Genomic DNA, 144179 nt, shown 5'->3' with positions numbered 1-144179 from the left:
ACAGTGCAAGGGTAGAACTGAGGGATGGGGCGGAAGGATGGGCCTGTGTGGGGTGAGCAGAGACCGAGCTGCAGCAGAGCCTTAACCCCATCCACACAGGAGAGGCCTACATGCCTCCTCTCCTCTGCCTGAGTGTTTGAAATGTTGAAGAACCGGAATCAAAACCATCCTCCAGTACTGAATCTCAGCCTGATTGAGACCACCAAGCACCTGCGCTTTCCATTTCATAAGTTTCGCTGGCAAAGAATCTGGTGATTTTTCTCTCACCTTAGGCTAGTATGCATATTCACCGAAGGCAGAGCATGAAGGTACATGCCTGTAATCCCAGCATTCAGGAAACTGTGTCAGGTAGACTGTGGGTTCAAGGTCAGCCTGGGTTACACAATGAGTCACTTCTGGGAGTACCTACATCTGCCTCGTCTGGGAAAAAACAACTTTGACCACAGACACACAAACACATAACTATTTGGCTTGCCTCTATAATCACTTGATTAAGTATCATGCCAAGAGCTACAATACCTTATTTGATTGTCACAAAGGGGCAGGACAGGGTTTAATTAAGCATTGTAAAGTGACTGTTAGTTTATCTATTCCTCATCACAAATGGTTTTTTGCAATCAGCTCAGTTATTGGAATTACCAATTAGTTTCAATTCACTCTTATTATCTATCCCTCATTAAAGACCTAAAGATCTAAATCCCTTCCTGTTCAAGCAAGTGTGGGCGTTTTTACCTTGGATACAAGGAATTTCTTGTGCATCCTTCTAAAAAGTCATGGTCTCAAATATCTTCGGCTCCATCTTCTGCTGTAGTTACACAAGCATGCTGGGTTCCTTTGTATGCAGTGCTTCCTTGAAGTCCTGCGGATCTCAGGTAGGCTGCCCTGGTGCTGCCCACCCCCCCCCCCCCCACTCCCCCGGCAGTCTGTGATCAGGGCATCTGAAAACTCTTTTGAGTGCAGTCTCCACACTGTGGCTGGCTCAGTGATCCAGGGAAGCTCACGTCTCCTCCTCACTCCATCTCCCAGTTTCTGGACAGGCAGAAGTCACATAGAAAACGCCTGGAGAATAGGCCATTGTTCATCAATGAAACAGAATCAATAGGAGATAGAGCTGGAGTGGTGTGTTAAGGGAATCAGTCACGCTATCACACAGGTGTCAAGTCCCAGCCTACATACCAGGCGAGCAGGCTAGAAAGTCAGGGACTTAGGCAGAAGGCTTGTCCTGCAGCCTTGAAGAGAATATATTCTTCTTTGGAAAACTTTGTTTTCTCTTGGGGTCATCAACATCAACTAATGGGATGAGGCTCACTACAGAGGGCCAGGTTATCTGCTTTTCTGAAAGCCTACTGATCTTAATTTTTCTATTGCCTCTAAGTAGTTGTACAAAGGTGCTGCCATTTAACGAAGCAGTTTATGAATATGATACATCTTGATCTATGTCACCCCTTTCTTTTTTGGGGGGGCGTCTGGTCGTGGGGCCTGAACTCTGGGCCTGGGCGCTGTCCCTTAGCTCTTCAGCTCAAGGCTAGCGTTCTACCACGTGAGCCACAGCACCACTTCCAGCTTTTTTCTTTTTGCTTATGTGGTGCTGGGGAATCGACCCAGGGCCTCAGGCATGCAAGGCAAGTGCTCTACCACTGAGCCACCTTCCCAGCCCTATGTCACCCCTTTCAACATTCTCACCCATCCCTCTTCTCCCCACTTCCCTCACTCTCTGTAATTTTGCAGGATATACATTGAATTCCGGACTGCATGTTTCCCCTCTCCTTCTCTTCATGACAAATATTAATTACATCGAACACAGACAGACCTTCCCAGAGGTGAATTGACTTGTATGTCTCTAAACGACTGAACAACATAACCCAGCTTTCATAGGAGGACATCGTGAATTTAAGCATCACAGGAGGACAAGGCACACTGTGGTCTGAATAACTCCTTGGCTCTGAGACTTTCACCAAGGCCTCACGGTCCTCATTTGTAACATGAATAAATGAGAGTAAAACATTCTTTAAGGGTATTTCAAGGGTGAGCTATTTAAAGGCTGGGTTAATCAAGGCAGTTTCCTCTTACTGACTGACTTGCCACTGATACAAATAGAACCAAAATCATTCCTTGAACGAGTCACATTTAAATTCACACCACATTCAAATTCTTCATAGTGTGTTATATTCACAGAAACAAGGACTCCAGCTGATTTGGGGAGAACTTGGGTCTTGAAAAAAAATTTTTTTTCCATTTGGAAATTTACCCCATGAACTCCTTCTGTTACATTAGACTATTTAGAATCTGCCAAGATTGCGTGGTTCCAGAAAGATACTTAACCAATGTACCAGGGAAGTTATGGGCCTTCTGCACATAACACTGTGTGAGTCAGTTGACCCTTGTGACCTCTATTTTCTCTCTACCAGATAGGATTGGGACAGGATGACTGTAATGTTCCTTTTTTACTCCAAATTGGAATCTATTGGGGTTCATGTTTTCTTTCTGAAGGTTTGTCTTCATTAAGAAGTATTTGCTACCGGTTAAGTCAAATGTTTTAATCTTTTAAGCGTATTAAGGCATAAAAGTCATCTAAAACTTCATGTCAAAAAGATTCTGTTTTATGGCTCTAGAGCTCAGTATTTATACTCTCTCGCTCAATAAGATCAGCTAAAAGTTATATTTTTATATTATCTCTTCAAAGTTTTTATTCTCAAAAGATCCTGTGACTACATCTTCCTTAAACCAATTAGGTTTGGGCTATTTTTCTTTGACAGTTTCTAAGGTGATATTTATTAGGCCTGGTCTTTCCATAATTTAACTCACCTCAGGGACTATTATACTTTAGAGGATTAATGGTCCATATTATTACACTTTTTGATCAGTTTAGATCATCACACTTTTTTTTTCACCAATTGGTCTTGCTTTTAACACAAGGTTTGCTAGAGGATAGATAGCTTTCATCATAGGAGCCTTTGGGAAGAACACTTGATAGTGGTCCAGACCTTGTAAAATGAACAACATAGTTTAAGTGGATAAATGAGTATCTTAATGAAGACCAAAGAGGAAAGAGCCAAGGACTCCAAGACCTCTGTCCATTGCTCTCGCTGCTCACTCCTTGGGCCTTGTCTAAGACATAATACACAGGATACATGATATGGTCTTAAAAGATTAGGGAAGATACACACAAGACAAAAGCACATGCATAACAAGAACACAGCCACATGCATCCATGTTTTCTTACCCCATCCACATTCAGTCAACAAACACTGTGTGTACTGCGTGCACACAGATCAGTAAGAATCACTGTCTCCTGAAATCTCTACCTTCTCGTCTCTCTTCTGAACCCTCACAATATGGTAAAACTAAGGTCATGATTACAAACTAAAATACCCAGTGAGTTGTATTTTTCTAGTTGGTGGTCTCCGTTTGGTATTTGGTAACCTGAACACTTTACACGTTAGTCACCAGGCTACCATTCCTCCTCACACTGTCCGCCACATGAGGCCCCCAGCCAAAGGACACTCCTTGTAGGCAGATGGGCCCAGCCCAGCAGCTGCTTGTTTGTAAGCAGGTCTGAGTTCCCCTCAAACCTGTACAATTATTCAAATGAAGCAACCACACTCTCGGGACCCCACCAGGGCCTGAGGGTATGTGAGTACTGTTGCTACCACCAGCCTTCCACAGGCCCTGCTTGGGCACCCAGTAATTCTCATCTGCGCCTGCAGGAGGCGCTGTGTCCCCCTCCCACACTGTGAGTGCAGGAGAAAAATTAACTGCTGTTTCTTCTGCCCTGAGTCAGGGTCTAACCACTCATTGCCTGGCATAATGGAAGAGATCAATAAAACTGCCTTGTCCAGGTGTGTGACAGAGGGTACAAATGAAAACCCACAAGTCGGGCACCAGTGGCTCACGCCTATAATCCTAGCTACTCAGGAGGCTGAGTTTTGAGGGTCACAGTTCAAAGCCAGCCAGGGCAAGAAAGTCGGTGAGACTCTTATCTCCAATTAGCACTAGAAAACAGGAAGTGGAGGTGTGGCTCAAGTGGTAAAGCATTAGTCTTGAGCACAGAAGCTCAAGGATAGCAGCCAGGCCCTGAGTTCAAGCCCCAGAACTGGCAAAAAAGAAGAAAGTCACCCAGCAAGCCAGTGGATGAGCCTCTCTGAAATCCAGGCAGCTCGTTACCAGAGCCTCACTGCGAGAAGGAGGACTCGCAGATTCCTAAATCCCCCATTGATATTGGAGACAAGGACACCCTGCCTGCTCTTTACTTAAGCACTTGGCAAACTGAGTTGTTATTCCTCGTTAATGAACATTAGGGTGTATGCTTCATGATGTTAGACACAGAACTTGCTGTTGTTATTGTTCTAGATTCTAAAAACAGTGCTCATCTGATTTACAAAGCGGGTCATTTTCTCTAAAAAGAGAATGGACGACTTATGCTACTGTCCCCAAATGCCCATGTTATAGACCTGGTCACAGCTGGACCCTACTGGAAGGCCGTAGAACCTTCAAGAGATGAGGCCTGATGGGAGGTCTTTAAGTTATTGGGGGAGGGAGGGGTGCCCCCCAAGGGAATTATGGGGCCCAAGCTCCTCCTCTTCTTGTTTCTCCTCTTCTTGTTTCTCCCTTTTGGCATCCCAGCTCCCATTATGAGCATCTCACCATGTGCCCAAAAGCAGCACAGACACCGCTCACTCCAGCACTGAGCCAAGATTTACCTTTCCTCCATCTAGGCTGATGGTTATCTCAATTATTTGTTACCATGATAAAAATCTGACTAGAATAGATTCTCAGCAGGACCAGGGCACTCTTCCATTCCCCCTGTCCTCGATCTTGTGTATCATTGATCTCTGCTGACAGAGCATAATCTTCAGAAACTAGGCCTGGTTTCCAGGACTCTGAACTCCTGCCTTTCAGGCTTTTTCTGAGGTCTTGTTTCTGAAACACAGAACTTCTGCGAAGCTCCCTGCAAAGGCCCTTCCACCTTGGTCCTTCCAGTCTCAGCCACAACTGAACCGGGTCCTTCCTGTGTGGCCAACATGCGAGCAGGTGTCTGCGCCTCCCATCTCATCCACAGCACTGAGCCCAGACTTCCAGCTTGGGTCCCCCTTCTTCCAGCTGTCCATAACCACACAACACGTCTAGAACCCATCTGATCCCACCCCCTACCTGACTCTCCTTCTGCCGTTCCTGCATTGTAAATATATCAATATTTTCTTAAAGACTCCAGCTCAAAATAAACCAGACTCTATTAGTAGCAAGTGCCCAGATACTGGACCTGCAGAGCCTTTCTACCCAACCATCCGATTCTGATGCATGATACCACCCCACTGCCTACCTTTGACTGCCTACCCTTAGACTTCTGATTGGCACCAGCAGGTGTCCCCCACCTCCAGTTTCTGGCTGCTCTGTCTCACCCCCACATCTCAGTGCTTCCTGCTTCCAAAGAAGTCAGAATCTCAGCTCAACACATGGATGGGGGAGCGGGAGACACATGAGATTTACTTTGTGCCTGAGGAGGGGACTGCGGACGAGGAGATAAAGACAAAAACCCTTCAGTGACTTCTCCAAAAAGGAAATACTCAGTAGAGAAGGCAAAGAAAGAGCTAGAGCCATATTTGAAAGGTCAAAGGTATTTTGTTCAGTTTTAAAAAGAAAGATTTGGATCAATCTGTTATTCCCAGATTGTTTCATCGCCTGTCACAGAAAGAGGAGAGATCTGAAGAACGTGTGAAGAAGAGATATTGGTGTAAGCAAGGCTCATTTTCTGGTGTTGATGTGTGGATTCTCTTTGGAAAGATAAACCACGCTAGCTCTGAGTGTAGTTAGAAGAGACAGGGGCCACCTGGAGGAGTTCTGCACTGGAAAGAAAGCTGAAAAGACAGTGGTCAGATGACCTCCCTTTTCTTCAAGGAAGTGAGATTCTGTTTCTCTTATGAAAGATGCCTTAAAATCAAGAACTTGAAAAAGAGGTGGAGGTGATGTGGTGCAGCTAGCTGATGGTTTGAAGAATGGAAGAATTAAACAGGGAAAGAAGCTTATCATCCCCTGCTTTTCAAATGTTTAGATTTAACTCCATAGAATTAGCATTGTGCTCCAAGCTAATTAGAATATAGTGATCAAACATTCCAGAAATATGTGTGTGTGTGTGTGTATGTTTCTGTAAAGTCTTAGAACACCAGGCTAGACACTTGGCAAAGTTTTCATGGGAAAAGAGCTGAAGAAAAAGGAAAAGCATAGCAAGAACGGTTTATGACACAAGCGAGCAGTTTGCTGCTGCCCACATTATTAGCAACAGTTGGATTACACATCAGGCTCTAGAGTCGCCAAACAATGCTACCAGGAAGTGAATGGAACTTGGACAAGGAAATTACTGTGACTGCACACTCCATAAATACAGAATTGAATCAGGGTGCAGGGTACCCCTGAAGAAACAAGGGAAACTGAGCTGATGGAAGAACCAAAGAGAATCAAAGTGCAGCGTAATATCGCCAGGAAGGAGTAGAGCATTTTTGTGTGGAAGAGTAATACTATTCTTCTCCTGGGCTGCAGTGGCAAGGTAGAAATTACTGGGAGGAAATGTCACTTGGGGCAACTTTCTGACTGTAACTCAATCACCGAGCCAGGAGGTGTTGTGGATTTGGGAGTAAGGAACATATGTTGTCACCTTCAGAGTGACCACAGAATGGTTTTTCTCATGTCCCTCTGTCTAAATGGGAAGCACGGGGAGTGGAATAACAGTCTGCCCAGGAACTGAGTTTTTGTTTGCAAAATTGTGTAAAATAAACTGTTCTTTCTAACAGATAATTAACATTTCATGGGGTCTGGTTCCCCCACAATGGCTGACTAGGAACCACAGCAGCAGCGCCCTGCCCTCACTCCCTCCTACCACCCTGTGGTTTTGCAAAGGCTGAGGAAGTGGCCTGGGGCAAAAGGCAAAGTCTCAGGCTTTTCTGTTCCTTCTTGGCTCACAAGCACCCCAGCATGTTTGCACCCACCCCTGTCCCCTAACCCAACTCTGCTCCGAGGTCTTGATTGCACGATGCCCTGCAAGCCGACCATCAGCCACGCTGCGAACCACCTACATGCTACACGGGTGCATGTCAATTATGAGCCCTTCTTTGGAGTTGTTAGAAAGGCTGAGTACCAATATGGCTCCACTTCCGGGAGCTACCTTCCAAGATCATGAATTCCTTTTTCCAATGGCCTCTGTTGACAAGCTAGCTCCCTCCCAGGGAGGGATCTGACTTCTGGGAAGAACTGAATACAATCCTGAAGTCTACCCCCTGACAAAACTGGGTGAAGGCTGCTGGGTTCCAGACATCCTCATGGCCATATGTGACCACATCCCGGGATCAGGAAAAATGCAGCAGACTGGAAGACCACGGGACTCATGCACAAACCCTTTCCTGCCACCTCTGTCTTGGTGGCAGCTGAGAAGTCAGAGGGAAGTTCCACTAACTGTCAGTCTGAGAAGACCTCATCCCCAGGGCTGTGTTGCAGGGGGACTATGTGATCTGCTGTGTCCTAGCTCACCTACCCTACCCTCATGGCAAAGGACAAAGCATTTCTCTGCTAGTGGCAGTGCTTCCTGGGAAGCCTCACCCCAGTCCTGGCAATGTCTCCTACACAATCAAGGCGGCGTACCTAGCTCAAAGACCACACTTGGTTTTTCTCCGAGAAATCTCCATCTTAAGCAACCTGAGGGGATGGATTATTGTCCACACACCAATAGCAAATGCAGAATGGAAGACCCCACCCACATGCTAACTACCCAGGAAGAGAGGGGCGTGGTATGCAGATCAAGATGGAATAAGCATGCTCAGATCCACCTCAGTTTCAAATTTCAAAAAGCAGGGAAATCACCTGGGGGCTTATTTACTAACAAGATCAACAACAGATTGCTGTGACCACCCACAGAGCTCCTGATTCATTCTCTAGTCCACCCCTCTGGCTTTAGTCCCCTCCATGGAAGGAGTTTGTTGAAACTTGAGTTTTAATGCCAAGAAGCCCTTAGGTAGTATGTATATCTCTCCCTTCTTGTTGAGAGACCATCCAAGGCTGATTCAGCTCAGCACCAAGGAGCACAGGGATTGATGAATGATGTCTGTCCTGGGAGTTAGAACAGGAAACAGTAGCCTGAGTTTGCCACCCCTGGCTTCCTCCAAACATGTAGCCCCATTTTCTTAATTCATATTTACACTTGAAGCAGAATATGCTCCCATGTGAAAACAAATTGGGACCTTGGGAAAATGTGACTATCTTAGTTACCCTAAAATATTACAAAAGATAGGTGGGAACTCTGGAACTGGTGGAATCGTAGTTGCCAGCATCATGTTAGTCATGACATATCCTTTTATGTCCAGTCCCTGCACTTGCTCCTATCTGAACAAGAATTACCCTTTTCTCCCTAGTAACTCCTGGTCTCTATTCACTCTTGACAAGAGTCAAGTGTTGAAGGCCCCTAGTAAATTACTACCCAAATATAATGTGAATTCTACAGTGGTAGGTTTTCAGCAAGACAAAGCATCTCTCTTATGTCCCAGGGAATGTACATCATTGACTGGGGACATTTTTTTAACATGACAATGGGGAGAATACCCTAAGAAGTCCAAAACAGATGCAGCAAGTGCACTATGGAAACACAGATACACACCACTGATATTCAATGACTAAATACCTATTAATGTGTCCTTAACTTGTCTCACTTAGTGGAAAAGGCAGCTCCAATAAGAGAAAAATGAACCCAACCCCTGTTTTGTCCCTAAGAGAAGTGTGATCTATGCAGTGTCTTTAACAAATAAAGAGAGACTGTATTTATGGAGTCCTACAGTGTCAGAATTTCTACAAAACCAGACTCATGACAAATGACTTACACCTTTCCATGGAAGCCCCAACACCTGCAGCTCTAGCAAATTTCTTTCTGAGCTGGCAGGGCAAGCTGCCACTCCCCACACCACAGAGAGGAATTAGACTAAACAAAGCATTTCTTGTGACCCCTGTTCACTTGCAGCAAATGATACTTGTCCTTTTCTTCCATCTTCAAGATCATAATATTTTCACCATTTCTGATCCCACACCTATAACCAATGATGTGCATATATGCTATAAGCTTGGGAAATAAATATTAAAACCTTAGTTCCTTTTAAGGCATGAGGAAAAATATATATCTATATTTGTGGGATTTCCCCCCCCCCCATCCTGATCAAATAATGAACAAGATCAGCTCCAGCTCTAGACTTTGAAACTATAGCATTTTGTTGTAATAGGTCTGTGGCTTTGCCAGGCAAACTCAAAAGTTATGACAATCAATTTAAGTCCCAGAGGGGAGAGTTTGCTTGTGTAAGCACTGGTTTGGGGAGAACATATTCCACAGAATCAAAGATTCCAACAGAGGCTGGCTTTTCTCAACCTCTAATTCCTCTATGATACATAATTGGATATTACGCAGTTAACTGTGAAGGACCTTTAGAGAAAACAAAAACCGACTGAGGCTCTTTTAGATCTTCATGAACATTAAAAGCTAAGCTTTCAACCCCAGCCAAATGCCATTACCATGAGTTCCTTCCAATATATTGTTTAGTCACAAATGCCCTGTCCTTGATATTATATGTACTCTTGAAGGCTCAAAATTATAAACCAAGGCTGTGGGACTTGTAATCCTACAGACAGACTGTGACTAATACATGGCATTGATATGCATATGTAGTAAAAGGCTACTCATGATGAGGTTGGACTGTGGAATTTGATCAAAGTCCTCACTGGAAGTGTTGTGAAAGCTGATGTGGGATCAAAATGGTTAAAGCCTTCCAAGCGAATGGGGTAAAGGTAACGACCTAATTAGAAGCAGTTATTGCACTGTTACAAGGAGATTCTATGTTTTCTTCCTAAAGAATCCCTTTTCTAAAGGAATTTTGGGCTGTCTGAGGCTCCCAGATAATAATTCCTTGGCATAGTCACACCGCAGCCCCACAGTCTTGTGGAATTGAGAGGACCACTGACTCAGTGTGACTTGAGAGATGGTTCAGTAAAATGACGGCCATTGGCTCCTCCCCATCCCACGGACTGCCTTGATTCTTCAAACTCAGTGCCTTTTCTCTACCCTTCCTACCATCAACCAATCACACAGAATGTTCCAGCCTCACAACTTTCAGGTGCCAAGCCCTGTGTTGCTCCTCACTTCCTTCCTCTGGTGAGGATGCATAGACCGTGGCAACAACCTCATACCTGGCCTTCGCTTCCTGTCAAAGCCAGAACTAGGTTCTCTCGCCGTGGCTGTGGTTTGAACCTGAGTGGAAGCTCTCCAGACCCTGTCATGAAGCACTGAAGCATCATCTTGATAGTGAAGATTAACTTAAGTTTGACTTTTAGAATTCGGGTGATGGCTGTGACAGAGAGGACAAGAAATACTTTTGGCTGCATGAAAGAGTATGAACAAAACTTGGGAAACTAAAACATTAAGGCATTGCCAGCAGACAGTTTGCCCAGAACTAAGCTAAAAGTAAAGGTCAGAGCCACCCTGCATGCAGTGCTAACAGGTTTTGTTTTGTCCAACACACCAGAGGACTTACTAACATTGTAAGGTCGGAGGGGTTACATGATCAAAGTGGTTCAGAAAAATTAATTAGATGGTGTTGTGGGTTTGGGCTGAATTCAGGTGGAAAAAGAAATTCCAAAAAAGAGAAATCAGTGAGGAGGTATTAGAGTGATCAGGAAGGAGGTCATAAAAACTGAACTTGGGTGGTAAGATGACAGAAAAGAAACACAAAAGGAAAGGAGGTAGAGAGGGATAATCGGCCACAGACATGAACACTCAGAGGTCAGCAGAAGGGCAGAGGACAAGAGAAATCAGAAATGACTGAGGAGAAAGAAGCAGGTTCAACATGCAGTTGGAATCCTGTATCCTGGTTCCATCATGTGCTTTCTAGACTGTGAACTCTCTGGCCTGCTTGCACTTACACAAGCATCAATAGAGCTTGAGCCCTAGTTCTACCTGAAGCCATGAGCCTGCGGTCAGGTAAGTCAATGTTTCTTTTGATCAAATTCTATAGAATTTATTGAAGTAAGTGCAATCTTGAGGAAGTTCCCTCCACACTGCTTTTTGGAGCTCATCATCTTGTGGTGAACAAGATGCCTCTCCTTCTCCACGCCTCTTATTTCAAGCTATTGAAGCCAGCCTAATGAGCGCAGTGAAAACAACTTGATTCTGTGGATGTTGGCAATTTACAAATGGGTCCATTTCTGAAAATAAGCCATAACATAAACATAAATTCTTCTCGGAAATCAGAACTTAAAAACAAGTCTGTTAAGTCGAATTTTCTCAGCTATTCGGCTCATGTGAGGAATCTCATTGGCTCCAAGGATACCACAAAAAGACTAGGGGTCCTAGATTACCTTTCCTGAGGACATGAACACAGTTCAAGATGGTGGCTCTTCTGGTTTGTTTACCAGGAAAGTGTAAGTTCAGGAGGAGGAAGCAGTGCTTATGATTGTTTGTAAATCTGTGGTGAACTTCTGATTGGTGCTTGCTTTTTTGTTTTTAAAGCCCCTTTTAAAAATCATCTTAGGAGATGAAGCTTTTGTACCCTAGGCTAAACAGAAGGCTTTCTTCCTCATCAAAGTCTGAAGCTTTTGATCTCCCTCATCTTCTGCTTATTCATAGTCTGTGCATACACAAGTAAGTGATGTTCTCTCCATGTCTATTGAATCTCTTAAAACTCATGGAAATGTTCTCTTTTTTTATTTCATTCTCCATCCCCTGGGACAGCTGCTAGTGACTGAATTCTGAAGAGATGTGGGTGATTTATGCAATTCAGGCTCTTTTTTATTACCACTTAAAATTTGAATTAAGGGTTCAGTATTTCAGAAAAACAGCTTGATGTATTAGCATCTGACCTGAATTTTCATGCTGTAGTTTAAGTACTTTAAGTTTGGCAATTCTATTCTCTTTTCCCATGCTCAGCCAGGGATTACCAATGAGTTTCAGAAAAGCCTTCTTCACCTTGATCAGGTATCTGCCCTGCCTACCACCATGACCACTGGTTGCCCATTAGCTCTCCAGAGAAATGTCGTGATGGAAATCTTCTCAAGGTTAACTATGAATTTTAAGTCAGTGTTTAAAGTTGAATATTGATAAAAGAGAGAAGGTTTTATAGTTGGACCATGGTTACTCTTCAATCTATTTGACTAATCTGCAGAAAAATTGACAATATTTTTTTTGTTGGTCATGGGGCTTGAACTCTGGGCCCGAGCACTGTCCCTCAGCTCTTTAGTTCAAGACTAGAGCTCTACCACTTGAGCCACAGTGCCACTTCCAGTTTTCTGGTGGTTTATTGGAGAGAAGAGTTTCATGGACTTTCCTGCCTGGACTGGCTTTGAACCGTGATCCTCAGATCTCAGCCTCCTGAGTAGCTAGGATTACAGGTATGAGCCACCGGTGCCAGCCCCAAAATATTATTATTGAGACAAAAATCTCATATTGCCCAAGCTGACTTCAAACTCAATCCTCCTTCTCAGCTTCCCAAGTTCTACCATCCCATCCAGTTCCAAAATACTTTCAACAGACTTTATGTCACTTTTTTTTTTTAAGTGTTTGTTTTTGTAGTACTGGGAACTGAATCCAGAGCCTCATGCATGCTAGGCAAGTGTTCTACCACTAACCACTCTCAGCCCCAGCAGAAATTGGCCACGGAATAAGTTAGGAATTGGACAGCCTTGAGAATTAGAACAGATTCTGAGAACCCGCCTTGTAAAGTTGTTCTCTTTGTAATGGTTCAAACAGGGAGGACCTCCCGGCCTGACAGGGGATGTGGCTGTGATCATCTCTGCCTGTCTCAGTTTCCCAGAAGCACAGAGAGATGATTGGGCTTTGAGTGAAGGCCTCCATGTTCAGCACAAGCCACTCCCTTTTGATTTGGTCTGTCCAGCTTAATGCTCAGCCAAAGTCAATGGCCTCCTGTACATTTTATTTAACAACCTAATTTCATTTTGTATATAGAAAGTTTGGGAACTAATTTCATTTTGTATATAGAAAGTTTGGGAACTACTTCATCTTTCCTCTCCCTTAGATCAATGCTCTACTACGGCCATCCTGTAATACGAATGACCACTTCTTTGGAGCTGTGTTTTATAACCAGCTCCAGCATTGTCCGCTTGCCCAGAGGAGATGGGGATAGCTTCCATCCCCAGATGCCTCTTTCACAGGAAGTACTGCAATCAATGGCAGGCAGGCAGTGCAGGGAGACACACAGCTGGTCCCCACCCATGATGACCAAGGCCACGCTTTTCACTGCAGCCCGAAGTCACATCCAATAGACAACGAAGCAGAGAGAGAAGACAAAGTGTGGCCCCCGGTGCTCTCCGTATGCAGCTCTCCTGAAGAATGATGGCAGGAAAGGCCAGCGGGAGGCGTCCCCTCCCGAGTGTGGTCACTCATCCGCAGTAAAGAATAGACGGGAATGGGGGACAGGACATGTTGGGAAGTAGAGAAGCAACAGGAACTTCGTTCTTGGCAGCATTTACACAGATGTGGGAAAAGAAAAATCACATTTTCCTGTGCACACATTAGAAACTCAGGTTGTGTGATTTTCGTGATTCTGCTTACGTGTTCCATGTTCTTGCCGTTACATCTAAAACAGTTATTGTACCGTGTGAAAATAAGTAGGAAATCCACACTGTTTTATCATTTAAATTTTTCCCCACTTGGAAGGGTATTAAAAAAGCAAATAAAAACATCATAGAAAGTTGGGGGAAGAAAACAGTTTCTATTTAATTATCTTTTCCGTTTGTCCTTTGAGAACAGAGCGCTATGCTTTAATTTTCATAGGTTATTATAAATTCCTCAGCCTTTTCAGTAGGAAAGTGCAGCCTGCCACTGAACAGTCCCAGCAGAAACTAGCGGCTGATACTGTGAGACTACTCGGAAGTAACTCTGCAAATAGAGGGCTAGACGCTCAAACACAGGTGTGCCTGCTACCACAAATAACCACTCCATTGAACAACAGCACACCACAAATCTTTCTGGGTTAAAATCAAGCTGTCCACAGCCTTCACTGCAACCAAAAATAAAAATTTAAATCTGGTTGTTACTTAAGGTAATATTAAAAATTCCTTTTGTGGGTTGGGAAGGTGGCTCAGTGGTAGAGTGCTTGCCTTGCATGCATGAGGCCCTGGGTTTGATTCCTCAGTACAACATAGGCAGAAAAAGCCAGAAGTGGCTCTGTGGCTCAAGTGGTAGGGCATTGAAGAGCTGAGGGATAGTGCCCAAGCCCAGAGTTCAGGCCCCACAAAAAAAAAAACCCTGATGTTTTTATGTAATTTAAATTGCATTAGACATCTCAAGCAACAAAAGGCAATGCTAGTAACAGGTAACAAGCTGTCAATGGGATCTAAACAAAAAGTCCAACTTTAATTAATTCTGCCATGATTAGCAAGGGTCATGACCATGTGTTGTAAGAATTTTTAAAAAAGAAGAGAAGTAAAAGTTATGCCTATATCAATACTAATAGCATTTTTATACTGCTAATTTCTGAAGTAAGCAAAGCATTAGAATCAGACCATATATCCATTTTTAGTTTGCACCATTTTGGAAAAAGAGTGTTTTCAGCTAAAAACAAAACTGCAACCATTTAAAAAGCATTTAAAAATGCTTTCATATAAAATCCTGTCTTCAAAACAACCTGGATGTGCTGTACATACTAAAATGTTAAGAGAGCAGGCCTCTTATTAAGGAAGTTAAGGAAGGGAGAAAGATGGAGAAAATTGGATAGCATAGCAACGTGAATTCGCTGTTCAGTAAACAGACATAGGAAATAAAATGTCAGGATTTAAAAAAAAAGAGGGCTAGGAAGGTGGCTCAGTGGTAGAGTGCTTGCTTTGCATGCATGAGGCCCTGGGTTTGATTCCTCAGCACCACATAAGCAGAAAAAGCTGGAAGTGGTGCTTGGCTTAAGTGGTAGAGCACTAGCCTTGAGCTGAAGAGCTGAGGAACAGCACCTAGGTCCAGAGTTCAGGCTCCATGATTGACAAATAATAATAATAATAAATTAAAATAATAATAATAATAAAAAGAATGACAGATAAGCATCACAACATCCATAAACCACAAAGACTTACAAGAAGTGACTTTTGTTTACGTGTGAAGACAAGTTTTGCTCTGCGCTCCAATTAGAAGTCATTGTAAGTCTTGAGGAGAAAAAAGATGTGTTGTCACCCTACTTGGAAGGAGAGAAGCCCCTGCTCCCGGCCTCTCCGTTGCCAACCATCTCAGGCAACTTTGCAGAAAGGATGGTCCACGCGAGGTGGCGAGAAGCATGGGACACTGCCTGGTAACAAGTCATCAGCTGACCCTCTCTTTACCACTTACGATACTCTCACCCGGTTTCGTTGGCTCTGACTGAATCCAGCAGGACTTTATGAAGCCACTAAGCGGGGACTAGTAGAAACAGGACATCATTTGCTCCATCAGGGAACTGAAGGTTCCGGAAAGGAAACAGCTGAGTGATCTTGGCCTGGAGTGTATGAATTGTACACGTTTAGAACTGCTCCTGAAGATCAGCTGCTTCAGACAGGGCTAAGCACCATGGAGATGGGAGAGCCCGGGGATGCCAGCAGGAGGTCAAGAATGTTAACAGCTGCAGGAGCAACAGAGGCCATGATTGGACTTGCCAACTCTTAGTCTATTTGGAGAAAACCTAGTAGTCCCGTGTTTTCCAATCATAGAGAGACAGAATCAAAGTTGACACAATAAAGGGCGATTGGAGACAGGTTATGAAGCTTCAGATGCCGTATGAAATCATGTGGTTTGGCCACACAGCAGGGTCTCATATAAATGGGAAAATGCCCACCACTCAAGAGGCCAAACTGAATGGCTGTGAACTGCATGCATCACCTTCCCATCTGTACCTGTGACCCCGTACAGGTGAGGTTCCTAGTGATCACTCAAGGGTCAGGACCTTAGCTCCACGTGTCTCTCTTGTGGGTTGAATCACACTCTATAAAAAGATCCATCGAAGTCCTAGCCCCTCACGCCCATGAATATGACCCACTTTTGAAGGAGGACTCTGCAGGCACAATGAAGAGGCATGGCTCAAGGGGTTAGTGCACCAGCCAATGAGCATCAGATACTGAGTTCCAGTCTCAGAAAAAAAGTGAGATGAGGTAAGGTAAGTACAGATGAAATTAAGAGTTAGGATGAAAAGATATAAATTAAAAGGTAAGGTAGGCCAGGTACAGTCACCCCGGGGTAGGATGAACCCCTCAGCTTGTGTGACACTGTTGGTGTCAGATGAGAAGAGACACAGAGACGGATACCTACAGGGGAAGACACCATGTGAAATGGTGTGGCATCACAGGCACCCAGGGAAGACACATAGAGAAGATGCTGTGTGATGTCACAGACACACAGAGAAGAGACATGCAATGAGAGAGGCAGAGACCAGCGCGTGGCCACGGCACACAGGGTGTCCTGGAAGCTGGGATTGTGGACGTCACACTCCCGTCGTTCATGGAGAATAAACATGACCGTAGAAGTCCGGTGTATTGACATTTACGATGGTTACCCTGGGTCACTTGTGTCATTCCCAGAGAGTTCTGAAGCAAATGCTTGACTCTCAGAAGCTCCGCCCCATGATGAATCTACAGAGGTTGTGGACAGGCAGCCATCCCTACCCCTAGGTCCCTTAGCCTGGAATTCACCTAATCTTCCTGGAGGGCCTGGGTTGGCCGTGCCCCTCCAACCTCCCTCCCCTACCCACCTCCAACCTCCCCTCCAACCTCTTGTACCCTCCCTGCACAAGGCCTCGGGTGCCATTGTTTTGTTTTTGTTTTCTGTTGGTCATGGGACTTGAACTCCGGACCTGGGCGCTGTCCCTGGGCTCTTCAGCTCAAGGTGAGAGCTCTACCACTTGAGCCACAGTGCCACTTCCTCAGGCACCATTGTCCTGACCAGAAGGAAAGCATTCACTTCTCTAAGTCTTTCTTTGTCTTTTTTTTGGGGGGGGGGGTCTGGTCATGGGGCCTGAACTCTGGGCCTGGGCACTGTCCCTCAGCTCTTCAGCTCAAGGCTAGCGCTCTACCACTTGAGCCACAGTGCCACTTCTGGGTTTTTTCTTTTTGCTTATGTGGTGCTGAGGAATCGAACCCAGGGTCTCATGCATGCAAGGCAAGCGCTCTACCACTGAGCCACCTTCCCAGCCCCTCTAAGTCTTTCTTATAGCTAGGAAAAGTAAACTTAACATTCTCTAAGAGAGTAACACAAGGCTCCAGCCATTTGTCAGAGGATTTTAAACCAGAAAGAGAACAGTTTGACTTGAGCCTAAAACGCAGCCTCTGCTCCTTCCACCTTCCCTGCCCCTGTTTTGTCCTGTGAAGCAGGTCCTCATGATTAAAGTGCTTATCCCAGGATCACATTGTAGTTAGTAAAGCAATAAAGAGGCAAGGACAGAAAACACAGAAGAGAGAGTCAAAAGAGAAAAGGGCTGACGGTTCTAAAAATTACGAAAACCAATGCCAAATAACAAGAATTGTTCTAGAATTCAAAACAGCTTGAGACAGTAGTTGCCAACAATGGAAAACTCTGTAAAAAGAGAAAACAGTGGAAACTGTGGGGAAAGGGGGAAGGAAGGAAGACAGGGAAGGGGAAGGCAGGCAGTGATGAAGTACAGACTCTGACCAAAGCCAGGCTGCTATGAAGCAACGTCTTACCCACTTCCCATGAAAGACCCAAGTGATAAACACTATTAACGTTCACTCTGTACATGAGAAGGACAGACACACGAGAGTTGAACTTCTTTGCCCAAGTCACACAGCTAATATGTCAAAGAATAATGCTCTAAACACTGGTGTTTTCTTTTGCTTTTTTTTTTCTTTCACAGTTCCCCGGTATAGACAAAAGGGGTTGAATTTTGAATCTAGATCAGAACCAATGCATATGTACATGCCATGCACAATCAAGAGAATTAAAACAACACGGTGTACATTTGCTGTTCTTTTTAATAGGATCGGTGGACTTTCCTGAAAGCATACACGTGTGCACAATTTAATTTTGTTTAAATGAGATAATAATGCAAAAGAAACAATTCTGCAGGGGGCTCTCCTACCTTTTGAGTCTTGAAATATGCAGCACCAACCTTGAAGCAGATTCAAAGCTTTTTCCTACCAGCTGTGCACTCACTATTAAAAGTACGTGACCTCGCTGTGAACACAAGCATAGTACAAAAACATGAAGCTGTCCAGTTCAAAGAAGATTGTATTTCTTGTGCAGCTGGGATCGGACTAAGAAAGCCTGAGCTCAGTTCTTTGCCACATCCTCATCTGTAAGCCTTGTGTGGGGATGCCCAGGGCTTAGAATGACAGGCAGCTCTTTGAAAGCTTTTAAACAGTTTACATAATACAATGGATGGGAGGATGACAGGTCAGTGTCCCGTAGACCATGACTATTGCTGCCGTCCTGGGGTAATGACCACAGTCCACTCTCTTTTCTAAGTACTCTTATTAGAAAATGAACATGCGGACACTTTGTGTAAAATGCTTGTCATACTAGATTCAACGGTGGCCCTCCAAAAGATACATCTACTTCTCAACCCATAGAACCTGTAAACAAACAAGGCCTTGATGGAAAAGTTGGTCTTTGCAGATGTCATCAAAAGTATCCTGCAAGAACTGAGTGAGCTCCAAATTAATGACAAATGTTCATCTGCAAGTCAGAAGAGGAGACATAGACACGGAGAAAAACAAAAAGTAGGGAGAGCCAAACTCAAGGCTTCTATTGACAGCAGTGTAACGATTACCAAGGTGTAGCATGAAGATGAGCTTCCCGGGGCACGCCTCTGTGATCTAAGGGCCTTCTGTTAGAGCCTTAGAGCTAAGGACCCTCCTCCTCCCAAAGGTGCTGAGCCTTTACTACAGTGAACCAGACCCCAATCAAATCCCTGAGGGAGAAGCAAGCAGGCTGTGTGCTTGCAGAATTCTGCACAGCACTATCAGTGTGTGTATGGAGGTAATTCCTGTTCTACTACACATGTTCAGATGTGTCACCTAACTTTTCTAGGTCTATTATAACAATATCATACACTGGAGGGTTTGTACCACAGAAAAGCATTTTTCCTAAAGTTTTGGAAACTGGAAGCTGAAAATGGCTGTGTTGGCAGGGTTCATTCCATCTCAGGATGGTGAGAGAAGGATTTGTTCTTGGCCACTCTCCTTATGGGCAGACATCTTCTCCCAACTTCTTCCTTTGTACTTAGTTGTGTCCAAATTTCCCTTTTTATAAGGCTACCAGTCATATTAATTAGAGTTGACCCCTAATGACCCCCTCTCCATATGATCTCATTCTGAAATCCTAGAGACCAAGAAGATTTCAACATATCCATCTTGCGGGAACATAAATTTATAGCAACCTATTGTACTGGCTCCTAGGAACGGGAAATACATGAATGGATGGGAAGGAGAAGGATTGTTTGTCTCCACCAGAATCCTGGACTCTAACACATACCTCCACTGCCACTGTGCCCCAATTCCTTGCAGACCACAGCCACTGAAGAACCCCAGACCTGTGATAGCTTTAGTAGATGAGAGTACAGGCAGCAGCTATCAGACACCTAGCCCTGTGACATGAACAAAAATGGCAATTTCTGAGAACCTGGCTCCTCTTCTGATGAGAAAAAAAAATCATAGTTCCTACATCATGGGCCATTTGGGAAGAAATATGCGAGTCCAAGAAAGCCCAGGGCCTTCTTGGCTTTCCCAGGGCACAGCCCTCATGGGGCAGGGATCTGCAGGTCCAGGCAGAGACTTCAGGTTGCAAGTTGTCCAAATGACAGAGCCTAGAAATACAGAGGAAGTTCAGAGATGACTTCCTTGTGTCCCTAACCCAAACCTTCTAGGCATTACATTTGATCCTCAAAACTCCTGAGATACCAGCAGTTCCCATTTTGAAAAAGTGCAGCAGACTTGCTCTGGGCCAGTCAGACTGCAGTGTCCAATGTCAATAATAATACAAGGCCAAAGGCCCCTATCTGCCAAGGTTCAAATAAAACTATTATCCCCCCCCCCCATGTCAGGAAACAACAACACAGAAGTAGAAACAGAGGTGCTGTTTGCAGAGCGCTCTGAGGAAGAGGGAGAGGTCATGTGTAGGAAGGGTGGGCACAGCCCACAGCATCCCCCCCCCCACCGCCCAACAGAGAGATGGAGGGAAAGCTGCACAGATCAGTACATAAAGAACGAAGGAATTGCTGGGCTGAAAGTGGCAGAGAGCAATAGAGACAACTGTCCTTGTAGACAAAGAAAACGATGGGAGCTCCAAGAAAGCACAGGCAAAGGAAGACCCTTCCATCTTGCCTCCTGGGAATCCGTGTGGGTGAGTAGATGTGCAGAAGACCTGTGTGGAGCCCAGGTCTGGCTGCAGACATACATTCTCCAGGAGGGAACATCTGCCCCACCCTGGGTGCAGCAGGAAGCCTTGGAATGTTTTACACAAGGAAGAGATAAGCTCTGACTTAGAACTCCAGGCTGAGGATGTGTCCAGCTGTCATTCTCCACCTTTTCTATTACCACAGTTGCCTGCAGGGTTTGTTTCAAATAAAAAGGAAAACCAAAACACATTTCTTGACCCAACTCCCGAAATTCCCGCTCCATAAGTCTAGAGCAAAATTCCAATTTCTTTAGCTCTATCCCTTAGTGTATGAGAGGAAGCACTTGCTATTTGTCTTTGTTTGTCTGGCTTATTTTGCTTAACATGATGATGTGCAGTTCCATCCATTTTCCTGCAAATGATAGAACTTCATGCTTCTTTATGGCTGAATAATGTTCCATTGCTTTTATGGGTAGAAAACACATTTTCTTTATCCATCAGTGATGGGCTCCTTGGTTGGTTCAACAATGTGCTATTGTGAACAGAGCCATAATGACAATAGATGTATGGGCATCTCTCTTGAGTGCATGCCCAAGAATGGCATAGCAGGAGTATATGTTAGCTCTATTTACAACATAAATGAGGGAATGTTGGCAGAAAACCCAGTCAGGGGTAAAGAGAGAGCAACTGGGGTGAAATATGATTAGAGTATGTGATGTATATGTATAAAAAAACTCATCATAAAAAAAAAACTCATCGTGAGACCTATTTTAAAATAACTGCAAGAAGACTTTTAAAAGGAGGAGGGGTGATATGGAAGAGCAATGACAGTGGTAAGTACAGCCAAAGCATATTCTATGAAAATATCACAAGGATGACCCCATATTGTACAATGAATATGTCCTAATTAAAAATGTGGGGGGAAATGAACTTACTACTTTTCAGGGATTATTATTGGCCCAGAAATTGTGCTGTAACAGACTCTGGTAAATGTGGAGGCCAGAGAGGCCAGGGGAGCCATTCCTTCTCCCTGGAGCTGAGAGGAAACCCTAGCAAAAGCATGGTGAATGGCAGGCGCCAGTGGCTCACACCTGTAATCCTAACTACTCAGGAAGCTGAGATCTGAGGATCATGGTTCAAAGCCAGCCCAGGAAGGAAAGTCTGTGAGACTCTTATCTCCAATGAACCACCAGAAAACCAGAAGTGGTGCTGTGGCAAAAGTGGTAGAAGGCTCACCTTGAGCTGAAGAGCTGAGGGACAGCACCCAGGCCCAGAGTTCAAAACCAAAAAAAAAAAAAAACCAAAAAAAAAAAAAAAAAAAAAGCAGCGTGAGCCTGTGTCTGAGCAAAAGGAAAGAATCTGGTGGCAATGAATCTGAGGAGAAGGAAGGGGAGGAAGAAGCAGGAGCTAATTGAGCTCAAAGACAAAGTCTATGCTAAGAAATAGCTTGGTTTTATAACCATGTACATGACCCATTTCTGTAGTATTTATTTGCCCACCAGCAATTGATTTGAACTGGTCAGTCTATGTTATCATATTAGAATAAAATGATAAATTACCTTTCTTCTTAATATGTGTTTTAAGTACCAAGTGTCCATAAGTATTCTGAGAAAATGGCAAATAACAAAATACTCCGAATTTTGCATCCATCTGCTAATCACCTTCTTAAAATAGTACATAACAATGAATTTGAAATACTCAACAATACAGTCTCTTTTATCCATCCAGGCTCTCTCTTCCTCTCTCTGGGAATAAACTAGGTCATCTACTTCAAGCAGCACAATGGGAAATATAGAGTTTGTATTTTGCTATTAATAATTTCAGTCTCCATAGACAGTTTTATTAAGGTATGCAATAAATAGGCTTGAAGTTGCAAGAAACACTCTCTTTTCAGGTTTTCAACTGACATTTCTCTCCACTATTATTAAACATATACAAATGTTTTCACCCATTAGAAAAAACACAAAGCTAGGAACCCTACATAATTAAACAAAATACATCCATACTATTATCACTCTCCGTTTAGCAATGCATCAATTCCATCGTGACATTTCTTACTCAAAGTATCAAAGTTTTCTATTGCATCAGATTAAAATGTAGATTTTTTTTGAGACTGAGGGGAAATGTGTAGCTCTCTCCTAATGGGGAAAGTCCTGTCCCATGCTTCAGAGACAGAGATTGTGTTGTCTGGGCCTCATAGTATTTTCTGTTCCAGAAAGGGCTTTGTTTTTCAGGCCCTGATGATTTTCTTTAGACCTGTAGGAAATGCCACCCCTAGTGTACCCCTCCCAGCTTACTCACTGGGTCCAGCTCTCTGTTCCTTCCACACTCACTCATTCCCATGTGACAAATCCTTTTTCCTCACTCTTTTCTGGTGGAAACTTCAGTTGTTAACTCATTAGATGGTTTTTCTTTTTTGGTCAGTCATGGGGCTTGAATTCAGGGCCTAGGCTCTGTCTGAGCTTTTTCTGTTCCAGGCTGGTGCTCTACCACTGGAGCCACAGCTCCACTTCCAGTCTTCTGGTGATTAATTGGAGATAAGAGTCTCACAGACTTTGCTGCCTGGGCTGGCTTCAAACCACCATGCTGAGATCTCAGCCTCCTGAGTAGCTAGGATGACAGGCATGAGCCACCAGTGGTGGGCTATGATTTTTTCATTACAATCTATTTCCTCAATCTCCCTTTTTCACACCGAAAATCTGTAGAGCTCGAGCGCCAGCTTTGGGTACTGTTGCTGTTTTGCCTCTCTGTGATCTCCAGCCTGGCACAAAGGGGATTCGAAGTGCATTTCTTGAGGAAATCAGTGCATAAACCTTGTGGTTTATCAAAGCAGAGACTCCTCCACACTGAGCTCCATGATTAAAATGATGAGAAAACGTGCATTTTCATTCTCGGCTGTTTGCATGTCTTTCCCCTAGTTCGCTTTCCTGGAATCAGTTAATAGAAGTAAAGGGTCTGAGATCTGAACTCTGAGACCCTACAAACAAAGCACAGCACTTGTAAACAATGTAGCCTGATGCTGTGCCAAACAGCATGTGTGGGAGTGAGTTGCTGCCATGTGGTATGGCACTAGGCAGAGTTTCTTTGAGTATTTAAATTAAATTGGGAGTTGTAGGCCCTGGCCAGGATGACCCCGCCCTACCAGAAATGAAAATGGTTTGCAAATCTCTACAGATGTGCCATGTTTCACCCCAGTTCCCATCACAGAGTTCAGAAGATCCCCCTTGCTTTACTTCAACATGCAATCTTCCTGGAAGCCAGACTGTTCTTTCCAGACAATGGTGAAATGAAGACTCATTCAGCTGAATTCTAATCCCTGATTCATTATTGCTGAACTCTCAAATATTCAAGGAACCATGAGCAATTCCAAGCAAGAACGACTGATTTCAATAGACACACACTTCTTCCTTCAGTCTCAGCCTGAAATCAGACATGCTCACAGCAGCAAAGCCAGCAAAGTCTACATAGGGCTGAAAGCCCATGACCTGTCCATGGCTCCACCTACCAACGGCAGGAGATGTGAACGTGAGGTCCAATTGTAAAGATCGTCACCCTCTGTATTTATCATAATCGCCATGCAGGCACAGGATTGTGCCTGTGTTACTAGTGACCTCCATCGGTCTGTGACATATGATTCATCAATACACCTTGAACAAGGACTACATGAAAGGTTGAAGCACTAGCCACTGTCCTGTACATTCTACATTTCATGCTGACAACCATTCTGTGAGATGAAATACCTGCTTTCAGATGACAAAACTGTAGTGAGATTGAGCCATTTGTAGGAGGCCTTCAAGTCTGGTGTTCTTTTCAAACTCAAGCTAATTCCCTCCTGCCCAGCGGAGCACCCTCCTACCTAGTGGAGCACTCCTTCCCCCGAGGGCAAAGCCCCCACCAGCCACCATGGAGCCCTGTGTGCCAAGGGTATAGAATCAAGTCTACGTTACTATGCCATATTTGCTCGGACTCTGTAACTCTCCCAAGATATCTCAGCCTGCAATAGGCTAGCCTGGCCCCCCTACCTCTGTTTCCCCAGAGGTAAGACGCTCTGGCTCCTAAACTTTCATCTCCATGAAGTTAACAGGGAGGTGGGACTATTCAGCAGAACAAGGAACTGGTAGGAGTAGGAGAATATGGAAGACCCAAGGAGAGACTGGCTTTTGCTGATTATCTAGTTTGCTTATTTTGCTGGCTTCAGAAGCAACTCTGAAATAGTTGTCTCCCTTGGGACATCAGGCCTACCTAGCCATGGCCTCTGGCCTCCAAGGAGCTCCTCCAGCCTTCTCCTGACCCTGGCCTCCACCAAGCTCCTCCACACTGCTGTTTGCAGCTGAGCTGTTACCTCTGCTCTTCTGGATACAGCAATGTCTTCTGGAGATAAATGTCCCTGGAATTCTACACTCCCCTCAAAGGGGAATCTTGCCTTCCCAATTCTCCTCCCAGCCCAGGACAAATAACATCCACTGTGACTTTCACAAAGCAGCCATGGAAAGCATGGGTCAGCAGGAAGACAGTGCTGGGCACCATCAGGCCCCATATCTGGCACCTCCAGATCCAAGGTTTCTAGCTGGGCATCAGTGCCCTGCCCAGCTGCCTCTGCCCAGAGTGCCCCAGAAAGAAACTGAGCCCAGCTCCCTCCATGGGAAGCTGATTAACTTTGAACTTCTGAATCCAGGCTCCGCCAGGGAATCCCATTTCCAGCCCTCTAGGCTCCCACTCAAAATTCCCAGACCAAACAATGACAACAACTCACAGAGGGACACTAAGAGCTGCCTTGCACAGTTTTAAGTTCCACCATGTGTGAGAATCCACCAGCCCAGTTCCAGAAACTCTGCTCAAACAGATTTCTTGTCTTCCCTTTCTTGAAAGCCAAGGACACATCAGGTCGGCTTACCGGTACCCCAGTCCAGGTGGCTCAGTGGTAGAGTGCTTGCCTTGCATGCCTGAGGCCCTGGGTTCGATTCCTCAGCACCACATAAGAAAAAAGCTGGAAGTGGTGCTGTGGCTCAAGTGGTAGAGCGCTAGCCTTGAGCTGAAGAGCTGAGGGACAGTGCCCAGGACCAGAGTACAGGCCCCATTACCGGACCCAAAAAGAAAACAAAAACAAAGAAAAGTTCACACAAAAGCTCTCTCCTTCTCCCCCCACGCCCTTCCCTTCTCTTCCCCCTCTTCCTCCCTGAAACCTCCCCCCCCCTCTCTTTTTCTCTTATATACACAGTCTCACATCTCACACACACATATACACATACACTCTCTTATTCAAGAATGAGCAATAATTTTCAGGCATCTCACACACACATATACACATACACTCTCTTATTCAAGAATGAGCAATAATTTTCAGGCATAGTGCACTTCAAATCCTGATTCAAGGGGGAAAATCATTGCATATGATTTGGTAAGAACAGTCCTGATAAGGGCTGTGATCCACCCGGCTCTGCGGGGCGCTGATCAGCACAGCATGAAGCACCTGCTTTTATCCACCTTGATATTCAGCAGACTCATCAGGGTGGTGCCAGGTAACTCCAGACGCCCCCCAACCCACCTGCCCTCACTCTTCACATTGCCCTTTGCTACCCTACTAGGTTCAAGCAACCAGAGGCCCTCTTGTCCTTCAAACCCCTACTGTTTGGCCCATGAAAACCTTGAAAGAGATGTAAAGGGGGCTTGGGATCATCTGTGACCATCCATGTGTTGGTGCTGGCTCTAAAGGCAGACTTCACAAGATTTCTCCAGGTCCCAGTGCCCAGCCCTCCCCTGGCTTCTTTGAGTCAGGGGGTGACAGAGCTCTGTTTTTTTGGGTGCTAAGCTGGTGTACTTTGGGGTGTGGGGAGGCCCAAAGCCTATGTACAGCTTCGTTATTCTAATGGAAGCTATCTGGGTCCTTTCCAGGACTTTTGTCTATATGGGGCACTGTCCAAGAATAGAGTTACCTGGCAAAGCAACAGCAGCCCCAGTTCAAGCAAAGGGAGAAACTTCCAAGAGTTTCCTGAGACTCCGGAAACTCATGAGCCACAGTGTTTCCACAGGGCCATTCTTCCCCACTTCTCCTCGGCGCTTTCTTCCTCATGCTGTTGCTGGATGTTTCTTCCCGAACACCATTTTTTTTCTAAGTGTCTAAAAAGGAACAGGCCAAGGCCTGGCACCTATAGGCAAAAGTCTATTATGATTCCTGTTTTCATATAACCTGGAAAAGAAACAGCATGAAGAGAGGGGAATTTTATTATGAGCTAGATGGCCTCCACTCTGGCTTTCTTGGGCTAATGTTCCAGGCTTATTGCTTTAGCCTTTTTTTTTATATGAAACATTAGCCACTGGCATATCTCTCCCTGTATAATGTTCTACTTGCCTTGTATATATTATTAAATGTTTAACCATAGACTGAGATTCTATTGTATTTTTAAATTTTAATGTTTCTCCAATGATTTGAAAAACCTCACTGAGAGCAATGTGAACAGATATTACAATTATGGTAGTCTGGATGAAAGAAAAGGCCTCTGTGTTTCTTATGAGCTGACCCTTTGGGATTGGGGGCTATGTGCTATCTTGAGATCCAGAGAACACAGCAGCTAAGGGAGAGATGATGTGTATGTGGCCTCCTGGGGACAGGGCATTTGGATAGGTGTGGCTGTCCAGACAGATGGGCTTCCTTTCAAAGGTCCCAGCTGTCCCTTGGGGGCATCACTCACTGGTGTTGATGGTGGACAGAGAGAGAGAGAGAGAGAGAGAGAGAGAGAGAGAGAGAAGGAGGGAGGGAGGGAGGGAGGGAGGGAGAGAAAGAGTACTGTCAGTCACCCTGGGCATCCTCTGTTCTCCAAGAAGGACAGAACAAGTCAGTGCACAGGGTTTCCTGAGCACAGATTGCCCAGCAACTGCAAATTTGTCTTTACTTCTGCTTGGTGGTGGTTGTGTGTATGTGCTTCTGCAATTGCGGTCATGTTGTAATTACTTCAGAATTAATTGTGATAGCTGATTCTGTGAACCAACTTGTCTGGCCGTGGGGTATCCAGAATAAATTCCCTTCTGTCTGTCTCTGAGGTGTTTCCATAGGAGACCTGAGGCGAGGGGGGGGGGGGGGATACAGAGGTCTTCTAAACACAGAAGTGAACTCCTCTATTCTCCACAGGGCCTGAAGAATGCCAAGTGCAGAGGAACAAGGAATTGGCCCCTTTGTGCTGCCAGCCGGACCACTTGAGGTGGGGCATCTGGCCTCATCCTCTCCAACCTTTGAACTGGGATTGAGCCCTGCCCGTAAGCCTGCAGATATGATTGAATAACACCGCCAGCTTTCTGGGTCCTCTGTCATCTGGGCCTGTCATCACGCGAGCCAGTTCCTCCCAAGACTCTTGCTTTGCCTACATGAAAACACACAAAAGTGTCTTCTACTGGTCCAGTTTCTCTGATGAACCCTGGCCTGTGCAGCAACATGACCATTCCCTCTGCCAGCTCCTAGACGCTGAGGCCCGCACATGTGCCAGCACGGTTAACTGGAACCTGCCTGCGGCCTCCGGGGCCCTGCATCTCCCTCAGGAGGCCATGACCAGGCCTCCTCATCCCAGCCTCTCTATCCAGGCCCCAAATTGGAAAAGGAGGAGGAGAAGCACAAGAATATTGGGAGAAGGGTTTGGGAGGCCGAAAAGAGACGCAGAACACGCACCTGCGTGACACTGCACCTGCCCCCTGGAAAGGAAATGTGTGGGTGGAAGGAGCAGGGTGACTTTACATCTGCAGCAGGGCCTCACTTAGCTGGGCTACTTATATTCTCTGAACCATGATCCTCAGAACTCAGCCTCCCAGGTAGCTCGGATGACAGGCAGGAGCCACCAGGTCCTGGCTGAGTCTTGATTTTTCAAGTCACATTTTTTCCCCACTGTTCTTAATGACTTGTCTCTCTTAGGGCTGGTTGCTGGAGGAGCTCTGCTGAGAAGAACTGTCCTTGTATCTGCCTCCTCCACCCATCCCATACCCTGGAGATTAACTCACGGGGGCTGAGCAGTTCTGAATGGATGCCAGCTCAGGACATGAGGACATGAGAAGTGTCCTATGTCCCCATCTGGAGAAGCAGCACCCTTGGCAGGAGCTCTTCCAGCCCTGGGATGGCAGGTTCAGGAGTGGTAATTCAATACCTCACAAAAGCAGAGCGAAGTAGAACGAAACATAAACTAGGAAATAGCACCACTTTCTTGCACACGAAACTTTGAAAAGGAAGCCAGTACAAATGGTTTAAACATCTCACAAAGTTCACATTGTATTGCGGAATTATTTTTAATGAAGCCGTTATTATGCTACAAGAATGCAATAAAACATCTGAAACCTGAAATTTCCTATTTTTATCACCTCCTGTAAAAATTTTCAAAAAGGGCCAAAATGATTTGTTTCCAAATGTGTACCAGAATAATTGGACAGGGAGTTTTCAGGCCAAGTTTCCATTTGGAATGAAATCGAGAGACTGTTACTTCATAAACCACTGAAAATATGAGCACAAAATGAAATGGATAAAATATTATGAAATATAAGTATAATCATACTTAACATACTGTGGAAGGGGCCTGTTGATTTACCATCTCCCAGTGTGCGGCTCCACACAGGACTTCTTTTATGCAAAGAAGTGTTCACGAGTAACTGGGTTACAAGAATCCCTAATTACTTCTGGGGAAAGAATTGCTTATTCCCACAAATTTCTGCACATGACACATAATGGGAAATGCTGATTTTTTTACATGGGCTCATTCTTAAACGTAATTTTCTTTTTGCCAGCACTGCAGCTTTTTGCTAGTTAATTGGAGGTAGGATCTCATGGAGTTTTCTGCCAAGGCTGGTTTTGAACCACCGTCTTCAAGCCTCAGTTATGAAACAGCTAGAATTACAGCGCTATGCCACCGGCACCCAGCTTAAGCACCATATTATTCTGAATTTGTCACCATCACATAGCCATTCCTTTCATTTTCTATTTGCCACACAAATCTTTGCCAACAAATCTTTGTTGTAACTGGGCAGAAATAACACCTTTGGGTATTTAGCAAATGTATTTTAGCATACCCATTGTGTGTCAGAAGTTTGAGATAGGATTTAATCTGACAGTCCTACCAAATATCTATACTGAACATACTCCCAAACCAAGAAGTATGGTGGTGCTTGCTTCATGATTTCAGACTTTATTTAGTGTGTGTGTGTGCACTTGCACATGTGCAATGGGTTTAAACTGCAAGGCAAGGGCTCCACTACCGAGCCACGCTTCCAGCCTTTTTTGTGTCTGCTCAGTTTTGAGATAGGGTCTCATTTCCTCTCCTGGTACTCCCCTGGACCACAATCCCCCTATTTTAGGCATCCAACTGTAGCCAGGATGGAAGGCACATGCTATTATGCTCAGCTTCTCGGATGGAGATGGACTGTGTGGACTTTTCTACTGGGCTGAGCTGGAATCTTAACCTTTCCCAGATGAACCTGGCAGGTGGCTAGGATGACAGGCAGGAGCATGATGTTCGGACTGAGCCTTCATTTTCCAGGCCCGCTTTCCGTCAACTGTTCTTGGAGGTTGGTGACTTAGGGTCCAGGAGGGCAACTCAAGTTCTGCATCCCAACGTCCCTTGCAGAGTGCCCATCTTGTGGGAGGACCAGCAAGCTCTCTCATCAACAGCTCCCAGCTCCAAGCAGGGCAATTTGGTCTCATCTGGCTCTGAGAGCAGGAGCTTTTTCGGTAGAAAAACATACACCTGACCTGCCCTTCATCTAGATTCAGAATTGCTCAGAGGCTCACTTCCATCTCCTCACCCATTCCGAATGGATGCAATGCCAGATGGACAAATTACAAGAGGTGAAAGGCTTGGAATCCCATTCAGGAATTGTAATCACTTTTTTTTAAAACACTACCATCATCCCTGGGAATCAACCCAATATTTGTTTTCTAACTATGTGACCAAGCGAGCACGTTTTCAAAAATATAGGTGGAAACTCTACATAACAGAAGCAGCCCTGGTTTTAGTCAGCTAGTGCAGATGTCAGTAGTTAATCCAGCCTGACTTTTATTGCATCTGGAATTCCATCTCCTACCCCTGGTAATGGTCCAAACACAGAGGTTTATGTTGTGATAGGAGATAAAATCACAGCTGGAAAAATAAGAATACACTGTCCCTCTAACAAGAATGAAATTTGTGATCTCTTAAGTTGCCCTAAAGCAACTCAATGTCTGCCGTAGACAAGGTGAGTTTGGGTTTTAGTCATGGAGTTAACTTTTTTTCCCCCCTTAACCATCTTTCTTTGGCTTCCATCAAGTATAATACAAGGAACTCTGAGTAGTATAATCACGGCTACTCAATGACTTCTTGTTGCTACCATTATGAAAAGTTAAAACTGTTCTCAAAGCATTTAAACTACATAGAAAGAGATTGCTTCCTTCTTTCTTATTAAAACTGTATTGTCTTTAAGTAGTTGTAGACGCGGGTTGCAGTTCGACATGTCAACTTAAGAATGTAAGGCATTGTGATTAATCTCACTGCTCTCATGACTCTCCCCCATTTCTCCCAACCCCACTGTCCCCTCCATTCACCTACTTCCATGTTCACGAGTGCACGCTGAACGCTATGACTGCCTTCTCCCGCCCTTCCTCTCTTCATTCATCTTCTCCCTTCTCCTCGACCTCATCTCTTCCCCAGTCCTTCAAGAAATCTTCCTTAGAAGATGATTTCTTTGTTGCTTTGTATGTCCCTCCCCCACAGTATAACCCCTGCTTTCACTGTATTTGATGTTGGTATAATTTGTGGAGGGGAAGGGAAAAAACAAATCCTTTAAATAGGGATACAGGTGGACCCATTGCAACAATGAGACGTACAAGTCGTTATGTTGAAAACGAACTTTACAGCTTTGGTAGGGGTGGGGGAGGGTTGGGTGGGGGAGGGGGGAGGATGCGATGGGAAGGGGAAACAAAGGAGGAGGCTACAATGCTTGAAAAGAAATGTACTCATTATCTGGCCCCTCTGTACAGTAATCCCTCTGTACAGTATTTTCACAATAAATAAATAAATAAATAGAAATCTTCCTGTCTTTGTTCCCCCAGGAATTAGCCAAATCCATACCCATTAGGAGAATAAGGCTCTCATTTCTACCATGTAAACCCACGATGACTCAGCCCCACCCCACCCCCCCAGCACGGCACTCATGGGTGCAGAATTAAGCTTCAGATTCTGCAGGGTAAGATGGGGTTCTGCGGCTCAGGTAAGCTCAGGGATGAAAGCGTCAGCCTCAGACCTCAGTGCGCTGATCCATCAGCATTGCCTACCCAACCGTGGTAGGTGCAAACTATTTGCAATGCAACACATGGAGTGGATGGGATGGTTGTCCCACAGGCAGAAGAGAGAAGGCGCTGAGCCTCAGGTTTCTACCCTTTTGCTGGAAGATGATCAGGGAGCATGCCCAGTGCAGTCCTCTGCCCAAGCTCATCTGTGCCAGTCCTGTTGTCCAGGTAGACAGTGCTTGCTTGGTCAGTGACTCTTGTCTGTCTCCTGTGTTGTATAAATCACCTTCCTGATGTTGGGAGAACTTCATGATGGCCATTTAACTCTGTGACTAAGACCTGCCTTTCTGCCTCAGACCTGCGCCTCATTCACTCTACAGTCTCCTGAGAAGAATGCTCCTAGGAAGATTGTTAAAGATCCTTGCCTGAGAACAGCTGGACTGAAAGCCATGAGCTCATTCACATTCTTTTCCCTCCTCCCCACAAAGCCTCGCTGTCTTCTGCCCCTATTCTCATTCTACCCTGTAATTCCACTGTCATAAAAATTGACGGAGCTCTGCGCATCCCTGTGTCCAAGTTCTTCCCAAGAGGCTCAGTCTAAAGCATGCAGAGCTTTAGTTAGCCAGGAAAAGGGGAAAGAACTGTCCGGCACTGTGGGCATGTGACTGCAGCCATGTAACAGAGTAAAAATCTCGGCTGCCAACAGATCTCTCAGTGCTTTTCATATCGTAGAAGCCTGCCACAGCCTTCTTTAGATAATTACCACCTCAGAAACACAGGCACTGGCCTAGCATTGCTTTTTCAGGAAAATGCATTGATTTCACTCAAAAGGGCAACGTGACAGTGTGACAAATATTTATCTTCAGTTACATCGAATTTCAAATACAGTAAGAATCATTCTCTTTCATCCATTTTATTTCTATGCATAGTAATAGAAAAATATCTGAAAGGTCCTGTTGTACAAGTTAGGAGGCCTGATTTATATACTGGTAACTTTTCCTATGTGTGTTGTGGTTTAAAAAAAAAAGATGAATGTCTTAGGATTTCTGGCTGCACTCTTTGTGGTGGGTTAGATAGAATCTTAAGCTCCTCTGAAGAATAAATCTTTGCCATCTCTCTTTGTAATCAGAGCATTTCAGTCTATGTTAAAGTGAAAGCTACTGTTGGAAAACCACCCACATGACAACGGCTGATTTTCCTAACTGCCGCTAGGGGGAGCGAAAGGTAGCATTAGTGGTAGCATTAGTGACCCAGGCTGCGAGAACAAGGAAGAGTTGGGAGAAGGTAATGAAGATAATGCTTTGGAAGTCAAACAAGAGGGGAGGCAACTGCGAGGAGGGAGGAGGGAGAGATTTCCTGGATACCGATAATGTTTAGAAGCGGCCATCCATTTCTTCAGGTTGATGGTTACAAGGTCTGATGAATTAGTGGCCACTTGAGACAGGAGACATTTCTGCTCCCTCCATCCTCTGCCCTTAGCAGCAGCCATGTGGGAAGACAGGTGATGGGAACTGGTTTGCAATCTGCTGCTGGTGGACCAATCCAAGGCCTTTCATGATACTGAGCACACACATGGTACCCACGAGCTGCACGCAGAGCCCAAGAATGGGGGGGTGGGGAGGTCTAATTAATTACTAATTGACACGGGAGTATTTTATGTTTTGTTTTCCCATATAATAAAAGTGCCTTCCATAACCTCTCTGAGACTGAGCATGGGGAGGGGTACTCAGGCTAGACTGGGACAAGATGGACCAGGAGAGAAATCATGTGCGCAGCTCTCTATTTAAATAGCTCCACAGCAGGTGCAGCCTCCCAAAGTCAGGTCGCTGTCCTCCATTGCTGAAACAGCGTCAGAATCACCGCTGAGACAGACTGTTCATCGTCTCAGACACCAGTAAGGAGGAACCTGCTGTGGCCCAGCGGGGCTTTTGTCACTTGGTCTCTAGGGTAGCATTGTTTCAGCCTGTGGGGGTTACTGTGATGGAGGACCCAAAGCTGAACTGGAAGAAGGTGAGGGGCAGAAAGCCTGACTCTCCTAAAAGACCTAACCACACAAGGTACCAAACCCAAGGGGTCAGAAAGCACTTTGTCTATTCATTCTGCCCTGCTGGCCGGGATGCTGTGTCTGTGGAGGCTTTTCTACCCTGCTGGCCGGAACTTTACCCTGAAGACAATAGGAAGCCTTTGGTAGACAGCACTCAACCAGATAAAGGACATCACCGTAAAGTATGGCATCATCTCTGTATCATGCTTGAATTCTTGGATAGCATTTATCCCTCTCTGATGTTCACCTGTTTATTCATTCACCTGTTCATTTATTTGTTTTACTTGCCTTTCTTTCCCATTAAAGTCTGAGTTCCACAGGAGCAAGGATTTTATCTGGATTCTTCATCACTGGTATACCTATCTATACAATAATCACGAGAGGACATCTCAGCCCCTCCCTGCTGAAGGCTCTCTGGCTCCTATGTGGAGGATGCACTCAGACAGTGAAGGTTGTAAACAGCCAACTGGACATCAAGGCGACCCCATAGGTAATGTCCACCGCCCGCCCCCCAACACATTGAGGAAGAAGCAGTCACACCCAAGTAGAGGAGCAGACTGGAAGTGCAAAGCTGTGGTCAGGTGACACAAACAGGTGGAGAATCAAGAGGCAGGACCAACAGAAGTTTCAACCAGTCTGTGTGCACTGGGGGAAGCAGTCACAGAGACGAGAGGAGGGGACATGGTTACCAAGAAGAGCAATGCTCCAGAGAATTGAGAGTCCACAAAGAAAAGACCTGAGGATGCAAACAAGGGGAGAATAGGAGCTTAATAGGGCAGAGAGAGAACAAGAGGAGTTCAAAGGACTAGCTCCCCTCCCCCAATTATTGGGGAGTATGGGGGAGCAAGTTGCTGCTTCCCTCTCTCCCACTCCCTCTCTCTCTCTCCCTTTCTGCTCCTTACCCCCACTTACCTCCTCCCCTTGACTCCTGCCCTCCCCTTCCCCCCCTCCCCCATCTCTCTGGCTCTGGCTCTCTCTGTCTGCCTCTGGCTCTGGCTCTGGCTCTGGCTCTCTCTCTTCTCTCCCCCCTCCTCTGGTTTAGAAGCCACCCCTGACCCTTGCCTGTTGGAAGGATAAGGCTGAAAACGCAAACTCCAATGCAGGCTCCCGGGGAGATCAGCTGCTCCAACGCCAGCACTTTTCCCTCACGCTACTACTTTCTCCACTTCCTTCAGTCCTTTGTGGGAATCAACGCTAAAGACACTGGCAGAAAACTTCACTGTGTGAATTTCCACCACCCAGGCTGCATCCTAGAGAACCAGGCAGGCACAGGTGGTGCTGGGAGTCAGGAGAGGAAGAAAGCCATCCCAAATGAGAAGGCAGGTCTGGGTCCCCCCTAGTGAAGACCTCTGTGTCCCAAGAAGCCAATTGTCCAAAATTTCAGTAGTGATGAGCTGGGAGAGGAAGTATGTGGGAGAGTACAGCCTAGAGGACCAAATGGCTGCACAGGCTTTTGAGCAATTCAGAAAAGGTACCAATTATGAGAACAATGGAACTTGATGGCTCTTGCTGAGTCACTGATGCATTAGAGGAAGACAATAGGAGGCTCAAGCTATGAATCACCCAGTGAAAGGGAAGTGTGGAAAGTTAGACAGGTATCTAAAGAGACGCTTATCTCCTAAATCAGAACTATAGAAGCAGAGGGGAAGGTTCAAGGCTTAATTATAAAGACAACAGCCCTGCAAAGAAATCACAATTCTCAGCCACAGCAAATCCACAGGGACAACAACAGAGACCTATTTGAGGTGCGTGGGACCCCACAGCTTGGTTGAGGACAGAACATAAGCATTAGTGCTGTCAGAGATTCGGGACCCAATTTGGAGCAGCTTCTGTGGATGTGGCCCCGTGTCCCCACTGCAAGGCTGAGATCTTCCTTTGTGTGAGCGTGAAGTGTAAGTCTCGAAACTGCAAGACAACATGGGGTCTACACTATCTACCACTCCTACCGGCGTGCTAAGCAGAGTCAGATGAGTAAAACCCACCGCAGGCAAGTGTGGGATTATGTGGAGACAACAGAGACAATTCTCCCAAGGAACTCGAGGACCCTGCCAAGTGTACAAGCCAAGCCAAGGCTGTTTGTGGGACCAGATCTAGAAGGCCATGGACCTCAGGAGCAATATACAAAGTTGGGTATGGCTGGCCTTCTTCATGTCAAAGCACCTTGCTGTCACAGATGATTTTCCACCCTGGAAAGCACCTAGGGAGATGGTTTAAGAAGGCTGATAAACTATGCAAAAATCACAACCTCCACTAAGTCAAGATGAAATGCCAGAACTGGTGTAATAGACGATGGAAGAAGCCATAAAACAAATCCTATTGTCTGAACCAAGTTTTTCACCTAGAAGAACCTAAAAGACCTATCGAGTCTTCCGTGAACACAGTAATGATGGCAAATAAATACCGCACTTAGGCCAACAGTCCTGATCAAAAGGATCCATTATCATTTATTAAGCAACCATGCATTGGAAAGGGAGAACACCCAAACATTTGGAGAAATGGTGGGCACACAGTCTGAGGTGCCATTCATGACAAGAACTCACCGCTCAGCAGAGCTGACCAACTGAGTGGGTATAAGGTCTGCCTACTGGCCTTCCCACCTCCTGTGTAATTCTTGGCCCAGTACCTCCATTACCTAGGTAACTGGCATACCTGGAAGCAGTTACCTCCCTCTCCTCCGTGATCATATCCTGGGCTGCCCCTGTCATACCTCCCATCAGACAGGGCAAGGAGGGAGGGTTGCACTGGGCAGGGGCAAGATCCAGGACATCAGTTTGCCCCTTCGGCCAAGCCTCTCCACCATGCATGGTGTGCAGTAGCCCGGTAATAAACTTCTCTTCCTGCCTGAATACTGCGTGATATTCTCTTTATTGGCTACCTAATTAAACCTACCTATTTAATTTACCTTTCAGTGGGGATACTGGAGAGAGGACATCATCAGAGAATCTCTGGCCCAGAGCCTGGGCTACAGTGAGCAACTTATCCATGAGTTCATACACTGATCAACTCCCTATGTCCAAAATATAAAATGGATTGGAAGCTAGCACATCCACATCACATCTGTTCCTATTGTGTTGCAGAAAGCATGAGAAAGGTTCTACACGTGTCCCCTTCTCAAGACAATAGTAAAAGATACCACATCCTTGCAGGAGTGGCAGAGATTGGTGTCACCTTGAAACACCTAAAGGATGTGAGGTTGATGGGCCCCATCATGCTTCATTTAATCTGCCAATTTGGAACCTATAGAAGCCAGGCCCTAAGGGATGAGGACAGTCTAGGCCTGACTCAACCAAATAGTAACAAATAGTAGCTCCAAATGCAGGTGTTGTACCAGAAAATGCCAATCAATATATTTTCGTGACCATTGCAAGTATGCAATACAGTATGAACTCCACTCACCAAGCTATACATTAGATGTCTGGAACTCATTCATCTGGAACTTTTATTCTTTTTAACTAACATCTTCCCACCCATTTTCCAACATCTCAGCCTTCAGAAGTCACCATTCAACTTGGACCTGTGAGCCAGAATTCATGATTCTGCATAGAAGTGAGATCATGCAGTATTTGTCTTTCTGTGTCTGGTTTATTCCACCTAAGGTATTCCTGTTCACCCATGTTGTCACAGTGAACAAGATTGCATTCTTTTTTTTTTAAAGCCGAATAGCATCCCATTGTCTATTATTATATTTATGGATATTATACAAATACAAGATACATGTCCTTTATCTGGTCATCTATCAGTGACTGTGGGCTGATTCCATATTCTAACTCTTGTGGAATTCTGTGATGAATATCTGAGTACAGCTATCTCTGCCGCAACCTAGCTCCACACACTATAAGCACGCGCTGTGTGCAACATACACATTATGCACAGATGTCATTCCTACCTTTTGTACAGCACAACCTAAGCATAACACATGCAATTCACACACCCCAGACACAGCACAAACCTCATACCATAAAACAAGAACAAATACCTAAGGCCTTAGTCCAAAATATATGGGGGAAAATAAATACACACCAACATGTGTGATTATAAGTTGATTCCTATTTTTGTCTCAGAATATGAGTTCCATTTGTTAGCCTTCTTCCCTCTGTCTATTTAGCATGGGGTCTTGCCACAGAAGATATCTAGAAGGTTGGACTCTTGGTCATGAATGCAAAAGCATTAGACGGAGGCTAGTCTGAGCATACATACAGCTGCCTCCTCCAATTCCTGGTGCTGTAATTGATTCAGTTCTTAACTCTTTCTAGAAGTACTTGGATCCCACATCCCCAATCCCACATTCCTAACTCAACTAGATCCTATTCTGCTTCCATTTTCCAGCTTCTAATATTGTTCTGAATCCATCTGACATGATCCCTTGTCCTATTGCTTTTGTTTTTGTCTATTATTTATACCTTTCTGCCAAAATTACTTTCTATCCTTCTACTGGGTCTCTGGAAGGAAAATGGAAACCGTTAATCACATCTGTGAGCCCTCTATGTTTAAATGAAAGTTCCTAGAATAAGCTTTAATTGTGGAAAATAGGAAAGGGATCTGGATAACAGTAATGATTAAACCTTATTCTCTCTCATCAGAGAAGTTTTACTTTTAATCTAACCTCTAAGATCCTCAAGGTAAATGCACACATGAGCATGGATAAGCACATTAAAGCCACAACCCACCCACACTGCAGAGACTCAGAGAACAACCCAGGAGCAAAATAGGAATAAAATGACCTCAGATGCTTGGCAGGAGTGCCAGCATGATATGTAGCCTGGGCAGGGACATCACAACTTCCCTCACAGCTGTAAATTAACCTTATGCTGCATGACTCTGAGTCTCTCTCCTGTCACTATCTGGTGGGAGCACTTTTCATGAAAGAAACTTAAACAATGGAAGCAAGACTTAAAGGTGCTAAGGTCTCCACTCATCTAAACAAATGAGACCATCGTAGTCCTGAGTTTCCAGGCTCCAGAGAGCACACAGATGACTCTCCTAGAGGAATATTCCCTACCATAGGCCAGCCATCAACACCAAAGAGAACCGTGGAATCCCAGACTGTGGGGCTGTGTCACTGTAGGAGTCTCTAGGCCTCTGTCTCTCAACTCCAGCTCCCAGCTTCTCTCCTGCTGCAGTTATTTTGGTCCATCAGTCATAGAAAGAAAGGAGAGCCTCTGCCAGGTGCTGGTTTTAGTGCTGCTGGTTTAGTATTACACAGACCAATTTTATCATTTGAGGAAATCTTTTACAAAATCCCATCCTTTTAATATGTCACAATTTCATTATAGTTGAAAATACATTTTTTAAAGTCTTGACTTCTTGATAAAATATCTCTTCACATCTCTCATCTACTGGGATATTCACTTTTCTTGATTTAGAAATACTCTTTTATCTAAAATCTAATAAGAAAAAAAAAAGCCTCAATGACGAATGGCCAAATAAGGGAAAGCTAGATGAATGGCAAAGCGCAATCAAACACAAAACAATCAGGGTGCCGGTGCCGTGGCTCATGCCTGTAATCCTAGCTACTCAGGAGGCTGAGATCAAAGCCAGACCAGGCAGGAAAGTCCAATTAACTACCAGAAAATTGGAAGTGGCACTGTGGCTCAAGTGGTAAAGTTCTAGCCTTGAGCTGAAGAGCTGAGGGATAGTGCCAAGGCCTGGAGTTCAAGCCCCATGACCGACCAAAAAAAAAAAAAATCGGGGAAGATGTGGTCAGAAATGAATACAAACCAGGAGAAGGGAAATGAGATGCTGTTGAGAACATAATCTGAGCAAAGAAGGTGGAATCCAAGAATGTGGAAATCAAAGAACGTAAAAGCAGACAAGACACACATGGAAAAACACCCCAATTATAACCTTAATGCTAATAACAATGATAATTAAATAGAACAGATATTTAAATACAGAATATTTTGTAATTCCTTTGGACTTTTTGGCTGTGCCATCTTCCAGTAATTTTCCAAAATGATGAACACAAAGGTGGAGAGAGACCTGCTACATGTTCTCAAGGCCCTTCAGGACACACGGACATGCTCCTTTGGCCACATACATGAGAATCTACAAGAAGGATGATCTTGTAGACTTCCAAGGTACTGTTCAGAAAGAAATGCCCCGCACATGTTACCATGGCAAAAGTGGAAAGGTCTAATGAAATGAACCCCCAAGATAGGGATATAAGAGGTTTTATCTTTGTCACTGTTTTTAATGTACTGTGTAGTTTTGTTGTTGTTGTTGTTTCTTTTGTATGTTCTTCCCCCATGGTATAACCTTTGCTTTCACTGTATTTGATTCTGCTGCCCTGCACCTTATAAATACAATTTTCTAATTTGGGGAGGGGAAGGGAAATAACAAAATGCTGAAACAAGGATACAGGTTGACCCATTGTAACAATGAGATGTACAAGACACTATGTTGCAAATGAACTTTACAGCTTCGGGAGAGAATTGGAGTTGGGGAGGTGAGGAGGGAAGGGATGGTAGGGGAAAAACAAAGGAGGGGATTACAATGCTTGATAGGAAATGTACTCAGTACCTTACTCATGTAAATGTAACCCCTCTGTACAGTTCTTTACAATAATTATATATATATATATACACATACATAAAAGTGGACAGGTCTACAGTGTTACCCAGCATGCTATTGGCATTGTTGTAAACAAGGAAGTTAAGGGCAAGATCTTTGCCAAGAGGATTAACGTGAATATTGAGCTTATGAAGCACTGTAAGAGCTGAGATCACTTCCTAAGATGAGTGAAGGAAAATGACCAGAAAAAGAAGAAAGCCAAAGAGAAAGGAACCTGAGTTCAACTGAAGCTCCAACCTGCTCCACCCAGAAAAACACACTTTGTGAGAACCAATGGAAAAAAGCCTGTGCTATTGGAATCTAGTCCCTATGAATTCATAGCCTAAGAGATGTAAATATAAGTATATATATATACTTTCCTTGCTGGCTTGGCTTCAGCACACCCCCTGAAGTTCAGTCAGAAGAATGTTCAGAAGTAAGATTTCCATGTGGTGAGCAGTGCTTGAGACCTTTGCTGAAATGAACGAGTTAATGCTGCATCTCCTGTATGTCTCAGTTAAAGAATGAGCTATACCTCTTTTTATCTCTGTGTCTTTTTCTCTGACCCAGTCTCCATCTTAGACTCCACAGAAGAAAGAAATCTGTTCTTTATTAAGAGGCCAGGCTCAGATACTGTGTTATAGCAGCTCAACACAGACCAAGGCATTGACATAAAAATAACATAACTACATAGGAAAGACAGCACCTACTATGTCTGCAAAAATGATTAGCTCATCAGCACCCACATGTACCCTAGCCAAGCTTGCCCTTTACAGGGACCAAAGCCTCCTCTGAGCATCTGTGTGGCTTGGGGGCGGGGGGGGGGGGGGGGGGAGGGGAGCGGGAAGAGGGGGGATGGGAAATCATCCTGGTTCTGTCTCCACAGACACATTCTCAGAAGACAATGCAGCAGTCACTCCAAATAGCAAGAACAAGAAACATCTCATGATCCAGGGGACTCTTCTACCCAATCAAGCAGTCAAGCACAAAAGTTCCAAAGTGTTCTGAACCTGCAAGAACTCAGGAAGCACGCACCCATGGTGTGTTCTTGAGGACTTCAGCCAACCAAGACCACAGAAGAAGTCCTGATTGTGATGAAGGATAAAGGGAAGATGGTGGCTGGGGTGTAGCAGAAGAGGAAGGGGGAGAACCACCTACAAATTCACAGAGGAGGGGGGACAGGAAGGTAGAATCATCCCACCCCTGCCGGATGTGGGATGGACTGTGTGCTCCAGGCTGACACCTAAGGCAGAGAGGTGCCTCCAATCATACTGCTAGCAGACAAATAGTGAAAACTAGAACACTACTCATTCAAATAAGGCTAAAAAGAGAGGGAGGGAGAGGAAGGTGTCTAACATCACCATTACCATCTAAAACATAAATCACCTCTACTATCATGTTTATAAAAGTCAATGAAGGAAAAGGGTGCATTTGGAACATAAGAACTCTGCACAACAAAAACAAAGGATCTTATAACAGAAGACTTTTTAATCTCTAAAAATAGTATGCAACAGAAAATAGTCTGACTGCTTATATGCTAACTGTTAAAGGAACATAAGTTTGCAACACTTACTGAAAGAAAGAGATCTTCAGATCTGATTATCCAGAAAAGCACATCTGTGTAGTGTGCCCCGAAGAGATAGGCCCTGGCATATGTCTCGTTAGGATGGAACATTGAGAGGAGGGTGGAGCTGGACCACAATGCCTCATAGCTACAATCTGAACTTACCAGAACCCTGGCCCTGAGGACTGAGCTTCAAAGTCAGGCCAGGCAGGAGAGTCCATGGAACGCTTACCACCAACCACCGAAAAGCTAGAAATGGAGCTGTGGCTCAAGTGGTAGAGTGACAGCCTTGAATGAAATAGCTGAGAGACAGGACCCAGGCCCCCGTGTTCAATTCCCAGTGCTGGCAACCAAACATAAATAAATAGATATAGGTAAATAAATAAATTAGATGGGCAGAATACATGCAAAATGAGTACAAAAGGAAGCCATGGGTCCTGATATTAAGATGAAACCAAGTAAAATTCTGGGTCCAAACCACTAAATGTGATGGGAATGGCATCTTGCCTCACTAAGAACTCTGGGACACCATAGCTCCCAGGGAGCCCAGGGGACACAAAAAGACACAGATTGGGAAACAGGTTGAATGCATCTCTAGGCACATAACAAATCCACAGAATCTATGTCAACTGTCAAAAGACACAGAGACAGAAATAAACTGAGGCAAAGACATTCAATTTTACCCAAGACAAAGAGCTGATCTTCCTTACTTGGAAAAACTCTACCAGGCATGGTGGTGTACCCATGTAATCCCAGCACTCAGGAGTCTGAGCAGGAGGATTAAAAAAAAAGTTTGTGGCCAATAGGGGCTATCTAGCAAGATCTGTCTGAATACTTAAAAAAACAGAGAGAGGGCAGGGGGCAGAAAGAAACAGCTTTGAGCAATTGAAGGTAACAAAATTTAATTTAAAAAAATCAAAGGTTATAAACTGTTATAGAATAACCAGGGCCTGTAGCCCTTAAACACATTAAAAACTGTTCAGCCTCATGTATATCAAGAAAAATCATTCCCAAAACTGTGCTAAGATGCACAATATGTCACTGATCAGGTTAGCAAAAGTCCCCAAGTAGGGTAACCAGCTGAACAGGCTGGCTTTGGCACACTGTCATAGGGAGGGTAGGGGGAAGTTGAGCTGCTCACTAATGGGGTGGGGGTGGGGAGGAGGTGCAGCCTGGCTCTTCCACTTGGTTCTCCAGGTGGTCTGATAAATAGAATCTGCAGGGCCCCCATGTTCATAGACACGGGGACTGGGGGGAGAACTTCCTTGATAAAAGAAACTCATGACCGTGCAGTTATTGCTGCAAAATGTAACCAACACAGTTTGCCCAGTTAACACTGCATTTCAGATGAGCAGCTCATTTTTGGTTTTGAATTAGCATATAGTCATAATAAACAGGATGAACATAGTCGACTTTGCACAAGCTTGCTCCCTCAATTACATTCCCATGCCCCTCCCTTCTCCCTGCCTTTCAGAAGTCTCTGAATGTTCCATTTGGGAATATGCCCAGTGTGATAGGCGTGACATATTCCTTCAAAAGTAAACAAATAAATGACTATTCATCGACATTCTGACTGACTGGGTGTCCTGTTTTATCTGGCTATGCTATATATAAATGACTAGAATGGTCAAGAATTTGCAGAACAAAAGGAATTCCTGATAAAATAACTTGAGGACTTCATCATTCAGTGACTATGTTATTCTAAAAATGCTACTCAGATTCAATGTACCTTATGTAAAAACAACAGCAACAACAAAACTATGCAACTTGAGGGTAGGGAAGGGAGGGGGAAAATGGGGGAGAAAGATGGAAGGGGTGACATTTACCGAGAAGCCTTGTACTTATAATCTGACTTAGAGAATCATGACTCCGTTGGGCAAGGACTTAACAATAATAATTTAAAACATGCTACTGTGCAAAGTGTCTAGATATCTCGGGAGTTTGTTGCGGCCTCTGCACACATGGTCTTTCCCTCCTGGAGTCTCTGGCTTCTCTGCACCCTTTCTCATGGGTTTCCACCCTCTGTGAACATCATGGCGACAGGTGTGGCTTCATTCACTGTACCTGAGCTCCAGCTCCAGGAGAAAGGGAAAAGGGTAGGCTCGTTGACAGTCACTCTGTGTGAAGACTGGCAATGTGCTTTCCCACAGTTTCCACAAGGTCAGGCCAAGCAGGTTAGATTTTGTTTTGTTTTGTTTTAATCCTGTGTTTAGGAAGGAGTTGGATCTGGGGCTCTGGTGGTGGTTTTTCTCTCTGGGTGTGATGGGAAACCAACTCAGCGTTGAGGTGGACAAGCTAGGGAGCTGCAGAGCATATATTTGTTTTCACAAGATGAATCCAAGCATTCACTGGTTAAAGCACACTAGGGACAACCACGTGGGGACCACGGTGACAGGTATGGGAACCACCGCAGCGGGGTTTGCAACAGAGGACAGAGGCTGGGCTCAACCTCAAATACAGTAAGGAAAACTGTTGATGGGGGATTGGAGAGAATACCGATTGCAGAGAAGAGACCTAAGGAAAGGGAAAGAGCATGCTTATGGCGAATAGATATATTCTGCATGCATAAAATATCACAGCAGAGCCCATTATTTGAAATAATTGTTATACACTAATGAAAAAAAAAAAAAAGGTTTGAGCTCATTCTCCCCTTTGAAGTTCTCACTAGATACTCAATCTGCCAAAACCTTGATCTGGGCTTGCTGACTTTCCAGAACTGGTAGTGATAAATGCATGCTATTGGTAATTTTTTGAAAGGAAAAAAGAAATGCAAAAAGACAAGTGGAGCTACGTAGCCAAAGAACTGACTGGAGCTGAGTGGAGAGACAATGACTGAGAGGAAACTCCAGGGGCTGAGGGCACTCTAGCTAAACTAACCTAACTGGATTTTTCCTAAAGGCAGGCCGGGGCTTTCAGACGTAGGCAGTGGTTAAAGAAGAGGAGTCTACAGATGTCTGGGTGATTAGATATGGCAGGGGTGGGGTCACTGGCTAAAGTAACAAATCAGAATTCTTGCTAAAAATAGGCAATGCAGGAAAAAACACAAAAGCCCAAAAGTCAAGTCACATTTGAGAAAATATCTCAGAGGAGACTTTTTTTTAAAGGAAAGAATGTTTATCGATGTGAATGTGTGTGCAAGTACACACATGGGCACACACACACACACACACACACACACACATATATATCTTTATCAAGGTTGGTTCTTCCTTTTGTTTTCTTGTTTTTTATTTGTTTTTTTTATTTATTTATTTTTTGGGGGTCCGGTCGTGGGGCCTGAACTCTGGGCCTGGGCGCTGTCCCTCAGCTCTTCAGCTCAAGGCTAGCGCTCTACCACTTGAGCCACAGCGCCACTTCTGGCTTTTTCTGTTTATGTGGTGCTGAGGAATCGAAAACAGGGCCTCAGGCATGCTAGGCAAGCGCTCTACCACTGAGCCACCTTCCCAGCCTTTGTTTTAAATTTTTGAGACCGAGTTTCATTATAGAGCCTAAATGGGCCTAAATGCAATCCTCCCTCCTCGGCCTCCAGAGTGCAAGGATTTACAGGCATGCATCTCTAAACCAGGCTCTAAAATCAGGTTCTTTCTGTTCCGTATAGCAACCAACTTGGTCTTCTCACTTATCATATGTTACTTACTTTTCATGACCAGTTCAGACTTGCCTCCCACTCTTAAAACTCAGGAAGTGTATGCTGTTTCTACTTGAGCTCTCCACTTCCCCTTTACTTAGCCAAGATTTCTCCTTAACCACTGCTCTCTGAGTCACAAACACACTACCACCACATGCAGAAGAGACATCAAAGGCCTCCTTATGCCTGTCCTACCTCTCTGCCATGCTTATCTCCTGCTACACTGTCCTGATGGACATCTGTTTTGCAGTAGAATTTGAGGGTGTCCTCTGTGCATGGAGGCCACCCCAAGGGGTAAGCCTTGAGTTCACCCTGTCTGACCTGGGTGTGGTTTGCATGTCTTGATGCTGCATTTCCCCCAAGGCTTTGGTTTCTACCTTTGGCAGAAGTGCAGTGGATCACCTGGCCTACGTGCTGGCTGTACCCTCCCCACAGCCAGGGAGCTCAGGCCTAGGTTCATGTGTTTCCCAGAAACGTTTTACTTCAGAGAAAACCCCAGAACCTAGAAGGACAGACAACCCTGTACCTAGAAGGTACAGGTCTCTGGAGGTTTTTGCATGAAAGCTGGGCTTCTTGAAAGCATATTAATTTAGACCAACTGTGCAATCCAGGTACTTTCTCTTCTAATTAGGGGACATTTTGATGAGTCAGTCAGTGAAGAGAGTGAGGTTGGAGCTGAGGGTAAACCTGAGTCACAACCCCCCTTGCCCCCCCCCCACCTCCGCTCCATTTCCTTTGCTTCTAGTAACTAGCCTGCTTTTAGTTAGCTTTAAAAGTTAGCCATTTTGGAGACTGTGCAACCAGGAATACATCATTATCCCATGAGCTCTGCCAGCGATCATACTGTGTCAGATGGGTTATGATTACAGTTGCCCAGGTTACTTTTCAGGACTGCTTTTGTCCAAACCATGACTTCACCTGAGCCCACATGGGCGGTCAGTACATGGCCTTTTGATGTCAGAAAGGCAAAGGTCTTCAGGGGTTGGCACATTGTGTGGTGGGCAAAGCAGGACTGGTTCAGTGAGAGTAAATGTGCCCGTTGCTCTGAGGTAATTACTGTTCATCTTGTACTGTGTATGCTGCTCAGAGTTGTGTCATTCTATTGTGATTACACATGTCATGACATTTTACCCCTAAGCATCTCAAATTCCACCATTCATCTCTTGCCACACTTTCTTATACTCTCATAATTATCACAGACACATGTAAAAGTAACAAAAATCCCTCAACCTCCATCAACATCCAGTCCCCTTCCAAGAGCTACCAACTGTCCCCAAAGTGTTCTTTACAGATTTTTTTTTTTTTTGTCAGTCATGGGGCCTGAACTCTGGGCCTGGGCTCTGTCTCTCAGCTCTTCAGCTCAAGGCTAGTACTCTACCACTTGAGCCACAGCACCACCTCTAGCTTTTTCTGCTTATATAGTGCTGAGGAATTGAACCCAGGGCCTCATGCATGCAAGGCAAGTACTCTACCACTGAGCCACCTTCCCAGCCCTACAGATTTTTTTTTTTTAAATCACACTTTGAGATTAGTCAGGAACATGCTTGGCCTTAATTGTGCCCCCTTGGAAAGTCAACTTCTTCCACCTTGGACACTTCACTCACTTCTGTGTCGTTCATGTGGTGTTAAGCAGTTGGCATCCAGCAAACTTTGGCTTCAAGTAACCAGAGTCCCAAATCAAAATTCCCATATACCCAAGTATCAGTCATCCCACACAAGAGATCACCCTAGCAAGGCAATAGTTAAGTTGGTGACTTGCTGATAACATGAAAGTCATCCGTCGATTGGCTCTCTCCCTCCTGCAGCATGCTAATTCTTATCCGAACACTCATCCTACCAAACTTGTGACCAAACTGCAGTATGTCCAAGCATCATGATTTCAGAGTTTAAAAAAAAAATGAAATATTCCTTCCTGGGTCTCTTCTCTGGAGTGAAATTTCTAGAATAATTCCCTGGAATCTCATTAGTCAGAATTGCATCACATGCTCACTCCTAAACCAATCATCAGCAAGAAAGCACAGTAACAAGGATTGTCTTGAGTCCATCAATATTTACTCCAGTGGGGCTGAGAAAAAAAAAACCATTTAGCATCCTGACACCTGAACATCATAGGCAGTCTTTGGCAGGGCAGTGTGGAGGGAAGACTCCCAATATCCCTTTCCAGAACTTGCCTTCTAAGGTCTAACTTCCACCCAGTAGGCCCAAACTCCTCAAGGCTTCACCACCTCCCAATAATGCCGCTGGCTGGGGTCAAGCTGCCGGTGCGTGGACACTACCGTTTATGAGTGCATGTTTCAGAGAACGCATGAAGAAAGAAAACAGTGCTGACTTCTGGATATTTGTTGTTTGAGAGAGGGTCTGGCTATATTCAACCCACTGGCCTCCAATTTATAATCTTGCCTTAACCACCTGAGTGCTAGAATTACAGGTGTGTACCTCTAGACTGGACCTCTGTTTGATTTTGAATAAGATGTTGCGCCTGCCTAGCCCTTAATTTCCTCAATTGCAAAATGAAGGGTGCACTGGGAAGGCTTCCCAGGCCCTTTGCAGAGCTATGATTTACCTTCCGCTTTTGGTTGTGTCAACTGAAACATTAGAGATTCTAGACTGAATTTTGCAACCAACATTTACCTGGGAGGAAATTTGGGGGCCGCATACAGCTGCCTAGATCACACATGTAATCTTGATTCTTCAGGTCTACCATCCTATTATTAGTATCATTGTTATTATTACTATTATTAGTGAATGCATCTATCTTTTATTGCCATGTGAATCAGGGTGTGCTGTTTTTTCATAATAATTTCCCTTCACACTCAGAATACTAGCCTTGGTCATTTTTTTTTCCAGAGGGGGCTTCATGGATTCATCATTCTCATCACTCCTCAGTCCCCTTTGAAATACCTCACAGCCCGGTGTGCTAGCTTATACCTATCATGCCAGCCTGTGGGCATCTGAGGCAAGACGACTGTGAAGCTGAACAGCATGGTCTATTCATCAAGACCCTGACTACAAAAAAAAAAAAAAAAGCAAAACAAAACCCCAAACCAAGCAAAATCCAATAACAAAATTAGAACAGCTCAAGATCTAAAGGTTTTAGGTATCCACAGCTAAGCTGATATGATTATCAAGACAAAAAGTTGCTAGGGTACAAACCTGGAGTCTTTTTTTTTTTTGCTGGTCGTGGAGCTTGAACTCTGGGTCTGGGCACTGTTCTCAGCTCTTCAGCTCAAGGCTAGCACTCTACCACTTGAGCCATAGCACCCACTTCCAGCTTTTTCTGTGTATGTGGTGCTCAGGAATCGAACCCAGGGCCTCATGCATGCAAGGCAAGCACTCTACCACTGAGCCACCTTCCCAGCCCCCAAACCTGGAGTCTTTGGAGAAAGCTCTGGAATCTGACTAAAAGAGTTCTTACCAGGCACGTCATGATGTACGGTGGCCAAGGCCACAGGAGGAGGTTGGATGTGTGATCAAACACAGCTGGGGTTTGAGGCAACAGCCAGCATCAAATGGTAGACAGGTGAGAGGCCAGACCTCCGTAAAACAACAGCTGCCGCTATCGCATGGCACTGTGTGGTTTTTTTAACCTTTGGGTCATCACACCTGAATCCAGAGATCCTGATCAAAGGCACCATTCCCGCTGGGAATTGCCTCAGTTCTTAACCCACAGAACTTTCAAGCATAATAAAAATGATTCTTGTGGGTCACAACATTTTGGGATATTTGTTATGCAATAGTAGAAACAGAGATGATCGTATTTTCCTTCTACAACAGACTCCCACATGAAGATTAAAGAAAAATACATTTGTTGTCTATTTTGTCTTCACTGAGGAACCACTAAAGCCAAAATGCTGTGTTGAATTTGAAAAGAGAAAGAAGCTTGGTCCCGAATTTAAATTTCTAGAGCACAGATTCTTTGGAGACACATAGTTACAACAGTCCCAAGAAATTTTTTACCGTTAAATGTCCTAAGATTATGAGGAGATGATAAACACGGGCTTAGCAGTGTACTTTTCAAGTAAATGCTTAGGCAATTAATTACAAACAATCTGCAATCCTTTTTGTGGATTTTTTTTCTGGCCCAAGATACAAATATGGGGGAGAAGAATCAAGATGGTGGTGTAGAGACAGGGATTGAGTCTCCTTCTGATCGAACAGGGCCTCTATGAGCACAGAACTCCACCTCCAGAGAGATCACCACACAAACCAGAAATAATCAGAGCTTGGTACGAAGATTCAGATTAAAGCATCCCTCAGAGGGGGGAAAATCACAGAGGAACCAAAGTAATTGACTCCCAAAGAGAGGCTGCAGCCACAGGCTCCCCTTGGAAAACTTTCCTGGTTTACTATGGTCTTCTTCCCTCTCTCTTTTTCCCCTGGCCACCCAGCTACCCACCAGTGACGCTGTGGGACCAGCAGACCTCAGCCACATACCTGGGATCCAGAAGCTGAATCTTGGAACTGAAAAACACGGCCTCTGCAGCACACGCTGGGGACACTATTTACAGAGAGCCAGCATCTCCAGGAGATGCTGTGGGATTCAGCCAGACTCAGAGGGATGCCTAACACCGGGGAGCGGTGACAAAGCTATTTACCAGGTTGCTACAGAACTCCAGGACCTCTAACAGTGTCCCACCCAAACCTCCCCACCCGCACTAGGGCTGCCATGCTCAGAGACAACGCATCCCTATGAGGTTGCTGCAGGCCTCCATGGGAAGTGGGAGGTATCCCGCCCCAAAGCCCCAACCTCCACTCTTCTGGCAGCTGCCAGACGCACCCCTCTCCACCTGCATGCAACACTGCCAGGAAGGGTAGGGCGACCAATCAAATGAACCCTAAAAAACCACTGGCACGGCTTGGACCTAAAAGCTCATTCGTGCACCCCTGCACAGGACACCGCCAACTGCCCACAGTGCCCACATTTGCACACAGCAAGGTTCAAAATTCTGTCCATGCGTCCCTGCATGAAATGCCACTGGCTCACCACATTGCTGGGGTCTGAGCTCAGCCGACTGCAGAAAGCCTTTGTTTGCATCACTGCATGAGACTTGGGACGCAGTACCAGAGACAGCGCCCAGCTGGACCCAGAGTCCTGTCTGTGCCTCACTGTGCAGGACACTGCTGGCACACTGCCCACAAGGAATCCAGTAAACCACAGCCCATTACTACAGAATCTGCCTAATCATAACTGCTTCTACAAAACCTGAACCCAGATGTGTAAATCACAGTGAAAGATCACAAAATTCACGGACAAACCAAGACAATCTGCCACTCTCAAAACCAACAACTCAGAGGAGGACTCTCCCAAGACTGAAAAAAAAAAAAGGATAAATAAAAGAATCATTACACAAATGATGAGAGAATTGGCTAAAGAAATAAAAGGGCAGCTCTCTCTCTCTGTTCATTTCTAACTCTCTATCCCTCTTGCTGTTCTTTTCTATCTCTCTCTCTCTCTCTTGCTCTTCTTTTCTAGCTCTCTTGCTCTTGCTCTTCTTTTCTAGCTCTCTTGCTCTGGCTCTTCTTTTCTAGCTCTCTCTGCTCTCTCTCTGCTCTAGCTCTTTCCTCTCTCTTTCCCAGCCACGTGGAGTGCCAGCCTTGCCTGGTCCCAGCAGGTCCACTGGATAAACCTACCCCTTACCTGAATACCACAGATAAGCCGGAAACAAGTGCCTTTCAGGCGACCAGCTGGTGACCACCTAAGAATGAAGCCCTGCAGCAAGATTGTGTAAACTTTTGCCCTTTCAGGCGACCAGCTGGTGACCATCCAAGAACGAAGCCTTGCAGCAAGATTTTGTAACCTTTTGCCCCTTTCTTATGAAGACTTCTGTTATAAAAGTTTGTTATCCTCTGCATTAAATCGCACTCAGCACTCAGCATCCAAAAAAAAAAAAAAAAAAAAGAAATAAAAGGGCAGATCCAGGAACAGCTAGAAGAATTCAGGGAAGAGATGAAGAAAATACAAAACATCCAAAGTGACATCAACAAGATGAGAACTTTATACACCTTAATGAAGGAAATGAAAAAAAACTTAACAAGGAGATAGACATCATGCAAACTTCATGCAAGGACTTGAGAATTGACATTAACAAAGAGCTTGGAAATGTGAAAGGCTCTCTCTCTTCCTATTATAAAGCAAATACGAAAGTATAAGAAACACAATGAAGTTGAAAACAAGGTATATGGAGTTTAAGATAAAGCAGAAGAATTAGAACAAAAAGTCACAAATATGGAAAAAACAAGCAGAACATACCAAAGGGACATTCAAGAATTGATACATTCAGCCAAAAGATCAAATCTACATATAATTGGGATAAGTGAGGGAGAAGAATCCAAAACTAAAGGCATTGAAAAAACATATTTAACAAAACATAACTGAAAACTTCCCCAACCTCCAGAAAGAGAATCTCACCCACTTAACAGAGGCATACAGGGTCCAAGAAGAAAAAATTCTAGATATATCATAGTGAAAACGCTGGACAAGAAACAAGGAATTAATTTTAAAGACAGTAAAGACAATGAGGAAACTTTATCCCAATGGAAAGAAGACTAGCATAACATCAGCTTTCTCAACTTCACCAGCAATATATCTGACAAAGGCCTAATGTCCAAAATATACAAGGAGTTCAAAAAATTAACACTCCCAATCAATAAATGAGCAAAAGAGACCTCTCAGAAGAAAAAGTAAAAATGGCAAATTGACACATCGGGAAATGCTCAACAACCCTGGACATAAAAGGAATGCAAATCAAAATAACTTTGATATTCCATCTCATCCTAGTTAGATTGGTCTAGATAGAACTGGAATAACAACAAACGCTGGTGAGAAAAAAGGAAACCTATTGCACTGTTGGTGGGAATATAAACTAGTGCAACCACTCTGGATACATACCCCTAGTAACCCAAAGACCTCCTCCTTATGTCTTGCTTTCTGAAGTTGTACCACCTCCCTGTAGCTTCCAGCTGGGGTCCAAGACATCCACACCTGGGCTTTTGTGACATGGAGGCACTCACCCAGCTTATGCAAGGCCTGGGTTTGATCCCTAGCACTATAAGAAGAAAACTTAAGCTGGGCGCTGATGGTTCACACCCATAATTCTAGCTACTCAGGAGGCTGAGATCTGAGGATTGCAGTTCAAAGCCAGACCAGGATGAAAAGTCCATGAGACTCTTACGTCCAGTAAACTACTCTGAATATAAAGCTGGAAATGATGCTGTAGCTCAAGAGGTAGAGCACTAGCCTTGAGCAAAAGAAGCTCAGGGACAGCACTCAGCCCTGAGTTCAAGCCCCAGGATTGGCACACACACACACACATTCTGAAACATGGAAAATCATAACTGTGTATTGAGTGACTTTTGGTGAACGCTTAACAAACGGAGACCTTGTTTCTACTACAGCAGTTGGCTGTAAGCACCTGGTGCTGTCTCAGACTAGGGGCAGCATCTTCCCTGACCTTGCCCAGATGTTGGTGGTGGCCAGCAACTGTTCCCTTGTACCTGCATGGCTCCTGCTTCTGCCTCCATCTTTACATGGCCGCTTTTTGCCATGTGTCCTCTCTTGCCTTCCATGTTGAGGAAAAACACCTTTCCTTAGGTGTGACTTCATTTTAACTCAGACATTTCTCAAAAGAATTTACTTCCATATAAAGTCACATTCACAGGCCCTAGAGGTTATGAGTTCCATATACATGTTTGAGAAAGAAAACTCTTTCATGGTCATTCCTCTGCCCTTCCTTTGATGGTCTGAAAAGCCTGGGTTTAAGTAGTGATAAGTGAAAATACTAGATTATAAGGCACTAGAGACTTAAAAAGAGGGAGACACAAAAGGGAAGGTGATAAGGAGGGAGGGAATCAGAAAGAGCAATAGAAGGTGTCACACTGATCAAAGTACATTCTAATATCACAATAAAGGCCCTTTGCTCAACAAACTTAGGCTCAGACAAATAATGGTAGTTTTAAAAGAAAAAAAAATAGTGACTATCTGTGATACCTGAGCAAATAAGGTCTCTCTCCTGTCTCAGTCCCCACAAAGCTCAGTGGACTGCAGAGATGTTTAAACTGGGACCAGCCAAGCTCAATTTGCATTTCTCAAAAATCCCTTCATAATTTGGTGCACAGTAAGGGTTGAAGCGCAGAGTGCACAGCTGGTGGGCATACTGATTTGCCAATAAATGCTAATCCCCTCTACTCATAAACACCACAGACATAAGCAAAACAGCTGAGTTTATGTTTAATTTAATACCTATTTAATACCTATCAGTGAACCTAACAAGGGAGGAGAGATGGGCCGTTTTTAATCAAATGTCTCTGCCAAACAGGAATGGGCTAACAAGCCCCAGGCTAGTAGGAAGCCGTTAATGTTTACTACTCTTTTAAATATCTCAGCTTTCTTTTCTAGTTAAGGAATGATTGCTCTGACCAAACTGGGAAGATAAATTGACAGGAGAGTGGAGCAGATAGTTCACATGTATTTCTTTTTGAAAGCAGTTGTTAGCTGAAAGAAATGGGTGAGGTGAAAGACTTATAATGTGTAATTCTTGTCATTTAAATAAAACTAATGTATTTAAATGAAAAATAATTTAAACATGATTTTAATAATTTAAAAACACTGCATATTTAAAACGATTACATCTTAGTAATATTAGTATTCATCTGGAGGAATTGCTGGAGGCTGAGGGAACACTAATTTGCAAGCAGAAGTTCTGGTTTAAGTTCTAGTTTAATGGAGGGAAGGCCACATTTGCTCCACTTTTACCTCCAGGTTCTCATGGCAAAGACAGGTGGAAAAAGCTTTTGTCAAGAGATGGGAAAGCCTAGGGGGGGGCAGGGGGAGACTGGGAAGGGATGTGAAGGGTAAACAAAGGAGGAGGCTGCAATGCTTGATAAGAAATGTACTCATTATCTTGCCCATGTAATTGTAACCCTCTGTACAATATGTTCACAATAAAAAAAATAAATAAAAATTTTTAAAAAAAGAGATAGGAAAGTGATGGTCTCAAAAGGTACACAGCACATTCTCCACAATAAACTCACAAGAGAGGAAGACTACCAGACCTTTTTCCAATTGAAGAGAAAGGAAATTACACATCTCCAGAAAGCTGCCTGTCTTACATAAGGGGAGAAGACCGTCTGAGAAACATTCTGAAGACAGGGCCCAGGAGTCTGGGTTCACAGGAGCACTGAGATCTGATTATACGATTATAAAACTGAGCCTGGCACTGGTGGCTCACCCCTGTAATCCTAGCTACTCAGGAAGCTACGAAGCTGAGACCCCAATGGTATAGAGTGCTAGCTCAGTATGAAAACATCCAGGTCCAGAGTTCAAGCCCCAGGACCAGCAAAAAATGGAAACAACAAAAATGACTGTAAAAATAACTGCCCAAATCAAAAGCCAAACCCTAAACTTTTACTAGCAAGTCAACAGTTCGGGGTCATAATAGGACTGTAGACACGAGCTCTGTAAATCCGGACTCTATGTAAGGAGGAGTTTCTAGGGAAACCTATAGGGAGACAAAACAAGAAGAGTGTAATGGGACATCAGAGCACCTGACAACTCTAAGTACAGAAAATATTAGCACAGCCTAACTTCCAGACTGATAAGCACAAAACTGCCTATCTAAGGTCTTTCTGCCCATGCACCTTTGGCCTAATGATGTGTGGCTTTTAGAAAGAAACTAGAAGCCATGTCATTAGGCAAGGGAAAAAAATGAACATCTGAAGAAAATAAGTATGTCTCAACCATGTCTTGGATATGGCCGAGATTTTTAGAATGAGCATATCAAGAATTTTAAATAACGCTGGGTGATGGTGGCTCATACTTGTAATCCTAGCTACTCAGGAGGCTGAGATCTGAGGATTGCAGTTCAAAGCCAGCCAGGGTGGGAAAGTCTGTGAGACTCTTATCTCTAATAAACCAGCAGAAAACCACAAGTGGTGCTGTGGTAGGGTGCTCACCTTGGGCTGAATATTTGAGGGACAGCACCCAGGCCCAGAGTTCAAGCCCCATGATCCAAAAAAAAAAAAAAAAAAAAACCAATTACAAAAGTGCAATCAAAATGCTAAGAGCTCCAGTGACAATAGTGTTCTACCTAACATTCAGGACAAGATGTTTGATATCAGCAGAGAACTGAAGCTTCTAAGAAAAACAACCAAAGTGAAGCAGGGCAGCTCAAGAGAAACAGGGCTTGGGCAGCAACAGGAACTAGGAATTCAGAGTTCAACTCTGTGTCAGTAAAGAGCTGGCGCACAGCTCCTGCTCTGTGTTCAGCTTCAACCTCTCACTGGGCGGCAGCCCAGAGCATGAAAGCAGCTTTCTCCCTCTGGCCCTGATGGAGTGCCCAAAGGATTGCTAACAAAGACACTTTTCCCGGGAACCAGACATTTGGCAAAATGACTCATCTCATCACAAAAGTGTTGGCAAAGGAAACTGTATTTTATCTCTGGGCAGGACAGTAGACATCTATGTCACAAAGACTCAAATGTCATATATTGATCAGACTCGATATCGCTGGACCCAACCGAAAATATCAGAACCTTGTAAAGTAGGAATGGCCAAAGCCTGCCAGGTATTCAGAAGAAAACAAAACGAAGCTTTTATTGAGGACTGCAGACAGGACAAGGGGGTATTCAGTGCTAGGAAATTGGGTTAATGTATCATTGACTTCCAGAGCTGGGCTAATGTACCATCCATTCCTCGCACGTGTCGGTTGGGGGAGTTCTTGGCCTTGGATGGTCAGGTCTGGACTGTCACATTTGCAGGCTCTGGGGGCTGAGTGTCAGCAGGCCCCTGCTATGCACCAGGACTCGTTGTGTTGACCTCAGTGGCCAGGAGGTGATTCCTCATCAGCATCCACACCTGTGTTCTTGGTCATGAGGTTTCCCAAGTCCCCATCTAAGCCCTAGCTCAAAATTTATGTAATAATCTGTATTTCTGAATTCTGCCTAAACAAATTTAAAAAGAATTTGTGTTATCAGGTTGTTCGGGGAAGCCAGACAACCCATGCTGGTATTTACTCATTTTGAATAGTGTACTTCATGCCCCGTGTGGCCAGGTGTGGATGTGTGAACAGTTCAGGTAGCCATCTCCCCAAGGAGCCCGGTTGTTAGTAAGAGGAAGGGTTATTAAACAAGCTAACGTTTCTTAAATTACGAACATGAAAAGTGCTGTCAAGGACATAACCTGCCAAGGGAACAGGCATCAGGTGGCATAGGGAGAAAGAGGTACAAACGGGGTCTCAAAGAGCCTCTCCTTCCCAAATTTCTGTCTAACTGAAACCTTAGATTTGTTCTTCCTTGGAAAAGGAACCTTTGCAGATGCCATTACCAGGCATTCATGCAGGGGCATGGTTGGGGTCTAAAGTTAATCCTCTGTGCTATTACAAGAATGGGCAGAATGACCAGAGTGAGGAGTTCTCACGTAACATGCATGAGTTCTAATCCTACCTAGCATTGCATAAAAGAAAATAACATCTGGATGCTGGTGGCTCACATCTATAATCTTAACTACTCAGGAGGCTGAGATCCAAGGGTCATGGTTCAAAGCCAGCCCAGGCCGGAAAGTCCCTGAGACTCTTATCTCCAATGAACCACCACAAAACTGGAAGTGTCACTGTGTCTCAAAGTGGTAGAGCACTAGCCTTGAGCAAAAGAGCTCAGGGGGAGAGTCCAGGCCCTGAGTTCAAGCTCCATGACCAACAAAAAGAAAGAAAATAGGAAAAAAAAAAGAACTCTGAGACACATTGAATGTAACAAGAAGACACCAGAGATTGGACAAATACACTACCAGCAATCCCTAGACATGGAGAGGTAGATGCCTATCAGATTCTGACTCAGCACCTTCAAAGAATCCCCAGATTTCAGGATTTGAGGACTCTAGAACTGTTAGTATCTAATGGGCATGCGCTGATTGGTTTTTGGCAGCTCTAAGAAATTAGCACGTCACAAGTTACAAATAACTGTCTATATAATCACAAGTTAGAAATAGCTGTCTGTATATGACAGACATAATTTGAGATCGGTACATGGATGGATGTAAGGACTCACAATGCATCATACGTGTGTGTTGACACATATATGTACATGTATATATATGCACGTGTATGTGCAACTATAGGTATACAGATAAATATTGATATGTAGAAATATACAGACTGATGTCTAATTGACAGAAATTATTCCATAATTTTGAGGGCAAGTATTATATTAGAGGTTATTTTAGTTGAACGTTTCTGAACAACAACTATCTAGCCTTCTGTTCCCACTATTTAATGATTTCTGTGATGATGGAGCTTGTTCACTGTATTACAGAACGTATCTTTACTATCTGCTATGCTCTAGATGTGCCTGCCTCCTCAATGCACATGTTCACACCTAATCAGCATTGTGTTGGGTGGGCAGGTGATTAACTTGTGGAAGGAAAATCGAGTGAATGGGACCCAGGCTTTAGTCCTTGTAGATTGCTATAACAAAATACCATGGACAGGGTAATTTACAAAAAACAGAGCTCTGAAAACTGCAAGCAAGACGAAGGCTCAGCAGAAAAATGGTGTCTGGTGAGAGCTGTTTTCTGCTCCATAGACAGTGCCTTCTCGTTACATTCACACAGTAGAAGGGTAAACAAGTTCCCTCTGACCTCTTTTTGCTTTTAGTTGTGAGGCTTGAACTCAGGGTCTGGACACTCTTCCTGAGATTTTCTGCTCAAGGCTAGTGCTCTACCACTTCCAGCCACAGCTGTACTTCCTGTTTTCTGGAGATAAAGAGTCTTACAGACTCTCTGCCCAATCTAGGTTGGAACCTTGATTCTCACATCGCAGCCTCCTGAGTGGTTAGGTGTGAATCACTACATTCAAGAGTCTTATGATGGAGGGGCTGGGAAGGTGGCTCAGTGGTAGAGCGCTTGCCTTGCATGCATGAGGCCCTGGGTTCAATTCCTCAACACCACATAAACAAAAAGAAAAAAGCTGGAAGTGGCACTGTGGCTCAAGTGGTAGAGCGCTAGCCTTGAGCTGAAGAGCTGAGGGACAGCGCCCAGGCCCAGACTTCAGGCCCCACGACCGGACCCAAAAAAAACAAAAAAAAAAAAGAGTCTTGTGATGGAATCTAACAGCCAATGTGGGAAGTGATTACAGTGCTCTGCAAAGGTAACAGGGTGGGTCATGAAAGGTGTAGCAAGGAATACCCTAATCTTTTTTCTGCCCTTTGCCCTAAGTCTATCCCTATAGCTTATCTGTGTAAGCTTGGAAGCTTACACAGGTCCTCTAGAAATTTTAACTGTGGACTTCCCTGCCTCTACAATTATGAAAAATAATTTTCTGCTGTTTATAACGAACCCAGTTTGGGGTATTTCCCTTTAGCAGCCCAAAGGATTATGACTATGACATTACTCTACTCACCTTTTCCTGATAATTCACAATAAGGAGGCTTTCCATATATATAAAACTTCAAATTATGTAACCAGCCCTAATATACACATCCCAAAGATAACTTGTGTCTCAGCTGGGAACTGTACTAATTTTGTCATTTGCCTTGGGGAGAACTGGCATACCTTCCAAACCAACTACTCACCTGAGAAAATCGAACCTTGTTTTCTACTTACTCAGGAGGCATTATGTCTTTCAGCCAAAGTTCATCCTTAAGATTTTTGCAAGTTAGGTCATTTGCAGGAAAATGGATGGGCCTGGAGATTGTCGTGGTGAGTTTGCAAGATAAGCAAACTCAGAAAGACAAATATGAAAGTTTTCCCTTACATGTAGAATCTAGACCTAAACAGTACTAATAATAATGATAACAAAACAATGCTAAGATGATAAAAATAGGATAAAATTGTAAAAGGGTGATTTTAGGTGGAAGTCAGCAGGAGGGAAAAAGAGGAAAGGTAATGATCTAAGGAGGAATATGATCTAAGTAATATTATGTATGTTTGAAAACAGCATCACGAGACCAATTAAAAAAAACTGTTCAAAATAGAGGAAGGGTGGGAAAATGCAGGCATAACATCCAACATATATATGTGAAAATGAAAATACGAACATTGAAGGGGCGGAGGGGGATGGTTGGGAGAGATGAGGGAGGATGATGGAAGGGGTGACATTGAGCGAGATGCACTGTACTCAGAAACTGAGCCATGGAATTGAAACCCCTTTGTATAACTACTAGAAGGTAAGGTTTAGGTTTTTTAACCCCCCCCCCCCCAAAAAAAAACAAAACCCAAAACCAACTATTCAAAGGATGGGATGAAGAAAGAAGAGCTAAGAAAGAGTAATAGAGTGAAATTGAACAAAGTACACTACCAGTGTGTAGTAAATATCACAACAACAATGTGTATAATTGATCTGTTAATAAAAAAATTTAAAAAGGTTTTGTAACTTGAAAAGATTTATCCCAGGTGTTTTATGGCTTGTTCAAAGGAGTTCTTAGTTTTGCTTCTGCTTAACCTAATCCAAGTGAACTGAAACAATGTTGAGATACCAGCTTTTCTAGATTCCTATCATCAGCAAATAACAATGTTGTCTCTTTTGGAGGATTTCATAGTGACATTGTTTTGCACAGGAATACATCTTTCCCTACCCAGGGCTTGGTGGGGATTGTTGGTTCTCGGCAAGGACTGGGCATCCTCTTCCTAGGAATACACCAGCTCTGGCCACATACTAGCTGAGTGATTACCCCCCACACACACCAAAAAAAGAAATCAGGCTGTTTAACTCTGTTTAACCTCGAGGTCCCCCCCTGTAAGACAGTAGTGCTTAACGCAGGAAGATTATACAAATTCATCATCAGTGGACGCACTGGTGGCTCACATTTGTAATCCGAAGGCGGAGATCTTAGCATTGCAGTTGGAAGCCAGCCTCTTATCACCAACCAGAAGAAAGCCAGCAGTGGAGCTGTGGCTCCAGGAGTAGAAAACTAGTGAAAAAGCTAAGGGATAGCACCCAGGCCCTGAGTTCAAGACCAAACTGGCACAAAAACAGCCAAGGGCCAGAGGCTCATGTCTATAACCATATATATATGATTATATATACATATACACACATGCACACATATGTATGTATACATACATGTGTATACATACATATGTGTGTATACTATATATATAGTATATAGTTATATATATATATACATACATACTACTGTATACCCAGAAAGGTGAGATCTGAGGATCACGGTTCAAAGCCAACCCGTGCAGGAAAATCCGAGAGGCTCTCATCTTCAATTACCGCGCCCCCCCTGCCCGCCCCCACCCCCCGCCCCAAGCCTGGAAACCGAGCTGTGGCTCACATGGCAGAGCGCTAGTCTTCAGCGGAAAAGGCTCGGGGACAGCGCCCAGGCCCCGAGTTCAAGCCCCGGGACCGGCAACAAATAACCAACCAGGTCAAGGGCCATGGCAATGAACGCAGGCTCAGCTCTACGGTACCAGCACACGTCCGTCCAGTGGAACCTGGCGGCGCACCGTGCGTCCCGCGCGAGGACCCAGGGTCAGACCCGCAGGCCACTCCGGCCCGCGCCCCCTCCGCCGCCACCTGCGGCCCTCTCCTCCCCGGGGTTTGATTTCAGAGAGCCGGACACACCCGGCCCCTCGGGCCCCGGCCCGGCCCGGCTCGGTCTCCGTGAAATGGAATGGATTCGGTGCATGCTGAGGTGGTGGTAGTTTACACTAGGAAACAACTGTCCCCACCTGGCCCGGGCCGCAGGCTTCCGCCCGGAGTAGCGGGAGGAGCCGAGCTCCACGCCCCGCCGAAGGAGTGGCGGAGGGAGCCGAGCGCGCTCGGCAGCGCCCGCCCGCCTTCGGCAGCAGCGTCGGGAGGCGGGGCCACGCTCGCCGGGAGGCGGGACCACGCCCGCCAAGGGGCGGGGCCACGCCTCGGCACGCTCCGCGCAGGGCCTTATGGGAAGGGCGGCCGGTGCTGCCGCGGCTGCCATCTTAGACATTCCTTGCGTCGCGGCCTTCCCGTCGAGGGCGGTTTCGCGGCGGCGGCGGCGGCTCCCGAGGAGCGGCGGATAGTCGGCGGGCGTCCGGGCGGGCGGCCTTCCTTCCTCCTCCGGCTTCGACCGGGCGGCGGGCCCGTGGCCGCGGCGGGGCGGCGAGCGGAGGCGGCGCGCGGGCCAGGCCGGCGGTTGGCGAGGGCGCCGCCGAGGATGGGCCGGTCCCGGAGCCGGAGCTCGTCCCGCTCCAAGCACGCCAAGAGCAGCAAGCACAACAAGAAGCGCAGCCGCTCCCGCTCGCGGTCGCGGGACAAGGAGCGCGTGCGGAAGCGCTCCAAGTCCCGGGAGAGCAAGCGCACCCGGCGGCGGGAGTCGCGCTCGCGCTCGCGCTCGGCCACCACGGCCGCGTCCCGGCGCGAGCGGGAGCGGGAGCGGGAGCGGGAGCGCGCCTCGTCCCCGCCCGACCGCATCGACATCTTCGGGCGCACGGTGAGCAAGCGCAGCAGCCTGGACGAGAAGCAGAAGCGCGAGGAGGAGGAGAAGAAGGCCGAGTTCGAGCGGCAGCGGAAAATGTGAGCGTGGGGCCGGACACGCGGCGGGATCGGGGCGGGGAGCTAGCCACGCGGGGTCGGGATCACGGGCTGGCACGCAGGACCGGACATGCGGGGCAGGGCGGGGTCAACGCGGGATCGGCGGGACCGGCACGAGGGGCCTGGGGCACGGACCCTCGGGCCGGCATCGGGGGAGGGGGGTGGAGGGGATTGGATCCGGCCTGAATGGCGGCGGCACCGCCTCTCCCCGGCCTTCGGGTCGTCCCCGGGGGTCCGGCAAACTTGGAGAGGGAGGGAAGGAGAAAGCGATTTTGGCGCGCGCCGGAGCGTCCCGGAAGTGGGGGTGGAGCCCGGCGCGGCTCGGGCGGCCGCGCTGGCGAGCGAGCGAGACCCGGAGCCAGCCCGGCCCGGAGGCGTGGATGGCGGTGACGAGCGGCCGCCCGCGGGTCCGCGTGCGGAGGACCCGGGACGGAAGCGCAGCCGCCCTGCGCGTAGAATGGCCCATCGACTTCGCTACCTTCTGCCCCTGCGGTCCTGTTAGAACCGATGCATAAGCAGATGCACTTTCCTTTATGTTTTTACAACGTGGACTTGTGACGTGTACTGTTTTTTAAACGCACAGATCTTAGATGTGCGGTGGGACTGGCTGTTTTCCATGAGTTCACTTGTGGGAATATCCTTTCTTTTCTTTGCCTTATAGTCCACCACCGAGCAATGTGAAATTCTGTTGTTTTCCTTTGTAGATAGATGTGTTATTTAGAAAATGTGAAATTGCTTTTGCTTGTATGCAGATTTTCTGGGGTGTTTGTGGGTACTGGGGCTTGAACTGGGGGCCTACACAGGCTCTCCTGAGCATTTTTTGGCCCAAGGCCAGTGCTCTACCACACGTGAGCCACTGCTCCACTTCCTGCTTCTCACCAGTTAATTGGAGATAAGAGGCTCCGGGACTTTTTTTTGGGGGGGAGGGGTCCAGTCGTGGGGCCTGAACTCTGGGTCTGAGCGCTGTCCCTCAGCTCTTCAGCTCAAGGCTAGTGCTCTACCACTTGAGCCACAGCGCCACTTCCAGCTTTTTTCTTTTTGCTGAGGAATCGAACCCAGGGCCTCAGGCATGCAAAGCAAGCGCTCTACCACTGAGCCACCTTCCCAGCCCGGCTCGGGGACTTTTGAGCTTAGCTGGCTTCAAGCTGCAGTCCTCAGATCTCAGCCTCCTTGGTAGCTAGGATTGCTGTCATTAGCCCCTGGGTCCTTCCCCCCTCCTCCCCCTGCACTTAGGCAGAGTGTTTATTAGGGAAAAGCCTATCCCAGTAAGGGTACTCACTTGTTACTCTTTGGAGCAAATCACATGATTTGAGTCACCTCATAGGTGCTTTGGGGTCTCATAGTAGATGTGGACAGCCCAGCTAAATGAACTGTTTCACTATGTAGGATTTTTTTTTTAACTTTAAAATTTGTCTTATCCTGGTGTTTTGGATCTTTAGCTCCCACAAAGCCATGTCAAAGAGTAGAGTCATACTACCTCCACATTCAACAGTCATTGTAGTACAGAATTCTTCAGTGAAGTTTAGAAAGGGCCATGAAGCCTCAGCATGAATGGGTGTGTGGTCTTCCTGAAAGGAATTTATGAGTGTGGAATTGTTTAGGAGTTTTCTATTTTCCTGTAGTTGAGTTTTTTTTTTTTTTTTTTTGGTCTTTTGTACAATACAGATTTTTCAACACACCTTGTGACCAAAAGTCAAGTAATTAAGAGGCAGGGGCTGGGTCATAACTGATTGGCTGCAGCTGCTTTGCTGTCAGTGTACCTTTGAAACATGCAGATCTTTTCAGTTTTGCCACATTGGGAACTGCCAATGTTGGTGACAGTGTCAGCATTTGTGAGTGATATGATTATGAAAACAAAGGTGAAGCAGTTGTTTCATAAACTTGAGTGTATGTGTAGATTTCAGCTCTTGGACCTTGAGTAACACTCCTACCTGTAAAGTTGCAGTTCTCAAATAACTATCAGTAGAACATGTGCATAGAGCTCTAAGACACCACTGAGATAACCTGTGCCATGGGAAACCCAGAATTTTATGAAGAATAGTTGCCTTTCACTAGACAGTTAAAGACTTGTAGGAAAAGCAAGGGGAATAATTAGAAGCTTTCAGCAAGTTACATGTGAACAGAAGAGAGAAAAGAGATCTAGGGAGTTAGAACAGGTATGCCATTTGAGATTAAGAGAAACAAACTGCATTAGTGTTTGAGAAGTGGAAAGGCCAGGCTCAGCTCCCTTACTGTGCTTTGTGGGGTCTGATGCAAATAATGCAAAGAGAATACTGAAAATACTTGGGCATTGGAATAGAGGGCTGAGGGAAGGAGTTGTAGGCTTACAAACTACTGTTGGTTAGTTTCTTTATTGAGCTAGTATTTATCGAACATTTAATAAGTGCTAGGCACTGTGCTAAGTCTTATTAATAAAAAGATGATTGGCCCCTTCTAAGACCTTCATCTGTCTAAGACAGGTAATTTTTAATAATTTAGTAAATTCAGTGCCAGTGTTAGGGCTGTATAAAGGAAGCATCTTGGATGGGTAAATACTTGGTTGCCTTAAGGAATGAGGATATAAGAAAATAAGACTATCAGGCTAGTTATAAGAATATGTGTGGACCAAGAGAATGTGCCCATCCCCCAATAAAGATCCAGAAAGGAAATGTTTATAAAGTTGAATAAAGGTGATGTGGACCACAGCGTGGAGTTCTGTAAGAAAGGTAGAGAGTAACTGGAGAGGGAAATAAAGACTGGGAGTTGTGGGAGGATTCTTGTATGCTACCTGAAGGATTTGATCTTACTGTTGAAACAGGAAAGATTCTGAGCAGATAAATGTCATGACAGCCCCGCCCCTCTTATGTTGAAGTGCTAAAATGCAAGACTATAGTGGTCAAGGGACAAGAACAGAAGTGCTAAAATGCAAGACTATAGTGGTCAAGGGAGAAGAACAGAAGGCGTTCATAGTGGTCAAGGGAGAAGAGCAGAAGGCGTTCATGGCACTGCTACTGTGGGATGTTCTGATGTTAAGATTGTAGGGGACTGAGGCCTAGAAGAGAGGTTTCACTTGAGTCAGTAGTCAGTGGAATAATCCATTCCATATAGTAGATGGAGAAATGACAGAGGGAAGTAGTTGGTTCAAAGGGTTTAAAGAATCCCAGGTCTGCTTGTGAAATAGGTTTTAACCTTATGGAGGGAGGTTTTTCCCTCTTTTGATCCTCCTGTCTGCTGAGTAATTGGGATTGCAAGCATGTATCACCATCTCTGATTGCATTTGGAGGCAAGGGAAAGCGTTTTCTGAACAAATAATAGTTTGTGGAACTATTTTTGAGCTTAGTACCTTGAGACAACAGTACACCGACCTAACAAAGTTGATGAGACCTTTATGAGTTCTTTAATGCTTCTTTGCTTCTCACACTTTTGCACGTTAGGCTAATAAAGTGCTTATGAAGTCAGTCAAGGTTCTTAGCCACAGCTCAACAATGTGTAAACTTGAGCCCATTAATTTGAACATTTTAGACTTTCCATTGATTCCTACCTCATAGGAACAGTTGTTAATTTAAATAAAGCTGTGTCAAACTCTTGATGCAGTATTTGGTACTTGGTAATACTAAAAGCTGTTGGCCAGTAATGATTTAGCAGTTCATGGAAGGTTGGGTCTAATTGGGTTTACCCATAATGCTGTGTGCCCTCACTGTTTTGTCTTTAAAGTGTATTATGACTTTTAAAAATACCTAAAACTGGAAAAATGGGAACCTTTGTCTTACATCATTCCCAATTAAAAACTTGAACTATTATTTCAACCTCTACCAGTATCATGGACACCTTGCAAGCCAGAGGCTTGTGAGGAGGGCTGGAGCAAGCACAGACAAGGCAGAGGGACAACTTCCTAGCACACGTTGCAGGGGATAGGTTAACCTTTTAATTAAGTGTGTAGAAAGGGAAAGATGGGTCAGTGATACTCTAGCCTTTTCTGGTTCAAGAAATTAAAGAGTTTTTCCCTCAGGTTTGAAGTAACGTTCATCTTAGTGCCAATAACAAAAAATCAAATTATTAGTGGTCCTTGGGCTTGCTCTTTGCCTGTCTCCATTTCAGCATGGTGGAATGTGCTGTTTGCTCTAGGAACAAATGGAAATGAACAGTCTGAACAAGTACTGAGGGCCGGTTCTCATGCCCTTTCAGTTGAGCATGGTACTTCCTCCTTGTCATTGCCTGGACACTGTCACCTTGCCCCTCTGCTTTGCGGTGGTCCTGGGAGTAGAGAGGACAGGCCGCTCACCACCATGTTGATTTTGCTTTGGCTATGGCTGTAATCGGCTGAATTTACCTGGCTTATTTTCTCCTTTTGGATCAAATCTTTGAAGGCAGTGGTCATGGGCCATTGTGCTATTGATTTAGGAATAGCTTCAGCTTTTTCCGGATTCCCTGTTTAAATTGAGAACTTTTCTACTGTTGGCAAACATGGGACCTTACCCTATTTTTTTTATTGTCTACATTGTGTGGAACATTTAATTTGGAATTATTTTAATTACATTATTCTTAGGAATAAAGTACACTTTTCCACCTAATGCTGATCATTGAGGGTTACAGTGTCCTATTTGTTTTTTAAGCTTCTTTACATATATTGACTTCATAGGAATCAGCTGACGTGTAGTGTATATTTTGAATTAATATGAAAAGTTGGCATATGCAAAGGTGGATTCTTATTCCTCAAATACCTATCCATATTCCAAAGTTGTCAGTCCTTTATTCCCATAGAAATTTGTTGAATTTCCATAGATGCTCCTTATAATTCATATCTTCATTAAACTTTATCACTAAACTGCTGAGGTAAAGAAAACTTACTGAAATCCAAATCCTGTAAGTGATTAGAGGTTGAAAAGGGAAAGGAGAGTAGTCTTTCAAACACCTGAAAAAAATAACTTAATTACAGGAGGGAGATGTTAAAGAAACAATCCTCACAATTGTTCCAAATGTCTAGGACCTTGAGAGAAAAATCAACTTTCTCTAGTACTTACCTACCTACTCTTTGATGGAAGAAAGCTGTAGAAATCAAAATGAATTTCAATGTTGATCCGTTGGTATTAGTATAGTATCACTGAATAGGAGGTAAAAGAGCCCATGGGTGGGGGAATTCATGCCAATTATAGAATTGAGTGGAAATGGCTTGGAGTAAAAGGTCACATAGAAATTGACTGTCTTATACATATTTATGTCAGATGAGTTGGCAAAAGATAAAAGCTACAGGTACTCTTTAATCTGTTGAATTGTGGAAATGTTTAAGTATTAATAAATGATGTCTTTAGAGTTGGGTACTGTGTCAGAGCCTCTAGTTCATATATTCTGCACAAATTACTGTCTCAGCATACTATATATGAACAATGTTTGGTAATTTAGAATTTTCTGTAGGTGATTTAAAGGAAAAAAATGGAATTAATTTTAATATAATCTCAGCTTATCCAAAGTAACCATCAACAACTAATGAAGTGGGGGTACCTGTTGTCGTATTGATCTTCAATTCAGACTATAGACACATGTGACTAGTGGGTATCACTGATAAAACTTGCAAGATTTTCATGAAAATACCTTGATAATAGCAGCATTTTCAGCACAAAAATTTATTTTTAGCAGATAAAGTGGGCTTATAACATAAATGATATTTCAGTCTATAGTCACATGCTTCATTGAACTTTTTCATAATAAAATGTATTTTCACTGTTCTACTTTCTTATCTCTAGAGGAGGTTTTAATTAAAAGTCAGTAAAAAGAAAAGGCCAGTAGAAGATACAAAGTTCAAACTAACTTGTCTATTTTCAGTGGCAGTTATATTACATCAGCCCTCTTAAGTCTTCACATTTGTATTTATTCTGTTCTTACAATTGGGGAAATGAATTCAGCCTATTTGAATTGCCAAGACATAATACATTTTCTTTGACTTTTCGGTAGCTAAACCCTTAGTCTGAATGGATCAGCAAATTTGATAGATTTTAAAACTATCCTTATTATAAACTTTATGACATAATAGATTTTTTTGTTTCATAGTTTCTAAGTGAAAACTAATTAGGTTCTTAGTGTATACCAGATTTTCTATATTTAGAATGTGATTGAAAAGTGTTCATATTTATTTGATTTTCTGTATTAACACATTGATAAGTAGTTTCCTTAAATCTGCTTCAGTGGTTTGATAAAGTTTATACCTAGTTTTGTTTTTATCCTTAAGGTTTTTTTTTTTAAATGTCTAAGTTGTTTCTACTTTGTTTACTAGCCGGCAGCAGGAAATAGAAGAAAAACTCATCGAGGAAGAAACAGCTAGAAGAGTAGAAGAATTGGTGGCGAAAAGGGTAGAGGAAGAATTGGAAAAACGGAAAGATGAGATTGAGCGAGAAGTCCTCCGAAGGGTGGAGGAAGCCAAGCGCATCATGGAAAAGCAGTTGCTCGAAGAGCTCGAGCGACAGAGACAAGCTGAACTAGCAGCACAGAGAGCCAGAGAGGTAACGCTCGGTCGTTGGGACAGTAGAGACAGTCCATGGCAAAACTTTCAGTGTTGGGTGTGCCTCTTGCTCAGTTCAGAAAGAGATGGAATACAGACTATCTAATTCCTTTCTCATCTAAACTTACATTGCTGCAAAGAAAGTTAATTTTTTAGCCTATTCAGTAGTGCTGACTGATACATAAAAGTTACTTTTTATAAAACTTAAGGAAACTCATCGATTTCAATGGAACTGGCCTACATATTTGAGAAGTGTTTGAAACTTTTGCCATGGCTGCAGGACTTACATTTTTTGGGAGAGTGGGGGGAGACAGGGAGTGGTAAAGGGGAAAGGTTTACAAACAAATCCACCTATGACTGTTTGTCACTCTTACCTAGACTGTGAGAGGCTTTTTGCCTGCAGTCAGATGAAAAAGAACAGGGCCAAACATTGAGTGACAGCACCTGCTTTTGATGAATAGGTTTTCTCACTCTTCTTTCTTCTTCTTTTATCTCTCACCCCTCCCTAAATCCTCCGACACAGTGGACTAATTCTAGCAATCTGATCATAAGGCCCTCCATTTTCCTAATGTGTTTCAAAGAATCTTTTTTTAGGAAAAAATGTCCAGATTATTCATCCACTTTTTTAGTGTCTACTAACAACTCCTTTTTTTCTCTAGAGAGTTATGAAGGAACAGGTTGTCCTTGTCTGGAGTCAAGCTAAACACATGATTTGTTTTATCAGCAGCTGGAGCAGAAGTTGAAAATGTCTTTCTGTGAGACAGTAATTTGCTACTGAAGCTTTATGGCTTGTTTGCACTGATTACTCCAGGATCCTATCACTTGGTGAAAGTTACTGAAACACTCAAGGCAAATTACTGACCGCACTAAGTGCCCATCAACATAGTTTGCGTAATGAATGTGATTATCCTTGGTGTGGCTATAGAAAGTCCTGCAGTTCTGTTTCTTTTATCTAAAATGTTTGACTTAAAGCAGCACATGGCTCATTGTCACTTCTCATCCTGACATTCCTGTGGACAAGCTGACATTGTACTAAATCTCTGCTTTCTAGTAAACTTCGCTTGTAAAATGCATCTTCCCTTGTCCTGACTTTAACTAGGTAGACATGCCTATATTTATAGTTGATTTCACAGACACTATAAAGTTGAATATATATCTATATATTTTATATCAGTGCTTTTAATAATGAAGATATTTTTGGAGTAACTGTGCTATCTTGTAGCGAGTTATTAATCATAGTAAGATTTTTTTCTCTTCATTTACTTTTTGTTTCATATTAACATTTTTGGTTTTTACACGGACACAATCCTCTTGACAGTCTTTCCAAATATTAAAATCATTTGACTCTGTATGCTGTGATCCGAACACTGCCCAAACCATCAAGCAATCTTCATATAGTTTTGCATTATAAAATTTCATTAAATTCTCCAAGAAAAAAAGAGATGACAGAATTTTATTTCCTGACTGTGCATCCCCTGGATTCCTGAATTTCAGTTCAGACTGTAGATGACAATACAAGCTGCCTTTAGAAATTGTCAACATCTGAATGTTAAGTCCATTTGCCCCATGGAAGAAGCCCTTAGTTCCATGAAGTATGGATTACCATTTGTATTTTTCACTAACAGTAAATGTATTTTTCTTATTAATTGTTTGCCTTAGGAATGATGAATTACATTTTTTGTTCCTTCTTACCATAAACATCTGCATTCCTCAGCTCAGCCTTCCTTGTATGTTGTTTCTTTATAAATGGTTGAGCTGCTGATGCAGGTATGCCAAGCTAACAGTACAAATCATTTTAAAGAGGAAGCTGGCGCGTATGGCAGCCGAGGAGCACACTCTGCAGGACACTGGACAAGACAGTAAATATTCAACTTTTAATGCTGATTAAAGGAGTATAGGTAAAGAATACGTAGGTATACATAATTGGTGAGACAAATATTCACTTTATTTATATTTTATATATTATTTTTTTTAATTTGGTAAATACTATCCAGTTTTGTAGTTGTCCTTGTTGATTTGTGTGATATTAAAGTATTAGTAATAATGGCCAGGAAACTTATCATTAGGGAGGGTTTAGTCGGTTGCTGTTGGACTGGGAGGGATGATTTAAATTTAGTGCTAGAAACCAATTTTAGTGACTGCGCAGTTTATCATTTGTCAGATGGAAGGTAGCTATAAAGCTACCCTGTTAAGTCAGATCAAAAGTTCAGAGGAAGATTAGTAAATATTTATCAATAAAATAAACATTTTGTTTTTCTAACATCTTAACATGTCCTCCCCTTTAGGAGGAAGAACGGGCAAAGCGTGAGGAGCTGGAACGAATACTAGAAGAGAATAACCGAAAAATTGCAGAAGCACAAGCCAAACTGGTGAGTGTGGAATGATAAGAATTTGCATTTGCCCTGTTTTTATTCCGTATTTTGTGGACTGTTTTTCTGCTTTATCATTTACTTACTTAGGGAGAAATACTTAGGGCTACCTGCCTATTAAGGGTTTTCAGTTGGAAACTGGTACGAAGAGTTAGCCAGACCACCTCTGATCTGGAGAGAACTTCAGTATTTGCAGTGGTTTTAAAACAGGTTTCTGCCGGGCGCCAGTGGCTTACACCTGTAATCCTACTCAGGAGGCTGCTATCTGAGGATCACAGTTAAAGCCAGCCCTGGAGTAAAGTCTGCAAGACACTTATCTCTAATAAACTACTCAGAAAACCAGAAGTGGCAAGGTGGATCAAGTGGTAGAGCACTCACTTTGAGCTGAAGAGCTGAGGGATAGTGCCATGACTGATTAAAAAAAAAAAAGTGCCTGATCACTCAACATTTCATCAGTGCTTACAAATTTATCAGCAACAACAGTAAAAAGTTGGAATTAAGGGCCTGGAAAGGTGGCTCAGTGGTAGAGCACTTGCCTTGCATGCTTAAGGCCCTGGGTTTGATTCCTCAGCACCACATAAGCAAAAAGAAAAAAGCTGGAAGTGGAAGTGGCGCTGTGGCTCAAGTGGTAGAGCGCTAGCCTTGAGCTGAAGAGCTGAGGGACAGTGCCCAGGCCCAGAGTTCAGGCCCCACGACTAGACCCCCCCCTCTCCCCCCCAAAAAAAGAAGTTGGAATTAAAACAGTATTACATGCTGTACTACTTGCTTAGTTATGTTACCCAACCGATTAAGTTTTTTAACTCACTTGAACAAGTGTACCAGAGTAGCGAGTGTCACATTCTATGCCATGGTCCTACTCTTAAATAGGAACACAGACTTAAGGAATTATATGGTAAAGTGATACAAAGGACGTAGAACAGTTTTAAAATTGCAGTAAAGAAGACAGCATAAGAACAGACTGGAGAGATGCTTCAAAACAGAAGAAAATAGGCATTATAAATGAAAACTTCTTTTGTACAAAACAAGAGCATAAATCTGAGGTAGAAGTAAGTTTTGCCAAGGATGTCTGTGGTGTGACTGTTTACTCATACTTAGGGCCAAGGACTAAAAGACACAGGCCTCTTGGTTTGAGAGAAACATCTGTAAAGTTGGTCTGAGTAAGTAGAATGTAATGACAAAAAGATATTCCTTCTTAAGTCACGTCAGGTAGAGAAGGGAGTGCAAAGTTTATTTTTTAAAATTTATGTTTGTTTATATTTTTGCTTTTTATTTTTAAATGGTAGTAAAAAATACACATGAAAAGGTCTCAGTTCTAATCAACAGTTGATCCCATTAAAAATACAAGAAGGAAAATTGGTTCTAGATTGTGTTCTTCAAAAAGATACTGTGCGTTCATAAAAGATATACTGGAGATTGCATAGGTAACTTAGCATATTACAGAGAATTGTTGGTAAACATCTCTGCCCTGAATTCAAACGTCAGTACTACCAAAAGAAAAAAAAAACATGGTTTATCTTTCCATAAAAGAACAAAAAAAACTCAATGGGTACACATACACTAGACTCCTTGGTTTGGTATCTCTAGGTATGTCATTGGGGAGGAAAAGTGAACACTTGAGATGTATAGAGTTCAAGTACTGCAAATGCCTGATCTGTTATTCCCATATCACTGTCCAGCTTTCTCCAGCATCATGCTGGGTTTGAACAAATGTAAAATTTTTACTGTATAGCCTCAGTTAAGCATACTAACTTTGCTCTCCTCTGGGTGCTGTTTGTTCTTTGGAAGGCACACATCTACCAGATGCAGGGCAGAGAAGCACTGAACAGAAAACAACTGATTTGTGAGGGATTGGAAATTATTTTAAATTACTTTTTTATCATGCTTGGCCAAAACTACATGTAATACAATCCACAAGTAAGCCAGTCTTACTGAACTTGAGCCTTATAAAATCAGATAAAAAGTCGAAGTGAGGCTTCAAGTGGGATTTTGGCAGGTTGGTTTCTGGTTCTTGAGTTTGTATGGTAACACACAGCTATCTTCCCATAACCTGAATAGTTATTGTGAATATAATGGAGAGCTTTAATTTCCTTTATTTAAAGTAGCACCTAAGATTTTTCTGAAGCCTCTTAGTTTTCTCTTACAATATCCCTGAATTCTAGGTTTTTGAAATGCATGTCAATTGTACTTTTTTAAAATGGGATGTTGGACTTGTCAAAAACGTGATAGATACTGGTGCAAAGTGAAATCTTTCTGGGTTGTTCAGGAAGAATGAGCTACTGGTGAAAGCAGTGGTAAAACAGGGAAGAACAAAACCCACTCAGTATGTCAACACTTAATCTAAAAGTAGATGGACAGGCATGTTATAAACAACATGCTGGTTAGTGTAAGGATAGTTTTTGACTAAATGGACATTTGTTTGAGGTTGTAAAATGCATACAAATTTATAAATTATAGATTTACAGATTGTTGAAGTATTTTCCCTCTTATCCTGGCCAAGTTCATTGTGCTATGTTACACTGTATACTAAGTGGTTGAGAGAAAAATGTCTAAAAGGTGGCAATTGAAACTGGGTGCTTGTGGCTCAAGCCTGTTACCTACTAAGGCTGAGATCTGAGGAGATCACCATCCAGCCTGCAATAAGCAGTAGAAAGCTAGAAGGAGAGAAATATCTCAGTGGTAAGAGTGCTGGCCTTGAGTACAAAAACAAGAACTCCAGGCCCTTGAGTTCAATCCCTAGTACTAGTACAAAAAACAAGAAAAAAGTTGGTAATTGAACTGTGTTTGTAGCTTAAGTGGTAGGGTACCTGCCTAGCAAATTTGAAGCCTCGATTACACCAAATGTAAATGTCAAATATTTTAATTTAGCTTGAGATGGTAGAGAAACATTAGGTAAGTAATATAAGTATGAAAGACTTGTTCCATGTATATTAAAAAATAATCCTTATTTACAGCTTTATGCTAATTAGTTGAGGCAACAAATTAACAAGTAATTTTTAGACATTGGTGTGTATATTGACATTGTATGGCTTAGACATACAATTGACATAGAGTGGCTTAGAGACCAAAAATTGGAAAAAAGAATCAGAAGATGGTAATTATTACACATTCTCAGAAAGAGAATTGATACACTTAGTGGGTGGTGAAAGGTATATAGAGGAAGAGGCAGCCATGAGGGGAATGTCTTGTAATACGAGAAGATTAATCAGGAGCACTGTTTCACAGGCCTGTGAGGGAAATTTCAGTATGCAAAAAGGAATGAATGACCAAGACTCCCAAAAAATGGACTCCAAGGAAGATAGCAATTAGGGTATAGAAAACTGAAAAAGCTACATCCAGATAGTACAGGTTTTTGGTGTGGGATTTTACAATATGAAATATATGACATGAAAATGACAGTAATACAGCAATGTCTGCAGTTCTGCGTGATTTTCACTTACCCTATCCCAAACCTAACTCAGTTGTTTTCCTCTAAAGCAGTTGTCTTCACTTTAGGGATCTCAGGAGATAAAATTGTCTAAGGCTGAAGTTAGAAAATGATGTGAAGTTATAAAGATAACTGGAGAGGACATAAAATGAATTGGGATGAAAGGAGTAAAGCCACCAGTAAGCTGTGGGTGAAAGGAGGTGGGACAGGAAACTAGGAGCTTTCCTGTATTCTTTCTGTCCACAGTCCTAGATAAGAGGATGAACCATCCTAGGCCTCAAGGACGAAGGACTTGCCCTAATGGTTTAGTGTTTGTGAGGGTGTTATAGTATTTGGTGTCTACAGTGTCACCATATCATCCTGTGGGTGAGCTTAGTGTTCCCTAGCCCTTGTGTAAATAGTGTTTTCTTGATAAACATGAAACAAGAGGGGGAAAAACTGGATATTTTTTGGCAAGCAGTGTCAGTGAGGACAGAGGAAGTCAGTTAGAAGCTAGCACTTAGTAAGGAGGTATAGAATTAGAACAGACTTCTAGATGGATGGACAGGAAACCAATTTTTTCATCACTAGAGGGTCATTAAAATGAAAAAGGACTTTGGGTTTGTGTTGGAAGAGTTTTATCTGTCAAATGAATAGAAAGCTATAATAGAATGAAATTCAAACACTGTTCAAGCCAGGTTATTTGCCTGCTCAGTTTAATTGTTTAAATTGCTGCTTTATTGAGTACTTCTGATTGTCATATATTTTTGGCATTATAGTCTAACCCTGTTACTGTACAGTTCCAATAAACTTAGACCAATCCTCTGTACATACCATAATTAAATCTTAGTGACTTAAAATGAAATTTATTTACTATCTAAATGCAGCATAATTACTATTTTCACTTTATTAAGTTTGATTTGCTTTAAAGTTTAAGTGTGTGTATATGAATGAAGTGAGGCGGTTTCTGGGGCATGAACTCACATGGGGATAGTTCCTGAGCTTCTTTGCTCAAGGTTGGTACTATATCACTTAAGCTACAGCTCTATTTCTGGCTTTGTGTTGTTATTGTTCACTGGAAGTGAATCTAAGGGACTTTTCTGCTTGGCCTGGCTTTTAACTGAGGTTCTCATACCTCAGACAACTGAGTAACTAGGGTTATCGACCTAAGCCTCTGGCAGCTGGCCAAAATTTAACCTTTTGTCATCTGATGTGGTTCAGTTTTTCTTAAGAAGGTAAAGTCCCTCTGCCTTTTCTAATCTACTCCCCATCCCTACCTCTAAAAGGCATACTCAATTACATTTGTGTTTTTCAAAAGTTCCTGAACTGCATCTTTAGGAAGATCTAAACATGTAATAGTTTTTATTCTCCCCTGACTGCAAAAACAATACATTCTACTTGATAGTTGTTACTTTGCTGTTTACTACTGTATCATTTTACTTGACATACTTTAGAGCCTTTCCTCACCTCTGGATGCTTCCTTTTTTTTTAAACAGCTGTGCAGTGTTCTGTTTTATATTTAGTAATCTTTTTACAATTAATGAATGGAGAAGTATGTGCATGCTTGAGTGCATGCCAATAGTAGGGCTGGCTTTTTCACTCGAGGCTAGTGTTCTTAATTGTTGAACTATTCCCCAATTCCAGCTTTTTGCTGGTTGATGAGAGATAAGAATCTCTGAGGTTTGTTTGCCTGGGCTGGCTTCAAACATTGATCCTAGGATTGCAGGTATGAGCCACTAGCACCCTGCCTTAGAAACATGGATTTTCTTGTGTACAAGTATGTTAATAAGAAATTCCAGACACTAAATTTGTTTGATAAAAATGTTGTACACATGAAATTTTGATAGGTCAAAATATTATTTATTAAGATAGCATGTGGTGTCACATTTCTGTCAGTATGACAGGGTCAGCATAGAACTTGCCTATAGGTTGAGGTGTAGTCCCTTTACTTTCCAAGCCTCAGTGCTTTAATGTGCTTTATCCTTGGTACATATACAAAAAGATCTCTACTCAGTTATATACACTTAAACTCTTATCCTATACACGGGATGATTTATTAAACCTATAAAGTAGATCACGTAGAGATAACAAGAAGGGTTTTAAGAACATTTTATATTGTTTTCAAGATAGGGTCTCAGTGTTTAGTTCAGGCTTATCTTGAACTCTTTGTAGCTGACCTCAAATTAATCATCTTTTTTTGCTTCTACCCAAGTGCCAGGATTACAAGCCTGTACCAACAGGCTTGGCTCAGATAAGTCATTTTGTTTTAGTTATTAGTGAAAATCTAAAGAAGATAATGGTAATTTGAAATGGGTTTAGTAGTTCCAGTAGAATAATGGAAGTCGAAGCAATGACTTAAAATTTTACTGGGCCAGGCATGGTGTAATGTGCTTATAATCCCAGCTGGTTGATGTAGGGAAATTGTGGTGTTGGTCAGCCTGGACTATAGCAGAATCCTTAAAAATATTAATTAAAAATATAAATAAATAAATGAGCTTTTACTTTGGCTAGGAAGGAAAACAGCTCAGAAGATAAGAGTGAATGTTAGCCAAGTGCTGGTGGCTCACGCCTGTAATCCTAGCTACTCAAGAGGCTGAAATCTGAGGATCATAGTTCAAAGCCATCCAGGCAAGAAAGTCTGTGAGACTCTTAGCTCCAGTAAACCACTAGAAAACTGGAAGAGGCGCTGTAGCTCAAGCTTGCCTTGAGCTGAAGAGCGCCAGGACAGCGCCCCAGCCCAGAGTTCAAACCCTACCACCGACAAAAAAAAAAAAGTGAATGTTGTAGATTGAGGGTAGATAACTGAACATTTCGAGGTTACAACCTGCTTTCTCAGTAATAAATTACACCACTCACTTTTGGGATTGAGAAGTAGTTGTGAGAGCTCTACACTGTACCTGTCTGCTCCTCACTATCTCTAGACAGGATGTCCAGAACTATCTAGTTGATGACTTTGGGGAGGCATGATACAACAAAATGGCTTGAATGAATCTTGGTAAAGTGAGGAAACAAGAAGGCAGTTGGTTACTTGAGAGTGAAGGGATTTAAAAAGAACTTTATTTTTTATTTTTTGAGAACACACTGTACAGAGGGGTTACAATTACATGGGCAGGTTAAAGAACTTTTTTTTTTTAATTAAGTAAAAAAATGAAGTGCAGAGCTGGGTGCTGGTGGCTCACACCTATAATCCTAGCTAAGCTACTCAAAGAGCTGGCATTTGAGGATTGTGTTTTAAGGCAGCCAGGGCATGAAAGTCCCTCAGACTTAATGGCCAATAAAATGACTCAGAGCCGGCGCCCGTGGTTCATACCTGTAATCCTAGCTACTCAGGAGATTCAGATCTGAGGATCAGGGTTCAAAGCCAGCCCAGGCAGGAAAATCTTTGAGACTGTTCTCTCCAATAAACCTCCAGAAAACCAGAAGTGGTGCTGTGGCTCAAGTGGTAGAGCACTAGCCTTGAGCTGAAGAGCTGAGGGACAGCACCCAGGCCCAGAATTCAAGCCGATCATGACTGACAAAAAACAAAAACAAACAAACAAAAAACAAAATAGAAAAAGCCAGAAATGGCACTGTGTTTCAAGTGGTAGAGCACTAGCCTTGAACACAAGGAGGCTCTGTCTGGCACAGCACCTAGGCTCTTGAGTTCAAGCTCCAGGTCAAGCCAAAAAAAAAAAATACAGAAGTACAGTTCTTTTTTGTTCTTCTACTATTTACTGTCTGGCGATGAAAACTAGGTAAGTTTAGCTGAACTTCAGAAATCTGCTGGTTGTATAGTATTGATTATCAGTTGTCACCTTACATATAAGTGAAGGTAAGGAAATCATAAAAATTTACAAATTTTTATTTTAACTTGCAGGCTGAAGAACAATTAAGAATTGTTGAAGAACAAAGAAAGATTCATGAGGAAAGGATGAAACTAGAACAAGAACGGCAACGACAACAAAAAGAAGAACAAAAAATTATCCTGGGCAAGGGGAAGTCCAGGCCTAAACTGTCCTTCTCGTTAAAAACCCAGGACTGAATGACAGACTCTGAACTTTTTACAAAGAAAACCAGAAAAACTTTGTATTGTAGCTTCATGTTGAAGTGTTTTTTTTTTTCTTTTCTTTTTTTTCTTTTTTTAATTTGGAAAATCTGAAAAGTTAGCTTGTTCTAATAGGGGCTATGCCCTGCAATCCCTTTTATCCCTCCCTCCTTCACCCTGAGCTTTGATGAGTCAAATCCTTATCAGATCATTGCTGTCTTGTAAACAGTGCTATATTTTTCACTTGTTTGGGTTCTGCATTGGTGGTCTGAAAAAGAGCAGATCACTTTGTTAACTATAAAATGGTCTGATAAGGTTTTTACTGGCCACTGACTTCAGAGTTATACTCTGTTTATTCCATCAATAATGCTGGTTTTGCTGACTTTTTGTTTTTTTATACATTTATAAAAAAAAAAAAAGGAAAAGTTGGTGATTGCATTGGAAATCCCAGGGTGTAAATTGTGCAGTGCATTGTTAAGCCAGTGTCCTTGTGATGCTGACGCCCTTGACGATCCTGATGCAGGTAAGGAAACAGTTGGACAGCTCTGGTAACCAGAATACGTGTGGACAGTCAGTATTGTCTCTGTTCAGCTTGTGTTTACTTCACTGACAAAATCAAACCAGCATTCCCCATTGTGTAAATAAATGATTTTGCTGAATAAAGTAAAGTCTTAAATTCATATGTTTAAGCAATTTTTTTTTAAGTTCTGTTAAGTCATAAAAGCGGGTGGTTTCCTTTTTGATGGTCAATTAGAAGCCTTAGAATTAAACTGTATTCTTGTTTATACTTTTAGGGTCTAGGTATACATTGAATATACTTAACAAGTTGATATTTAATGGCTATTTTTACAAATAACCTACTTTATGAAGATAGAATAATTACTTCGAGTGTTTCCTTTAAGACTCTTTGAGCTTGTGCCTCTTTTAGGAATAAGTTATCACCACAAATTATACTTAGACTGAAAAATTCACTTAAAGATTATGGAGTATTAGATCACTTTTCAAAGGGGCCATCAGAAAGAATTTAGCTTTTGTATGTTCTAGAAGGCTAAAGCAGTCAAGTTATCCTTGCATGTTTATTTGGAGGACCAAACCATTTAAAAATCATATCTTTTTATGCATGTGAAATCTTACAGATGACTTTACCATTTTATACACTAAGATCTGCCTCATCCTTACAAGACTGCTAGTATTAAAATGTTTAAGACAATGATACAGTTATAAAAATGCTACATGTGGTTCATAAACATGTCAGAGAAAACGTTCCCAAATACTTTGGAAGTCCTTTAAGACTGGAAACCTAAAGTGAATGAGATGACTAAATGGTGGATTATTTTGTGTGTGCATGCCAAGAAAACTGTTTACTGCTTTTGTTTTGAGCTCTTCGGTGTGGTGAGGAACAATAAAATCAGTTTTAGTATCTTTCAAGATAGGATTTTAAATAGGCATGAACTGTAGTGAGAACTTTATCATAAATGAGATACCTCTTAATCTAATCAAATTTATTTCCCTGGAGAATAAGATTGGTTATGAATCATTTATATATTGGCTAGCTGTAAGTATTCATCATTCTTATACTTTTTTAATGCAACTTTTGTTTGGATGCAGATTTATTGTTCTTAAGCTGTGTATTCATATTTACTTAAAAATTGCTTTTGCTATGCTAGTGTTCTAAACATTGTATCTAAAAAGGTAGCCTGGGCTTGAAATTGGCTTATGTAAGCCTTCTGTTTTTTTTTTTTTTTTTAAATTTTACTCACATGTGTCTGGTCATGGTGAGTTGTTTGATGATATACTGCACTATCTGCTTGCTGTTGGGGGACTCCACAGAGACCATGTGGTTCCTGTGCCAGGTGCCACGCCACAGGGATGCCATGCCACAGGGATGGATGGAATTGTTAGTACACTCCCAGTCTCTTCTGTGCTGCAACAATGTTGTAGATTGTTTTTTTCACTTTGTTTCCACTGCCTTTGTGTACATATCATAAAAGTTAAAACTTTTCTCCCTAACAGTAGTTCATGTTCCCTAATTTTTAAATATGCTTTCATTTGCAATTTGTTTTCTTAGGGTATTCTTGATGCAACATAAAACTAACAAATGACTGTTTATTTTTATGACCTATTGAAGATAATGTAGTTAATTGCCATTTATATTGTGGAATTTACAGAATCATCCATTGTATAAACTAAGCCTTTCAATTAGCTTGGTGTCAGGACTCTTTAATGTTTCAAATAGGGAAAGGGGTTTAGTAGTTGAACTAGTTCACTTCTAGTTCACTTTTCCTTAATATGTAGCAAGGCCGACTGGGACTCCTCCATGATGACCTGGTCCTCTACCCCTGCTGGTCATACGCAGCTCTCTGGGCTCTTCCTTTTAGTATTCCCCCCTTCATTGTTCCAAAGCCATGCTGCCTTCATTGTTTCTGGTGCATTTTCCCAAAGTACAGTCAGCATAGAATCCTGACCAGTTTGTCCTGTTTATGTGAATTCATTTTGTATAAAGGAAGGACTCTGCTTGTCATTTAACTTAAGTTTTTTTGTATGTTTTTTATTGTAAAAATGCTGTACAGAGAGGTTACAGTTACATGAGCAAGGTAATGAGTCCATTTCCTATTGAGCATTGTTGCCTCCTCCTTTAAGTTTTCTTTCTCTAAACTTAGTGTTAGCTTTCAGCTTCTGGCTTTCAGTCCTCTCCATTTTCTGTGGCATTACACCAAGATACATTGCTTTTATCTGTCTGTCTACCCATCTATCTACAATCCCTCCCTTCCCCCTCCCTTCCTTTGCCATGAGAAATGCTGAGGCCAGGCTAGTCAGCACTGTGCCATGAGTATTGCCTCCAGTCCTTTTGTTGTATTGTAATTGCTCTTGTATAGTTCTATTTGGGATTCAGTTGTCCATGAAAATAAAATTCAATAATGTAGAGTATTCACATTTGATACTACATTATGCCCTCTTTGGTAATTGATTGCATTGTTTGATGGTTAGGTTATATTGCCTGTATATTATTTATAGTTACATGCATAAATGGAGCTAGGAAATGCTAGGGAGTTCAGAGAACTAAATTTATGGTGCCTGCATCATTTCCCCCCACAATAGTTCCTTGAAACTGATAAATAAGAATAGTTGCTTTTACAGAGGTAAGAATGTCCTGCAAATCATTGATAGGTCCTTTTAATAAGCCCTTTTATTCTTAAATCACTAAGAATGACACTTTATTGGATGTTACTTTTAAAGTAGTGTTTTTTCCTAAGCTAGTGGTTGATCAGAAGATACGGCAACTGTTTTTTTACTCTGAAATTAGTGAAGTGACCACAGCTTAAGTGAGTTTGGTGTCCATATATTTCAAAGATTAGTACATACTTTGTTTACTGGATGTCAGTAGGATTACTTGAATTTAAGTGCATTTATTCATTGTATATATTTGGGTGGTTCTTAGGTGTTTACTGTGGATTAATGCCAGCTAGAGTATGTAATTGTACTGGTTCTAAGTGTTGGAGAGGAAGGAGTGTAGAGGCTTCATGGGCAAAATAGGGATTCATTCCACTTAGGGCCAGCCTCAGTGATTTCCCTTGTATATTGATTACAACTAGAATGCCAATAAGTCCATCCATCAAGTGGGAATCCTGAGTAGAGAAGTTGAAGTATAAAAAGTGATAGAAACTGCATTGCCAGCTCTTACCTGCTGCTATCAGTTTGCAAATAAAAAAATGAGGTGTTTTTTTCCCCCCAGATACCCAAGCTAGTTGGAACCATTCCTGTATTCCTTCAGGTATGTGGTTCTTTCTTAGTAATGCTATTTATTTTTAGTGGGCTGCACCTAGAGACTTAGGTGGCCTCTATTGGAATACAGGGTATTCTTTTTGCTTCTGTACCTAGATGGAAGAATGGCCCAACCTGGAGCAAGCTTGATGCAATAACTTACCCTGTCTGATATAGTAGGTTCTGAAGATGCTTCATTATATACAATTAGGTTCAGAAACGTAGATGGGGAGGGATCCTTTCAAGAAAGGATTTTACTCTAGCCTTGTTGAGAAAGATCTTCCCTTTTGGTTAGTTGTGTAAGATAACCTTCTGAAGAGTTCTAAAACTGTCAGGAAACAATTTTAGTAGCTTACAAACAACATTCTACAACAATCAGCATATATCAAGTACTTTTTTGGCTATGCTACATTTAGGTAAGCTGTTTTTACTGAAATTATGTTATACGTTTTGTAGTATCTCCCAGAATTGATGGTGTAGGTACTAGGAATATATAAGAAATCTGTAAGACAAAATATGCTTGGGAATTCAAAAGAATAGGAATATGATTTTTAAAGTGCATCTTGTTTGGCAGGAATTTCCCTTTTAAAGAAACGAATTATCCAGCTTCATTTGCTGTCTTAAAACTTAATCTCAATTTTATATTAAGTATATCTTCTGTATCTTTTGACTTAAAAATTTCCTTACATCTAGATTACAGTGAAATAACTTCCCCAGGACTACTGAAATAAAAATCTCTTCGGAATGAAGTTAAGTGTGTCCTGGTAAAACGACTGATTGTTGAGCATGACCAAAAATTGTAAAGTGAAGTGCAAATACAAAGAGCTATTTGCCTGTTGTGGTTTGGTCCTGGTTTGTGATGGTTTAGTACTTGTAGGTCTTCTATAATGCTCCTGGGACATTTTTGCCTGGCCAGATAAACAATAGGAGTGGCTTAAGATGCTTGAATTCCCCAAATGACTGGAATGAACAAGAGCAGACTTTTCTCATCTTGTTTATAGTCGCTGGTACTTTCCACTTAAGCATCTACAGCCAACCTAACTCCTGAAAGTGATGTGTGCCTACATACATGAGAAAACAGGGAATCTGTTTTTTTTTTTTTTTAATGCACACTTTCTTTTTAAAGGGAGGCAATTATTAAATGTACAGACACATTTTCCCCAAGTTGAGACATTTTACGTGCGATAGACATCGGGATATCTGGTTTACTGAAAACGGTATTTTTGGAAGCTGGGCTATTTTCAGACAATGCAAATGTCCTGCCTTTCCTGCCTTTTGTTCAGAGCGGATGTAAGGGCACCGGGGTCACAGCGTGTAGGTTCCCAAGGCCCCGTGAGCCATGCGGAGCTGTGAGATCAGATCGCTAAAGCTTTAAACATTAAAAAGTCCAGTCGGCTCTCGGGCGGGGTTCAGATGGCACCTGCGGGGCGCTGGGAGCGTCCGCCGAGCGGGACTTCAGCCACTTCCTCCCGCTGCGGGGACCCGAGGACTCGACTGGGAACCTCGGGAGAGCTCCGGCCCTCTCCACCCGAGGGGGTTCGGTCTCGCCCCGCCAACTTCACGCCCCGGCGCCCGGCGCACGCTCTGGTTTACGGGTGTCCAGACGCATTTGCGGGAGCGCCGTCTGGTTCCCGTCCGCAGACGCCCGGCCTTGCGCTTGGACCGGCTCCTGTCCTGTCCGCGCACGTCGGGGCCGCGCGCTGTCCAGGGAGCATGCTGTCCGGGGAGCAGCGCCGTGCGGTCCCAGCAAACGGCAGCCGCCGCAGGTGCACGTTCCGGGCGCGGGGCCGGCGTGCCGCCAGTGGGCGCTGTGGGCCCGCGGATCCCCGGATCCCCGGCAAGGAGCCGGCGCCTCCCACAGCCGAGGACCTCCTAGGACCGGCCGCCGTCCCCGGCCCCAGCTGGAGCCCCAGCGTCCGCCCCGCGTCCACCTCGGCTGCTGAGGGGGGGGGAGGGCGCGGCCGGGGCGCCCGCGGGGAAGGGGCGCCCGCCAGCCGGTCCCCATGACCCTCAGCCCTTGACCTGGGTGGAGCCGCAGTTGACCCTGTGCCCTACGAGGACGGAGGAGGACACGCTCTGGGTCTGCAAGGGGACCACGGGGGGCAGGGGGCGGGGGGTGGGGGAGGGTGGGGGGAGGGGACAGCACTGGCTGCTTGGGGGTGGGGTGTGTAGGGCGGGGGGTGGGGTGTGGAAGGGAGGGGTGTGGTGTGTAGGATGGGGGTGGGAGTGGGGTATGTAGGTGCGGGGTGTGTATGGGTGGAGTGTGTAGGGGAGGGGGGTGGGGTGCAGGGTATGTAGGGGTGTAGTGGGGGATATGTAGGTGTTGGGTGGGGAGGGGTGGAGTGGGGATGTGTAGGAGTGGGGAGGGGCGGCATGTGTAGGAGCGGGATGGGGGTGTGTAGGGGTGGGGGGTGTGTAGGGGCGGGATGGGCGGTGTGGAGGGGTGGGATGTGTAGGGGCGGGGTGGGGGTGTGGAGGGGGTGGGGTGTGTAGAGGCGGGGTGGGGGTGTGGAGGGGGTGGGGTGTGTAGGGGTGGGGTGGGGGTGTGTAGAGGCGGGGTGGGGGTGTGGAGGGGGTGGGGTGTGTAGGGGTGGGGTGGGGGTGTGGAGGGGGTGGGGTGTGTAGAGGCGGGGTGGGGGTGTGGAGGGGGTGGGGTGTGTAGGGGCGGGGTGGGGTGTGTAGGGGCGGGGTGGGGGTGTGGAGGGGGTGGGGTGTGTAGGGGTGGGGGGTGTGTAGAGGCAGAGTGGGGGTGTGGAGGGGGTGGGGTGTGTAGGGGTGGGGTGGGGGTGTGTAGGGGCGGGGTGGGTGTGTAGGGGTGGGGGTGTGTAGGGGAGGGGTGGGGGTGTGTAGGGGTGAGGTGTGGAGGGGTGAGGTGTGGAGGGGTGGGGTGCGGTGTGGAGGGGTGGGGTGGGGTGTGTAGGCGCGGGGTGGGGGTGTGTAGGGGCGGGGTGGGGGTGTGTAGGGGTGGGATGGGGTGTGTAGGGGCGGGGTGGGGTGTGTAAGGGGTGGGGTGGGGGGTGTAGGGGTGAGGTGTGTAGGGGTGGGGTGGGGTGTGTAGGCGCGGGGTGGGGGTGTGTAGGGGCGGGGTGGGGGTGTGTAGGGGCGGGGTGGGGTGTGTAAGGGGTGGGGTGGGGGGGTGTAGGGGTGAGGTGTGTAGGGGTGGGATGGGGTGTGTAGGGGTGGGATGGGGTGTGTAGGGGTGGGGTGGGGTGTGTAGGGGTGGGGTGGGAGTGTGTAGGGGCGGGGTGGGGTGTGTAGGCGCGGGGTGGGGGTGTGTAGGAGTGGGGTGCGGGTGTAGGGGTGGGGTGGGTGTGTAGGGGCGGGGTGGGGGTGTGTAGGAGTGGGGTGGGGGTGTAGGGGCAGGGTGGGGGTGTGTAGGGGTGAGGTGGGGGTGTGTAGGGGTGGGGGTGTGTAGGGGTGAGGTGGGTGTGTAGGGGTGGGGTGGGGTGTGTAGCGGTGGGGTGGGGGGTGTAGGGGCGGGGTGGGGGGCTTAGGGGTGGGGTGGGGGTTTGTAGGAGCGGAATGGGGTGTGTAGCGGTGGGATGGGGGGTGTAGGGGCGGGATGTGTAGGGGAGGGGGGTGGAGTGTGGGGTGGGTGTTCCCCCTCCCTCATGGAAGCTTCCTTCCAAGACCCGAGGATGCCAGTGCGCGCCGCGGCGTCCCTTCGGTGGTCTGGAACTTAGGACTCTGGTCCGGCGAAGAAGGCGCGCCGCCGGGGCGCGGCGAGCTGGTCGGGCCGGCCGCCAGGCGTGCCCAGGGCGGCCCCGTCTCGGCCCCGGCCGACTCCGTCTCAGTGTCCGCACCTCGCCGGGGCGCGCGGGGTCCACGCGGGTCCACTCCTCGCCTGCCGCAGGCGGCGCGGCGCGGCGCGGCGCTCGGGGCGGGGGGCGGGGCTCACCTGTCACCGGCGCCCCGCCTGGCGACACCCGTGTGGGGCGGGGCGGCGAACGGACGGGCCGGCCGGCCAATGGGCACGCGGCTCCCTCGCGGCGGGCCAATGGGCTGCGCGCCACGGGGCGGGGCTCCGCGTTTATAGCGCTCTGACAGCGCGCCGGCCGCGCTGACTCTCCTCGGCGGGGACGGCGGTGCCGGCCGGGACGAGGAGCTACGCGCCGCGGGTCCCGAGCCCTCCCCGCACACAAAGGCCCGCGCGCGTCCGGCGCCCGCGGGGGGCCGGGCCCCTCCTCCTTGCTCCGCGGGCCTCGGGAGGCTCCCGCGCCCCCGAAGGCGCCCTTTTTTCCGCTCCGCGCTCCGGGACATGGAACCGCGCCGACGCGGCGCCCGCGCGTTGAGGCCACCGCCGGCTCCCCTGGATCTATAGTCAGAGGCGGCCCCGCTCCGGGCCGTTGCGCCCCGCCGCCCCACGCCGAGGCGTCTCCGCTTCGGGCCTTTGTCCCGGGCCCGGCACCCTGGAGCCGCACGGGAGCCGTCCGTCCGAACTGCGTCCGGCGCGGCGCCCCGGAGCCCCGAGTCCGCCGCCGCGCCCGCGCGCCCGACCCCACCCCGCGCCCTGAGGGCCTCGGAGAGCCGCGCACCTGGCCGAGCCACCGCGGGAGCTGCTCGGCGCGCCCTCCGCCCGCGCCGCCCGTCCAAGCCCCGGAGGATTCGGGAAGATCCGACCCGCCGCGCCGCGTCCGATCCTTCGGCGCCCGCCCGCCCGCCCGCCCGCCCGCCCGCCCGGGGAGGGGAGCGCGCGGCCGGGAGCGGCTCGGCCATGGCCGCGAGGAGGGACTCGCTGTGGAAGTACTGCTGGGGAGTTTTGATGGTTTTGTGCAGAACTGCCATTTCCAGGTCGATAGTTTTAGAGCCTATCTATTGGAATTCCTCCAACTCCAAGTAAGTGGCGTCCGCGATCTCCTCCCTCCTCCCCCACCCCGGTCCCGCCACGGGGTGCGCCTCGCCGCCGTCGGGGGGCGGGGAGGAGGGGTCGGCCCGCTGGGTTGTTGGAACGCCGGGCTCCGAGATCCCCCACCCCCGGCCCCCCGCTTCCCTCCCTGGATGGAGGCTAGCCTGGCTTGTCCGGCGCCCGCGCCCGCTCCAAAGAAGGCTCTCCCCGCCCGGCCTCCCGCGATCGCTCCCGGCGCACATCACTCCCCCCCCCCCCCATCCCGATCGTCCCGGGGGTGTCTGGTGGCGGCGATCCCCGACCCGAACGACGGGGCCCAAGCCCTGGAGCTTGAGCGACGCGCCGCCGCCGGAGGTACGCGCAGGCTGGCGGAGCTGCGGCGATCGCGGGGAGCGCACGGCGCGCGGACCCGGGCCCTGCGCACCGTGGGGAGCGCAGCCGGTGGCGACGGGCGCGCAGTCCCGGAGGAGGGAGCCCGCTGCTGCGCCGGTCCAGCCATCGCCTCCGTCCCCCGACCGACCTAGGCCGTAGGTCCCTCCCCCCACCTCCCCGAGGGCCCTGTGCTCGTGGGCTCTCCCTCTGGTTGATAAACCAGTGTCCCCCACCACCCTTCACTCTGCGCAGTCCTAGTGACTGGGTGAAGGTTCCAGAACGCCTTCTTCTGAAGCTTAGGGCCCAGTCTGCGCGGCTCCCGATGCCGCGAACCTCGAGGTAGGAGGGGATCGATCCGTTTGGATAGATCAGCCTCGGTCCCCGGTTACGGCCCGGGAGGAGCAGGCCCCAGGCCCCGGGAGGGGGACGTGGAACTCCACGGAGAATTGAGAAAAACCCGAGCCATCTAATCTATTCCAGTGCACGGCCCTTCCCGGTCCCGCGTGCACTCGGGGCTGCCTCTTACTCCATCCTCGCCCGCCCCCCCCAAAAAAAAAGCATCTCGCAGAATCCTGGAACCTGACCCTTGGAGAAACTTGGGGGCGGGGGGGGGGGGGTGGACGCGTGGAGGACACCGGCTGTTTCTGGAGTGAGCCGTTGGGATCAGAAGCCAGACCCGTGGCCTCGATGGAGGCCGAGTCCACGGCGCGTGGATTCAGAAGTAAAAAACAAAAAACAACCAAAAAAAGTCGGGGCATGGGTGTAGAAACGGCATCGCCACGAAAGAACTAGATCGACTCTCTCCTAAAAGCGGTGAGTCCAACCGACGTCCACCACCTGTGAGCCCAACGGCGCCCCGGGTGAAAGGGGCGAAGCGGCCCCTCCGGGAGGCCGTCGGCGCGGGGACTGGTTCGTGGTGCTGGGTGGCACTTTTTTGCACCCACGGACCCTATGTGAAAGTTACTCCTTGCTGCCGCCGCCTCCTGCATACTGTGATCCCGCAGATATACAATATATATTTAATGTAACATATTGCATTTGCTGTTCTGGCGGAGGCCTCGTGCCGGGGATACGGAATAACGAGGCATCAGGCGGAGGGCGGGAAGGCGCCTTGGCGGGGACCCGCGCGCCCTGGCCGGAGCCGCGGCGCGGAGGACCGGCACGGAGGCCAAGGCCCGGCCCGGCGAGGCGGCGGCGGCGGCGGCTGCGCGCGCGCGCAGCGCCTCCAGAGGTCACCCTTCCCTGCGCAATGCGGCCGCCCGCCCGGCGCTCGCTGCCGCCCGCCCGGGGTTCGCCGCCCCCCGCGCTGGTATCTCCGCGCGGGGCGGGCTGCATCCTTTATTTCCTTGCGGGATCGGATGCTTCTGTTTAAATCGCGGTGCAAAGAAATTACCACCCCCCCCCCCCCAACCCCCAGCCTCGGTCCGTGTTGCGCTCAATCCATCCGATCTCCGCGTCCCAGCGTCTTTGTGTGCCTTTGAGAGGAGGCTTAGGAAGATCGACTTGGATTAACCAACAGCAACAACCATAAAAATAAAGGAGAACAAGATTCCCACCCAATACTCAGGCAGGACTGTTTTCGTTTTGTAACGTGTTCAGGGGAGAGGCCTAGGAGAGGAATGATGTTTCCCCACGGTGAGATTCGATTCCGCAGCTTCTCTGAGCAGTGGTCGCAGGCTTAGCACCCTGGGAAGGAAGGACCTGACCGGGGGAAGGCCGCTCCCCGTCCCCGGCAGGAAAATGCCTTTTAAGTGCTCACGATGGTTTTGCGAGGTCCGGTGGATACTGAATCTCTAGAGAAGGTCGATTTTCAGAGGAGGGCAGCTGAACGCTTGCCTAAGAGGTCAGGATTTCTGCCTAGAAGACTGACACAGAAAAGCCTTTTAAAAAATTCCCCTCCTCCTCCTACCCTGAGGTTGAGTACGGATTAACCGGCCTGGGGCCAGGGGGGCGTTGTACTTGGGAAAGTTGCACACTTATTTCCAGGCAAAAGTTGCGGTCGATGTGGCAGAATGTGATCGAATCCATTGACGTTTCGCGTCACTCCGTCTGAGCTGTGGCACAATTCGTTTGTTATAAAGCAACCACCAGTAATTAGATTTGTGTCATTCGAGGGTCAGCTCTTTTAGCAGGTGGTCCACACAGGAGCAAGCGGCAGCTGTGTGCATGCAGGCTCCAGAAAAATCCTTTGTAAATTCGGCGTCTCCATAACTACATTAGTCGCATTGTCCGTACTTCCATCTCTGGGAGTTTATAGAATACTCATGTCCTAAGTAGTGGCTGCCCTGTGAGATTATTTGTATGGTATCCATAGATGGGTTCTGGTACCAATAGGTGCTTTGGGAAGACAGCAGCAAAGCCTAGCTTCCATCTTAAATGAACACTTCAATACAACTTTTTTATCCCCACAGTATGCTGGCTTTGCTGAAGTAAAATAGTTGATTAAAAAAATAATCATTCCACTTGAATGTGAGAATATCTGTACCTGTATAGTATTCTAGAGTAGATTTTGCTGACTTTGTTGAAATGTTTTTTTTTTCCACCAGGGCCTAGGCTTCTATTCTGTGCCTCACATCCTAGTTACTTAACAAAGCATTTTGCTTTTTTCTGTTAATTTTTTCCCCTACATAATACTGAATTCCTGATATTGATTGACTTGATACAAAAGAATGACGGGATAATATCCAGATAACCTCTAATACTTAGAGCTCTCCCCAGTCAGGCTCAGGACAAAGGCTGGCCTGTCAGATTGATAAAATAAACTACAATGGGTAGGGCTGTTTAAACAGCCCATTCAATAACATATATATGCCAGCCTGCCTTCCATTGTGTCTGAAATTCTTATTTTTGTAGGTAAACAAATGCACATTCAGCACTGATTGAATAGCCCTTGAACTATGCTCACAGTTTGCTTTTGGGTTAATCTTGTCGGTTTTAATATAGAGAAAAAGCAAGCACAAAGCACCAGGGTGGAATTGTTCTTGCTTTTGCATCCACATTCCGTGCATTTTGTCAGGCTGATAAACTGTAGGTAATGGACAACTGAGCCAGGCAGAGGGAGCACAAAGACAGAGCTGAAGTGATAGCTCCGACCATGCCTGCTAGCCTTCTTTTGAGCATTTATTTGGGAATCATGTGTCTCGGGACTGCACTTCTTAACCTCAACAATTACGGCTTGGAGCATCAGAAACAAGAGCTGGAGGTTAAGATGATTTGGTAAGCACTTGCTTCTAATCTATCACAAAGCATAGCTGTTGACATTTGTCCTACTGAGGAGAGAAAATGCAAATGACTCTGAGGATCCTAACTGCTTCTCCTTCCAAGCCAGCTAAAATAGGAGGGGCAGGTGAACTGCCCGGATACCACCTAAGCACTGCATGGTGGGATGGCTTCTGCTCTAGAGCCAGATGAACAACCATTTTGTGTGTGTGTGTGTGTGTGTGTGTGTGTGTGTGTTTTAAATAGTAGTTTTCCTCAAACCTCTTCTGGGCACACTAAGTGGGGGTGAGTCCTCTAATTGATGGATCCTCATAATAGCTGCCTTCAAGCCAACATGGCTGCTTGGAGCTACTAAATCTTAGCTGTCCTGGCTGTCCTGGCTGTCCTTCCTTTGAGATGTTCAGGCTGGTGGCTGGAGTTGCCTGTTACACCCGCCTTGGAGTGATGGTGTCTCCCTCAGAGTGCTCACCTAGTGGGAAAGTATTGGAGACCTCAGTGTGACTACAGCCTTGCGTCACAGGAGTGGGAGGGGCAGGCAGGGAGAAGGGAAATGCAGATTGTAAACCCTACCCCCCCCCCAAAAAAAAAAGATTGTTTTAGGAGAGCTGTTTCCTTGACATTTTATGTAAACTTTACTGTCTGATTAAAGATTTCACCACAAATTGGACAAAAATAAGCGCTCTTCTTCAAAAGAGAACGGAAAGAGCCCTCTAGTCTGCTTAGTCTGCCTTCCTTTGCTGCTGACATAAAGAACCTGTTTTTCAGGTCACTTATATGTCTACATAGATTGGCTTATGAGCTCACCCTTTGTGGAGCCTCTTTTAAAGAGGAGTGTTCAACTGTTTAAAATATTTTGATTAAAATGTGCAGAGCCCAGAGAGAGCTACAAGCTTCTAGTGAGGAATTAGCTCTTTAGGGAAGAGCTACCGCCCCCCCCCCCATTTTTAGGGGAGAATTAGAATGGGGGCTGGGTAAGGAATGAGAATAGCAAAGAAGGAAAGAGAGCAAATAGGACATGTTCCGAACAGCTTGGAAAAACTCCTGTGGCTTCATTGTTTCTCTAAAGCCAAAGAATACAAAGACGTAAGCCATTCAGCCCTTCTCCCGTGATGGAAAATGTAAAGGGGTGACATGCCCCCCCTGTTTAACTTGTTTAACTCTCATTTCAAATTCAGCACTACACTAGCCGTGTGAACTCTGAAGATTTCTTTAGTAATCCATTTTGTAGTTCCGAATCAAAAACAAAGTGAAAGGGTCTGACACAATTTGCTTTTATTTTTAGGCAAATCAACCCTGGCCATAGTTAATAAGGGGATTACAATCCAGACTAGGTCTTTTACAGATGTAATGTAAATCAAGGGCAGCGCATAAAGAAACTGATCCCTTTTGATTGAAGTATGGTAAAAAGGCATAGAGAAACTAGCAGCAGTAATCTGATTGTATGGCAATAAAACCACCATTTTCTGTCTTTCAGATAAAAATAATGTGGTAAATCCATGCAGTTCATAAGATGTAAAGGCAGATAAAGGGGGCAGCCATGGTAACATATAGATTAGCTTGATGTTAGAAATGACACGTCTCTGAAAGGGGTGCCGGTGAAGCCCTTGCTCCAGGCTGTTGGGTATTATGTGAGAACTACACAGACTTGGAAACTGGGATTAGGAAGTATGAAAGCACCACTTGTGGTCCGGGGTGGCTGAAGGAGCGAAGAAAAGCTGCTCAGTTCTTGCTCATTGGCGGAGGATAATATGGCCTAGGTAGGTTTCATTGACGGCCTTTTTTATAGATTGAGATTGGGGCTGATTAAAGCTTCGGATCACTGCCGTCTTCCATAGGCCTCCTTAGTCTGAAGCTTTTCCTGCTTAACTCCTGGCCGGACAAGCAGCAGCCATTCTGCAGGATTAACCACACTTGGGGTCTATTTGGGCTCCAGGCAGAGAGACCTGCTGGGCAGTCCCAGAGCCCAGAGGGGATAGGTAGGGCTGGGCCTCTCTGAAAACACAGAGGCCTTTTGATTCCAGGGCCTCCCACCCCACAGCATCTTCCACAGCATGGGAGAAGCCAAGGTAAATGTGGCCTGTTGCCCTTCCATGGTCACTTCTGTGCCTTTTGTCTCTTCCACCCTGGAGGAAGGGGAAGGGAAAAGTATAGTCCAAGTTCAAGCAAATCTATCATATATATATATATATATGTATATATATATATATATATATATATATATATATATATATATATATATATATATATATAAAATACCACAAAAACCCCAACAGACTCTGTCTAGATGGTGATTTAATCCTAAATGTGAGTTGTAATAGATTGGGCTGCTTGGTGTAAATTTGTAGGATTATGAAAACGATGGTATAGCCCCAACATTGAAGTTGAAAACAAGCAGAAATGTTGTGTGCTTGGCCCTCGTTGCCCTGTCCAGAACCACTTTGTCAGTAGGCTGGTCTTGTGTGTTTGCTTTCCACACTTTCTACTTGACTCCCTGAACAAAACTAGCCATGGCATCTGGGGTTGGGTTCCAGGCAGAGAGACGTCTGCCACTGGGTCAAGCCACCCAGAAGCAGAGATTGACCTTAGTGTCTCCAACTTGGCATTGCAGAGAAGTCTCAGTATTTCTTCAGGCAATTCTGAGACACTGGAAATCCTGAAGGGTTTTTCTTATGGAGTGGACCTCAGCCAGGTTTTACTAGCGGGGCCCTGTGCTCTTTCTGTAACTGCTATGTGAGGTCTTTGGAAGCTTCTGTTCTCGTAGGTGGCTGAAGGTTGTCATTACATCTTACATTTTTGTCTTTAGCTCCGTTTCTCAGCTGACCTGACCATACTTTGGGGGCCGTTGTCTCTTCATTTTCTCATCTCTAGGAGAATTACTATAGTCATTACTAAGTAGCTTTCATAGACTAGAAACATTTAAAAATATTGCTCACAGACCTCCCGGTCCAGTACTAGCCATTACCTTCCTTTCTCTTTTCAGTCATCTCTATCAAAAGATCCAATGCATTTGGCTAGCTGCACCAAAGAAGGGACACCCCTTAATTGACAAGCTGGTCACATCCTAGCACCTTGCATTCTCCATTTGACAATGATTGCTAATGGCCCATTCAACTAAAGTATTTGCTTGTTAACGGGGAACAGAGCATGATAAATGTCCAGCAAGCTTGCCGCCTCCTTCAGCTTTTCAGAGGCAGACTAGTGCATATTTATGGCAAGCAGTGACAAAAGAAGAAACTGAATTGCCCTGGCCTCCAGCTTTCTATTAGGAATGGGGTTAAAGTGATTAAAGAGAGGGTGCTTAGAAAGCCCTGCTATTTTTTCATGAAACCCATCCAAGGCTAGCTGCATCCTACCTGGCTCAGAAGTATGATGCCTGTGGACGATGGGTACAGAGAGTGGATAATCCCCAGGAAGGTTTCCTGTGCACAGGAAGTGCTGGCAGGGCTGGATTCTGTGCTTTTAGCAGGGAATCTGCAAAGGCTCTAAGCTATTAAAATATTCTCCTTTTCATGTATACATTCAAGTGTGTAAAACACTCGTCCAGAGCATTTTGTTCCAGTGGATACATACTGGCTGATTTCAAACTTAAAAAAAAAAATGTGTAGGTGAAAGCTCCATTAAAGTAAAGCAAGTTGTGTCTGCCCTGATTGATTATCTAAACAAAATACAAAGAAAAAATTGGTACAAATGGTGTGCACTGCCCCTCAACTCTCCAAGGCACTGTGTGGTTAAGCAAATGGTCAAACAACTCTACACAGTGGTGTGAATGAGCTATTGGTGTTGGCCACACTTGCATAACCTCTTCAGTACTATAAATAAATTCTGTATAGAATGATTAACAATCCACTTTGTTTTCTCCGTTGAAACGCAGTTGCATCCAATTTTAATTATAGTGTTTGTATCACTCTTGCAATCCTTGCTAGCAAAACTGAGTGCTGTGCAGATTTGGGGAAACAGTGTTTAGATTGGAGAGAAAGGGAGTAGGCCTCAGATGGGCCCAAGGCTTGGCTGATCTGTGTGTTCAGGGCAGCTTGCTTCTGACTGGCTGGCTGGCTGGCTTGTTCCCTCACTTACATGCATTGCATAGGTTCCTGACCTTCAAAGCCAGCAGCATCTTTGAGATGACCTCTTCCAGATGCTCTTGCTACACCTGACTGTCCTCATGCACAGCCTGAAAAAATGCTCTGTATGTCAGTCTCATTCTTTCCATCACGAAAACAGGCCTGCTGCATCTCTCCAATGTATTTGCGTTGAGTCAGAATTGTGTAATGAGTGAATGGGGAACAGCAAATCATGCCCCACTCCAAATATAGTCTACTGCAAAAGAAGATAAAAGTATCAGTTTTGATTTAACTACCACAACTGTATCTCAAGTACTCTGGAGATGAAAACAAGCTTGAAGCCCCTCTTTCTATGGGAAAACAGATCGTTCTGTAAAGTAATCTTTCCTGTGCAGTAAGGTGCACTTTCTGGTTAAGTCCTCAGGTAAAGAGAACAATACAGGTCAGGTTTCTATTCACACCCAGCCTTCTACCCACCCTGCCCCCAGCCCTCCCCTCCCCTTCCCTCCCTATCTGAAAGTTAGATACTGCCTCTCTCAACACTACTCTTATTATTGGCCAGCACTAGCATCCAGTAAGGATTCCCAGGAATGAGAGCACCGCCCACATTTATGTTGATGGGTGCTGGTTCCTAACCTATTATCTGCTACTTGAGATCCACCCTCTGATGGGACTCCTGAACTTTAGGACACCTAAATCACCTTCAGGGCTTGTAAAAGGAATTTCTGATTCCTGAGGTCTGAGGTAGAGCTGAGAAGTTTATATTTCAAGCGAGCTCCCAGGTGCCGCTGCTGCTCCAGCTTCTGTTAGAAGATGCAACTTGGAAATCCATTGCCCTGGACTGGCCTTTTTAGGAAAATAACTCAACACTGGCTCATTCTGCTTTGGAAGGCTGTTTCAGGAGCTCTGGGGGAAATCTGTTTCCCCACTCTGTCCCCATTTTGCTTTAGGGGGCATAAAGTGTATAGACCAACCATGTCAATAAACATTTATTAACTCTCTGTTAGTAGGCTTTGAGTACACAAGGGGCTTTGCGTACACAAGACAGTGATTTCTATCCTTGAGATTCAAGTGACAAGGCTGGCAGTGGGTAATGGGTGGAGACGCAGGAACGAGGGCAGGTGGTCACCGTCCTGGGCAGAGTTCAAAGAAGTTGCCCAGGCATGAGAAACTTGAGTCTTGAAAGACAGTGGCATGTCTAAGCAGAATCACAGCTGAATGAAGAAAATAGTCACCAGGCCATTATAATGCTATTTCAGCCTAGGGCAGTCTGTCTATAAAGTGTCTACCTGTAAATGTTCTCCTTTATTTCACACATCGGACTTGGCACACATACAGATCCCACAAATGGCACAAATAGGCCCTGTGGAACAGCTAACCCATCCGTCAGCTTCCTTTTCAGCGTGTGGATTACTTGTATCCATGCTTTTCAATGTGAGCGTGATAACGAGTAGGTTGGGCTAGGAGAGCGGGGGCCGAGGCGATTGCAGTGTGGTCATGAGCTCCTGCTTTGAAATTTGCTTGGGAACCAATCCTAGATTAGCCGTTTCATTACCTGTGTGAGTTTGGGACAAGAATCTCCCATTTGTCCTGCCTCTTAAGTATGGACAAAAACTAAAATAATGTTGAATAAAAGAGTAATAAAATTGTGGTTGAGATTAAATTAAAGAGCCTAGCTCTCTGCTTGGAAAAACAAACCAATAAATGTCAGCTACTATTAATAAAAATTAATTGAATATCTGCTGTGGGCCAGGCTATAGTACGATTTGCTGTCCACGTACAAAGGGGAAAAAATGAAAAGATTGTTAATAAAGATTCTAATACTTTTGTGTTACATCAGTTTGTAACGCTGATGTTATTTATATTTTATCTTGCTTACCTTCCAAACTTTTGCTCTATAAAGAAAGCACTTTCTGTTTCTTGTCTACTATCAAGTTAGACATTAGAAATCTGCCACTCTACCCCTGTGCTTACTTAGAGAACACTTGTAACCTTCAACACTCTTGTTCAGCATTCAACTATTTACCAAGAGTAGAGCCTTTGTTTGAATCCCTTCTGTGTATTTTAGTCAAGGGTCAATTAGAGATTGGATTGTTGAGTGATTACATGAATTCCACCTGTAGTGATGGGTAATGTGGCAATTTTAGCATTAGTGTGACTCAGTATTTCTCCCTTAGGAACCTCCTGTCTTGGTGGACCCTATTTTATGTCACAGCAATGCCAGCTACTGTTCTATCTGCTGGACAAATACTCATAAAGCTTGATAGCAGCCACACAAGGGAAAATTCCCCCTCAGTACAATGGAGAATCTCAGGGACAATTGGCTAATGAACTTACTCAAGGTCATATGTAGCTAAGAAGTAGATTTGGACTCAGGAACTCTTGTGCCAGCCTCTAACTCTCTTGAATTCTCTGCTCTCCTTTTTTGTTGTTATGGAGAAGAGTTGGTTATTGGGTAACTAGGTGTTTGCTCAAAGCAGAACATATAGGCGGATAAAGAAAATGCTTCTTTTTCAACTTAAGAGTCCATTTCTTATGGTGGCCAGGCAGTTCTGAAGGGATCCTGTGGATCTTTGGGACAGCGAGATCTTACGACTGGAAACAGAATGATCAGCCCATTGTAAGGATGACTTGGGAGATTTTTTACAACATTCATGAGTTTATTGAGTACTATCCCTCCAACTAGCAATGTTTTTCTTTTAAAATTCTAAATAATTGATCGATACTGTATGGAAGCGGGGTCGGGGTGGGAGAAAGGTCAGATTCTTTCAAGAGAGTTGCATTTGATGAAATGCTGAGTGTGTCAAGCTGAGGAGATAGTATGACATCTTTTTTAGAGTCTAGTCACAATTAAATGCCATTTTATTTTGGATTTTGGGATCTGTGCCAGCTTCCAGCTTGTCAGAGCTGAGAAGACTCAAATCAAGTCCAGGCTTATTTCTACAGTGAACGGGGAGTCTGGCTTGTTGCCTGTGGAGTGTTTCAGTGCAGCCCATCTGGCTTTTGATGTTCTGCGAGTTTGGAGCAGTTTGTTTAAGGAAGCCGGGCAGTGAATATTGGTGGGCCTGGGGTTCTCCTCACTCCACGCCAGTACCTCATGGTTTGCATTTCTATCCGGTTTCTCTTAGGCTCACTTGCAGACCAAGCTGCTGACCCGGGGTCTCTGGCCTCCAGATCTTTCTTTCCTTCAGAGCTCAGGGGCCCCAGCACAGCCTCTGATCTCCTGCTTGTAAGTTCACTTACATTGACTCAGTAGCTGGTGGAATAAGCACTGACAGGCTTGCACCTCAGGTGTGTTTCTGTATTTTGATCGAACACCCCAGGCTGCTGGGGTGTTTGGACCTGGTGACAATGGGGTGCTGTGTGTTCTCATTTTTACAAGAGTCCCCGTGATCTCTTTGAAATCAGTAGCCCAGTCTACTTTTTCTCCACTCATGGTAGCAGTTTTGTAGCCTGCTTGGTGTCCCTTTCCTCTTTAGCTCCAGCTTCACCACCAGCTGTGGCAGAGCAGTGACTCCTGCAGGAAGATGTCTCCTGTCCCACACCCACTCGGGCCTGTGCCAGAGCCCTCCCCTGGAGCCCAGGAAGGAGGAAGTGTCTGGGAGACAACCATTTAGGGCCTGTAAGGCATTTGCACATAGTCTTGTAAACTGTGTTAGTAGGCTTATTATAGTTGCCTGGCAAGGAGAATCCCAGCTCACATGGAGACAGAACTGAGAGGTCTTCTCTCCTCTCCTGTCTGACGTACTCATGTATTCATGCATTTATTGCAGAAGCACATGTTGAGTGCCCTTCTGTGGAGTGAGGGGTGAGGCCTGCAGGAAGCAGAAGTCTGCTCGCCACCAATTTCCCCACCACAGGGAGAAGCTTCATCTTAGTAAGACACGCATGGTTGCTTAAAGAAGCAGACAAAAATTCTTTGAAATTAAAAAAAAAAAAAAACAAGACATACACAATGATGGAAATGGAAGAGAGAGAGGACTGATGGGAAAGTACAGATACCCAGATGTGGCTGCTGATGCCTCTGGACCCTCAGCTGTCCTCGTTGGGTGTTTTAGAATGCCAGGCCGGTTCCCTATGGGGCTGACGTATGGCTTTCATCTCTGTGACTTTCCCACTCAGGGAAATGAGCAAATGGATCTGAACACTTCTATCTAAAACAACAGAGAGCCAGCTGGAAGTGCCCTTTGAATTCCTTTCTCTGTGAGAGCCATTTTTTTTTCTCTCTAGTGCCTTACCTATAAATAACATGAGTTCCACCTTCCTTTATAGACTCTTGCTAAAAGCACGGTCAGGAACAAGACTGTACAGGTGCAAACAAATTACAGTTGGGAAAGAAGCTGCAATGTCTCTTGTCTCTGAGGATTATGAAATCCTGGTTTCTATCATGGAAGCCAGTGTGGTCACAGTGCCAGCGTGACAGCTTGGCATTTGACAGTATTCCCCTTTCTGTGTCCTCACTGAAGGCTCTGCTTCACTTTTCAGCCCCCAGTTTTTCCTCCGTAGCCCCAGGATTTTGGAGATGACTTCCGGGCTGGGGTAGCTTGGGTGGAGGCGTGCTAGATCAATTTGGTAAACAAAGACATGTATTTTTGTTTTGAGGTTGGTTGTTGATTTGGGTTTCTAATTTCACTTCAGAGATTTAACTAGTCTCTGTTAATTTGTGAGATGACAATAATGATATCTGTATACCACAGGCTTACAGTCTGACTTGTTTTTGTGGAACAGACAAGTAGGAGATGAATTTTCTTCAGTTGTGGCAGGCATATTGTTCTCAATGTAGTCTTTCATGACAATGAAAATTCTAGCATAGGTTTAGGAAAAAAAAAGAAATCAGTCCTCGTGCTAGTTTCCTGTAAAGATGATTAAACTATGAGAATATTAACTTCGAGTGTTTTAAGATAAAATATACTTTAGCCACCAGTGTTTTTGAGCATTATATCATGAAAAACAAGATTAACATCAAAAGGTGTCAGCTTTCATTCAATTGTGCAGCACTGTAAGCTGTGAAATGTAATATTGCTTTGACTCCTTGGTAATTGTAGAATGACAGAGGAAAATGGATAAGATTAAATGAAAGTATCCACCTTTGCACACATTGTGTAAAATACAAGTTGAAGTCGTTGGGACCAGAAATGGAGGGTCTTCTAGTTCTATCACTGAAAGAATATAATTTGGTAAAAAAAAAATTCTGCTTTAGACTAGAATTCTTTTTTTTTTTGAAAGTGTGCCCCAAGACCTCACCTGGGAGAGTTGCTGGACTGGTTTGTGAGCCTGTGGGTTCGGCAGGCATCTGAATGCCTGCGCTTCTCATCTTTCTGTGCTTGAAAAGGTTTTGCTGGTGGTTGGTGTGAAGTCTGAAATGTACACCTCCCTCCTCGCTCACGCATTTATAACACTTTAATGGTCCCCAATTGTGGGAGCCTGCTTTTAGGCCCCCATTCTTCTCCTTGAATAAATGGGGTTCAAGTTGCAGATGGTATTTGTTTTAGAAAGCTGTGAAAGAAGAGCACCTGCGAAAACAGTGATTGTTCCAACACACATACACATTTGAATTAAAGCAGAAAGTGTCAATTAAAGCCTCCAATTACTACTTGATTTCTTGGAGGTTTGAAGCCAGCAAGAAGATAGTGGTGGGGCGCACTGGAAGTTTCAAGGTAATTACTTGTTACTCTGAGCAGTGGTTTCTAGTAACCTAGTTCTGTATGAACCTGACACTCTATATCTGCACCCCTCTATTTCTCTGGTTTCAGAACAAGTCTGCCTGGAAACTTGCTCTGATGTTAAACTGCAAGAGGGGGCAGTAAAGTGCTATCCACCGGGAGGAAAATGTTTCCCAAGCATTTCTTAGAGCAGCAAGAGCCTGACAGAGTTGTTCTTGTGCAACTTTTACTTGTTCATTTTATAATGAATTCTTCTGTTTGGGTCATTCCTTGAGTATTTTCTTAAGTTATAGCCACACTCTAGCATTAAATGAGAGCCATGCAAGTCTGAATATCCTGCCTGTTTATAAAATGTGCCATAAAATTCATATACTCGTGATACAGAGTCATTCTTCAGGAAGATTATCTCCCCCTCCCTCCCCCAGTGTACAGAGCATTCCAAAAATGAATACGGATCTTCTGTTTGTTTGTGCTTGTACTAGGGCTTAAACTCAGGGCCTCAAGCACTCATTTGCCTATTTCATTTAAGGCTGGTGCTCTACCACTTGAGCCACACCTCCACTTCTGCTGTATTAAATGCTCTTTTGACTCCATATAGATATCCAAGATCAGAAGTGAGTGGCAGAGTTGAGAGTTGGACTCATCTAGAGAAGCTTGTAGCTAAGATAAGGGAGAAGTAGAAGGACCTACCAACCCAGCTAACCTGCAGAGGCTGTGTCCTTATTCAGATTTCTAGCCTAACTAACAAAGGCACTGGCTTCTCCTTTTTTTTTTTTTTTCCCTCTACCCTTGCCATTGAATTATAATAACCAAAATAAAAACTACCGCCTCTCATGCCCCCTGCCCCCTCCCCCCAATGCTGGGGCTGGAGCCTAGGATCTGTCGGTGTCTCCTGTTCACAGATGGTGCTCTACCACTTCAGCCACATTTCTGCTTCTGGTTATTTGCTGGTTATTTGGAGATAATAATCTCTTGGATTTGTTTAGGCTGACCCTATGAACCTTGATTCTCATATCTCAGCCTCCTGCGTAGCTAAGATTACAGGTGAGTGTCACCACCAGTGCCTGGCTAATGGAAGCATTTAGTGGAAAAAGTATACTTTCCAAATATGATAAACTCAAAGTGCACTTAACATAAGCCACTGACTTGTCAATAAACCTATTACATTAGATGATTTTTGGTGTCTGTTAGAGTGAACCTGTTTCTAAAATTGGGATTCAGGCTTCTCAAAATTTCAACCAACTTCCAGATTAGTGCAGTTCAGTGACTGACCATAAATGGTATCCATCCCTTCTCCCTTATTTTTCATGTCTTTGAATAAGCAGCGTGCATGGTAGTCCAGCTTTCGTGGACTGGGAAACTGATTTATTGCCTAGGCCACAGTTGAGACTGATGATTTCATTTGTTTGCTTTCTGAGAAACTGAGTACAAAAGTTAAGAAGTTGGTAAGCCTTAGTTATTTTCAACACCTATTTTAAGAATTAAGGGTTGTGATAGCTAGTTCATGAAGATGGTGTAGTCATTTGAAGTTATATATTTAAAAGTAATGTTCCAGCCCACTCACAAAGTCACTGAATCTTTCAGAAAGTTGGAAAACCACAGAAAGCTCCCTCCAGTAGACCAATCAGTGTGTGTTGGTTTCTTTTTGGTCAGCAACGTAAGCAGAATAGCATATCACAAATTTGATGTCCGTGTCTATTTTTTTTCCTGGCTTACTCTCCCTCCTTCTCTCCTTCCCTCCCCTTTCTTCTTTGTGCTGAGACTGGCTCTTGAACTCAGGACTTATACTTTTTTTTTTTTTGTCAAGGCTGGTGCCCTACCACTTGATCTATACTGCTACTTCTGGCTTTTTGCTGAGTAATTGGATTTAAGAGTCTCACAGGACTTTTCTGCCTAGGCTGATGTTGAAATTTGATCCTCAGATCTCACTCTTCTGAGGAGTTAGAATTACAGGTGTGAGCCAACAGGCCTAGCTTGTCTGTGGCTGTCTCCAGCTGAAATAAGCTATCTACGTACAATGATCACATACACAGCACACATGCTGGGGAAACATCACCTGTGTGAATAAGGTGGCTGTATCATCACTAGGCCATATCCAGCTTATATGGCCTTTCTTTTGACTGAATGTCATATAGTGAGTGTATGATTGAACTACAGTGATTATTTTGTAGGGTGTTTGTGCATGTGAGTGTGTGCATATGCACCCATCCTGGGGCTTGAACTCAGGGCCTGGGTGCTGTCTCAGAGCTATTTTTGCTCAAGGCCAGCACTCTACCACTGGAGCCATGGCTCCACGCTCTTTCCCATCTCCATCCTTGCCTACTAGTATTTCATTTTCATACACAACAGCAACTGTGACAGAATTTGCATTGACTTGCTACATGCTGTGTACTGTGACCATATTTCTCATGTGCCTGATGTCTGCCCTAATAATGCAGCAACATGAAATATTTTATTTAAATGGATGTCTTCCTGTGTGTGAATGGGATTAGGTATCTCCAGCCCTGAGCCTGAGTTGATACTGTGTAGCTAGCAGCTCTGGCAGTGTTTCCAAGAAGCACTGTCAGAGTGTCTGGAGGGGCTTGCTTTGCCTGACACTGTTCTTTGGACACAGAAACTGGTCATTCCTGTCTGTTTAATTTTTGTTCTCATCTCTTGGTTCTGTGTCAGCTTGATATTTTTCCACTCACTTAGGACCATGTTAACTTGTCCTGGTCTGAGAGGTGACGCTGGAGTGTTCTTCAGTCATCTGGTATCGTCAGGTGTATTTATTTGTATTAGCAGGACCACCAAGAGGTCTCTCCTTAGCCTTTGTCAGCATCAGTGGCCTCTCAGCAATCTGGGTCTTCTTCTGACTTAGACCTGAAGAAACAGGCATGGAGCCATGGGATGTCTGGACTGAGGAGTCTGGGGTGGGGTTTAGGACAAGGAGAAGAGGAACTGGGAGAATGGTGTTTTCCCTGATGGAGAGGGGCAAGAGAGTGCAATGGGGGGACTTGCTGCCCTGTCGTCCCGCAGTGTCTCCTGTCCAGGCTGTCCCGTGAGTCGGCCTGTTGCATTGGGTGCTGTTTGGAAGGAATCGGGCACTTGCTGCCCCTGTTTGACCCCAGGTACACAGTACCGTCAGTTGGAAGCATCGAGACTTGGGAAACCTCTGAAGTGCAGGCCTCTAGGTTCTACTTTCTGAGCATGGTGCCAGTGTGTTAAGCCAGCCTGGGGTTCCCATGGGGGTTAGGAGTTTGTGCCGTGCTTCATTAATTCAGCTGTGTTCCAGGCGTTAACATTAAAGAATATTGTGTCGCATAATGGCAATCAGAGTTTTTACAATTATGAATATGAAGTTGAAATGTCTGATTTAGCTGGTTAGAGATCTAATTTAGATGACCAAATATTAATGTCTAATTTAGATTATTAGAGCTCTCCAAAGTATTGCTTGTGGAAATAGTAGACTCTAACTTGACGAAAGACTTTTTGAAACTTGAATTCAGTTGGACAGGTAATCCCAAACTAAAAAAAAGGATCCTAGTATCAAATCATTTTGCGTCCTGCCTGTAAGTCTTGACAGCTCTGGATCCGGGTTTGCATTTTTCTTTCTGGTTCTATTTATTGTCTATGTATCTGATTCAAAATCATGATGTCCGTTGTCTTGCCTGGAAATGGTTCACTGCAGAAAACCAGAGGAGTTGCCTTTTTCTGCTCAGTGCTCCTCAGTCCCTCCCAAGGAGGGTCCCTGGGAAACCCTGGGAAGCCCTGGAAGACCCCAAGTGCTCTGCCCCCTCATGGGAAGATACAGGGCAGAGGGTTGACAGGAAAAGCCCCACCCAGAGAGTGAAAGGCCTAGCCCCATTCCCACTCTCTCACTTATCTGGGTCATTGTCTTTTGTGTGAGCTTGAAAATAAGCAATCTGTGAAACAGCACCCCTTTTTTTGCAGGGTTAACACGAACTCCCTTCTCTGTGTAGCTGGGCTGTAACTATGGAGCTTTTCCACTGTGCTGTTTTTGGCTAAAAGATAAATCTTAACATAACAAAATAAATCTGCATTGGACATCTACCATAAGTAATCAGATAATGATTTAAAATTAGCCAGTTATCATCACCATATTTCTATCACATTTTAAGAGTCAATTTATGATGAGTGTATTATTGACTATCATAAAGTATCCAGGGCAGAGACATGCGTCTAGACTGATTACTACACACATGTCTCTGCCTTGGATATTACCACACATATATCTCGGCCTTGGTTATTAGGTTTCTAAACAACAATCTCCAGATAATGAAATTCAAATATAGCCCCCCTCTTCAAATATAGAACGGACTCAACTATAATCTATAGGATTCATTATGCGCCCTTTAAAAAGGTGCTGTTTATGTATATTCTGCTATGTGTATCTATTGTCTAAAGTTAATCTGTCACAGTACACATGAAACACAAATTCCAGTGGTTAGCTTGTTCCTCGGTCACCTTTTAGTTCTTGGCCTCCTGGTACAAGGCACAGATACCAGATGGCTGCCCCTTGGTAAAGAAGGAAGAAGAGAGGGAGGGTTGATCCAACTGATCCACAAAGCTGGCTTTACCCTGTAAAGCACGGGATGAGAACTGAAGTGTTCTGGGAAAGGGACTTTCCTGTTATGCTCCCGAGGCCTCCACTTCCTCTCCTGGCCTGAATGCTGGGTATGAACAGTGCTCAAATGTAGATGGACCCTGGATTGTGAGGTGCATGGACCAGTGCATAAACTACCAACAAGAGATCAGAATCCATAACGCTTTTGTCATTAGTAACTCTGAAAATGTCAATTTTCTCCTTCATTTTTTTTTTAACTAGGGAGAGAGTGTGGATGGCTGCTGAAACTTCCAGATGCTTTCTGAGTTAAAAGGATCAAAACCTGTGCCTAACCAGGTTGTAAGCAAAGCTGACCCCACTTTCTAGTGTGCTTCTTTCCCCTGAAGTGATTTGTCTGGAGATTTGTCGATCCCACCTCTGACGGCCTATTGCTGACAACTCTTAACTTGACTTGAGTGTGTGAATGTTAGTTTCCACTTTATTCAAGTTTGTTTTTTTTTAAAGATTAAAAAAAACAAATACATTATCTCTTATCTCTTGAGCCTCTACCACATGGCAGCCCTTGGGTTCTCTGTATTGACTCCAACATGCCTTTGGGCCGTCCCTTCTTTGAGGGAGCTAGACTGGAAATTTCTGGTGACCTGGGCCATCATCCTTTCTGTCACTCCGAACACCTGGTCCCAAGTGGGTCACCCAGGCCACCATACTCTTTTTTCTGCCCTGCAGCCTTGCCAAGTGGGAGAGTTGCTCCCAGGAGGTGTCTGTTCTCAGCAGATGCTGGAACATGGAGCAATTCCGATACCTGGGGTGGTTCTCGGCTCAGCGGACTCTGTGTCTGTTCAGAAACCATCATCTCAGCCACTGAAATGACTGGTGTGCCTGTCCTTCCCAAACAGACATCAAGCAGGGACTCCACTTCTCCTACAATGAGTTCTTTGTGTGGATTTCAAGGAAGATGTGATTTTTCCCCCCAAAGGACCTCTTGAAATAATGAGGGTTGTTTTTTGATTTTTTTTTTTTAAATCGCGGGCCAAAGATCACATTTTTTTTCCTCCCATTTTTGCCACACTGTATTCTAAAAGATGAATTGGGGTTTCTTGAGGCTTTGGCAGTAGTATGTATGTTAAAATTTGAGATTCCGTCCCTGCCTGCTCTTTCTGATGAGCCATCCCTAGGGGCCTCATGTTTCCCATTACTGGTCCTGACAAGTCTTAGCCAAACTGGACTATGCACCCTGACTTCAAGGAAGGATAGTTCATTTGCAAAACATTTGCAGAGGCTCATTACTGTGTGATTTATCCTTCCATGAGTCTAAAAGGCAAGATCCTGGAAGCCAGAGGGGCCCAGGTGCCATGAATTCTTGACCTCACTTGCTCAGCACCAGCAGGTGCCGTGACATTGTGCATACCTTGGTGAGTGAGCAGAGTCCTGTAGAATGACTTGCCTGGGTTGAAAGTGACCTGCAGAGAGTTCTGAGTGGGGTAGGACACAGATCCTGGGAACATTTGGAATGAAGAAAGAGCTTAGGGAGTCAGACTGGAGGAGTCCCGAAACCTGTGCAGGTGCTCCAGTGTGGGCAGGATATGGTCCCCTGGATGGATGGACAAGAAGATGGATGTTGCATCTGGCTTTAGAAAGATCCTTATCTTCGAGGCCTACACACTCCTCAGGGAGGCTGGCAAAGGAAGTTGATTGACCTGACACTGGAGTCATGATTCAGGAAAACTTATAGCAACACTTGTTTTCTCTTTTGTGGTGGCCCTTTGTGCTAGTTATGAAAATGGGTGACTTTGATAGAAAGTGTTTGGAGCAGAGTGGGACATCCTAGATAGGAAAATGGCCCTGGATTTTGTGAGCATTCGGACATTTCGGAAGAAGGTCAAAGATGGTCACGGGAAACACAAAGTGGCAAGAAGGTGACATTTTAAGTGCTCATGGAATTTCATTTGTAGCCACTCCCAGCCAGGTTACCTCTGGTTTTTAATCCACGGAACACATCCGAATCCTGGGAAGGGGTAGGGGCTAACATTGAAACGCCTTATCCACAATTGATCTTGTTCAGTCGTTCAGGAGAAACTGTAGAGTTTTATCCACCAAGAGGAGAAACCTAGAGAGATGCCATTCATGTTCAGGGGTCCCAGGACCACCCCGAGAGAGTCTTTTGGCCCTGGGGTTGGATTTTAGAAGCTTTTCACAGATCTATGGAAATGGCCAGGAAGATCACAGAGAGGCGCTCCCTCACTCCTGATCTCTTTTTGTCAGATGTGCTAGAGAATTCTTCAGTACACACATAGATGTTTGAAATTTGGTATTGTTAGAAAAATAACTCATTTTGAGTTCTGATTTCTAGTAAGATTTTTAGGTGACTCCTGTTTACCATTTTTTTGTGGAATAAATGCCTTATCATCCTACTATAGTAGCCTTTTTTTTTTTAAGGGATGGAGACCAGGCCTGTCTTTGGAGTTGTCTAGTAACACATTCAGAAGAACCTGACTTGATGAAAACAAACATTTACAACACTCCTTTTTTTCCGGCCATAGAATGTATGGGTGTTTTTTTTTTTTAATGACAAATCTACAACTAAATTAGGTTTTGTACATCTTCATCTGGGTAACCATCTTTCAGGAAATTTTTGTAAATTAAATGCCTTTGATTAGCATTTATTATGTTATCTCCATGCAGATTTGAAACGTGAGGTGCCCTCCTGCATGCTTGCTTGAACTCTATAACTGCACTCTGGCCACTGATCCTCCTGGCTGGTGGCTTCCATGGCTAACGATAGCTTGGATTGGAAGGATTCAGAGACAAGGCTTTGTCCCTTCTTGGGCTTTAATATTTTAATGAGCCCACAGACTTGGCTGCTTTCTAGACCTGGGGTTTAAGAGTGTGTTGTTAGCATTTGCGCTGGGAGAAGGATGTTCATTAGGAAGCTCTTGTTTTCAGTTTCAGAGAGAAACTCCCCATTAGGGAAAAAAATCTTTCGGCAAGCATGGCTAGCAAGAAAGAAAAGGAAGGAGGGAAGCTTTGAGCTATAAGCATTCAGGGGATATTGTATCAGCCGTCTTAGTTCTGAAGACTTGCTGCTACAAATTAATTGGAGCAAATACATCTCAAGGGTTTGCAGGGCGGGGGTGGGGGGGGTGGTCGTGGTGATGAGATTTGTAGAGCAGAGATGGAAGCTGTTGTCCTTGCAAAGAAGGACTCTTTGGTCTGCAGCTGAATCAATACTGTGGACTAATTATTTCTAGTTATCTTTTATGGGTTTGTAAGACATTTCTTTTGTTCAGTGTAATAAAAAAACCCATTGTTTGATCAGTGACTGGCTAATTATGATAAGTAATTTGAAACAGTCCTGATGAAACTTGTCTGTTAATTAACATCAACAGCAAAAGGAAAGTAACAGAGCAATAGTCTTAGTGCCTGTAATGTTCCCTGGAATTGATGAAATCCTCTTTATGGCTGGCTCCATAAAATAGGCCTGCCAATGGTTGAGAAGTAAACAGGTGGGAAGGTCTGACTCACCTGTCAAGGTGGAGGAGAGTGGATTGTAAAGTTATACAAAGAGTGCTGGGATCTTACCCGGAAAGAGAGGAGAGCTGTGTCAGGAGGCTGTCTGGAGGAAGGAGACTACTGCTTGGGCTGGTTTGGTTTTTGTTGCTTGTTAAGTCTAACTCCTAAATTCATTTGTCCCATGATCATCTCCGCAAAGAGGTTTTGGTAAAAAAAAAAAAAAAAAAAGTGCAGATCAAAAAGAAGTTGTGGTTTGAGATTATTGGCTTTTTGATAACTCATTAAGGATATTAAGTTTTATCAACTCACTGGATTTTCTTTTATGCTTCTAGATTTCTACCTGGACAAGGACTGGTACTATACCCACAGATAGGAGACAAATTGGATATTATTTGCCCCAAAGTGGACTCTAAAACTGTTGGCCAGTATGAATATTATAAAGTTTATATGGTTGATAAAGACCAAGCAGACAGATGCACTATTAAGAAGGAAAACACCCCTCTGCTCAACTGTGCCAGACCAGACCAGGACGTGAAATTTACCATCAAGTTTCAAGAATTCAGCCCAAATCTCTGGGGTTTAGAATTTCAGAAGAACAGAGATTACTACATTATATGTAAGTATCATTCTAGTCCTTTGTTTTGTAGTCATTAGAATAAGCTAAATAGGTTTGTATCAATTTTTGTCTCCTTAAAATTATCATGATAAATTATTTGGTGAGAATCTTTGTTTTTCAAAGAAACTTAATTGAATTTGGGAATTAATTGAATATAAACAAAGGAGGAAAACTCCTAGGATTCTTACAGTATTGAAATAAATGGTTATGTGCCTATGCTTAGCAGCTCTGCAAACAAAACCATTGACAGGTAAATCTGTGCAATGCCATTTCTCTTCATCTGTCCATCCATTCACTCCATCATTTTAGAGTTTTTTCTGTTTCCAGGGATTGAGCATCAGTGCTAGGAATTGAGTAGTGAGCCACAGGGCACAAGAGTATACTTTCCTTGTAAAGCTATGCATCCCAAGGGAGGGAGCTAATCATTGGAAGGATAAGGGCTATAGACAACACCTTATCTATGGTCGTGTTCAATCCAGATTTAGAATAGGAAAATTACACCAGATAGATAGATAGATAGATAGATAGATAGATAGATAGATAGATAGATGCTCTGCTTCAGAATATGTCCTTTGGGTCTTACCCGAAGTGCAGCCATGATGTGAGGAGGTCCAGCTGTGTATATGTCCTAACCATACCTACTGGGTGCACATCGCATGTTATTACCAAGCCAGAACTGTTCTCAACTGGGTTTTGTTACCACAAATTCTTGGAAACCCAGATAGCTGTTGGCATGATTCAAGTAATAAGCTCTTTTATGTTCATTTTTTTTTTGTTTGTTTTACAGATGTACTCTTTCCTAGGGTTGAATTCTCCACTTCTTCCCAAATAAGATTTTATTTATCTCCTGAGGGACCATCCCTCCCCCTGGCTGGGCGTCTCTGCCACTAAACTGCTTCTCTTTAGTCTACAGAACCAGTAACTCAGTGAATACTTACCTTGTGCTCCATAATACGTATTTCTACCACGTTAGTAATTAAAACAAAGGTCGTAGACATGTAATTATCTTGTCTGAGACTGTGAAATGCCACAGAGATGGAGAACATATTTTTAAAGCTAACTTGATACACAGAACATAGCTTTCCAAGAACAACAAAGAAAAGGAAAAAGTGGTAAATTATGTATTTAATGGAATAATTATCATAAAATGGAAACAAGCATCCTGAGATGAAACAAAGCAGATGGTATGGTAAAGCATACAAAGCAATACAGAAAGCTCCAAAACTCTGAGGAAGTAACAAGGTAAAATAAGTGGAAACTTTAACCTTGTGATAGCCTAACTGTTCCTTAAAGACTTTTTCAGTGGGTGCTCATATCTAGTCCAGCACATTTACGACAGATTTTTAAGAAGGCTACTGCCCCTGCATAGAGTCACACACCTGTCCCTGAACCCATGTCTGCAAACCGGTCTATCTCATTGGGATGCCCACAAAACCAACACACCCAACCAGTCTTCTTTTTATTCTAGTTGCTGACTTCATAAAGATGGCTTCGTAAATTCTGAAAGAAAAACTGCAATTTCCAAAACTCCACTAAGCATTAAGTGTATTTCAGTAAACACCGAAAATCAGATCTTTAGTCTGAAATAAAATGCAGGAAAAGCAAATAAATACATCAGCGATTTACTGACAATGCTTTGCTGAATGCAGTGAGCATTTAACCACTACTTTCCATCACTCATGAGAGAACCGTACTTGCAAGCATAGTTTGATTTAAAATTCTAATACTAATCTGCAGAAGAATGACATTCTGTATCGCCTGTGGAAACAGTATGCTGCATTATCAGGTTCATTATTGTTGGTTAAGCTACCCTGGCCTCCCCGACTCTCCTTAGAGTTCAGATTTACAGTGCACAAGTGTTAGTGACCTGGGAGAAAAGAATATTAGAGCGGAGTGTGCTGACACATGCCCACACTTGAGAGGAGGGGCAGGAGGATGACAAATTCTGGACTAGCTTGGACTACATAGTAAGATCCTGTCTCAACACAATAGTATATTGACTTAAAATACAGACTTTAGGGTTTCTGATTTGAAACAGTGAGACACTGCTCCAGTAGTACCTGTTGAACATCTGTCTACCCAGGGCTAATCATCGCCCAGGACCTAGGATTTTTATTGACTTCCAGTGACCACTGAATGGAGTTGAAAGGCTTCCCTAGGCTAGGACAGAGGAGGACACTAAAGAAACGTGGAAAAAGGTAGAAGCCAGTTTCTTACCTGCCCCACAACAAAGCTCACCGAGATATACCATTCCCTTGAAAGGAAATGGGAAGTGGAAAGGACATTTAAAAATTAATGTTGACTTTGCATTGCTTCTCCAAGAATCCCAAAAGACCTGAACAAGGGATTTTTTATTTTATTTTATTTATTTATTTTGTCAGTTGTGGGGCTTGAACTCAGGGCCTGGGTGCTGTCCCTGAGCCTCTTTGTGCTCAAGGCTAGTGCTCTACCACTTGAGCCACAGTGCCCCTCTGGCTTTTGAGTGGTTAATTGAAGGTAAGAGTTGCACAGGGATTTTTTTTTCTGGCTGGACTGCCTTCAAACCATGATCCTCAGGTCTCAGCCTCCTGACTAGCTAGGATTACAGGTATGAACCAGTGGTGCCCAGCTACAAGGGATTTCCTTCCCTGTTAAACAAATGTGCAGACACACACACACACACACACACACACACACACACAGAGTCACACTCTGTTCTGGGTATTTCAGAAAGAGAGACAAGTATTTGAAGGCAGTAATGTTTGTATCAGAACATTTGTAACAGTGTTAAGTGGCATGATGGGAAGTACTCAGATCAACAAGTTTAAACAGTTCAAAGCATTGCTTGTTGAGGCAGTAAGTAACACTGGTTTCTGAGTTTCCAGGAAGTATCCGCCATGTGTTGTTTGGGGTTTTGTTTTTGTTTTTGTTTTTTCTCCAGGGCTGGGGTTTGAACTCAGGACTCCTACTCTCACTTGGCTTTTTCTACTTTAAGGCTAGTGCTCTTCCACTCAAGCTACACCTCCAATTCCAGCTTTTGGTTAACTGGAGTTAAGAGTCTGTAGACTTTGTCTTCCCTGGCTGGCCTTGAACCGTGATCTTCAGATCTCAGCCTTCTGAGTAGCCAGGATTACAGGTGTGAGCCACCAGCATCTAGCTTAGCCTTTTAAGTCTTCATGCCTGCTTACTGACGCTTTTACCACAGACAGCGTTAGACATGTGGTTCTTCCTGTGTGCCGGTGGTTGCATTCTATAGGAAGGCAAAGCAGTGTTGTTTAGAGCATTGCTTGATTCCCACCTGCAGGGGGACAGTTTCCGTAGGGGGCCCTTATCCCCCGCTTCCTCCCACCTTGTGGAGGGTCCTTGTGCATGGCTCTGGTGCTGGGCAGTACCCCAGATGATCAGTGTGGTGGAGAAATAGGCCAGGAGCCCAGAGTGTTCTGTCTCAATTCTGTGGCTGCTGCCTGAACTTAATGAGAAAGTCACTTTAATTTCCTTCTCTAGAAAATACTTTTCATCGTTGATGTTATTCAGACTAATGATGGAGCTCTCCTCTGGGTCCTAGCCATTTTCTGCTTGGCTCTCTTGCCGGTGTGCTGCTTCTTAGTGCAGACAAGATCTGCTCTGCATTCTGTGCTGACTTCTGCCTTACTTGTAGTTGCCCCCTTTCAAATATACGCATCACAGTTTGGGGCTTAATATTAACATTAATATTTGATTGGAGCTGTATTTCTTAAACCGACTGCACACCTAGTGAATCCCCTTAAGAAATGACGTGACAAAATGATATACACCCTCATTAATTCTCCTCATGGATGATGATTTGCTGTGACATGTGGCACAATGATATATATGGGGTTTCTTCGTGTTTGGAATTGACTTTTTCCAGTGACCTATTTCAGTAATTAGCCTTGGGCTTAATTTGCATAATAAAATCTCCTAATCATTAAATGATCCAAAGATGGGAAGGTTATGACTGTTTGGTCTGATCTTCATTACATGTACAGCCTTAATTGCTCTTTATTTCATCTAACCTGCCGTTATTTTTATCTAATGTCTTTAAAATTATTTAACTGTTTATAGAACAGCCCTATGCTTTGATGTCATGTGTTTGAAAGGAGCGGCGTGTTAGACACAGTAACTCTTCCCGTTAGTGTTGGGACACTGCTTCTCCTGTGAGGCTCTCTGGCCTCTGGCATGTGACATTTTCTTTGAGGTGCTTGGTTTATAATCTGACTTCAAAGGTGACATCGGAGCTGAAGGAGTCAGCACATTCCGTGTATACCGCCTTGGTTTCAGTGGCTTGAGAATGTGCTACGGCCTCTTATCTAACCTGAGCGGGAAACCTCCCTACATCCCACAGAGAGGAAATATGTGAGCCTGGTCGGGTGAGAAATCAATGTCACCATGGCGATGCATTTTGGGTAACCAGTGACCACAGCAGAGCTGTAGGCAAAAATCTCCCTAGAGTACCTTCTTCTTTAGTTCTATACAGATCTGGTATTACTTAACTCTAAATTTATAACCAAGGATTGGTTGGTTGTTGGTTGGTTAGTTGGTTGGGTTGTGAGTCTGAGACTCACCATTTCTAAAGACTGCTTGATTAAAAATTCTGTGACACACACACACACACACACACACACACACACACACACACACACACACACACACACACACACACACACACACACCACCCTGAGGTATTCACAGTGTACCTTCTGGAGGTGTAATTACCTTGTTGAACCTTGAGTGAGTATAGAGGAGCCAGCTTACCACAGGCACCTTATTGGTGTGGCTGTCCCATGCATTATCATGATTTTTAACAACATCGCGTAAACTGGAAAGCTCTGTCGATAGCTTTGCTATTTTCTTTAGGCATGTCGTCTTTTCTGAGGAAAATCACAAAATAAAAATACTTTTTACTAATGTAATGAAACAATTTTCTTAAGGAGCCAAAATAGAACCATTGAGGCTATTCCTTATTTTGGTTTGGCATATGTATGTCTGTTTATTTTCTTTTCTGTTTTGAATATACTTATTTCTGTGGAGTAGGTGTGTCAAGTTATAATAACATACACTATAATTTCTTTCCTTAGGAGAGCTTTCAAATTATCTACACACACACATACACACACAAACACACACACACACACACACACACACACACACACATCTATCTGTCTGTCTGTCTTATGTGTGTGTTCTGGTTCTAGAGCTTGAACTCAGGACCTGTGTGCTATCCTTCAGCTTTTTTTGCTCAAGGCTAGTGTTCTACCACTTGACCACATCTTAGCTTCTGGCCTTTGGGTAGTTTTTCAGAGGTAAGAGTTTCACAGACTTTCTTGCCCACTCTGTCTTCAAACTGCAATCCTCAGATCTCAGCCTCCTGAGTAGCTAGGATTACAGAGATGAGCCACCATTGCCTGGCTTTGTAGGTGGTTTTTAAGAATGCATGCCATCCACAAAGTTTTATGTACTTTATTGATGAATTATTTGTGTGTGTGATAACTGTGAGTGCCACAATTCATAGATAAATATATTCACTCCAGTGACACAGCTGCATCATACTTGTACATCTCCTGACTTGGGGCAAGGATTTATGCCTGACACCTTGAACATGATTCCTGAGTTCCAGCATTTTGACACACTTTTTCTTCTCTGCACTATTTTTGGATTGGAATCTTCATCAGAATCTTGACAAATAGTATGCAGATGTATACTAATAGGATAGTATACACAGGATGCTCAGAGGATGAAATCACACAGCTTAGAGATACAGTGGGATAATTCTCAGGTCTATGGCCCAGGGCTCTCTCTTGAGTATCAATTCACAAGAAACTCAACGTGTAATTACGCCTCAGTCTCTTCCTCTGAGAAATGGGGCTAATGATAGCCCTTGCACAGGGTGGATACATTTCCTGGGGTGAATACTTTACGTGCTTGTTTCTGTGTTTGACACCGACTTAGTACAAGTTTGTTTGGGAGCAGGGCAGAAATTGAAGGCTGAAAGCCAGCCTGGGCTTTGCTGGGTCTGGAGAACCCTTAATGTGATGTCTGTCCAGAAAATGAAACAGCAGAGCGTTCGCATGTTTCAGTGATATTGCAGAACATAATCCTAAGACTTTCCTGCCGGTCACCTAAAGTTGTTCTGTCCCTGGTTTTCTTTACCAAGGAGCATGCCTTTGTGTGTGGCTTGTTCAGGGAATTGTCTAAGCTTTGTTGGCTGGTTCTCTGTCAAACAGAGAAGAAACATACCAGGGCTCACACCTTCCCTTCATTGCCTCTCAGTGCTCTTCTCCATTCCTTCCCCAGCACATGGAACAGGGCTGTGTTTTTATTGATAATTTCATCAGCATCCTAGTGCGGTATAAAATATTCTTCCAGAGAACAAGTATGTGTCAGGGTTGCCTTATCTCTGAGTCGAGAAAGTACATCAATCGTTGGTCTGATCACCAGAAGCATTGTTTGCTAGCCTAGTGTCAGCTCCATTCTCCGGCTTGTGTGGAGGCTTTTTCCACAGTATGTGTGGTGGGGTGTGGGTTGTGTTGAAATCCCTATGAAGAAAACTTTACTCTCTATACTTTAGGAATGCCAAGGCAGTTTCTGTTTCACAGAGAAACCTGTGACCCTGGGGTCTGATGGAATCAGACTGGAATCTGATGGAGACAGGGGTGTCTGTCTCAGTCACTCACAGGGTGGATGGGAGAGGCTGCTGTGGAAATGGAGGTTTCATTTGCATCACCGAGGCAGTGATGATGGCTTACCTGGCAGACTCAGTCCTCCAGGAGCCCTTCCTTAGGTCCAGAAGATCATGAAAAGGTGGCTGCGATTCCCACCATGGTTAGAATTGTTGAGGAAGGCTAAGAGCCATGTGTACAAAAGAAATAGAAGAACAGATGAGATATGAAGGACGTTTCTCTAGGGGGGAAAGTTATTTAGGAGTGGCTGAGAATAAAGCTGCCTTTACTCACAAAACGCGTCTTAATATCTCTTGCCCCTGTATTTACAGCTTCTCAGAGGTTCATGTTGATTTATAAATGATTGAACTGTTCTAGACCTAGTACAAGCATAAAAGAGGACGATTTTCCTTCTTAACAACTTTCAAATATTCATCATTAAGATAAAATTTTTTTTTAAAAAAAATAGCCAAGAAGCCTAGACAGACATAAAAATCAGATTACTTTGAGAAGACTGTTTTATATAGCTCTTAAGAGTAACGCCTTTGTTCCTAAAATTCTAAAATCTCAGTCTGGGTGTTTTGATCATTAGGGAAGTATTGTGGCTGGCAAAAACTTTTTCTCACTTTGAAGACTAGAAGCACTGATGATAGAGCTGGTTTTATTACAGTGCAAAACCTAACAAAACCCTGAGGGGAAACTGGCCACAGAAGCTTGTACTCCTAGCCCCAGCTACTCAGGAGACAGAGCTAGGAGAATTGCTTGAGTCCCCAAAGTAAATGCTAGCCTGGACAGCATAGCAAAGCCTGCAGCATAGTTAGAAAAAAAGGAAAGAATTAGAAATGGGTAGTTACAGTAGCAATTTGATAGATATTCTGAATTTGCTTGTTCTTTATAGACCTATTAATTCCATTTTTCAATAAATGTTATATTTGTGTTTTTGTAACATAAGTAATAGAAATTTGCTAAAGTTACTCAAAGTCTGTCATATAGACAAGTAACAAAATAAGAGACCAGGTTTTCTTAGTCAAGTGCAACTGCTACTGTTTTGTTGGGTGGTTGAATGGAGGGATTGATGGATCAGTTCAACATCAGATAGGGGTGTGATTAGTCCTGTTAGGGGGGTATCCAGGCTGTGTTTTGTTAAAAGACAGCTCTGGTGGCTTTTTACATTAGTAAAGTAACTCAGGTTTGTTGTTCCCATTGTTAAACCATGAGATGAAGGTATTCTTTTACGAAGCAAATGTGTGGAAAATTGCCCCGGATTCCAAGATTACAGAACATATCCCCTGAATGGAATGAGGTTCACATGTAGGCCAAATATAGATAGGGCCGCTTTATTGAGGTTGCTACTGGTCTCTACATGGTCAAAGCAAATGACATCACATTCATCCAAACTATCATGTGTAAGAGGGACATGTTTCCTCATCTCCAGTTGTATTCCGAACTGTCAACAGACGTTACCTTAGTCCCTGAACTCCTACTGCCTACAGTGGATGGTTTCCATGGCAGTGCTGCTGGTCCTGAGTGTTACTGATACCATCACCTGTGATTAGTGACAGGCAAAGGAGCCCTTAACCTCTGCCCAGGAACGCGGATCCTCTCACTCCTTCCTAGCTAGACAGCTCTGCAGCTCTGCAATGGTACTTTGGGCATCACCACTTGGAAAACCGGAGAGGGAGGGGGATCTCCTGGAACACATGCTGCTCAGAGCATTTTCATGAGATGTCATCACTGTGTTTTATCCAGCAAGTTTGAGTTTGGAAAATCTGGATGCTGGAGTTAAGCAAATGGAGACAATAGGGAATTCTGTTTTATCTTTAGAACTGTGACTTCATTCTTTAAAAAAAAATGTGTTTAGTCATTACTATTGAAATAGTCATCTGACCACTTATTTTTAAACACAATTCCTCTTTTAGTGGATTTTAGCCTATATTAAAGTGGACTGTCCTATGTAGAGTTAATTATTGTTTTAGTGTGGATGGAAAGGCTCTCCCTATATGAACTTTGAATAAATAAGAATGACAATAAGAAAACTCCCTCAGTGTGTATGGGAAGAAAAGCTTTTTTAAAAAATGGAACAATGTTGGACTTTCTTTTTAACTAATGAGAAATTCTACCCACATAAATCATCCTAACTTTAGCAATAAAATTCTGAGACCTAGAAAGCAATACATTTCCCTTCCACAGAATTCATTAAAAGCCAAGACACCAAGTTGTTGCAAGCAATATTTTGAAAGTAAACCACTCCATAAATAACCTCATATGTTTAAACCCTTCTCAAACAAAAAACAAGCTTTGCACCAGCACTGTTTGTTTGTCGCAGCAAAGTATCAGGGTGCTGGAGGGTGCAGGTTGAGAATCTCTGGTCTGAAAACTTGAAATCCAAAAAATGCGCTGAAATCTGTGCTGGCAAGGACCACTCTGTACGATTATTCCAGAGTTTTGAACAACTGCAAAATCTGAAACTCTTCGGGTTCCAAGCATTTCAGGCAGGGGATGCTGAGCCTGGATTTGTTCTCTTTATAAATATGTACTTGACAACATGCACAGAAGGCCCTTGTACTTCCACACACCTGAGGAGACACACAAACAGAAACAGAGTGGGGGGGGGTAGAGGGGAGGGAGAGTTGGGGGAGAGAGAGAGAGAGAGAAAGGGAGAAGGAGAGAGAGAGGAGAAGGAGAGGGGGAGAGAATAGGGAGGGGGAGGGAGAGGGAGAGGAGAGAGAGAGAACCGCACTGCCTGCCTTACTCCCAGTAGATGTGCAGTAACTTTTCAGGGCTGTATTGTCAAAGCGAGCCATGCTCTTACTATCCTTATGGATTTGCCATTGGTGTAGTCTTTGTACAGTTTTCAGTGGTTTCTGGGTGAGCAATAATAGAGTTTAGGCTGCATACATGGTATTTATGATGGTGATTGTACCGTTGCCCAGGCCCGGGCCTCTTCTACTCAGTGCACCCCCTCCTCCCCTCACCTCCTGCTCCCTGCCCATGTCCTTTCCTCAGGTTCTGTCTCTTCCCAGGTAGCAGTGGACAAGTAACCAATGTCATTAAAATCTGTCAGTGTATAAACAAGTTGTTTTGTATGTATGTGCGAGTCCTGAGGCTTAAAACTCAGGACCTAATCACTGTTCCTAGACTCTTTTGCTCAAGGCTAGTGCTCTACAACTCAAGTCAAAGCTCTACATCTGTTTTTTTGTTTTTCCTTTTTGGTGCTTAATCGGAGATAAAAATCTCACATATTTCCCTGTCTAGGCTGCCTTTAAACCACAATCAGTTCTCAGCCTCCTGGGTAGCTGGGATTATAGGCAGGGGCTGCTGGGGCCTGGCCTCATTACATGTTTAAAAACTGTTTCTCCACTGTCCATGGAATGTGCTGTCATTGTTCACAAAGAGCATTCAAAAACTGAGCAAGTAAACCATTTCTCCAAGAATCGTTGTTGTACTTGATACATGGCCTCTTCCATCAGTTGTTAATGCCTAATGGAGAAAACAACTCATTGGGTTGTGTAGAAATTACTGAAGCTATGCCAGCTGCTACCTCTTTATTCCTGATGTACTCTGTACAAGACATTTCAAAACTGCAACCAGACCTAGTGATGTACACTTGGAGGCCTAGCTATTTGGGAGGCAGAGATCAGGAGGACGGTGATTTTCGGACAGCCCTGGCAAAAAAGTGCATCTGTAGTAATGTGGTGTTAATTCAGGTGGTTCTTCCTGTCAGACTGCAGCAGTGTTTATTTGGTGAGAAATGCCCACATGGTGTCCACTGATGGTTTGTATAGTGCTTAGCTGTGAACAGTTTCCTACTTACTTGTAAAGGAAGCATCACATAGTGAAAGCGATGCTACCAAGGAGCAGAGAGGCCTTTTTGTTTGTTTAAATGTTGGTGATTATTTTTCTTTGTATTGTTCTTTCTTCAAGTAAAATCATATTAAGAAGAATGCACAGCTGGGCGCCAGTGGCTAACGCCTATAATCCTAGCTACTCAGGAGGCTGAGATCTGAGGATCATGGTTCAAAGCCAGCCCATCCAGGAAAGTCTGTGAGACTCTTACCTCCAATAAACCACTAGAAAACCAGAAGTGGCACTGTGGCTCAAGTGGTAGAGCGCAGCCTTGAGCTGAAGAGCTGAGGGACAGCACCCAGGCCCAGACTTCAAGCCTCATGACCAAAAAAAAAAAAAAAAAGTATGCTGTTACATGTTTTTGCTCTAAGATCAGGCTAATTTGACAGTAGGTGTTGTGATGCACACACACACACACACACACACACACACACACAAACACACACACACACACACACACACACACACACACACATTGCAGAGCCACAGTGCCAAACACAGAAAAAGGAAGAGTGATTTTTCTTCCTTTTTCATTTGAGCAAACTGTACAGATGTCTGGTGTAAACATCTTGCCACTTAATTTTTTTTTATTGTGAAAATACCATATAGAGGGGTTACAGTTACGTGGGCAACATATTGAGTACATTTCTTATCAAGAATTGTTGCCTCCTCCTTTGTTTCCCCTTCCCATCCCTTCCCATCCCTTCCTATCCCTTTCCATCCTCCCTCCCCCCCCCCAAAGTTGTAAAGTTCATTTTTTTGACATAATGACTTGCACATCTCATTGTTGCAATGGGTCCACCTGTATCCCTATTTAAATGATTTGTTTTTTAACAAAGGAAAAACTCTTTTTTCCATCTCCTGGAGTTCATTTTGGTCAATATTATTTTATACGACCAGATGCACATAGACATTGTGCCTTTGTAGTCCTCTCCTAAATATCCTTCTTTCTACTAAAAATTTTTACAACAGGCATTTGGTTTGGTTTTGGTATATCTTTCCAAGTTGAGGATTTTCTCCTTCTGAGTTTGTATGCTTAAAGAACTGCATGCACGTTAATTTGCGTTCCACAGACAGAATCCCTGATTCTATCATATACAATCTGAATTGGCATCGACTATTTCAAGTTAGAATCCGTGCCAGGATAAGTAGGTAGGTCTCAGCCTCCTGGGCTGTCTACTGACATTTAATAATGAACTGTTTTTGCCAGCCTCCATACTTTTTGCATATTTAAATGATCAGCTTTACTTTCTGTGATTCTCACCGGATTGTGCTTTTGGTTAGCTTTGTGGTCGCTGGCCAACAGAGTTCTTGCTGGTTCTTCAGAAGTCTGTGCTGAGCATGGGGGAATGGTGCAGAGGAATTCTGGCCAACATGAGATGAAGATAGTGTGTGGAATTAATTGATGGAACATTCTCGAAAACGGCAGTTTGAGGATAAGACGAATGTACTCGGCCATGTGCAGCTTTAGAGAAAAAGAAAGATTGTATTCTTAATATTCTCCAGCTTTCTGACCTTGTTTGTCTATCACCTCGCTCTCTTTGGTGGGCTTCTTGGATAGGTTGATAGAAACATTTATTCCATAAAGTTGCCTATCTAACCAACATCCCTGCTATGGCCCAACCAGTAAACTACAAAGATGGCCTGACATGGCCTTCTCAGCCTATGGTACTTTGATATGCCTTTCATCACACAAGAAGCTTTAGAAAGTCTCCCTTATAGAGGTACCTCTATGGTATGGAATACTTTTTTTTTTTCTTTTTGCTACCTTCAGTCCCATTCTCCTTGTGAATAAGATCAGCTCAGGGTTCAAGTCAGAAGCTGGATTCTCCTTAGGATAGACATTCTTGCTGTCTTGATTAACACCACACAGACAGCACCCAGAGCTGTGGCTTGGGTGGCCTCCTGAGTCAGAGCAGCCTTGCCCAAGTGAGCATGTGTTAGCGTGCAACGTTTCCTCTATAGGGGGATGTTGGTAAAAACAGGAATGTCCTTATTTTTACGGTCTGTGTCACTACTTAACTAATTTCCCCTCCTCTTCCTTCTCTGTCCTCTCCTCTCCTCCCTCTCCTCTCCCCTCCTCTCTTCTCTTCTTTTCCTTTGTTGTTTCTCAGGTAACTCTTGATACTATATCCAGGGAGTAAAAGGTGCTGGAGCCATGCAAACTTAGGGTGCTTTTTGTTTTAGTTTGGTTTTATCTTTTGTTTTATTTATATTCCTGTTTTTGTTTTGAAAACACAGTCTCTGTGTAGCTGATTCCTGCCTCTGCTTCCTGGGTCCTGGGGTCACAGGTGTGCCATAGTAGGCTGATCTGTGATCCCTGACCACTGGAAGCCAGGGCCCTGGGGGTGGAGGCACGGGACAGTATCAGATTTCTGTATCCTCACTCCGCAATTAGACCCTTGAAGCAAAAAGGTTTTAAGAACAGGCTGTAAAATACCCGTGCCTCTTTATTAAGCCTATCTTCCTATCAGATGGAGAAACTTTACTAGTGATTTTTAATTTTATACAGTCTATTTTTCCCCCTGGGCCAAGTGGTAGGGGAGGAGGGGGTAATGTCTGGGCACTAAGAGCTTAAGTATAACAATGCTATTTTTCCTGTCTCTGGATGATTAAATACAAGCTTATCCACTTAGTAAGACAATGATTGTGGCTACATTAGATAATATTGATAGGGAGATACAAAGAAAAAAAAACTTAAGTATAATGAGGTAACTATTTATTTTTACTCTTTCTGTAGGTTAAAAATTCCCAAGACATTCAAATGAACAATAAAAAGTAATTGCAAAATTGTCTCCTGAAATGGAAATAGATTTTATTCCCAAGCATTAGCAATTTTCTTATTATTCTTCAAAATTGGCTGTTAAGTGTTTTAAAGCTGTAGGTGTGTGGTTGCTGAGGGGTGGAATCGGAGTCTTGTGGCTCTATTTCAGAGCTCATTTCCAGGAAAGGAGGGACCATCAGAGTAGGACATTTGGGCCGTAGCTCAGGCAGGTCCAGATCACAGCATGAGAATACACTTCCCATGAGGACAAGGAAGCAGAGAAGGAAGTTAGTTTTCACTACAGGAAGTTGTATTTGTAGCAAATGCAAAATGGGAATCATTGTGAGGTTTGCTATACTTGCAAAGATTACCTTCAGAAATCTCAATGCTGACTGCTGAAGATTGGGTTTTCTGTGATGATTTAGGTTGTTATTTAAGGCCTTGGGGATACAACTCTTTGTTTTGTTGTTAGTATTTCAGAAGAGCTCTTTAATCATACATATAATAAACTAAAAAGTTTTTGTTTTTTCTCTCCCTAACTCTGGGCCATTAGACTTCAGGGGAGGTGAAGATATATAACTGAAGAGAAAAATGGAGGAAATGGAGGTGTGGTTCAAGGGGTAGAGCCTTGAGCGAAAAAAGGCTAAGCAAGAATGTGAGACTCTGAGTTCAAGCCCCAGCCAGCACTAGCACCCATCTAAATATCATAAATAAGAAGGGATGAAGAGAAAGCAGGAAAATTGATTACTTTATACTCTTAACTTTGCCTTTGCCTTTTTTTAGAGGGGAGAGGAAATGGCTGTTTTAACGTTGGTAATGATTTTTTTCCCATTATCTTCCAGTAACTTCCACAAATTACAAGGAACATCAGCTTTCAATTATAATTTCAGTTATTTTGTTTACAGTGTAAAATTGCTATCAGTCTTACATCAGTTTCCTACTTTTCTGTACATGGAAGATACATAGCAACTTATTTGGAGAAGGAGATAAATACAAGAAAATAGAGTCCTTTCTAGATTCATACACACACACACAAACACACACTCTATCTTACGTGTTGGTGCTCAAACATTTTCTCTAATTCTCACAGCCAATCCATTCAAAACACAGTAAGGCACCAGTGACCGGGTTTCCCAGACCATTCTTATAGTCAGCCTTAGCAGGAGAGAGGTGGTTGGGAGACTGAAATGGAAGCCAACTCTCACATAGCAGAAGGCTCGGCCTTTGTGTTTAAGGAAAATCACCAGAGTAGAAAAATTATCCATGGAATGTGTATTTCTGCTGTGAAGCAAACTTGTGTGCTAGCCAGCTACCTGGAAAGCAAAACAAGCAGAATGAAGGAATGCCTCTGAGATCGTTTTTTACCGGAACACCTGTCCCCTGTTGCAATCCTCCCGAGTATAGTGAGAGTAGACAGCACTTTGGTAATCAAAGCAGATGATTGAAGTTGCAGCCGTGTATATGAAACACTTCTGTTTCTTGCCCCTTGACCTTGTGTGTCCAGCATGCTCCACCTTCTCTTCCCTCCTGAACTTGAACTGTGACTGCAGGCCTGGTCTTCATTATAGGGCCTGGCAGTCATCTCTTTGCAGCTTCAGTTACAAAGCTATGCAGAGGACTTACTGACCTAAAGGAATACAATAATGTGTTTAAGTAGAATGTAGTCTGCTTTTAAAAATAATAATAATGCAGTGATAGAAGGACTCTGTCTTTATCCCCTCCTTCTCTTTCCTGAGTGGATGAGGAGCCCAGAATATGCATGAGGGAGAGAGTAGGCATGCAGAGAGTTCTCAGACAGGAAGTCAGTGTGTGTGTGTGTGTGTGTGTGTGTGTGTGTGTGTGTGTGTGTGTGTGCGCGCGCGCACGCGCATGCGTGTGCCTGCCCCATGTGTGTGCACACCCTCCCATGCATGTGCTCACGTGCACATGCATGCACATATATGTGAACCCTCAAACCAGCCAGGTTTTCCTACAGCAAGCATCTTGGCTAAAGAGGTTCACCAGGTTGATACTGGTAATTACGACACTTGAGTTCATTCTGGTTTTACACAGGAGGACTTTCAAGACTTGAATTTAGTGTTATTATTTTTTTTATACTGGGGCATGACCTCATCCTCTTGCTTGGCTTTTTTTGCTCAAGGCTGGTGCTCTACCACTTGACCCACATCTCTACTTCCAGCTTTTTGCTAGCAAATTAAAGGCAAAGAAGCTCACAGAGTTTCTGTGTGGGCTGGCTTTGAATTGTATGATCCTCAGATCTCAGCCTCCTGAGTAGCTAGGATTACAGACGTGAGCCACCATCACCCAGTTAGGATTTTGGTATACTTCTTAAGTACATTTAGGTCTGGAGAAAGAAGAAGAGGGGTGTGGGCAGGCTCTCCTAGTAGTGTTCACAGAACTTGGATGCCTGACAGGCGGAGCATCGGGTTAATTGTTCTTGAGGCAGGAAATCTGTAGTAGAGGAAGCAGGTGTTGTGAGGTGATTGCTGCATTTTGAGATTATCTTATCAACTGCTTTGCTTTTCGAGGTTGCACCTAAAGAATCAGCTGAGGTTTTGGAAGATGCCTTACCTTGTTATCTGTAGGCTTAATACTGAAGCAGCCAGGTACTAAGGAAAGGGAACGTGTCTGGAACACATTCATCTGGAACTTGATAACATACATACAGCAATGTCCCCAATATCCATTTTTCTTTATTTCTTTTTCTTATTTTTTTTTGGCTTTCAGCATCTCATACTTTTAGAAAACGTGTGACTTAAGAGTGAATTCTTGTTTTTCAAATTGTTTTCAGACATTTCATGTTCATGTAAACTTGGCTTTATTGATTTCCTGATTTTTTCTTTATTTTTTTGTTTTGTCCATTTTATTTTTAATCAGCTACATCAAATGGGTCTTTGGAGGGCCTGGATAACCAGGAGGGAGGGGTGTGCCAGACAAGAGCCATGAAGATCCTCATGAAAGTTGGACAAGGTAAAGACCGCCTGCCACTTTGTGATGCCACTGTGACCCAGTTATCCCTCAGCTAGCGGAGCACCAGTGCGCTGACACTCCTCCTGCGTTTGTTCTGCAAGGCAGCCCTTCTCTGTACCTTGAGCCCCTGGTAGAGCTCCTTGAGCCAATACTATAAACTTCTCTTCCTGAGATCTCTCTAAAAGTTAGGCGCAGCCAGGCAGACTATCTATGGCCACATATGCCTAGATTTCTCTTTTAAGAAGCCAGATACTTCTGTTCCAAAATCAGAATAGCCAGAATGTAAACTATGTTCCTTCAGTTTTGCTCGTTTTCAAATCTTGACTACTGGAGAGTTGCGTTCACCGTGCCTTTTCACGTAGAGATAACCTGCTGTGCAGAAAGAGAGAATTATTCTTCTAAATTAGAAATTGGTATAGTAGTCAATCAGCTCGCTCAGTTAAATTGAAATGTCATCTGCAATGCTTTGCCGGCCAAATGCAAGAATCCCTATAGTTGCCACAGATGGCCTTCTTAATCTAAACCTCCGAAATAACTAGAATAACCCGTTTTTCTTTTAAAAGGGAAATTATATTCTTGTATTTCACAGTGCTTTGCATAAAGAATCTTATGTTCCTTGCTATTCGTGCCTCTTGAGATATATGTGCAGCTCTTAAAGCTAGCTACCATCGGATGTCTGTGCTGTAATTCATCATTTGTTCTTCATATAGATGCCAGTTCTGCTGGATCGAGCAGGAATAATGATCCAACTAGACGTCCAGAATTAGAAGCTGGTACGAATGGAAGAAGTTCGACAACAAGTCCCTTTGTAAAACCAAATCCAGGTACAGCAGTGTAGTCTCTGTGTGTATGTGGGGGTCTGGGTGGACCACTATTCTGAGTGCCCCTGGAAACAGCAGTGTGGAATCAAAGGACTTCTACCCCCGTGGTGTGAACTGGCAGTTACAGACGCCAGCGGTCTCTGCTCTCAGTGAATCATTATTAATTACACTCAGTAAGACAAAAGAGTTCATTCCCATGATGGTCCAGCACTCCAAAGCGAAACTGCGTATCAGAAGGACGTGCCAGTCATTAGGGTGGCGAAGTCAGCCCTGTTCCCATTGGCTGACGCTGTACCAAGCTCACTGTCAACACCAGCTTTAAGCTGATGTTAATGTATATATAATTAATGTTGTAATCCCTCATCTAATTATGTCTAATCCACAACGAGCCTCGCAGATCCTCTTCTGAATTTCAGATGGCAACATTTCCAACAAGTGTAATAGGGTATGCTTTTCAGGTGGACATTTTCTGTGTCAAATAAAATATTAAAGGGATCTCTAGCCCAATTGTTGAATCCTAGATAAAGCTTTTTTTTTTCTTGAACATGTTTTTTTTGTGGTTTTTGTTTTTAGCTGACTAGAGATAAACGGCTGAGTGTCCATCTTGGTTTGAGACAGCCTGTTTGCACAAGGGCTCTGTGTGTGTGTTTGTGTCCATGGCTGAGAGAACTCAGCCACTGCAGCCATACTTGGTCTCCAAGAGTCAAGGAGAGAAGTTGTTATTTCTAACTTCCAGTGACAAGATGTGTCAAATTCTTGTGACAAACTGATAAATGGATCATGTAATGATGCCAGGCAATTTTTCAGCGCTTAACATTTGGGTTGGCAGTCTGTTCTGTGCGCGAGTGTCTGCTGCCTTCCAAATATATTTTAAGTGTAAATCAAATAATACAAACGAGTTGAACGTTTTCCCAGGCTCCACGGCGCCCCTCCTCCAGTTTTGGCACTGGGGCTGCCACTAGGCAGGGCTCCTGTGTGCAAGGCAGGCATGAGGAGAACCGCAGGAAACACAGGATTTGGAAGGGAAGGGAAGAGCGGGAGCACTGGAAGGCGGAACCTTGCCCCGAAGCAGAGAGCCGAGTGCTCCCTTTGTTCCTCGTCCTAGCCAGAGTTCGGCCCACATGGGCCACAGCCTGCGGGACATCAGTGGCTGGCTATCACACCAGCCCTGCTGCTGGTGAAATGGAAGAGGAAGCTGTGCAGGCGCTGGTGGGTGGCGCTCAGCTCCAACTCTGGGGAATCCATTCCTGCCCTGCTGGCCTCTAGATAGAGGAGCAGGTGCTGGGCCTGCGCTAGTTAAGTCAACCCCACCTGTTAGCAAGGTCTTGGGCCTTGATTCCCCGGGTCCAGGGCTTTACCAACAGAGCCACAGCTCCACTCCCAAGCGGGTAAGAAAGAGTCTCACCCACTTTTCCTGCTCAGACTGCAACTGCGACCCCCAGATTCTCCACGTTTAGTTGTATAGGTACTAGCCAGGATTACAGGCGTGAGCCCAGGTACCCAGCATAGCTTTTAATATATATGTATATATATTAATATATCTATAAATAATATATATATATAATTAAGCAGCTAGGAGGTCAGGTGCGGGGCACATTAACGGTATCTCTCTCGTGCCCAGGTTCCAGCACCGACGGCAGTAGCGCCGGGCATTCGGGGAGCAACCTCCTCGGTTCCGAAGTGGCCTTATTCGCAGGGATTGCGTCAGGGTGCATCATCTTCATCGTCATCATCATCACGCTGGTGGTGCTGCTGCTCAAGTACCGCGGGCGGCACCGCAAGCACTCACCACAGCACACAGCCACGCTGTCGCTCAGCACGCTGGCCACCCCGAAGCGCGGCGGCGCCGGCGGCCACACCGGTGGCTCAGAGCCCAGTGACATTATCATCCCGCTGAGGACGGCCGACAGCGTGTTCTGCCCGCACTACGAGAAGGTGAGCGGTGACTACGGGCACCCGGTGTACATCGTGCAGGAGATGCCCCCGCAGAGCCCCGCCAACATTTACTACAAGGTCTGAGGCCTCTCCCCACCCCGACGCCGGCCTTCGCCTCCCACTGGGAACTCTGCTGACCCGCGTGGCCAGGTCGCCTCGTGGCGCGCCCCACCTCGGAGACCTGGGAGGGGGACTGGACTTGGCACAGGGGGTCCCCCCCCACCCCTCCACTCCACCACAGCCCAGGAGGGAGCGTGGACGGTGCCCGCCTGGAAGGTTCCTGGAGCTGGACAGCTTTCTAGACTGCTAGGAGACCCCCATTGGGACAGGGTGCGCACCCTGGGCCTGGGGAACGGGGGCCCCCTCCTGCCAGCCATGCGCTGCCCCCCACCTGTGGCTCAGGCCTCTTCTCTGGGAACCCCGGGAGGGTGGGGTGGTGCAGGACCCGGTGCGGTGCGCACGGCCCCCACCCTGGGCGCCCGGGCACCCTCCAGCCCTCTGGCCTCCGGTGCCTCCCAGCCTCCCGAGGGCACGTCCTGGACTTGTCACCCGGACCTCGAGGGCTCAGTAAGGTTTCAGAGATCGCTAGCGTGTCGTCCTCACTTGTCTCACTCTGGTCCCTCATCCGGGGGCTCCCGCCGTCTCCCTTCACCTGAAACCCCCCACCCCCTGTCAACTCACTTCACCCCTGCGTCCCGGGGACGCTCGGGGATATAAGCGCCAACGGTCCGCCTCCAGAGCGTGCGTGCGCGGGCTCGAGCCACTGGGGCACCCCCCCAGAGCCAGGCCGGGCCCCGCTGGCAGCCACCGGCCGCCCAGGCGAGGGCAGGAGCGGCGGAGAGCGGCAGGGGCAGGGCAGGCCGCCCATCCTGGCATGCCCAAGCTGCTGCCTCTCCAGAGCGCAGGGAGGACGGACAGACGGACAGACGGGCAGCAAGCACAGCGCTTTGGTTTGGTTTTTATTTTTTGTTTTTTGTTTTTGTTTTTGTTTTTGTTTTTTTTTACTGAGACTGAAGAGGCAGAAATCTAGGAGACAACACACGCAGTCTGGCGGGTGAGGACGTCGCTTAGATAGACTTAGCAGACAGCACCGTGCAGGGAACGAGGCCTCTGCGCCCACCTTGTAAGGAGGGGAGCGGCCCCGGGCACCCAGGACGGAGTCCGGCAGGACTGTCGTGGTGGTACTGGCAATAAGATGCAGCTCTGGAGCTGTAGGAGAGTCGGTCTGCTTCGGGTGATGTTTTAAGCAGACTCAGCTGCTATACTGATCACATTTTATGAAACACAGGGAATAAAGCATTTAGGAGAAGAGCAGAGAGCCAAAGCTTGACCTAGAAGTTGAGAAGCCAAAGGTCATGCAGGCTGTAATTCCATCACCACTGACCGTTATGAAAGAATTCTCATAGGTTTAAAAAAAATAATAAGGTAGGTCAGATTTCCCCAGCCCCCCTGTCCCCACCCCCTCCCCGATCGAGCCTTATGACACTTTGGTTTATGGCGGTGCTGGCCGGGCTGCAGGGAGGTACTGGGGACCTCAGCCCGCGGCTCGAAATCAAGGAAAAGCACACACATGGCAAACCTCTTAGAGTCCTTAAGACGGAAGTAAATTATGATGTCGAGGGGGAGAAGGAAGATAGGCATATTTATAATAGGTGTATAGAACACAAGGGATATAAAATGAAAGATTTTTTTTTACTAATATATATTTTAAGATTGCACACAGAACACACCAGAAGATGTGAAATTCATTTATGGCAATTAAAGCAGTCACTGTGGCTCAGTGCTTTAGGAAGAAGAAGAAAAAAAAAAGAATTGGACAGGTACTTCTGGGAAATACAACATCACTTGCAAAAAAATAACACTAATGAGAGCGAATCTCCACATAACCAAGTCCTCCGAAGACATCTCGCAGAACTGTAGACAAGGAAAAAATACAAGCCCCCAATCCCAGGAACTCCGTGTGACTGCATCCTGCGCTTAGATGCTTCCGGCATTGTTTTCCGTGTCGGGTTTACCCTCACCCAGGCTGAGGTGTCCTGTAGCATTGGCAGGTCACACTGAGGGGGTTTCACTTGAAAGTTTAACTGTGGCTCCTTCCTCTTCTCCTTCTCCTACTCCCCCGCCCCCCGCCCTACCAGAAACAAACAAAAAAAGAGTAAACAGGAAACCTACTTTTTATGTGCTATGCAAAATAGACATCTTCAACAGACTCCTGTTACTATGGTAACGCTTTGCTTTCTGAATTGGGAGGGAAAAAAATGGAAAAAAAAATGTAGCGACAGCATTTGAAGGTTCTCAGCCCTCTACTGAGTACCTGCAAAAGTGAGTTGTCACTGAAATTATTATTATTCCCTAGTTCCTGATCCTGAAAATGATGTTGGTCCAAAGTGTGTGTGAGTGTGTGTGTGTGTGTGTGTGTGTGTGTGTGTGTGTGTGGTCTATGTGTGTACATATATGTATAATATATATCTCCAATATATATTATATATATCTATATCATTGTTCTGTGGGGCGTTGCCATGGTGACCGGCCACAGTACATATGTCATTCTTTCCATCGCCCCCACCTCTCCTTTCTGTGCATTCGTACAAGGTCCTCTTGTAAGCCATCGGAAGTTACTTGTAGGATGGGGGAGAGAGGCGAGGAGGGGAAAAATGGGAACCAGTCTGATTTTAATGAAATCAAATATATGTGTCCTCAGTGGGCTACATTTTGGCTGTATGCTCAACTGAAAAAAGAAATCAGATGAAATGATAAAAGAGTTACCTGCAACCAATTGGAAAGTGTTCTGTGCGTCTGTTTGGTGTCTGGTGCAGAAAATGACAATCTACCAACTGTCCCCTTCTTTGGAGTTGGTTCAGCTTTGGGAAGTTACTGTAAATGCCTTGCTTGTATCTTGTCCTTAGTCACCCGACTTTGGAACTTTACCATCATGTTGAAGTGAAAGATACTGTAAATAGGTTCAGATTTTACTGTCTATGGATTCGGGGTGTTACAGTAGCCTTACTCACCTTTTTAATAAAAAAAAAATACACATGAAAACAAGACAGAAATGGCTTTTCTTACCCAGATTGTGTACATAGAGCAATGTTGGTTTTTTATAAAGTCTAAGCAAGATGTTTTGTATAAAATCTGAATTTTGCAATGTATTTAGCTACAGCTTGTTTAACGGCAGTGTCATTCCCCTTTGCACTGTAATGAGGAAAAAAAAGATGGTATAAAAGGTTGCCAAATTGCTGCATATTTGTGCCGTAATTATGTACCATGAATATTTATTTAAAATTTTGTTGTCCAATTTGTAAGTAACACAGTATTATGCTTGAGTTATAAATATTTTTTTCTTTCTTTGTTTTATTTCAATAGCCTGTCATAGGTTTTTAAATCTGCTTTCGTTCCACATTGCAGTTAGCCCCAGCAATTGAGACCTGTGCAGTCACACTCATTCCACGTCTGTTTCAAACTGAATTTGTTCTTAAAAAAATAAAATATTTTTTTCCTATGGAAAAAGTGCCTTAAAGTATTTTCCTTTTCTTCTGTTTTCTTTTTTCTTTTGCTTGCTTTCTTTTCTTTTTCTTTTTCTTTTCCTTCTTTTCATTTGCCTCCTTTTACTTTATTTTCCCCAAACCCAGAAACTTGTCCATGGATAAATGGGTACTATATCTGCTCCTCAGAATCTAGACACACACATAATGTGAATCAAGTTTTATTACACTCTGGTCATCCTGAGCAGGAAGCCTCTCCACTGGCACCCACACTGTACAATAAGAATGAAGGTATCCATGAGAGGATGAGGAAAATAGACTCTCCTTGTACACTGAATGGCAGATTGATTTTATTTCCATTTAAGCACAGCAGTTTGCTATAGATCTCTTCATTTTGCCCCAAAAGGTACTCCTAAAGGAAGGGGGAAAATGAAATCTTTGTTGTAAAAAAAAAAAAAAAGATCTGCCAATCATGAAAACACATTTTGTAAGACTACATGGATTGAGGCCAACCTGAAGCCAGGTCGGGTGTTGACATGTCCATCGCTTTCCTTCTGGGTGCAGGGACCTCCTGGGAGGTTCGGATCTTCCAGGTCTCTCCCTGGAGGTCTGACATCATCGTCATAGGCCCTGAGAAGCAGCGAGCTCCACCTCGGGAGGAGACCCCACCTGCTCATGCGCTCCCATCACTGCCCAAACTGCCTCTCGAGGCATGACAGGATTAGCACGGCCCCTGATGTCGGAACACACTGGAGAGTGCTCTAGGCCTGGCTGACTTGACCAAGCTCACAGCCCCAGAGAGTGCAAGCAGCCATGGTTGGCAGTCACACCTGCAGAGGAGAGCCATGAAAGGCCAGTTTAGAGCCCACCGATCAGGGTTTGTTGAGTGAATACTCTGTTAAATAACAAAAGACGCTCCCAGAGGCACGATTTGAGTTGTTGCTAGAATAGCGATTTTGTCTCCAGCATTTTATTCTGCTGTATATCACTGCCACTGGGTTGCATATCCAAGTTCAAATATACAACTGACAGCTGGACGTTGGACCCTATGTACGAATATCACATTTGGGCAGGAGAAAAAACACCGAAGTATTGTCTTCCTAAGCTTTTACATTGTGGCCTGCAGCACACAACATCATTGCTTCTACCTTGCTATTGAGACCATATTCTCCGCACTGGGTTGGGCAAGGTCTGTGAAAGAGAAATATGATAGGTCCAGTGTTATTCTGGGCTACTGGGGAGAAGAAATCATAGCTAGTGGAGTGTCTCCTAGGGAGCATGTGCTGCCCGGATAATCTCCCCTGTGTGGAAGGCAGGTCTGCTGCCTCATTCATCCACCTGCCCCCACGGCCAGAGCCCAGGATGATAAGCTTTTCAGAGTTCAGCTTGGCTCTTACCATGGTTGACTCCTATTTTGGCAAATGAATGTCACTGGCAGCTGCTGACATCAGCCAGAGAGCAATCAGCAATTGAAAAAAATAAAACCTAGGAGAGTAAAAAGTCACTTTTTAATGGATGGGCAGAGAGTAGGTGTGAAGCTCTTGGGCTGGGTACTAAATAGGTTTTCTGGTGGGTTCAAAGGACACACCATTTCCAATGCAATGTTAAGGACACCCAAACAGATAAGTGTGTGTTTTTCACTTGGGTTAAGTGAATGTGAACCTGTGTTTGTGATATTTGCACTGTAGACTTCAAGGTAGGTGTTCAGTACTATGATGGCAAAGAACATTTCCTGCCTCTTCGCTCCTGTAGGTGGGGATACCCATCAGTGGCCTGATAGGATTGCATTCAAATACTATGTTTATTTGTGATAAAATGCAGCAAACCTACTAAATAAAACCAATAGTTTGTAGCACATTGTACAGAGAACTTGAATGCAAAGGGAAAACTGACTTCCAGTTCATTCTGACTCTCATGAAGCCTTTCAGCAAAGCCTTTTGTGTTCGGGCCTTGACCACCTCAGTGGCAGAGGACTGGAATCAAAGACACTGGAGGTCACCTTTGGATTTTTGCTGGATTTAAAGCAAAGCCATCAGCAAATGCCTCTGTCGAAAGTTTCCTAGGCAAACTTCTATGTGTCTCAGTGTCCAGAGGCAAACTTCTGACGACCACCAGGGAGTCCCTAACCCACCTCATCCCTCTCTACTGCACCAACAAACCTCACGCAGGATTCACAGACCTGGTCCTTCACAGACTGCACATTCTGAAAGATGGGAAGCACTAACAGTGTTCGTTCTAGACTGGATAGTGAGCAGGAGGCCTGTGCTGTGCTCAGCTCTTGCTCTTAATAGTTGAGTAGACAATTAAAAACATTTTGAGGTCCCTTCCAGACACCCTGGGACCTATGTATGGCAAGGGAATTCTCCATCCCGAGGTCTATTTCAGCCAAGACCTTCTGCTTAGCTATTTGATTAGGAGAGGGCAGTGAATTTGCTTCCACCAACCATCTTGGTCCTTCACTGTTCTGTAGATTTGAGACCATTCATTCTGTCTTGAAGTCTTTTCATGCTAGTACCCAGATTATATCTTTGTTCCTTCATTATTTACACTTTTGATTTTGCAGTCTACAGCAGAACACACCGTGTAGCTGAAAAACATCTTTCAGTTGCTCAGAGCTATTATTTACTAACTAAGCACCATTCATTCTTAATAAAGAGATTAGAGGATTTGTATGTGGGTTATTGTTAGAGGCGTAAGAACATTCTATCTTAAAAAGTCCAAGAGGCAAATGGTAAGTTTCTATTACAGGAAAAGGAAAAGAGTTTGAAAGTGAGCTAGCGGGAGGTGATTTAGGATGACCATTTCTAGTGAGATCTTCCATGTCCCCCTGCATCTCTACCCAGGATTCTTACTTTTCATTGATTTAAGTGTTAAGTTTTTCTCAATAAAAATGTCCAAGAAGAGTAGAGGAGATATATGTCTTCAAAGACAATTGCTTCAAATCCATGGGAATCTTTTAAATCTGCAAACTTCTTCAGGTATATAACTTTTTGTGCAGAGGCTCTAATAATATAATGATCAAGAAAGGCCTCTAAATGTAGACGTTAGTGTGTAGATCAAGGACCCATCAAGTGGTGAGGGAAAAAAAAGGTGCTGAAAGAAGAGCTCTCAGCTTGGGTCACTAGGCACAGCAGTTTACAGCTTCTTTACTGATTTATCAGCATACGACTCAAGATGCAATGAGGGATGTGTTTATTAACCTAACTCCAAATGTCTTAGTCTTACACAAGTAGGAGCGTGGACTTTTTGGTCCTTCAAGGAAGTCCTATATGAATCAGGAAACAGATTGCTCTGAGGCTGGAACACCCCAGTCAGATGCGTCCAGCTCCTGGGCCATCCCCGGCGGAAGGCAGAGCTGTCCCTCGGCTTACACCAACCATCTCTAACGTGGGTTCTTATGGGTCCTCACTGAGGCCCCCTGAACTTTAGCCCAACTCCGTGCACCTAATTTTGAAGTATAACTTGCAAAACTACAAATCCTAAGTGGAGTTTCTACCCCGCCATCAGAGAACACTCGCAGGTTGGTGGAGGCCAGGGTCAAATGCAGAGCCATCCTCAAAGGAACCTTGCCTGACACTGGCCCCAGACACCAGAAATGAGGCCGCTCAAGACAACTCCTGTTTATCTACAAGTCTAGAAGTTTCTGTAGAGTGAGTGTGCACGCACGCGCACACGAGCACACACACACATCTCTTTGCTGACTTATGCAGCATGTGCCTATTATTCCTTTTTATTCACTAGACAGCCTGCAAAATATTGGCAATTACAACATGAGAGACAGGATGCCTTCTCTTAGGCAATCTACAGTTCAGTCAGCAATGGAAAACCTTTCCCGAATGCCAATTAGTCATCTCAGATGCTGGGATGGAAGGAAGTAACAAGGCTGATAACCTCCCTGTTTGCATTCCCTGAAAAATCTTTTTAAAAATGCATTTGTCTGTGAGTTGCCTTCTCTTCATCCATCTATGTCTGCTGTTGCAGAGGTTGAGTTTCTTTGCTTTTAAATCTTTCATTACACATATGCCAACTGGCTGGTTAGGGTGCTAAATTTAGTACAACTGTTCTGTTCTTTAAAACGTCTTTGGAGTTTGCCTTAAGTGCCTGCTTCTGGCCTTAAAGGGCAAATAAAAAAACTTTCCAATTGGTTTCCAGCCCACATTACAGTGTGTATGTGTATTTGAAAGATCACTTCTTGGCTATAATTGGTAGTTTTCTGGTAGCTAGCTCTGAGGAAAGAATTGCAGAGCGCTTTCTGTCTGCTAACAGTAGTTAGCACTGAGCTGAAAAACAGCAGGGGAAAAAAATGAAGTCTGACGCTCTGGGCTGTGGGCCAAAGTGACCTGCAAACTCCGTGCACCCTGAGCCTGGCAGCCCAACTGGCCCAGGTTCGTCTGCACAAACCCAGATCCCCCCTTGTACAGGGAGGGGGATTAAGGGAAGAGGGAAGGGGGTAGGGCAGGCTTTACTGCCAACTCCTTGAATATTTCAGATAAAATAATGACTTTGTTAACCACACATGAAGGAATTTATTCCTCCATGCCATTGGCTGAGTGTGAAGACAAAAGCACCCGACTTTCCAGGAGCTTCAGAGGGGTGGTCCTCCACATGTGTAACGGTCACTTGTGGGTTTGTAACAAACATCACTTGGCCGGAAGAAGCTCTGGTCACCGTCTTCATGGAGGAAGCTGAGGTTGAACAGCGCCCCCTGGACCTCGCTGTTGGCTCTCTCAGCCCACTCCACACTGTTCTATTTTACAGGGAATTGCTGGCCAGTGACGGACAGGACACATGGGCATAGACACTGGTGAGAGGGACTTGCCATCCCCCAAGAACAGGCAAAAGTCCCCTCTCCTGTGTGCTGGCTCTGAGCTGGCCATCTGTGCCACCTTCGAGATCAGATCCCTGAGCTTGGGAATCTGCCTCTTTCTCCTGAGGTTCAAATTCAGAATTCTCGCTCCCCTCCATGCCCTCCCTTCCCAGTGTGGTTACATTGTGCTCTGTGATGATGCTCGAGAGGCAGGTCGGGTGGAAGCGACGCATGCTTAGAGGAGCTTTCCTCTGCTTGTTGCCCTACTTGAATTTCCATCTCTGTTCAAGTAACAGGTGTTGGCACACTTGATTCCACTTTGCTGCCAGTGTGTGGAATTAGAAATAAGTCAAACATATAAAAACATTTCAAATCTTCTAACCCGCCACCAGTCCCAGCTTTGTCTCTTTGTGTCACAGCTCTGTCGACAGAAGAGTTGGTGCATCAGTGTGCCTGCGTCTCCTTCAGGACGGAGTGCATCTCGCTCAGGACCAGTGCATGGTAGTGAGTGGAGAAGCCGGGGGCCTAGGTCACCAATGCAGAGCGCAGCTGATGCTCTTGCATCTAATAGAAGACACATCTGGGCGGGACTCAGTGTCCTGAGCCGGCCGGCACAGTCCGAGCCATGTATCCAGTTGGTAACAGGTTGCCTGTGCTGCAGTCTAGGAAGCCATGCGATGCTCTCATGACACCTTTCTCTGCATGAACCAGAGCCACAGGGACTGCGGTCCTGACTCAGTGAGAAGAGGAAGTTGGTACCTGTCTGCACTCGCGGAGGGGCCAGCATTGTGTTTACCATGCCACATCGCTCCTGCCTCTCTCCAATGGGTCTGACACTGTACTAGAGCCTCAGAAGGAGACACAGATGCCACAAAGCAGAATTATTACGGAAGCAGATACTACAGCCAGCTGTGACAAGCCTCCTTTGCAAGGGGGCAATATTCCTTTTAGGAAAATCCATTCTTTTCTTTTTTGTCTTTTTGTCAGTTGTGGGACTTGAACTCAGGTCCTGTGGGCTATCCCTAAGATTTTTAGGCCCAAGGCTGGTACTCTGCCACGTTGGATCACAACGCCACTTGTGGTTTTCAGGTGGCTCATTGGAGGCAAGCGTCTCATGAACTTTCCTGTCCAGGCTGGCTGTGAACTGAGATCCTCACGCTCTCAGCCTCCTGAGTAATGAAGATGACAGGCACGAGCCTCCAGGGCCTGGCAAAAATCAATTTTATTAAGAAACAATCCTCTGGATTGCAATGGCGTAACTCCTCTAACCACTAACTTACAGTTTAACAGAATGAATCCCGGGAAGCTGGAACATGTGCTGTTGGGAAGGGGAGGCCAAAGGGGAGAGGGGTACTCAAGTGGGAGGGGAAGGGGGGGTGCATGCAGCCATGTGTTTCAGTGTATGTGAAAATGGAGCCAGGTAGCTCGGGGGATGGGTGGGTGGAGAGACAGAGGGAGAATGATGGAATGGGTGCTGTGGACCACCGTCGGACAGACAGTGAGCTCTGCTCTTCTCTGCTGGGACCTTCAAGCTATCACCACAATGCAAACTTTGCCTTAACACCGGCCACTCCCGTTGAGGTCTTCCCTTGTTGACTACTGTGTTTCCTCTACCCTCCCCCCCAAAAAAGACTTATTTTTTGGCTGTCCTAGGAATTGAGCCCCATCTTTCTTGGTGACTGAGACGGAGTGGCTTTGATGTTGGAGAGAGCCCTTGCACACATGTCAGTACCGCCTGGGTGGACAGGAGGAGAAGGCTGGCTGGCTCAGGGAGAGATGCTGAGCAAGGGCTGGGCAACCTAGGACTGCATACTTCTGGGTCACTCATCCTGGCAATGGGATGGGGGGAGCGTTGGCAGGCGGGGACAAGGCCTTACCATGGGAATTCAGGCTCCATGGTCTTCCCTGCTGGCGATCAGACTCGCTATCCACTACGGGTGACTAATCGAAGAACTAAAAGCCTCACCCGCCTTCTCCATTCCCAGAAGGAAAAAAAGCAAATTGTGAATGTTCACAGTGCGAGAGAAAGAGGAAGGAAGCAAAGGAAAGCAAATGAGCCTTATCTTTCCTGTTCTCGGGAACTACAGCCAGAGCCAGTTAGACATCTGGACAGCCAAGGCAGAGCTGAACGATACAGAATGTTTTTGGCAATATGTTGCCAAAAAAACATATTTCTGTACTGACTTGCTAGGAACTGATATTTTACTGGGGGGTAAAAAAAAAAAAAGAAAAAGAAAATCAGGGGCATTGTCTTTAGAAAACGCCACTTAAATAAATCATTCGTTTCCTGAGCAAGACTGACTAACCTTTAAAAAACTGTCAGAGTTGAGAGTGACAATGTGGGGGTGGAGGCTTGGCTTGGTGATTCACATCTATAATCTTAGCTCATTAGGAGGTTGAGGTCAGAAGGATCATGGATCAAGGCCAACCCAGTCAATGAGACCTCATCTAAATCAACAAAAAGTCTGATGAGGAAGTTCACACCTGTCATCCCCGCTCTGCAGGGAATGTAAGTAGGAGGATCGAAGTCTTGGCTCTTGTCTAGCCATAGAAGCGAGAACCTATTTGAGAAGCAAAAGCAAGAGGGCTGAGGATATGGTTCATGTGGTAGAGTTGCCTGCCTAGCAAGCGCCTGGCTTTAGCTTAGTTCACGAGAAGGCTGCTGCTTAACCCTCCTGGACCTTAGTTTCTTCCTCAAGGAAAAGAGGTGTATTAACATCCCCCTGAAGAGCTTCCATGTAGATTAGTGAAAATGATACAAATAAGAAGACTCACTCAGCACATGACCCTGCCCTGCAGTGTCCAGTGTGTCTCTACTTCCAACAGCTGACCTCAGTAAGGCCAGGCTCATGACAAATCTGCTCTTCACCACAAGCAATCACAGGTTTGGTGGCCATTTTCCTCCCTACATTTCTTTTAATGGCCATGCAAACATGAATATTAGCTATAGTCCACTGTCTTCTATCTTTCCGTATCTTTAAACAAAGGGGAAGCAGTGCTTGTTTCTTTTCCTTCAAGGTAAGGAAAAAACAGCACCTTTGCACTTGACTCCTCTGCCCTTATTAGTTAAGCTGATGCAGCTTTGTGTTTCACACTAATGTATTTTGTGACTCTGACCCAAGTAGGTTTTAGGGTTTTTCTTTTTTTCCCCTGGATTGTACAATAAACCAAAAGGCCAGGAAACTCTTAAAATGTAGCAGTATACCAAGAGTGCATCACTGAGGAATTTTCTATCCACTTTAGTATTCTACCTTGGCTAGCTACTTCCCCAAATGCAAGTGAGAGCAGGGCTAGAAGCCTCTGGGCTCCAGCATGATGGGGGTTCTGAGGGGTAACCTCCAGCTCCAGCCACAGCAGTGCCACTTCCCAGGCTGGTAGAGCATCTGACCAGCTTCACTGTATGTTTAATGAGTGTTCAAATCCCCCGATCCAAATTCTAGGTGCCAAATTAAGAGCCCTTAAATTCAAGCATCCAAGGCTTGACCATTCCCCCTACCTCCCTACCGTGGGATTATTTGGAGATGAACTCTTTTACAGAGGTAAGTAGGGTAGGGTTGGAAGCATGAATCCCAAGTCATCACGACTGGTATCCTATACAAAGTGATACCTGGGCCATAGACTCACTCAGAGGAAGACAGAGGGAGACCAGGCAGCACAAGGGCACTAGGAACCAGCCTGGACAGGGCATCCCTCACTCTCAGGACACCCAGAGCTTTGACCTTGGATCTCTGGCTTCCAGACACCTGAGACAATGCATTCCTGTGGTTTATGCCACTCTGGTGTGTCAGGTCCAGCAGGCTAACTCAGCTGGTACCTTCCTAGAGTTCTCATCTGCCACTTTGCAGAACAGTACATCTTACCTGGTAGAAGAAGAAATTTGAGCTTCAGCGGAAAATCTGGCATTATGCCAATCATGAGTTGACAAGCTTGATCGGTAGCAGGCTGGCTGCTACATACTCTGAGCTTTGTGTGTAGAGGCGAACTTTGAAATCCACAGACCCTGACTGACAATGCAACCCATTGTCTAAACATAAGGAAATGCTTTCTGTCTGGTGGCATTCAGTTGACTTTGTTTCCCCATTGTGGATGAAGCTGGGTATTAAGTTTCGCCTGCATTTATATATTCCTGTTAACAAATCATGTCTGGTCTTCATTTTCTCTTTTCACTTCTCTTTTGTACCTGTCCAGTTCCCTCACTCATGAGTTAAGTAGAAGCTACAGGATGAGTTCATTTTAATTACTTATATTAATAAACATAACCCTCGACCTATAGGAAAAGTTCTCCCTTCACACTGGGTAAAAAATTCTGCTATCTGAGTGGAATAGACCACTCTCTTCACTCTCTTCCAAGACCTGAGAAGTGGGAGTAGAAAGTGGGTGAGCCTGGGGAGAGCAGGCTGCATCAGGGGACAGGCTTGGGGTGTCCGCTGGGGCTTGGCAGTTAGAGTACCCCTGCGGGGTAAGGGCCAGGCTGAGGATCAAACACTTTTGATCTGTTCAGGACCTGTTCAGGACCTGCTCATTATGCATTGCTTTGAAGAAGCCATTCCATTTCTTAAAACATAATTTTGTTTAAATTATGTGTCCAAATATTGGTGAGTTGGGTTCTGGTAGCTTAGGTCTACAATCATAGTTCTTAAGACTTCATATCCACTTAGCCAGCAAAAAGTAGTGAAATGATGGAGCTCCAACTGCAAACCAGCAAGCCAAACAGTCACGAGGTACTGGGTTCAAACCCCGACGCTGGCAAAACAAAACACAAAAGAAAACAGCAGCAAAACGTTTTATGTTAACATTTCACAATGTATGCATGCATTAAAACATCAAGTAAGTATGTACAACCCATCAGTACGTGTGACTTTTATGTTTGTGTACATTAGCTAAAACTAAGTTTGAATAGATGGAGTGTGATGCAGCAGGAGAGCACCTGCCTGCCTACCAAGTAGGAGGCCTTGAGTTCCAACTCCACACTAGCAAGCCATAAAAATACACATGTAAATTTAAATAAGAGCCAATTAAAATCCAGTTGAATTGAATTAAATCCAACTAAAGGAAGGTTCTATTTGGTTTGGTTTATCTTCAGACGATCTCACTGTATAGCTCAGGCTGGCACCGAACTTGCAACCCTGTCTACTTTCAGTGTGCTGTACTCCTCTCAGCCAATACATGTTTTTTTTTTTTTAAAGTTTGTATACACCAAAAATAATGCCACTGCAACACAAGAAAAAGTTGAAAATCTGCATCCGTGCAAGCTACTAAGGCAGGAACTTGAAGGACACAGGATGAGGAGAAGGTCAGGGAAGAGTAAAGGTCCGAGAGATGCCCTAATTCTAAGTCATGGGGAGGCAGGGAAGGGTTTCTGAGAGGGAGGACACCCGTTGCCTCTCATTGCAGCCTGTCCTGCCTGTGCTGATCCCAAGGCTGGTCTGGAGGACTAAAGGGAGGAGGGAGCAGGCAGCTGGCTGCCCAGTCCTTCTGGATCATTGCACTGGGAGGTGTGAGGGAGGGACAGCTCCATTTCTTGGGGTCTGTGGTTAACTCATGCTAAGAAAATAGTCTTTGATTGCTCCGAGCAGACCGGAAACTGACAGATAGCTATCACTGCCCCAGAAGCAACATGATACTATCCCTCTGCTGAGATAAGCGCAAGGGACCGGTTCTGCATTGTCAGGAAGAGCCAGTTAGCCCAGCAGGACCCCAACTCACAGGGCTGCCTGGCACAGAACTGCCTGGCACAGAGAGCCCGGCCAAGGGTGCGTGGGAAGGGGTGGGAAGTATTTGGAGAGTTCTTTTGACTACATCCAGTTACCAGTGAGAACGCTCTCTCTGTCTGTCTCTCTGTCCCATTCGCGCTCTGTCTGTCTCATACACAAACACAGTGACACACACAACCTGAAATAAAAACTTCATGAACCATGTATCCCTACCTATGCCATATAATTCATAGCTGTATGTTTGTATAGTTTTTTTTAAACTCAATTTCTGTTTTATAGTAAAAAAAAAATTCTGAGCTGGCTGCTGGTAGCTCACTTTGGTAAAACTGATTATCTAAGGAGGCTGAGATCTGAATTGCAGTTCAAAGCCAGCCTGGCCAGGAAAGTCTATGAGACTCTCATCTCCAGTTAACCATCAAAAAGTCAGAAAAGTGGCTCAAGTCATAGAGCTCTAGCACCTAGGTTCTGAGTTCAAGACCCAGTGCCAACACACACAGACACACACACACAGACACACACACACACACACACACACACACACACACACAGAGACAGACATTCTGCCTCATTACAGTTATTTCACAGCTTTCTCCAACTTCCTATCAGTCAAAATCCAGAATCTGAAACACTGGCAGAGAAGCTGGGTAAATCTCCAAGCAGTGCGATGCCAGGAGGGACACACAGAGCCAGCCGGAGCCGGGAATGACTCAGAAAATATTCTTGCATCTGTTTAGTTTTATTTTTAAAATCTGCCTTGTAAAACCAGGTGCCGGTGGCTCACACCTGTAACCCTAGCTATTCAGGAGGCTGAGATCTGAGGATTACAGTTTGAAGGCAGATTGGACAAAACAAACAAAACAACTCCATGAGATTATTATCTGTAGTTAACCACCAAAAAAGCCAGAAGTAGAGCTGTGATTCAAGTGTTAGAGTACCAGTCTTGTGCAAAAAACAAACTCGGGGGCGGAGGGGTTGGGGAGAGGGGCTGGGAAGGTGGCTCAGTGGTAGAGTGCTTGTCTTGCATGCATGAGGCCCTGGGTTCAATTCCTCAGCACCACATTAGCAGAAAAAGTCATAAGTGGTGCTGTGGCTCAAGTGGTAGAGTGCTATCCTTGAGCTGAAGAGTTGAGGGACAACACCCAGGCCCAGAGTTCAGACCTCACGACTGACAAAAAAAAAAAAAAAAAAATCCCAAACAAACAAAAAATAACTCAGAGACAGCACCTAAGTCCTGAGTTCAAGTCCCAGGACCAGCACACAAAGCAAAACAAACTTGCCTTGTGATAAGTGCCCCCCCTTCTGAATCATGCCTCAGTTTCCTTGTGCATACATATGATGGAAACTAACAGTTGCAGTCTCACAGGGCGGTCCAAATGGCTAGGTGGGTTCGAGTGTGCAGAGCAGTGTTCATGAGCTGCTTAGCAGAGCTCTACACTGCTGTATGTTGCACTTGCGCACAGTCCTTTTTACGAGATGAATTTTCAAAGGCTTGTTTAATTTTTAAAAATCCCCAAGTGAGGATGAACACGCTTGCTTCCTCTCACTTCCTATTTCTGGGCGGCTGCTGACAAATCGTAATTGCGATGCAGAAGAGCAAACGAGCAGCCCCCCACGAGGGTTGTGTTAATAATAATCTTTATCAAGTTCCAGTCAACAGCTGATTATGGTGACAATAAGCCAATGAAAAGAATCTTGGCACCACGGTGGGCAGCAGCCATGAGCCCTACCCTTGGTACACGTCATGGGGTGGGAATGGGAGAAGTCCTTGGGACTCGCCCGGCACTGCCAGCCCCTCAGAAACCAGCTGGCCGTTTCTGCATGGAGTGGATAGAACACTGGAGACTGCTCCTCGATCCCCACCTGACAGAAGGATTGAAGAGAAGGTTCTTAAAGGGGCGCCGCCGGGAAAGGGTGAGTCCCACATGGAATCCGGGGTGCTTGGGACTCCCAGTGAAGTCAGGAGACTGGGCATGGGCCTTGGGCCTTGGGCCTTAATGGTGGGTGATGTTCTTTGATTTGCAGATGTGTGTTGGATTGGTGGGTTCCAGAAGAGTCTTGCTCTCCTCAGATGATCAGTTCTGATTTCACTTGATCGTGTCCACATTTGATGTGTTGGCTTATATCGAACATCTTTGTTGGGTTTGGGTGTTGATTTCATTTTATTGTGTCCACATCTGATTGGCTTTCACCTTTGTTCAGATTAATTTCACGCACCTTGTGTGGCTTTGGGGTATAGAAGCTGTGTGGTAGTTGTATTAGGGCTGTAGGGCTTTGTGCGTGGAGCTTCCCTGATGCCACTAAACACTCCAAATCCAGCCTTTTCAGTGATGATTTCTCTGTTCTTGCAGCTGGATCTAGCATATACCACCCCAGATTCCTAGGATCCGGGATAGAGAGTGGCCCTCCCTACGTCCACTGTCGGGTAATAACGTGGGACCCATGCTC

General features: G+C 44.7%; 2 protein-coding genes and 1 pseudogene across 5 annotated transcripts; all 3 read left to right on the top strand.

The window, feature by feature from the left end:
* The first annotated feature begins 34041 nt into the window (after nucleotides 1–34041).
* Nucleotides 34042–40505, top strand: LOC122122686 (annotated as a pseudogene).
* Nucleotides 40506–48800: 8295 nt separating this feature from the next.
* Arglu1 (arginine and glutamate rich 1) lies at nucleotides 48801–78803 on the top strand. 4 transcript variants are annotated; one of them, XM_042696972.1, is made up of 6 exons: nucleotides 48801–48807; nucleotides 54211–54216; nucleotides 61478–61837; nucleotides 68103–68328; nucleotides 70613–70696; nucleotides 77956–78803. In XM_042696972.1, the coding sequence occupies exons 3-6, from the start codon at nucleotides 61479–61481 to the stop codon at nucleotides 78118–78120; spliced, it is 834 nt and encodes a 277-aa protein (XP_042552906.1). In that variant the 5' UTR covers nucleotides 48801–48807; nucleotides 54211–54216; nucleotide 61478; the 3' UTR covers nucleotides 78121–78803. The 4 variants fall into 4 exon arrangements, 3 of the variants coding, with proteins under 3 accessions (XP_042552906.1, XP_042552907.1, XP_042552908.1); XM_042696974.1 differs by lacking the exons at nucleotides 48801–48807; nucleotides 54211–54216 and having other exon boundaries at nucleotides 61432–61837; XR_006150201.1 differs by lacking the exons at nucleotides 48801–48807; nucleotides 54211–54216; nucleotides 77956–78803 and having other exon boundaries at nucleotides 61423–61837; nucleotides 68103–70186; nucleotides 70613–70666.
* A 7777-nt stretch (nucleotides 78804–86580) lies between these two features.
* Nucleotides 86581–130472, top strand: Efnb2 (ephrin B2). The gene is made up of 5 exons (XM_042697310.1): nucleotides 86581–86721; nucleotides 108456–108739; nucleotides 124883–124975; nucleotides 125686–125799; nucleotides 127418–130472. Exons 1-5 carry the CDS (start codon nucleotides 86600–86602, stop codon nucleotides 127813–127815), a joined length of 1011 nt encoding a protein of 336 aa, XP_042553244.1. The 5' UTR covers nucleotides 86581–86599; the 3' UTR covers nucleotides 127816–130472.
* The last annotated feature ends 13707 nt before the right edge of the window (nucleotides 130473–144179 follow it).

This window comes from Dipodomys spectabilis, unplaced genomic scaffold (assembly GCF_019054845.1).
Source record: "Dipodomys spectabilis isolate Male_0828 unplaced genomic scaffold, ASM1905484v1 ptg000215l, whole genome shotgun sequence".
Classification (NCBI taxonomy): domain Eukaryota; kingdom Metazoa; phylum Chordata; class Mammalia; order Rodentia; family Heteromyidae; genus Dipodomys; species Dipodomys spectabilis.
The sequence above is the reverse complement of the archived record's forward strand: the minus strand, read 5'-3'. Positions and strand labels throughout refer to the sequence as shown.

Coding starts and splice junctions, on each gene's coding strand:
- Arglu1 (XM_042696972.1), top strand. CDS start 61,479: ATGGGCCGGTCCCGGAGCCGGAGCTCGTCCCGCTCCAAGCACGCCAAG. Junction 61,838..68,102: donor TTCGAGCGGCAGCGGAAAAT/GTGAGCGTGGGG, acceptor TTTGTTTACTAG/CCGGCAGCAGGAAATAGAAG. Junction 68,329..70,612: donor CAGCACAGAGAGCCAGAGAG/GTAACGCTCGGT, acceptor CCTCCCCTTTAG/GAGGAAGAACGGGCAAAGCG.
- Efnb2 (XM_042697310.1), top strand. CDS start 86,600: ATGGCCGCGAGGAGGGACTCGCTGTGGAAGTACTGCTGGGGAGTTTTG. Junction 108,740..124,882: donor CAGAGATTACTACATTATAT/GTAAGTATCATT, acceptor ATTTTTAATCAG/CTACATCAAATGGGTCTTTG. Junction 125,800..127,417: donor CTTTGTAAAACCAAATCCAG/GTACAGCAGTGT, acceptor TCTCGTGCCCAG/GTTCCAGCACCGACGGCAGT.